Source organism: Solanum verrucosum, unplaced genomic scaffold (genome assembly GCF_900185275.1).
Source record: "Solanum verrucosum unplaced genomic scaffold, falcon-dt-bn FXZP01000210.1, whole genome shotgun sequence".
Lineage (NCBI taxonomy): Eukaryota > Viridiplantae > Streptophyta > Magnoliopsida > Solanales > Solanaceae > Solanum > Solanum verrucosum.
The window spans coordinates 3,007,274-3,151,452 of record NW_026020045.1 but is presented as its reverse complement, the minus strand read 5'-3'; the positions used below and the strand labels follow the sequence as shown (position 1 = coordinate 3,151,452).

Sequence of the window (144,179 nt, the reverse complement as noted above, 5' to 3'; positions counted from 1 at the left end):
CCAAGTTGCACCTTCAACTAATTGATTCCTCCAAATAACCTTCACAGAAGCAGCTTCTTTGTTTCTCAACTTCTACACTTGTCGGTCTAGAATTTCAATCGGAACCTCTTCATAAGAAAGATTTTCTTTAACTCCCAAACCTTCTAAAGGCACAATGGATGTCGGTTATCCAAAACACTTCTTCAACAAATATACATGGAATACTAGATGTACCGATTCTATAACATTAGGCAAGTCATGTTCATAAGCAACTTTGCCTATACGCCTTAAAATCTTATATGTGCAAATATGTATGGGACTAATCTTCCCTTTCTTCCCAAATCTCATTACACCCTTCATTGGTGAAATTTTCAAGTAGACACAATCATCAACATTAAACTCAAGTTCTCTTCTTATAAAATTGGAATAATACTTTTGTCGACTTTGTGCCATTCTCAACCTTTCGCGAATGAGTCAAACCTTTTTCATAGCCTCATGCACCACCTCGGGCCCTATCAAAGCAACCTCACTAACTTCAAATCAACCTATAGGAGACCGACACCTCCTACCATAAAGATCCTCAAACGGTGCCATCCCAATATAAGAATGATAGTTATTATTATAAGCGAATGCAATCAAAGGCAAATGGTCATCCTAACTACCCTAGAAATAAATTGCGTAAGATCTTAAAATATCTTATAAGGTTTGAATAGTGCGCTCAGTTTTCCCATCGTTCTGAGGGTGGAAAGTTATGCTAAGTTTCACTTAAGTACAAAGACCCTTTTGGAATGACCTCCAAAAGTAAGACATAATCTAAGTTCCACGATTAGAGATAATGGACAAAGGCACTCCATGCAACCTTACCATTTCCTGAATATATAGCTTGGCATACTCTTCGACTGAAAATGAAATTTTAATGGGAAGAAAGTGAGTCGATTTCATCATTCGGTCCATAATAACCCAGATTGAGTCAAACTGATGCCGATTATGAGGTAAACCTGCAATAAAGTCCATATTTAAGTCTTTCCACTTCCATGTAGGAATACTAATATCTTGAGCCAAACCACCGGGTTTCTGATACTCCACTTTCACTTGTTGACAATTCAGACATTTAACCATGAATTCTGCAATATCCTTCTTTATCACGTTCCACCAATTGACCTCCCACAAATTGTGATACATATTGGTGGCTCCTGGGTAAGTAGAATACCGAGAACTATGAACGTCAGAATTCGATTTCTCAACTCATCAACATTCAGAACACATAACCGACTTATCAAAGGACACCATCTCCCCCTTGGGAGAAAACCTAAATGACTTTTTTAGAAACTGACGTCTTCAAATCAACTAATACCAAATCAAGATCTTTCTTAGCCTTGACATCCGATACAAAAGATGATTTGGAACCATTGTGAACAATAACACCACCTTCACTAAAATCAGCCAAACGAACACCCAATTGGTCCAAACCATGAACATCCCGAACTAACTCCTTCTTACCATCTTCAACATGATCAATACTTTCCATTGATAGTCGACAAAGAGCATCTGCCACCACACTCATCTTACCGGGATGATGTAGGACACTCATGTCTTAATCTTTCAATAACTCTAGCCATCTTCTTTGGCGAAGATTCAAATCCTTCTAGGTGAACAAATATTTCAAACTCTTATGGTGGGTGAACACATCTACATGAAGACCATATAATTAATGCCTCAAAATCTTTAGAGCAAACACTACCATCGTTGGCTTCAAATCATGAGTCGAATAATTTTTTCCAAGGCTTGAAGTATAAGCAATAACTTCTCCATGTTGCATCAAAACACAGCCAATACCAATCTTTAAAGCATCACAATATACTACAAATCTATCCAATCCTTCCGGTAGTCTCAATATAAGGGCTGACGTGCGTCTATCTTTCAATTTTTGAAAACTCTTCTCACAAGCTTTCGACCATTGAAATTTCACCTTCTTTTGAGTTAATGTCGTCAAAGGAGAAGCAATAGAGGAAATCATTCAACAAACCTTCTACAGTAACTGGCCAAACCCAAGAAACTTTGTATCTTTGAAGCGGATAAAGGTTTACACCAACTCTTAACCACCTCGGTTTTCTTAGGATCAACTTGGATACCTTCATCGGAGATAATATGTCCAGGAAGGCAACAAACCTCAACCAAAACACACATTTTATAAACTTAGCATACAATTCATGATCCTTGAGAATTTGTGACACAATCCTCAAGTGCTCAACATGCTCATTCACACTCCGGGAGAATTAAAATATCTACAATGAACCCAATCATGAACATGTTAAGATATTGATTAAAGACCATATTCATCAAATCCATAAATGTCGTTGGGGCACTAGTCAAACCAAAAGACATCATTAAGAACCCATAATGACCATACCTTGTTCGAAAAGCCTTCTTCAGAATGTCATTTTCCTTTACCCTCAACTGGTGATAACCCGACCGAAGGTCAATCTTAGATAAGTAACTTGCTATTTGGAGTTGATCAAACAAGTTATCTATCCTTGGAATAGTATACTTATTCTTTATTATGTCCTTATTCAATTGTCGATAGTCAATGCACAACCAGAGGGAACTATCCTACTTTCGAACAAACGCTATCGAAACACCCCATGGAGAGATACTCGATCTAATAAAACCTTTATCCAACAAGTCCTTCAGTGGATCCTTTAATTCCTTAAGTTTTTTTGTGGGCCATATGATAAGGAGGAATAGAGGTAGGTTGCGTATCTTGAAGTAGGTCAATAATGAAGTTTATTTCCCTTTTAAGAAGAAAATCGGGAAGATAATCAAGAAACACTTCTAGAAATTTATTTGCAATCAGAATTGACTCAAGAGTAGGAGTTTCGTATTTTGTATCCCTAACCCGAACAAGGTGATAAATGCAACTCTTAGAAATCATTTTGCTTGCCTTTAGGCAAGATATAAACTGACCCTTAAGAACATAATTTTCTCCTTCCCATGACATGATAGGTTCATTCAAAACCTTGAAGATGACCAATCGGGTCCTACAAGCTATGGAAACATAACATGCATGGAGTTAATCCATCCCAAGAATAACATCAAAATCTTACATATCTAGGTCTGCAGTATCAACATGAGTGATTCTATGAGAAATAAAAATAGGATAATTTCTATAAACTCTCTTAGCAACAATAGAATCACCAACAAGAGTAGAGAACCAAAAGAAATTAGAAAGGATTTCAGGACCAAAATCAAATCTCATGGCCACATAAAGAGTAAAAAATGACCATATCAAGTACAACATTCAAATCAAGGTGAAATACTTTGAACATACCGATTACCACATTCGGGTAACCATTGTGATCTTTTCGAGTTTAAAGAGCATATAATATATTTTGCAGAAGAGCACCAAAACCAGAACCAGTAGGCTGAGCTTGTATACCATCCTTACCCTTTCTATCTTGTAACAGAGAATCCTTCGCCTTGTGACCACTCTTTCCACAACCAAAGCACTTATTCGTGATAGACTCTATGGCAGGACTTTAGAGTACCAAGATCCTTCATGCAACTTTACCATGTCTCAAATATAAACTGAGTTCCACGATCTGAGATAATGGACGAAGAAACTCCATGCAACTTTACCATGTCTCAAATATATAGCTTAGCATACTTTTTGGCTGAAAATGAAGTCTTAACGGGAATAAAGTGAGTCGATTTCAGCATTCTGTCCACAATAACTCAAATCGAGTCAAACTAGCGTCGAGTATGAGATAAACTCACAATAATTTCCATATTCAAGTCTTCCCACTTCCACGTAGGAATATTAATATCTTGAACCAAACCATCGGGTTTCTGATGCTCAACTTCCACTTGTTGACAATTCAAACATTTAGGCATGAATTTTGCAATATCCTTCATCATTCCGTTCCACCAATAGACCTCCTGTAAATCATGGTACATCTTGGTCGCTCCTGGTATGAATAGAATACCAACAAATATGAGTTTCTGTAAGGATTTGATTTCTCAACTCATTAACATTCGAAACGCATAATCGACCTTGATATCAAAGGACATCATATCTCCCTTAGGAGAAAACCTCAATGTCTTTTTTGGAAACTGACTTTTTCAAGTCAACTAATATTGGATCAAGATCTTTCTTAGCCTTCACATCCGATACAAAAGATTATTCAAAAATGTTATGAACAATAACACCACCTTCACTAAAATCAACCAAAAAGACACCCAATCAGGCCAAACCATGAGCATCACCAACTAACTCCTTCATACCATCTTCAACATAAGCAACACTTGCCATTGATAGTTGACTAAGAGCTTCCTCCACTCCATTCGCCTTAGCGAGATTATATAGGACACTCATGTCGTAATATTTCAATAACTCAAGTCATCTTGTTTGGCGAATATTCAAATTCTTCTGAGTGAACACATATTTCAAGCTCTTGTGGTCAGTAACACATATACAGAAACACCATATAAGTAATGTCTTCAAATCTTTAGAGCAAACACTACCGCCGCTAACTCCAAATCATGATATGGATAATACTTTTCATGCACCTTCAATTGCCTTGAAGAATAAGCAATGACCTTCCCATGTTTCATCAAAACACAACCAAGGCCAATCCTTATAGCATCATAATATACTACAAATCCATCTAATTTTGGTAGTGTCAATATAGGGGTTGATATGAGTCTATCTTTTGATTCTTGGAAACACTTTTCATAAGCTTCTGACCATAGAAATTTTACCTTTTTGAGTCAATGTCGTCAAAGGCGAAGCAATAGAGAAAAATCCTTCCAAAAACCTTCTATAGTAACTGGCCAAAACCAAGAAACTTTGTATATCTAAAGTGGACAAAGGTCTAGGCCAACTCTTAACCGCCTCATCTTCTTAGGATCAATTTGGATACCTTCACCGGAGATAATATAGCTAAGGAACGCAATAGACCTCAATCAGAACTCACATTTACTAAACTTAGCCTACAATTCACGATCCTTGAGAATTTGTAACAAAATCTTTAAATGCTCAACATGCTCATTCTCACTCTAGTAGTAAATCAAAATATCTAATGAACACAATTACGAACATATCATGATATTGTTTAAAGACCCTATTTATTATATCTATAAATATCGTTGGAGCATGATGAGTCAGGAATTATGACTCATTTTGGGCTCATTATTCAAGGATTTAGTGTTCTCAATGCATGTTTAATGCTCATAACTGATGTTCAAATGTTGATATGCAACAATGAAGGCTAAAGAGAAAGGAAAGGACATTATGAGGCCAAAAGGAGTGAAAAAAGTTGAAAACGTTGAAGGAGAGAGAACGCATACTCGCCAAAGCCACTCGGCGACTCGCCGAGTGCACATTCAACTCACCTAAAGTTCCAGCATGCCATCCCATGGATGAAACCAACTTGGTGAGCAGACAAGCTATTCGGCACGACGCCGAAGAGATCAACGATGAATACTTAGCTCGCTAAAAATTACAAAAAGATTTGATGAAAAAGCCACGCAAAAAAGGTGAGAAGAGGAGTACTCGGTGCATCGCCGACCGGTTCGACGAACGACTTACTTTGTCAAGTTGATTCCATGCTAAAATTCTTGGAACGTATAAATACAATTTTTACATTCTAGACATTGTTTTTTTACATTTTAGAGTAGAGATTTAGAGATTGTGAAGCTTAAAATTTCAACATTTGGTGCATATCGTTGTCAAATCAGATGGAAAACTTCATTGGTAATGATTTCTTCTTTTTTCACTATGCTTGGCTAAAACCCCAATGCTTGGGGTATGATTATGTAATTGAATGCTTTAATTAGCTAATGGGTGTTGTTAATTAAAGATGTTTTTGTTGTTTTGAAGTGGGTTCAATTAATTATTCATGTTTTAATTGAGGAATGGTAGTTGCAAATGCAATTCTAGATTAGTTCTTTATACTTGCTTGAGAAAGAGGTATTAGAGTCTAATTATTGATTGATAGTTGTATTTATTCCATCTTTAAGAATCTAGATTGAGAAAGTGGGTTTGATTGCATTCTTACAAATCTAGCTTGAAAGAGTGGATTAATTAATGAATCGGGTTGCTCGATTGTATTTTGCTTGTTTAAGGTTCGAAAGAACTTGCTTGAATCACAAAAGTTGATAGAGAAATGGCTATTGCACTCAAACTCTGGCCTACTGACTGAGATTCAACACCTTTAAGTAACTAATAATCACCCATTGTGCGAAAGTAGAATTCTACTTATAACACTCCTAAGGACCAATCTCTACTTGCTTACTTCCCATTTTAGTTGTCATAAATTTGTTACCCAAATCCCCCCATTTGATATTAATCATAAAAACTTTGTGATTTATTTTAATGTTGTGAAACCTCTACTTCTACACACGATTAGGACACAATTTTACTTCTTAATCGAATTCTCTATTGTATCACTCCATGTAAGATCGACCCCAACTCTTAGTTGGATTTATACTTGTTAGCGACCACCTACACTTAGAATTAGATGAAGTGTAGTTACGTGTTATCAAAAATGGGTCGCTGCCGGGTAGTGGTGTTTATAATTCTTTTCTTGAAGTTTAGTTGTGAACTATTTTGATGTAGTCGAATTATCTTCTTTGTGTTCATTGTTGGCTTCTCTAAAACAAGTGAAGATATGAGTGTAAATGGGAGCAACGCTAGCCAACTTGGAAACTAAGATGACATCGGGAGTTTGCATGATGTCAATGAGGATCAGTTGGGAAGTGCGGGTGCTATTCAATTAACTCCGACTGTGGGCAATGAGGTATGTCATCTGACCAACACAATGTTGTAGTTGTTGCAAATAAAGGGTCTCTTTGGAGGACTCGCTCATGAGGACCATCATGACCACATCCGAAACTTCATGGATATGTGTGGGCCGTTTTATTTCAAGAACATCATTCAAGAGTCAGTCCGACTTCGTCTATTTCTGTTTTCTCTTATGGAGGAAGCAACGAAGTGGTTGACTGAACTACCAAGGGAGTCAATTACTTCTTGGGAGGAGCTCACCGATGCATTCTATGAAAGGTTTTTCCCTCCTTCACAGATGGTCAAGTTGAGGGATAACATTCAGAATTTCAAGCGAGTGGATGGTGAACCTATCCACGAGACATGGTTAAGGTTCCAAAAAAAATTTCTCTAATGTCTTACTCATGGGCTCTGGACAATGTGTTGTTGCAATACTTCTATTGGAGTCTTGATACAATCAACAAAGGTACATCTGATCAGCTAATTAGAGGTGGTATAATGAGTTAACCATTTGTTGTGGCATCATGATTGCTTGATGATATGACTAAAATTAATCGTGCATGGTATACAAGGGATGATCAAGTGTATCCTTTGAATTTCAGGCTGACCAAAAAGCAACTGGAGAGAGACCAAGAACGTGATGAGAACATGGACAAAATGATGACTCAAATGATGTTGTTGATAAAGCATGCCATGGGGGGTAGTTATGGAGATATAAATCCATCAAAAGCAAATTTGTAAATAAAGAGGTACATCCAGTGTCAAGACTAGAGGAGGATTCTCTTTCAAGATCTTTAAGGCCAGCAGGAATCAAGGTTAGAACATAATTAGTAAGGATGGATGGAGGGATCACGATTGAGATTGGTCTGATCGGGACAAATATTGAGGGAGAGAAGATGATGATAATGCTTGTTATGTGCACACTAGTGATAGTCCAAAGTCTAGGGATAGTTTCGAGAGCTTTCAAATCGAGGATTTGATGGGAGGCAGCCTACCAGCTCCAACACGACTTATGACCTTATTCTCACTCTTTAACATGTCTGCACATTCCAATACATGTTCATTGTCAAATCTGTACATATACATTGAATACCTTGCATGAGTTCTCCTTTTAACTAAATAAGGTCCATATATTATTTCAACTCCTATACATTTCACTAATTGTGTAGCTACTCTCTACGTTGTTGTTCTTGCATTATATGATTATTACACGTCACTTGTTGACTACTTAGTCCCACAACTCAAAATGCTATGACCACCAAAAGAGTCATCTCAAATGTTAATGGAAAGATATTAAATGAATCTGCTTATTGATGGGTGGTATCCCAATTGTCGAAGAATCACCTAGCATGGGTCGATCCCAATATTACAGTTGGTATCCCAGGGGTTAAAGGAAAGCCTAGCATGGGTCGATCCCGATTTATATGTCTACCACTGATCAGCTGGCCATTCGTATTATATGATGTGCACAGAGTGTAAAGTAATGAATGATAAAGTAAAGAAAAGAATGTAAAGTACCTGATTCCATAATAAGAGAAAAGGTGGTCTTGTATCCTTACATTGGTATATGATTTCATTTGAGTTCTTATTTCACATACAGTACTTTATGCCTTACATACTCAGTACATTCTCCCATACTGACGTCTCTCTCTCGGGGGACTTACAATTCATGTTGCAGGTACATGAGCTAGTAGATCTCCCCAGTAGGAGAACAGGACATCCAACGGCTTTTGGTGAACTCCATGTTGATTCGGGGCATTCCGAGTCTATAGCATGTATTTTGGTATTGTATAGTAGCTGAGTGTAAGGCGGGGCTTGTCCCGACCTTAACCTCATAATGTTTTGTCATTTAGAGGCTTTGTAGACTATGTATAGTGAAGTGTGGTTGTGTCTCGTGTCTTAGATATCATGGCCCCAATGGACTAGTCATGTGCACTTTCTTTTGGCTTGTTAATACTGTCTACTTTCATGAAAACATGTTATCCACTATGGCAGCACCTTTAAATGTTCATAGATAGAACATGATTACATGTTGGTCCTCCCGAGCCTTCTTGGCAACGGGTGCCGGTCCTCCTTAATGGGATTTTGGGTGTGACAAATGCCTTCAAAAAATGTGAAGTAAATTGAGCACGCCGATCTGAAATTATAGAAAGAGGAACCCCATGAAACTTCACTACCACTTTGATTTACAACTTGGCATAGTCTTTCGCCGAAAAATTAACCTTGATGGGAATGAAGTGGGTTGATTTAGTCATCCTATCAACAATGACCCAAATAGAATCATGTTGCCTACGAGTATGAGGCAAACCCACCACAAAGTCCATATTCACATGCTCCCACTTCCAAGTGGGAATATTTATATCTTGGAGCAAACCTCCCGGCTTTAGGTGTTCGGCCTTAACTTGTTGACAATTCAGACATTTGGCTACAAATCCCACTATATCCTTATTCATGCCATTCCACCAATAGACTTCCCGTAGATTACAGTACATCTTGGTGGCTCCCGGACGAATAGAATACCACGAACCATGAGACTCTTCCAAAATTTGCTCTCTCAAGCCATCAACATCCGAAATACATAATCTACCTTGGTAACTAATCACCCCGTATTCCCCTTGGGAGAAAGCATCAACGGGCTTGTTGAGAACCGATTCTTTCAACTCCATCAAAATAGGATCAAGATGTTGCTTAGACTTTACATCAACCACGAAGGACAATTCGAAACTATGATGAACCATGAATCCACCCTTGGTGGAATCCACTTGTTGGACACCTAACCGGGCCAATCTATGAACATCCCGAACCAATTCCTTCTTCTCATCTTCTACATGAGCCACACTACCCATGGAAAATCTACTTAGGGAATCCGCAACTACATTAGCTTTGTCGGGGTGGTAAAGGACACTCATGTCATAATCTTTCAAAATTTCTAACCACCTTCTTTGTCGGAGATTCAAATCTTTTTGGCTAAACACATATTGAAGAATCTTATGGTCGATGAAAACATCTAAATGGACCCCATAAATGTAATGTCTCCATATTTTCAAAGTAAACACTGCCACCGCTAATTCAAGGTCATGAGTTGGATAATTGTTCTCATGGACCTTGAGTTGCCTTGAAATCATTTTACCACGTTGCATAAGGACACATCCCAAACCCACTCGAGAAGCTTCACAATATACCACAAACCCATCGGTACCCTCCGATAAGGTCAACACCGGAGTGGATGTCAATCTATCTTTCAATTCTCGGAAGCTTTTCTCACAAGTCTCCAACCACTCAAACTTAGCTTTCTCTTGAGTCAAAGTCGTCAAAGGAGAAGCAATAGAGGAGAAATCCTCAACTAACCTCCTATAGTAACTGGCCAAACCCAAAAATCTTCGAATATTGGTAGGAGTTAGAGGTCTGCGCCAACCTTTGACCGTATCCGTTTTCTTAGGATCTACCTCAATACCCATGCCCGACTCAATGTGACCAAGGAAAGCAACTGACCTTAGCCAAAACTCACATTTACTAAACTTAGCATATAATTAGTGGTCTTTAAGGGCTAGCAAAACTATCCTCAAATTATCCTTATTTTCACCCTCACTCCTTGAATAGATCAAAATATCATCGATAAAGACGATAAAAAATGAATCAAGATATTGTCTAAACACCCTATTCATTAGGTCCATGAATGTTGCCGAGGCATTTGCTAACCCAAAAGACATAACCACAAATTCGTAGTGACCGTATCGGGTCCTAAAGGCCATCTTGGGAATATCACATCTTCTTACCCTTAATTGATGGTAACCCGAATGAAGATCTTATTTGGAGAAAAAGTTAGACCCTTGGAGTTGATCAAGTAAATCGTGAATCCTAGGAAATGGATACTTATTCTTTATAGTGACCTTGTTCAATTGGCGCTAATCAATACACATCCTAAGGGACCCATCTTTATTATTTACGAACAATACCGGTGCACCCCATTGAGATATGCTTTGTTGAATAAAACCCTTGTCTAACAAATCTTGCTCATTCAACTCTTTCAATTCGGCAGGAGCCATCCGATAAGGGGGAATGGATATGGGTTGTGTATCCGGCAAAAGATCAATGCCAAAATCTATTTCCCATTCGGGAGGAATACCGGACAATTCATCGGGGAAGACTTCCGGATACTCTCTCACTCCGAGGACCGACTCCAAAGAAGGAGTCTCGGACTCAACGTCCATAACTCTAACAATGTGATACATACACCCCTTTGAGATCATTTTTCTAGCTTTTATACAGGAAATAAAATGACCTCTAGGGATTGAATTTCCCCCTTCCATTCTAAAGTAGGCTCATTAGGAAATTTAAACTTAACCACCCGAGTTCTATAATCAATGGACGCAAAACAAGCATGCAACCAATCCATCCCCAAGATGACATCAAAGTGCAACATATATAATTCTACTAAATCAACCAAAGTGACTTTATGAGACAAAGAAATAGGACAACTCCTATTTACTTTTCTAGCTACAACCGAGTCACCAACCGAGTTAGAAACTAAAAAAGGATCTATTAGGGTTTCGGGAGCATTTCAAATTTCATAGCCACATAGGGTGTAACAAAAGACAATGTGGCACCGGGGTCTAATAATGCATAAACATCAATGGAAAAGACTTGCAACATGCCCGTTACCACATCTGGGAACTGTCTTGTTCACCTCGGGATTGGAGAGCATAAAAGCGATTCTTCTTAGGAGCATCGGGATTTGAACCACTTGGAGGAGCTTGATTACCCTCTCTTCCATTGGCCGTATAGGTTGGGAAATCTTTCAATTGACGCCCACTTTTTCCACATCCATAGCACACACCCATACCGGCAAGACATTTCCCCTCATGCTTCTTAGCACACTTGGCACATGTAGGCCTCTCCTTGGAAGAGCCACCCCTATTTCCTCCTTGAGGCTTAGGGTTAGACACTCTATCCTTTTTGGACTTAGGAGCACTAGAGGAGCTCTGGTTGGAAAACCTCTTCTTGAACCTTGGTTCACTTTGACCCTCAAACTTACCCTTAGAAGAATTTCCATCATCGGTCCTTTCCCTCTTTACCTCTTTATTTTTCTTCCTAAGCCTTGTCTTCTCAACTTGTTGAGTATATACCATTAACCGTGATATATCCATGTTGTCATGGAGCATTGCTGCACGACATTCTTCTTAAATGGAATCAGACACGCCCATTACAAATTGACTCATCTCATCCCTTGGGTTAGACACCAAAGATGGGGCATATTTGGACAACTCAGTGAATTTCAAAGAGTATTATGGACACTCATACCTCCTTGACGAAGGTTGATAAATTCCTCCACTTTTGCTTCCCTCTTTTCCCGTGGAAAGAACCTATCAAAGAATGCCTTCTTGAACACTTCCCAACTAATGTGACCCGCTCTTATAGCCCTATTATCCTCCCATTGAGTGTACCATACTTGGGCCACATCCTTCAATTGATACCCGGCTAGTTCGGCTTGCTCAATAAAAGTCACTCCCATACCATCCATTATCTTGTAGATCTCTTCCACAGGAGGGTTCATTATAGTAAGATCTCTCAACCTTGAAGCCATGGTGCTCACATTAGGATTTACCCAGGGTCCCAACATCTCGATTAGCTTGGGCCGTTAGAGCTTGGGCTTGAATGGTCACGGCTTGAGTTTGAGCTGCCATGAGTTGAGTCAATGTTGGGAGAGTCGCCCTTATCTCCACATTAGTCATAGCCCCTTAATCATTAGGTACTTGAGGGTCTTAAGGAGCTTGGGGAGGAACTCCCTCATTCACATTCTCATCTGCCGCCCTCCTTGCATTAGCCCTTCTTGTATTAATTTCCTATCTTCACAAGAGAAGGGTTAGGAAAAGGACTTCAGAGAGTTAGGACTCCAAAGCACGACTAAAAAGTAATGAAAGAAGTGAAAGTTCCTAAACATCTTATAGACACTTATTCATAAGTGTGGTGCGCTTCACACTCATGAACAAGACTCTACTAGACGTGGTTCATGAGACATCAACCTAAATATCATCCCAAAACCTTATGCTCTAATATCAAGATTATCACGACCCGGGGTTATCCCCTAGAAGCAACACGACGTACTTGACCCCGAAGGGGTCGCATACAAGCCTAGCATAATCATACACATGAAGCCATAAGAATGATGCGGAAAATTCAAAACTTTTACAATCGAAGTCAAACTTCTTTTTCATAAACATAAATCATAAGAGTCTAGACTTTGTCTCAATCACCATCTAAAACACAGGAATACAATCTTAGGGACATAGCCTTTTTCATATCAATAGAGTCTCAATATAAAAAGTGCAATAGAAACTAGAAACAATAACATCTTGTCCTCGAACTTGAGGACTCACCAAGCCTAGGGAATAGTCAATCCAAGCTTCACTTGAAGGAAGTAGAAGTACGTCTCAACGTTCAGCAGTACACTCATAGTAGATGTAGAAGAAATGGGTTAGCACATAAAGTACTAAGTATGGAAGCATGCATAAATATCCTTGAAATATGATAAAAAAGACATTTTAGTTAAAAAGTATGCATTTATCAAGTTTGGAAATCAACATGCACTTTCAATGTAGAACACAAGTCATAATCGCATTTTTCCTCAATATATAGTGAAATATTACCTTAGCAACTCTAAGGAACACTTGTGCAATGTATGGTTGGCATCCCATAATACCAACCATACTAAGTACTCCTTTGAAGCTACCTTAGTAATACATATCACCTTTAGACCTCATCATAATCAATAGTCATAAGTAAGGAAATAGTCATGTACATTACTTGAACATAAGGAAAGTCATTCATAGCAACTATTCATTCAACATACATGCATACATTCATGTCTCATCATAGCATAAAGAAAACCATCCCATAACATCCTACAAAGTGTACTTGTGCAATGTAAACGTGAAGTCCCATACCCCTACTCTTACTAAGTAAAACTCACCAAGAAGTCATATTATAGTTCATGTCTTATTCATTATCTTATCATATAAGGAAGAATAGCCATAATCGACATAGACCATGTGAGTGACATGAAATCCGGTGTCATGTAACCCCACACCGAAAGAAGGTGTCCTACTTTCCTAAGGTAGAACTAAATGAATTAGCTTTTAGGTGGATCCACTAGCTAAAGACCTATATGGGCACATAGTTATGGGATAAGGAGATTGCTTCTAGAAACCCGACCTATTGTTTTGGCAGAGGAGCTTCCATCTCATGAGAATAATCTAGATGACCCGACTTATTGTATTGATGGGAGGGCCTCTACCTCATCGACCATATCCACTCGGTGTTAAGCATTATTTCCCAAAATTTTACATAATTAGTATTGAATTGCATTTACATGTGTGAATGAATACTTTACTGTTTATTCAATACAACTCATAAAATAGCTCATAGATTTCATAAAGTAAGAATGTACTTTCAACCTCAGAATCAACATTCATATGTGAGTACAACTTTCACATTATATTCATAGTGTTTTCATGAGAAATTGCCTTTCAATAAACACAACAACCATATCATCATCCTAGACAATTCATACATAATAATGTGTCAGGGTGAGGGGAGAATGACCTTTCAACAATTCCACACTTTACACAATAGTCATAGGATCTTCACTTTCTAAGTGCATCATAAGTTCATACACAACTTTCATCAACATTACAAACCCTAGCAATTTACCCCCCTTAAGGGTCATGAATCATGTCTCAAAATTAAACCTAGAAATACTACACTAGGCATGAATAAAACAAGATTCAATAACTAAAATATTATAGACACAATTCATAGTATTCACCTTGCATCAATACACCCATCACAATTCATGAAATTGGGGTCATGGGGTAATTCTTGGGTTCTTGGGGAATTTTACTATAAAAATCACCATTAAACATCATATCATCCATAATATAAAACAATTAACTCAATGAAATCATTTTTAGGAAGAACCCATGGTTAGAATGAAAACCTAGTTTTTGAACAATTTGCCAATTCCAAAATTAAGAGTTGAAGGGCATCATAGAGAAAAGTGTTCCATAAATCAAGGCACACATACCTTAATTGAAGCTTTGACCACGAATTGAAGTTGAGAAGATTGATTCTTCAGCCCTATTCTTTAAGTTCTTGTTGTTCTTCAATGGAGGAACTCTAGAGAGAGAAATATTGAGAAGAGATGAATTTGGGGAAAATATTTGGGTGTTGTGAATTAATGACCAAGTCTTGTGAATTTTGACTTAAAAACAATATATATACTTCCCCTAAAAATACCCAAAACACCCCCAATTTAATTGGACTAAAAAAGAAATGACCCATAAGACCCTCATTTAATGGTCCCCGTTAGGGACTATGAGCCACCCTTCATGAGCCGTGGTGCGGACCACGAACCATATTCCTACCCGTGAAGGTGAGGTAGTGACCTCCATTTTTAGTCACAAGGTTCATTCGCCCAAGTCATCTTCACGGGCCCCTTCACGGCTCGTGAAGTGGACCACGACACGTGGTCATTCCCGTGGAGGGTTGAGGCAGTAGCTATGCTACCTCACGCCTCATGCCACCGCGCCCAAGTCCTCTTTACGGAGGGCTTCACGAGCCGTGGTCCCTTCCGTGGGGGTTGAGGTAGTGTCTCTAACACTTGGAGGCTTCCCTCCTTTGGCCAAGGCAACTCCATGAAGCTTCCCATGGGCCATGGTGATGGTCGTGGAGCTTGAGGCACTGTGCTCATGTTTGGGGCAGCCTTGGCCTTTGGCCTTGGCTTGCCCCTTTTCTTTGGCACTTTTCCCTTAGGCCTTGATTCCTAAAACCCCTATATCATGTTTAGATGGTCTACAAATCTACGGGGACTCATTTTATGATTTTTAACCTTACGTTTAGGCTCTAGTTTAACCTACCATTTTCCGGAGTGTTACAAGTGTGAACCTAACTTGGCACCATTTGAGCCTAACATTTTCTTTGGATGAAACATGAACACATTTTACCTTTTCCTCCCTACCTAAAACCTTCATGAAGATTAGTCCGTTTGAATAACCAACTTAGGCCAAAAGCCTATGTTGGGGGTGTGGTGAAAATGAGGAAAGAAATTGAGCAAGAAGTGTGTAAAATCCACCCTTGAAGAAGTATGTTGAAAAAGATGGAACCCCTCCATATAAATAAAAAGAAAAGAAAAAGAAAAAGATTGAAAAAGAAATTTGCAATTTTGGTGGAAAGAGAAGGGGTATCCATTGAGCTATACAAGAATTTTTGTGCTTGAAAATACCTAGGGTGGAGTGTAAAGATGAAACGAGTTAAAGAAAAGGAGATGAAGTGAAATGCATGCCATATTTCATGAAGGTAGAAGTCACTAAGTCAAAATGATCATACCTTTACACTCAGCCACAAGCCTTGAAAGACCTTAGTGATCTTCCATAAGCCGAATGATGTGTTGATCGGAAAATTCGGGCAAGCCTATGGGTAAAATCGTGCATGTGTTTATCATTGAGAGTTGATTTTGATTCCTTAATTTATAATCTTTGATGGGTTTTGTGAGAGCATGGAATCATTCTTGATGTGAGGGCATTCAAATGCTCTTGTTGAACTTGAATTTGCATTTGAAGCGAGCATTGTGAGCTTGAACTCTATTTGATGATGGCTAGTCATAGTTTGAAACTTTTAGTGCACAATTGAACATTGCGTGTGTAAATTGAACCTCGTGTACAATCATGTTGAATCTCAAGTAGCACTATTTATAGACATCCATGTTGGCCTGATTGATCTTGTGTTTTACTTGATGACAAGCAAAAGTTTAAGTTAGGGGTGTTGATGAGTCAGGGATTTTGACTCATTTTGGGCTTAGCATTCAAGGATTTAGTGTCCTCAATGACTGTTTACACTCATAACTGATGTTAAATTGTTGATATGCAGCAATGAACATTAAAGATCAAGTCAAGGACATTACGAGGCAAAAAGGACCAAAAAACTGAAAAAGTTGAAGGAAAGAAAAGTTGGTACTCGCCAAAGCCACTCGACAACTCGCCGAAAGGACCTTCAGCTTGCCTAAAGTTCCAGCATGCCAACCCATGGATGAAACCAACTTGGCAAGAAAATAAGTTATTCGGTGCGTCGCCAAAGAGATCGGCGATAATGACTTAGCTCACCGAAACTAACAGAAAGATTTGATGACAAAGCCACGCCAAAAAGGTGAGAAGAGGAGTACTCGGCGTATTGCCGACCAGTTCAGCGAACTCGACTTACTTCACAGAGATGACTCCATGCTAAAATTATGGGAACGTGTAAATACAATTTTCAAATAAAGAGAAGGAATTCCCACATTGTTTACTTCTGGGTTTCTGAGTTTTTACATTCTAGAACATTGTTTTTTTACATTTTGTAGTAGAAATTTAGAGATTTAGAGATTGTGAGATTTTTAGCTTAAAATTTAAGCATTTGGGGATTGCAGATCGCTGTCAAATCAAATGGAAAACTTCGTTGGTAACGATTTCTTGTTTTTCACTATGCTTGGCTAAAACCCCAATCCTTGGGGCTGTGATTATGTAGTTGAATTCTTTAATTAGCTAATGGGTGTTGATAGTTACTGATTTTATTGTTGTTTTGAAGTGGGTTCAATTAATTGTTTATGTTTTAATTGAGGAATTCTAGATTCAAATGCAATTCTAGCTTAGTTATCAATACTTACTTGAGAAAGAGGTATTAGAGTCGAATTATTGATTGATAGTTGTATTGATTGCATCTTTAAGAATCTAGCTTGAGAAAATGGGTTTGATTGGATTCTTACAAATCTAGCTTGAAAGAGTGGATTAATTAAGGAATTGGGTTTGCTCGATTGTGTTTTTCTTGTTAAGGTTCAAAAGAACTCGCTTGAATCGCAAAAGTTGATTGAGAAATAGCTATTGCACTCAAACCCTAGCCTACCCAATGAGATTCAACACATTTGAGTAACTACTAATCACCCATTGTGCGAAATTAGCATTCAGTTAATCACACTCCGAACAACCAATCTTTACTTCTCATTTTAGTTGTCTTAAATTGGTTACCCAAATCCTCCCATTTGATATTAATCATCGAAACTTTGTGATTTACTTTAATGTTGTGAAACCTCTACTTTTACAAATGATCAAGACCAAAAATTTACTTCTTAATAGAATTCTCTATTGTATCACTCCCTGTGGTATCAACCTTAAGTCTTAGTTGGGTTTATACTTGTTAGCGACCGCCTACACTTAGAATTGGATGAAGTGTAGTTGAGCATTATAAAGGCATAAGTAAAACCAAAACACATTTCCAAGAAATCATAATGACCATACCTTGTTTAAAAATCCATCTTCAAAATGTCATTTTTTGTCATGCTCAATTGGTGATAACATGACTAAAGGTCAATCTTAGAGAAGTAACTTACTCCTTGAACTTAATCAAACAAATCATATATCCTTGGAATAGGATACTTATTTCTTTATTGTGACCTTATTCAATTATCAATGTCAATGCACATTCGGAAGGAACCATTTTTCTTTTGAACAAACAATATCGAAGGACCCCATGAAGAGATATTGGGTCTAATAAAACCCTTATCCAACAAGTCCTACAATTGATCCTTTAATTCCTTAAGTTCTGTCAGGGACATACGGTAAGGAGGAATAGAGATTGGTTGCGTATTTGAAAGTAGGTCAAATACCGAATTCTATTTCCCTTTTAGGAGTAATATTGGGAAGATCATTGGGAAACACTTCCAAAAACTCATTAACAATCAAAACTAACTCAAGATTAGGGGTTTCGGGATATGTATCCCAAGGTGATAAATGCAACCCTTATAAATCATTTTTTAGCCTTTAGGTAAGATATAAATTGGTCCTTAAGAACATGATTTTTCCCCTTCCTATGACATGGTAGGTTCGTTTGGAACCTTGAAAGTGACCAATCGGGTCCTACAATTTATGGAAGAATAACATTCATGGAGCTACTCCATCACAATAATAACATCAAAATCTAGCATATAAAGCTCTAAAATATCAACATGAGTGACTCTATGAGAAATGAAAATAGGACAGTTTCTATAAACTCTCTTGCAACAATAGCATCACCAACGGGAGTACAGACATAAAAGGGATTAGAAAGGATATAAGGACCAACATCAAATATTATGGCCACTTAAGGAGTAACAAACGATAAAGTAGCACCTGGATCAAGTAAAGCATAAACATCAACGTGAAAGACTTTCAACATACTGATCACCACACTTGAGGAACCCTCGTGATCTTGTCGAGTTTGAAGAGCATAGAATATGTTTTGCTTCGGAGCACACCGGAACAACTAGGCTAAGCTTTCCAACCATACTTGCCCTTGATAGATTTCAATGGACAAACCTTCACTTTGTGACCACTCTTTCTACAACCAAAGCACCCATCTCTATAGGTCAGACGTTTTCCATCATGTTTCTTGCCACACCTAGTGCAAGTAGATATAGAAGATCCCCCACAATTACCTCCTTGAGTTTCAGGGTTAGACACCATATCTTTGTTGAAATTATAGGCCACAACATTATAAGAACTTTGATCGGAAAACCTTTTCTGAAATTGAGGACGTACATGTCCACCGGACCTAGAATGAGAAAAATCACCATCACCGGTCATTGCCCTCTTGGACTCTCTGGACCTTCCTTCAGTTTTTTTATTTCAATTTGTTGGGAATGTATCATCAAATGGGAGATTTCCATCTCTTTAATCAACATGGCAGTATGACATTCCTTGAAAACCAAATTAGAAATACCCGACACAAACTTACTCATCCTTACCCTAGAGTCAACAGTCATAGTTGAAGCATACTTAGCTAATTGAGTGAAACTTCAAAGCATACTCATTCACACTCATATTCCCTTGTCGTAGATTAATGAACTCAAGCACTTTTGGTTCTCTCATTTTAAGACGAAAGAAGCGATCAAGAAAAGCTAATTTGAATTTGTCCCAATCAAGAGAACCCGCATAAACCACCATTTCTTCCTTCCATTGGTTGAACCAAACCTGAGCAACAACCTTGAGTTGATAAGCAACGAACTGTGCCTTCTCTACCATAGACAAACCCATAATTCTCACTATCTTATACACCTTATCAATGAACTCAGAGGGTTTATCCTAGTGAAGTCTCTTATCCTTGTCACTGTCGTACCCACATTTGGATTCACCGGAACAATGGCCTCTCTATTAGATTGGACTATCATAGTTTGATCCAAAACTTTAAAAGTGGCTCGAAATTCAGTGTGAGTCACATGCACAACCAAAGTGTCAAGTGGGACTTCAGGAACCTCGGGCTCCACTTTATCACCCACATTCCCTATCACATAAGCTCTTTGAGGGCCAAATCTTGAAAAGCATCAGATAAGATTAGGGGAGGGGTCTTTATAGAGATAGACTCTATAGCATGAATTTAGAGTAGTGAAAGAAGTGAAGTTTCCAAAACACTTTGTAGCCTCCTATTAATAAATGTGGTGTTCTTAACACTTATGAATAAAACTATACTTAAAGTGCCTTGTCAGACATCCAAAGACTTTTTCTAAAACATTGTGCTCTGAATACCAAGTTCATCATGACTCAAAGTACATCTTACACGTGACATGGTGCATAATACTCCGAGAGCCCCTACCCAAGACACTTGACATACATGAAACACAATATAATATAAAATATTACAAATTAAATAAAGGGCCTCATATCATAAAAAAGTTTTTCATCAAACTGAAAGTCTAATCATAGCATTGACAATTCAATCAAATACATCAGGAGTGGTTGAGACATAACTCATACACCACATACAATCATTTGAAAAGCAAAGACATAAGAAAACAAAGTAAAGGTGGCATGAACCTCGGAACATGAGAACTCATCAAGTTTTCAATCTACAAGGCAATCCACTAGCCACGAGCGTGAGGAGAAAGATACCTATTGGGTACCTGTTGTTTTGGTACCCATGCTACACTCTGCATATATTTTCTTGATACAAATCTGTGCGCCAAGACAATGATAATTTGAGCTGGTTATGGAGATCTTCGGTGATAAAGGGTGAGTTGATCGCGTCCTAATTGGGCTTATCTCCATATTTATATAGATTTTGAGTACTCTTTTGAATTCAAGACAAGCCGGTACTTTTTGTCCACTTTGGCACTTGTACCTGTATAGTAGTTTTGTACTTTCGTCCACCGGGTTGCAGAATTGGATCTTGTATTCTGGCTTTTATATATATTTTTGTTGCTCTCTTTTTCACTATGATTCTTGTTATTGCTTTAAATTTCTTGTTGGTTGTTATTTCTACCAAATGTGTATGTTACTTGCTGTTCCAGGATATGAGTTGGCTTACCTACTAGTGGGTTATAGTAGGTGCCATCATGATTCGAGTTGTCAAGTTGTGGCACATTCAAGATTTGTGAACTACTCTCACCTGATTCTCACCTTGATGAGATACGTGAGCTCCTCAGGTCTGGTGTTTTAAAAATTTGAAAAAATTATAATCTATATTAAAAAAAATTAGAACAATTTGTTCTTATCTTAGAATCCAAAAAATAATAATAAATTATTTACTTCATATTTCACGCTTTACGAGCTATACCACATGATTCTCACCTTGATGAGATGCGTCGGCTGCCCCCCTCACATTTGGTGATTTTTATTCAAAAATTCAAACAAAATAAAAAAGTTTTTAGCCTATTTAAAAATTTTAAAAATTGTTTTTCCTTATATTAAAATCCACAAAGAAGAAAAAACAAAAGTTTCTTACTTCACGTTTCGAGCCTTATGAACTACGCACACTCTATTCTCACCTAGATGAGATACATAGGTAGCCGTCCTGAAGTTCGGTAATCTTTATTTAAAAATGAGGAGAAATTTTTTTATTCGTTATTCAAAAAAAAAATTGTTTTTTTTCCTTGTTCAAAAAAGCAAAAAAAATCTATTTCTTTTAAGAAAATGTTTATGATCTTCATGAAGCATGCACACTTGATTTTCACTTTGATGAGATTACATAGGCATCCCTTTTTAAGTTCAATGATCCTTATTAAAAATATATATATATTATTTTTATTCAAAACTTCAAAATACTTTTTTCCTCATCCTAAAATCCAAAATAAAAGTTTGTTTACTTCATATTTCAAGTTTCACAAACTATGAAGACCTGATTCTCACCTTGATGAGATATGTAGAAATTTTTCCTCAGGCTCGGTGAGCTTTATTCATATCACAAAAAGGTAATAATCTATCTAAATTCATAAATTCAAAATTAAAGGTTTTGTTTCCTTATCTTAAAATTCAAAAAGAAGAAGTTTTTTTAACTTCATATTACAAACTTCACGAACTACACCATATGTTTCTCCCGTGGATGAGATACATAGGCATCCCTCGACTTCGGTGATCTTTATTCAAAATTCAAAAAAAGAAGAAGAATATTTTATCTTTATTCAAATATCCATATAAAATGTTCTTTCTCTTATTCTAAAATTCAAAATAAATAAAAACATTTGTTCACTTCATATTTCAAGTTTTACGAACTACGCATACATTATTCTCATGTGATATAATAGGAATACCTTTATGAATACTATATTTCTTAAATAAGAATTTTTAATTCTTTATAAAAATAAAATCTCTTGACTTGGATGGTACCAACATACTTACGAGTGTGCATGATAGAAAGAAAAAGTGTTAAACTATTTGACATGATAAACTGGACCAACTTTGTTGTGACCCATAGATTCTTTTAATATCTCTTGATTATACTTATGCCACACTTGAGAAATTCTCTAGCTTAAATTTACAATTTAAATAAATACGACCTCATTATTTTATGTGCATTGTGTGGTGAGCATTAGATCTAAAATTCAATGGCATTGCTTTGTTGATCTAGAACGTGATGTGAATGTTTACTAAAGTGAAATTTTGAGCAACATTTATCTGGGAAAGGACTGTAGGCTTTCTTTGATACGATTGTGTCATTTAAGCCTACCAAGTGACACGTAATCTCTAACGTTTCCCTTTTTTTTTATCTTAAAACATTTTATTTCGATAACCACATCTTAGCTTATATCTTTTTCAAGGCACAAATGCTATACCCCTCTTTTTCCCATCTCCCTGAGCACACTGACAAATATCTAAGTTGGATGGCAAAGTAAAAAGATAAAAATAGGAAGTAAAAAAAAATACAAAGACAAAAGAAAAAAAATTACGAATAGAAACTCCAATAAAAGGAGGAGAACTCAGGAAAAGAGAAGGAGAAGTCAAAAGAATGATAAATGAGAAGAAGTAGTCAAGCAAACAAAGATCAAGTGCAAGAATGAAAAAAAATGCATTTGACAGAATAGTGCAATGCTTAAAGAAGGAAACAGTCACTTTATCCCAAATAAATATCCTACTCATCCCTAATCTTACATTGCAAGCGAATGGCAAGTCCTAATTGATCTCACTTTTTGTTCTCTCACATTAGTGGATACTTATATGAGGGTCAAGCATATGGTAACTCAATTTCATGCATCGAAGATTTTTCTAAGTGAGAGTGGCTTTAATAAAATCCTAATATCTAAATGCTTCAATTGTGTTCGAATCAGGACTTTATTTGTTGTAAGGCCACTTGAAGCATGATCGTATGAATAATTATGTTCGTTTGATTGATTCAAGATATACAAATCTTGTCAACTCTTAAGTGTGTTTGAGGTGTCATTAGAAACTATAGGGATTACTTCAAGGTTGATCTTAGATTTTTCTAAAAGTAGTTGAAGATGATTTATATGTTATATACTAATTATTGGTATTAACTAAAGTCAAGACATGCTCAATCATAAAATGATTTCTCTCTTCATACTCAAATATTCTTTTTAGAAGATACCCTTTCATAAAGAATACAAGAAAAAGAAAAAAAAAATCTTTATAAAAAATGTGGTGTGGTATATCGATTAAGACTTTCGTATCTCTGTAAGGTAAAGAAGATGGGGCTTTTTTTCTTATAAATCTCTTCTAAAACAAAAAAAAATGAAAAGAGTTTCAAAATTTTCTCAGTTTAATTGGCTAGCCTTCTAAACTAAAATCTTTTTTTTTTTCATGGTTTAAATTGACATGTACTATATCTTCACAACAAAATTGAGGGAAAGCCAAGGTTGAGTAGACAGACCCACCAACATTTTATCCCCAAGCACTCACATGCCGCTTCAGTATTGGCTAGATTGAAGACGTTGAGGGTAGACAATGGTTCAACACTAACAAGGAGGCCAAATACCATCCTGGTTAAAGGGTGGATAGAGCGATACTATCAGCTAAATTTTCTCATATACTTGCATGTGTGCATATCCTCTGCTTGAATTTTATATTTGATTACCAAGGAGAGTGAAATCTCCATTTGGTGAGGAAGTTATGTGTGAGCTACAACCTTGAGACCCACAATAAGATGATGTCTATTAGAGGCCAAAGAGTTGATTTTACCTCCCTAGAACTAAACATATATTTGCACACACATTCAACTGATCTTTTCCCACTTCAGAAATTATAAACCCGACAACCCTATTAGGCTATTGTCATACACTATATGGCTTGAGGTCGGGATATAGATAGAAATACCACCAGCTCACAAGGAGGCACTTTTGCGCATTTGAACAGAAAATCTAGGGTGTGGCTTAAGGTTATTTGGAATTGACTCATTCCTCGAACATACATAATATACATCCTCGATATAGTGTATGTTTGGTATTTTCCTGGATGACTAAGGTGGAGATAATGTAGAGGCAGTGATGCAAGCAGCGATGAAAAGGGGTAGTATATCTAGAGACCTAAGGTATAGTTTTGGTAGTTTGTTTACCGTCTTCTTAATAAGAGATGATATTGAGTAGGAGGAAGCTGATTACACACTACCCCAGAACATGAGAGGTGTGGACATGACAAAATTTAAAGAGCCTGACACTCAACTAGCCTACACTTATTATTGTTGAGCATAATTCTCAATAGATACCTACCATTGTCCATTGCCATATATATGGTGTAGCTATGCTATAGTTGAGGTGTGAAGGCCGCCCTTCCAGTGCAAGAGATGTAGTAGTTACATAAGGATTATCCCCTTAGCGTTAATGCATAGAGGCTATACTGCATGTTGACACCCAATTTTGGCACTTCACATTTAACTAATAATAATAATAATAATAATAATATATGTTATGAAATTTTTGTAGGAACACAAAAAGATTTTAATTATTTCTTTTATTTGAAAATTTTATTTCATAAATGTTATTTCTTATAAAGAAAATTAAATATATTATGTAAAATATTACTACTTACTTTCTCATTTTTAATTTTCACGTCAAATAAATATTTTTTCTTAAGGGTTAATTCGATTTTTCAAATTAAATATAATTTCTATTATTGCGATAAATATTTGTCGGCATTTTTTTAGGAAAACTTAATTAATTAATGAGCTACTAATTTATATTAATTTTATTTTTAGAATGACTAATTTATAAAATAAGCTAGTCTTGCAAAATAATTATTTTTAATTTAATAAATTGTGGCTATTTAATAAAGAAGAGGTTACAACTTAAATGGACCTAATTTGAGTAAAAAGTTTGGCAATCCAAGACTTTTTAATTCAGCCAATATGTGTGTGCCACGTAGGAAGCAGATGGATTGTGCTTTTCAGTTTAAATCTTGACAATCTGATTTAATCCAACGGCTTTAATTAATTCATCTTATATATATATATATATATATATATATATATATATATATATATATATATATATATTATTAATCTTTTTTAACCCTTGATTTTTATTAACCGACTGATCAAACGATCGGACGGTCGAGATTAAACCAAAGACTTTTCAACATAGACTCCTACGCTACCCTTACTCTGTTTGCCAGATATCATGTTCTTCTCCCCTACCACCACCCTATACTCTTTTTCCCAAAAGCGTGCCTTGTTGCCTTCTTCCCTAAAAGAAAAATCAATTTGTCTCTTCACCTTTCCAGACGCCCAAAACTCGTTTGCTCCGTTCTCTCCCATCGCTGCCCATCACGCTGCCCACCTTCTTACTTAGACTACTCGCTAGCTATCTTTCTCCATAGACGCCAGAACGTCCTCTCCCATCACCGCCCCACGTGAACCCCCATCTCCATGTCAGAAGAACGGCTCTGGGCCGCCGGAAAACACCTTATCAATCCAGGTCGATTCGAGAGGATTTTTCATCCCCTTCATCATTAGTCCTTCTGCTTTGGCTTTCCAAGAATTCAAAATTTGAATTCTTAAGGCCAATAGAAGTTACGACTTGGCTATAGAAGGAGCCATTTGGTTCCTTCTGAAAACAGAGAAGAAATTATCCAAAAAAAAAACAGGGAGAAAAACAAGTGAGAAAATCAAAGAATCAACTGAAAAATCCATCAAAAATGAAAAGATGCAATAACAAATAGAGAAAGAGAGTGTTAGCAAGAAACAAAAGGTTAGCAAAAAGCTTTAGATTTTAAAATCGCTTGTCTCCTTATCCTTCCCTTTTCGGTTTCAACCTCAAGTTTAAGAAAGTTTTAAGTCGAATTCTTGACGTCGAAGCTCTTGTTTGCTGCTCAAGGTCAGTAATCAGCCACATCTTACATTTTTTTTCATTTTTTGGAAATAAGAATGTAGTTTATGTCGTTATCACAATTTTGCCCATTTGAATTCGTTCGATTATAAAAAATGTTAGTAAAGATTAGTGTCAATGAGGGGACTGTTGATTTACCAATCTAATTATGTGTGTGTTTTTGTTTCTCTAAATGTAAATATTGTCTTGCTCTTTAGATTTTTTTTTCTCTTCCATCGTTTTGTATTCATCTGGATATTTTTCATAGTTTTCCACGGTCCTACTGTTTGAATGTATGGTGATCCTCTGCCGACCGAGTGTTTGTTGTTGTTATGAGTAAATATTGAATAATTGTATTGGGTTTGTTGGTTGTAGCATCTTAGTAACGACATCTTTGGTTGTTTAACATTTGTTTACAGAGGTATACCTTACTCATGTTGTAGTGATGAGTTATGCTCGGCTAAATTCGTTTCGCATCTAAATAATGCTAATGTTGCCTAATTGTCATCTTCTCGATAGTTTGGATTCAATTGTCATGCTCTTGTTTAAGTTTTTTTTGGAGGTTCATAACTACGTGTTGCTCTACGCCATGATGTCTGCTTCTTGTTTAAGTTTTCCAGATTCGTAGTATGTCTCAAGGACACGACACAAAATATTGTTATGGGTTGAAGAACCAGATCGAGTCATTGATTAGAAGAGGAGTAATCAAATGCACTCCAGCGCGTCCCAATGTGAACAACAACCCCTTGCCAAACCATGAGAATCGGGAAGTCAACATGGTTACTCTAGATGAAGAATATAGGGGCCCTGACTGTCGAGACATAGATAAACCAGATGCCATGACATCTTTGGCGCAACCTGTCATCACTGTTCAACTAAGGGAACCTCTGATTGTCCAAACATATCTCCCAAGAGTTGTAGTGACCACTCTAATTGCTAGAAAGCTTGAATATGACACCAAACCAGTCCCATGGGACTATCGAGCAGACGCCAAGGTCAAGATGATCGACACTGCCGTAGCTCAAGGGATGACCAGGTCGGGGAGGTGTTATGCTGCAGAGGATCTAAATCAAATATCTCTTGGAAAAGAACATAATCCAAAAAAGAATGTTATCGATGCTGAAGCCGCAAAATTTTGGAAGAAGATGCAGCCTAAAGACTATTCAGTCGAAGAGCAGCTGAATAAGACGCCAACCCACATATTCATTTTGTCTCTGCTTATGAGTTCTGAAGGTCATAGGAATGCTTTGATGGAAATGTTAGACAGAGTGAACATTCCGTAAGACACCACGAGTGAAACCTTAGCTTCAACGATTGGAAGAATAGCGGAAGCTAACAAGATATCTTTCCATGATGATGAGTTGCCTGCAGAAGGGGTTGGGCACCACAAAGTGTTTCATATCGCAGTCAAATGTTGTGATAAGATTGTTACTCGAGTTCTAATTGATGGTGGTTCAGGATGCAACATTTATCCTTTCACCACTCTGAGGGATTTAGGTGTTAATATGGAAGAGATAAGGAAAAGTCGTGTGAAAGTTAGAGATTTTGATGGAGCAAAACGAACTGTCATTGGAGAGATCTATCTCACATTGCAGGTGGGGCCGACTGAATTCCCCATCCTATTTCAAGTGATGGATGTATCATGCAACTACAACCTGTTGCTGGGAAGACCATGGGTTCACATGGCAAGAGTGGTTCCTTCCACTCTTCACCAATGTGTAAAGTTTAAGTGGGGCCGCACAGAAGTTACCATCCACGGAGAGCTCAGTCACCCCATCCTTTCTGTTAATTCTACCCCAATCCCTGACGAGTTAGACTGATCCACCTTTCAGACTTTGGAAATTATGCAAGTTATAAGGGTCGGTAAGGAAGCAGAGGCAAGTAATACAAAGTTGTCAAGTTCAGCGAAAATGGTTGCGTCAGAGATGTTGAAGTATGGCTATCAGCCTAAGAATGGACTTGGACCTAAGTCCAATGGCATAGTTGAGCTGATCCAACTGAAGCATCAGAGAGGCACCAACGGACTCGGATATGAGTTTACCTTGGGAAGAGACAGTCACGGGTCAAGCGATACAATATTTGTACCAGAACAAGCTTTGATTCCATATCAAGCTGGTGTTGATGACAACGTAAAAGGAATAGGCAATTTGTTCGTGGCCATGGCTAGAGAAGAGGAAGGGATAAATATCAACAAGTTGACCATTCGTGATACCGAACCTGGAGAAATCCTATAGAATTGGACCACCAACCCATCCCTGTTTCAACCAGAGTCCTGGTAGTGTGGAAAAGTAGTCTTAATTTTAAAAATTTGCATGATCAAATTAAAGCTTGAATCATACCTAATATTTTGTTGCTAGCCTCTTCTAAAAGCTAGAATGCTTTGACATAAAAAGTCTTTATTTTCTTTAAAAAAATTCTCATTATTTTAAATATCTATTTATTTTTACTTACCTTTTGCACTTTTCTGCACTCATATTAATAAAAAATCATCGTTCAACGGTTATGACATGTAACGAATCCACCAAGCAAGGTGAAAGCGATGAATAAGTTCACGAACAGTATGATGAAAGCATGATTCCGAAAAACCTATCACACGAGATCGAGTAGGTTGAAAGTCAGAAGAAACCCAATATGGATGAAACATAGGTTGTCAACTTAGGAGATGAGGAAATCGTGAAGGAGACACGAGTCAGCATACATTTGGAAGCTGAAAGAAAGCAAGAGTTAATAGAATTGCTTAAGCATTATGTTGACGTATTTGCTTGGTCTTATGATGACATGCCATGATTAAGCACTGATATTGTCTCGCACAAATTATCGATTGATCCCACTTGTCTACCTGTTAAGCAAAAGACAAGAAAATTCAAGCCAGATTTGAGTTTAAGGATCAATGATGAGGTAACTAAGCAAATTGAGGCGAACGTTATGAGGGTTACAAATTACCCCACATGGTTAACCAATATTGTGCCTGTGCCAAAAAAGGATGGAAACATCAGAATATGTGTGGACTATCGAGATCTCAACAGGGCCAGTCCTAAGGATGATTTCCCTATTCCAAATATTTATATACTCATTGATAATTGTGCAAAACATGAGTTGCATTCATTTATCGATTGCTTTGTAGGATATCACCAAATCCTGATGGATAAAGATGATGTAGAGAAGACATTGTTTATCACTCCATGGGGAGTGTATTGCTACCGAGTAATGCCATTTGGTCTAAAAATGTCGATGCAACCTACATGAGGGCCATGAATACCCTTTTTCACAATATGATCCTCAAGGAAATTGAAGTGTACGTAGATGATGTCATTATCAAATACAAAAGAATCTCAGACCACCTGGATGACTTACGAAAGTTCTTTGAGAGGTTGCGTAAGTATAATCTGAAGTTGAATCCAGCAAAGTGTTCATTTGGAGTACCCGTAGGAAAACTATTGGGATATATCCTTAGCAGGAAAGGCATAGAGTTGGATCCATCAAAGATAAAGGAAATCCAAGAGCTCCCTCCACCCAAGACCAGGAAGGACGTGATGAATTTCTTGGGAAGACTTAATTACATCAGTCGGTTCATAGCTCAATCCACAATGATCTGTTAACCCATATTCAAGTTACTGAAGAAGGATGCTGCCACAAAATGGACAGATGAATGCCAAAAGGCTTTCGATAGAATCAAAGAATACTTGTCCAACCCACCAGTATTGGTCCCACCAGAGCCTGGAAAGCATTTGTTATTGTTTCTATCTGTCATGGATTTTGCATTTGGATGTGTATTAGGGCAGCATGATGAGACAGGTAGAAGAGAGCAAGCTATTTACTATTTGAGCAAGAAGTTCACACCATACGAGGTAAGATACACCTTGTTGGAACGAACATGTTGCGCTTTGACTTGGATTGCGCAAAAATTTAGGCATTACCTATCTGCATACACCACTTACTTGATCTTAAGAATGGATCCACTAAAGAACATCTTTCAGAATCCCATGCCTACGGGTAAACTGGCAAAGTGGCAAATTTTTTTGAGCAAGTTTGATATTGTGTATGTGACACAGAAGGCCATCAAGGGACAAGTTGTCACGCCCCAAACTCGAGGGGTGCAACTGGCTCCTAATGCCAAAACTCAAGCCCGAGCCGACCTTGCTAAACCATTTGCTACTAGCACATGACAGCCACACGCAATCAAGAAAACAAACAAGTATATCTCTGCTTAAAACCAGGCCCTCGGCTAGCAAGGCCCCTGTCAATTGATCTATAAAAGAAACAACTACTCCTAGGAGATCATATAAATAAATAGCCAACTAGCACAAAAGTCCTGGTTGGGTTGTCGAGGCAACAATGATATCTATACCAAAACTAAAAGCAGGTATATATCAATACAATACATCAAACAGCTCACAAGCTTCAGCAAACCAACAACATAGGCCAGTATGGCCATAATGTAGCTATACACCCATCACACTACTCTGCAAGCCTTTAAGAGTAGTAAATATTAGTGGGACTGGGCCACAGCCTACCCATAAAGATATATACAATGAATGGTAACAAACCTCCCAACTCTAGCAGCTCCCACTACAAGAAAATTGATTTTTAACGAAAGAATATAAATCCAGTCCTTATAGGTATATATATTACGTCACAATTTTTCTCCCGTCGTTAAAAGGCAATTTTAATATAATATTAACGAAAGGACAATATCCGGAACTCAAGAAAATTAATACCCAGACGTTAATAATAAAATAATACATACTTTTATTTTAATTAACAACCCATTTTATTTTAACCCTTTTATTTTTAACAATTTATTTATTTTTAACAAATAACTTATCCTCTATTACCCTACCCACCCCCATCAGAACTAGGTCTCACATTACCCCCACCCTTCCATGAGAAAACATCGAGCTTCAGAGAGATGAACAATCTTCTCAATTTTTCTGCTCAAAAACTTGCACCACGCACGCCACCTTCTCCACCACTTCGAAGAGATGCGGCAGTTTCTCAACACATTGTCCTTATCTTACGCTAGAAAGTGAGATACCTAAGGGAGATAACTCAGAGAATTGATTTGTTGGAGAAAAATCAGCAAAACAGACCACGAAAATTCTGGTACCTTTAATTCCTGGTATCTGTTCAAACTCTTATAAAGGAAATCAACGCCATTTTTTTTCTAATTGCAGAAGTCAGCTTTCGTTTTTTACTCTAAATTTCACTTGATTGTTGTTGTTCTTTACTATGGGTGACAATAATTTCGCATCTTCTTGGAGTTCCCTTCTTTTTAAAGTATGTTCTTTTGTTTTGACTATGAATTGTTAGGTGAAAATTATGATTTTACCCAATTATATGTTTATTCTTTATGAATAATCTAGTTGTTTTCAGTGGGTTTTTGGTGTACCTGATCTTAAATTATGTATACTAGTCATTTCCAGCATATGTTTGTGTGTACTTTCTGCAGTAGCCTCGATTGACAATAAAAGAAGTCGCAATAGTGATAATTATTGAATAAATTTGTCAATCTGAAATCTGATAATTTCTAGGACAAAATTTTCATTATCCTTCACAAGTGTAATTCTACCTTATAATATGATACAATTTTTTGTGTAAACTGTGGAGATTAGGTTTTCTTAATCCCATTTTCTTTATTTTTTTTGTTGTTCTGGTCAAAACACAGTAGTTGTAGCACTAATATGAGTTCAAAATACTAACTTTTTTATAACAACGAGAGTGGCCGAGGACCTGACCTTTTATGTACATAGGACACTGCAATCTTTGCAAAATATGTAGCAAGGAGGAATTCTATATATCATCTTTTTGATAATCTATTGTAACTTTAATACAATAACTTACAAAATATTAGCTTTGTCACATAGAAGTCTGCTGAAAATTTGGCCCTAGTCTTATTGGTTTTGTTCTATCTGTATTGCTTTATTACTTTATGATTATGATCTGTATCTACAAGTACAAGTATACATCTTGAATTTTTCCACCGTGGGAATAAGATTCGTTCTCAAAGCCATTTCTTGGTTAAGCAATAAATAACTCATGATTTGATAATGAGTCACAACAACATTTTGATGTACACATGGAGTTGAGGTTGTAATATTGTCTTTCTTTTTCCTTTTTCTTGAACTAGAAGTAGCTCCTTGAGTATTGTCCAGTCATTCAAAGAAAAGACATTACTTTAGTTCAGGCCCTTACATTATTGTTAAGTTACATTAAATGCTTACAGTGTAACATTTCCTTGCATTATCGTTAAGTTGATGACATTTTTATAATGGATGGTTTAATCCTTCTTGGATTGACTTCACTCCCCTGTATTCTACTTCTTTAATTTTTGGTCAGCTTAAGATAGCTTCATGTGGTTCTATGGCTTAGGCTAGGTCGACTTTCAAATATTTAACAGTATGTGCTACTATTAGCATGATTAAACTCTTCTATATATTTACAGTTCAAAATGCATAGCCTGTTTAGGATTTAAAAAAATCCCTGTCTCTGTTTAATATCATCTTAGATGTGGGAAAAGTATTGTATATTCTACAATCTATCAAATAGTACTAAATCAATACCTATGTTAAAATAGGTTTTTCATATGAAGATCTGACTGTGAATATATGTTCTTTTTCAGAGTATATCAACGATTCCTTTTCCCCTGCAACTCCAAAGTCACTGCCTCTCTGCGTTATTCTAGTGAGTAGTCATCAATAAACCTTCTCCTATGGGTAACAAATGGGCATTTACTCATCTCCATGATCTTATTCGCAACACTTTATACACCAAAAAGTGGCATTATTTCCCCTGATTCTTCATGTTATTTTGCGAATGCCTTCACATTTGTTAAGGTTGCAGTCAATTACTACACAATCTATTTTTTCTGTCTGATCTTTTCCTTGTGTAGATACTTTCAAATTGAATAGGAGTTAAGAATTAACATTAATTACTATTGTGAATTAATATGTCGCATTCAGGGTTCATACATCCTTCTTTTCTCTCTATATTTTTTCTTTCTTAGAAACTGGATAAACTTTTTTAAATTAGGCATTGTCCAGTCATTCAAATAAAAGACAAATTACTTTAGTTCAGACCCTTATAATATTGTTAAGTTACATTAAATGCTTACATTGTAACATTTCCTTGCATTATCGTTAAGTTGATGACATTTTTATAATGCATGGTTCAGCCCGTCTTGGATTGACTTCACTCACCTGTATTCTACTTCTTTAATTCTGGGTCTGCTTAAGACAACTTCATGTGGTTCCATGTCTTAGGCTAGATCGACTTTCAAAAATTTAACATTATGTGCTACTATTAGCATGATTAAACTCTTCTATATATTTACAGTTCACAATGCATAGCCTGTTTAGGATTTAAAAAAATACATGTCTCTGTTTAATACCATTTTAGATGTGGGAAAAGTATTGTATATTCTACAATCTATCAAATAGTACTAAATCAATACCTATGTTAAAAGAAGTTTTTCATGTGAAGATCTGACTGTGAATACATGTTCTTTTCATGTGTATACGTCACCTTTAATTGACAATTCAACGATTCGTTTTCCCCTGAAACTTCAAAGTCACTGCCTCCTTGTGTTATTCTAGTGAGTAGTCACCAATAAACCTTCTCCTATGGGTAACAAATGGGCATTAAATTTTCACATCTCCATGATCTCATTCGCATCACGTTATACATCAAAAAGTAGTACTATTTCCCCTGATTCTTCATGCTGTTTTGCGAATGCCTTCACATTTGTTAAGGTTGCAGTCAGTTACTACACAATCTATTTTTTTTTGTCTAATCTTGTTCTTCTGTTTGATCTTTTCCTTGTGCAGATACTTTCAAATTGAATAGGAGTTGAGAATTAACATGTCGGTTAATACATCCTTCTTTTCTTCCTATATTTTTTCTTTCTTAGAAATTGGATAAACTCTTTTAAATCAGGCAATACACATAGCATTGGAAAGACTATACTGAAATTGTGTTTCTCTGATTTCATGTAGCTGGTTGATTTTTTTGTAGGCTCTTTGTTTCTACAACATTTACTCCCACTTGCCATGTGTGGTATGCTTTGCAAATCTGTGTCTGAACCACTTATTAAGTTGTCTATTTTTTTCAAAGTTCTTGGAGCAAAATGTTTGAGCATAGAGTAGTTGGAACAAATAGAAGCCCAACTACCAAAAACACTATGCAAGTTAGAAAAGGTGTTCCCTCCTACTCTTTTTGATGTCATGGTGCAATTGTCTATTCATTTACCTAATGAAGCTAGGATTACTGGACTAGTTCAATATCGATGGATGTATCCAATAGAGAGATACCTAAACTTTTTGAAGTGTTTTATTGGTAATATGGCTCACCCTGAAGGTTTGTAGAGGGATATTTAGCAGTTGAATGTATGACAGTATGTTCAAGGTATTTGAATATAATAAAGACAAAGTTTAATTGTCCGGAGAGAAATTAAGATGGTGGGGTAATTGAATCTGATGGTGGTTTAACCATATTTTGTGAGCCTGGAAAAAGTTTAAAGGGTAGTTCGCCAGACAAACTTGATTCACATAATTTGGAGGAGGCACATTTTTATATTTTGAAGAACTGTGATGAAATTCAACCATTTCTCGAGTAAGTATTGATTAAATCTAATAATTTACTTTTATCTTGTCCATATTTCAACATAAAATAACATGTAGAACTTCAATTCATTGTAGAGAATTTTCACAAATTCATAGTGAGGCCTCTCAACAAAGTTCAGATGTGGAGTGGAATAGACAATTCATTAGTTGGTTACAAAAGAAGGTGAGTAGAAATTAATCAATTTTCTTAAATCAAGTATGTAAATATTGTTTTCTAAAAGGGTATTTGATGTTGTTAGGTTGCAGAGTTGTACAAACATGATGATAGTAAGAGAATGGCAGATTTTCTATCGTTATCACGTGGTCCTCTGCCATATGTGACAAGATTCAAAGGACATATTGTTAATGGATATAGGTTTCATGTGCAAGAGTATGATAAATATTTGAAAACTTAGAATTGTGGGGTTGTTGTAGTAGGTGAGACCGGTGAAAAGCAAAAACATACTATGGTGAGTTAACCGAGGTTCTTGAATTACAATTTGTTGGGGAGAGAAGAGTGATTTTATTCTGATGTACATGGCTCGATGTGTATGATCAGAAGAGGGGAGTTAAAATGGATGAATATGGATTTGTAAGTGTTAATCATCGGCGATGTTTGAAAATAAATGAGCCATTTGTATTAGCCAGCCAAGCATCTCAAGTATTTTATGTTATCGATCATTCGAATAAAGGTTGGCATATAGTGCAAAATGTTCAACCTCGTGATTCTTTTGATATATTGGAAAAAAAGGATGATGACTTAGAAGAGTTAGATAGCTCTACACAAATGAAAAGAAAAAGAACTCATTAAGGTTTGCAGCTTTATCACGCTTGCTTTTACTTTATTAATTTCTTATGGTAATGATTCTTTGTAGTATTTTCTGTGAAAATTTGTTTAATGATCTTGATCTTTAATGTTACCTTGATTTTACTAAAGTAGTAATGGTTCATGTGAGGCACCTGTGTTACATGTACATGTGTCTTTTTCTGAATGCGTTTTCAGTTCATATTTCATCTTATGAAAAACTTCCTTATCTATTTGATCTTTTGATTATTATTATTATTATTATTATTATTATTATTATTATTATTATTATTATTATTATTAGTATTATTATTATTATTATTATTATTATTAGTATTATTATTATTATTGTTATTGTTATTATTATTATTATTATTATTAATAATAATAATATTATTTTGTATTAGGTTGACATGAATCCCTCAAAAACTCTGAAGTATGAAATGGGACAAGCTTCGAAAATTCCCAAGCATGGACTCATTCAACCTGGTGCCTTAGCAAAGAGACTAGGTCAAAGTTTGAAAGTTATGAGCACTACAAGAGTTAATGCTGAACAAAGGACTTCGATTTCCAAAAATAGAATTTACAATGCCACAACTTCTAAGTTGAATAAGCTAGCAGACAATAGTTTCCATGTGCATCCTTGTTTTGATGAAAAGGAAGACAATGATCCCTTCCGTCAAGGAGCTGAAATGAATCAATACACTTTGACCAGTGGTGCAAGGGCTCGAGGAAAAAGCTTAGGGATTAATGTTGAAAAACCGACTTTGATTGACAAAAATAGAAATACTACAACAACTTCTAGTCGAAATAAGCCAGCAAAGACTAGTATCCCTGTGCCTCCTAATTTTTATCCAATGGAAGACGATGACACCCTCTTTCAAAAAGCAAAAGTTACTCGAGATGCTCAAAGAAGTGACAATTTGAAAAAGAGTTAGTCGAGTTAACATATTTGATCAAGAAATTTTACTTAGCTTTCTCTACTTAATCTCTTTTGTATTCTTTCTGTTATTAAAAATGGGCATGAACTTCTTATTTTGGTTGACTTTCATCAAAATTTGCAGGTGCATTTGAATTTGATAAGTCAAAAAAAGTGATTGGAGTGCCTCGATCTACTCAAAAAAGTGATACTAGTATTTTATTTTATTTGTGCAACTTTTTTTTGTTAGTTGAATTGAATTGTTAGTTTTTATAACTTGCACTTAAATTTGCAGGTCCGTTTGAATCTAGAAAAGCAAAAAAAAGTGTTTGAAGTGGCTCAAGGTGCTAAGGAAACTGAAACTAGTATGTATTTTCTTTTATGTAATATTTTCTTGTTATTACTTGTAAAGCAGTCAAAAAATTATGTTGCCTTACTTTCATCTGCAATAGATATGTTAGCATATGATAGCATGTTTCCATAGTCATTCTTGATCCTTTGAGTGAATTTTCGAGTTAATTGATGGCTCCAATTTGCGTCATTTCTTAGAGGAAAGTGGTAGGCCCAAATATCTTACAGGAAAAGTACCCATTGTGAAACTCATAATATTTAAATTAAAAGGAGTTCCATAAGTAGTGTTCCTGCAATAAACATATTGTAAGCTTAACTTTTTTAAACATTGGATGAAATCTGAAGTCTGGTAAGCCCCTCATAATCTTTAAGACCGTAGTTAAGGACTCCATAACCAATATAAATAGCAGGGGAGACATGGGGTCCCCTTATCGTATTCCTCGCTTTTCCTTGAATAACCATTTTCTACCCCATTCACCATAACAGAATACATGGTAGGTGTTACATATCATAATAAACTTCACAAAGCCATATGGAAACCCATAACCAAGTAAAGCTTCCTAGAAAATTTCCAACTCAACATGTCATATGCTTTTCGGAGATCAATCTTCATCAAACATCTGAGACTGGTTTTCCTATTGTAATGCATGCATAAGTCATGATATATTAAGACATTGTGGACCATAGATCTCCCTTGAACAAAAGTTGATTGATTCTCTGCTACCAAGTAACTTACAACATATTTTAGTTTCTGATAAATCAGTTTCGAGATGACTTTATAGTTCATAATACAACACGATATAGGTCTGCACTGAGTAGAATTTTCAGGAACAAGGACATTCGAGATAAGGGCAATATTAATAGCATTTATCCGTCTTAGTAACTGACCATTCCGGAAGAAATCCAACAGTTCTTTCGCAACATCTTTCCCATGATATCCCAAGCTTCTCAATAGAAATCACTACCATAGCCATCAAGACTAGGATTGCTTTTCATATCAATACTACACAACTTTCCTAAGATCCTTTGCATTAAGAAGTTTCAATATTTCCAGTTGTTGTTCAATAGCTTGCTTCAATTGTCTCTATTTAGTAGCTGGGTAAATATACCTTGTGTTTGCATCTCCAAGCCTGATCTAGTTTGCCTGACTTCTCTCTGTAGTAGGAACATCTCTGCTAAGTTAGAAGCTCATTTGAATTATACCAGTTTTTTGTTGCGACTATTTTCAGCATTATTATCCTGAGTGTTATTCAATTTATTCTTCTTTTCATTGACTACTACTTCCTTGTGATTCTGTGTTGTGCCTTTTTTCCTTTGAGATTGTGTCACTATTGTCATGGGCTATTTCACCTACACCACTGCTTTCATTTGCTTTATTTAATTTCCTTTGTCCTTCTTGTTAGTAATGGGAATGAACTTCTTATTTCAATTGACTTGCATCAAAATTTACAGGTCTGTTTGAATTTGACAAGGCTAAAAAAGTAATTGAAGTGTCTCGACAAGATCAAAGAAGTGATACTACTATTTTATTTTATTTGTGTAACTTTTTTTAGTAAGATGAATTGATTTCTTGGGCATTTTGACTTATAGTTAGATTTACACGTTTGTTTGAATCTAGAAAAGCAAAAAAAAGTGGTTGAAGTGTTACAAGATGATGAGGGAATTGAAACTAGTATTGAAACGACCCCAAAAAATGCTCGAAAATGTGCTACGGAAACACCTATAATTGTAATTTCCATATATCTCAAAATCCGTTTCGTTTTTCGAAAATCCGACTTCATATTCTTGTTTAGGGGGTCAAATTGAGTGGGAAATGGGTCTAACCCAAATTTTAGAGCAACCGTATCAAAATCCAAAATTTCCAAGTGAAGCCTTTTTCGAGGGTCTACTTTGGAGGGTCATATCTCCTAGCACACAAATTATTTGGTGGCCAATAATATATCCATGGAAAGCCCTTTGAGTTAGCTATCTAACGCACTTCGTTTCACCTTATTCGGAGTTCGGACGAAGAAGTTATGCCCATTTTCGTAAAGTCTGTCCGGCAGAAAATCCAAATTCCAGTAGCTGATTTTACTGTTCATCTACTGTTCACCCGCCTTTTTTTTTTCTAAGTGTTGGACCCTTTTTTTCAAAGGACTTATATTAATTCCTAGATACCATAATCCAATTCCCATCCCAAAAAAAAACATTTCCCTCTCTACAATCCTCCATTTAAGAAGAAGAAGAAGTGGGAGCTAGGGCTTTGGATTCAAGGCTTTCTTCATCAATTTTCGTGGGAGATCATAGCAAAGGTATGGGGGTCTTGATCCTTGTCTAATTTTCCATACAAGGAGCCAAATCCAAAGTTACTTCAAAATATGAAAAATCTAGGTTTTTACTCAATCTCATGGGTTCTTCCATCAAATGGTTTTAAAAGGTTTCTAATGGCACTTTATGGTTATATTGTTGTTGTATTGACGATTTAAGATGAAAATACTCCATGAACCCATGATTTCTCTCTATTCCTAGTTTATGCCTTTATGAAGTGGTTGCTAGATAATGAATGTATATGAATCAAACTTGTTTAAAGGTCTTTAGATTGTTGAAGTATGTCATTACCCATGCTTATTTTATGGTGTATTGTTGGTGTATTGGTATGTGAGGCTTATGGCCTTAAAGGCATAGTATGAGAAATTGGAGTGTTATCATGACATTATATGAATGAGAATCCAATGAAGATAATGTGATCATGTTATGAATGTAAAAGTGTTGTTGTAGGTTGTTCACTGTTTTGGTTGCATAATTACTACCCTAATTTCCATGCTCTTTGATTTCATTACATGCCTTCAAGGTGTTTGACAAAATGTCCAACTATGGAGAATTGATAAATTGATGTTTTAAAGCTTGAGTTATGAGATGTATGGAACTTCAAAGATGTGTTGATGACAAACTAAGCTTGTGTATATGTTCATTCCATACGTGAGATTGCATTAGAGCCTAATGAGAATTTCCTATATAAAGTGTTGCATGACCATGCCCGGTCCGGGGGAAAAGAACCGGACAACCATGTGAGAGGTTTATATCTCACCACCTAGGATGTTTGGGGTGTGACCAACATCAACCATGTGAGAGGTTTATATCTCACCACCTAGGATGTTTGGGGTGTGACCAACATCAACCATGTGAGAGGTTTATATCTCACCACCTAGGATGTTTGGGGTGTGACCAACATCAACCATGTGAGAGGTTTATATCTCACCACCTAGGATGCTTGGGGTGTGACCAACATCAACCATGTGAGGGGTTTATACCTTGCCACCAGGGTGTCCGGGTGTGAACGGCATCCCCCATCCTAAGTTGGGGTTATAGATTGGTTGGATCATGCATACACATATGATATCTACTATTAGTATAGATTTACTTAAACATGTTTTGACTTCACTTTGATCATGCATCCTCATATTGTTATTCATAATGCCTATGAAACTATTTCTTGTATTTCGATTGTGTCCTTGTTTATTGTTGTGTTGCACCCCGCATACTTAGTACATTCTAAGTACTAACGCATATTTTGCCTACATGATGTCACCATGTAGGGACCGGAGCTACTCTTGATCCTTCTCTCCATTCACGTGGCTAGTACGACGCTTATCCGAGTTTGTTGGTGAGTCCTCAATAATTCGAGGGCTATGTTATGTTTCTTACTCCTATGTTTTGAGACTTTAGCTTGCAATTGTATTTTAACTATGAGGGGAGCCGGTAATATGTCATGGCCCCCGTCCTATCTATGTATGTAGAGGTGTGAGTTGGACAAGTATTTTGTAAACGAGCTTGACTCTTATTCTATGATGTCATTTTGAAATGGTTTGCCTTAGTCCCTATTTCCCGTTAATTAATGTTGAATGTACTTCCGCGACCGATGAAGTGTGATGACAAGTTTGAGAGGCTTGTTTGGGGTTCCTTCGGGTTCCTCATTCGCCATGTCACGTCTAGGCCCTAGGCTTGGGTCGTGACAAGTATGTATTTTCTTCTACGTAATTTCTAATAGTTTCTGCATTGTTACATGTAAAGTAGCTAAAACATTATCTTGCCTCACTTCCATAGGCCCTGAGAATCTAAGAGTAACAAGACTTCACTGTGAAAGGACCAACCCCTTCCATATCAAGCTATCCTCATTGTTAATAAGATCTTTAAATGAAGTTTGGAGACCAACAAATTCTATAGAACTCTCCTTATCCCAGTCATTTAGATTCAAGTATGTGCTACAGTGGGATTGAACTTCTTGTTTGGTTTTCCTTACTATAGATTTTGCATGTCCATGTGAAACAGAAAGGGCAAAGAATGTGAGGGGAACAAATATTTGTAAGAATGTTTTGCGACTGAGACTTGGAGAAAAATTAGAAGTCACTTTCTATCAAAATTGAGTCGTCAGGCAGAATCACACCTCATTTACGAGACACTTGGGTTTCCTAGTTCGTGATCGTAATATGTGTCCACTCCGGGTACACTCATGGATGGACATCGAAGAGCATAAGCTTGAGCACATGTGGGCAGCTGTTACTGTAAGGATTACAACATATCTATCTCTTCTTTTTACTAATAATTGTCAAGAATCACTTTTCAAAATGTATTGGATGTTTCAGTTTGAAACATGAGACTCTTGATTTCACATTCCTTCTCCTTTAATAACAAAGTATAGTTACTCAGTTTCAATGTATAGATAAAAATTCTCACATTTCGCCTTTTCTCGTTAGCCTATTTGATAGTTAAATTTCTTGCCACTACCTGCTAATAAGAGGCTTTTGAAAAGTTAACTTTATTCTTCCACTGTAATTCCTTTGGATGTTAATATTATTAATTTAATGTGGCCATAGTTAATATGATTCTACAGTTGGTAAACACTATCAATTATTGTTTTTCAATTTTATGTTATAATTTCGATGTGTAACCTTCATCTTAGCAAAATTTGGACATTTCTCAGTCATAGCAGTGTATTGATATGTATTTCATTAAGTATTGAGCTGACACTAAATGTTACTTGAGGACCTAAATGTTTGATAGAGGATACACCTATTCATCGAAAGCCTCTACGAAGTATATACATTTCTTGGCCTTCTTGGCGGTTTTCATTATTGACAATCTTTCTTTGGTAATGAATTGTATATGTTGTACTTCTGTCTTTAATGAATCTTTCATTTTTGTTATGTAATATGGGTAAATCAGAATTCCATAACTGCCCTGCCACAATCTACTTCTTGATCTTGGTCTAGTGTCATTGGTTGATCCATTATAGACTTTCCTTGACTTTGCCTGAGCTACTAATACCCAGCCACCTGTAACTTTCCTCCACAACTCTTTTTTCCATTGACATGACATAAATTGATTAGTGGGGTCTTTTAAATAAGGTTGATCAACACAAATCTTATTTTTTCTCACTGTATCTCCATAAATCTTTGTTTTCTAGTTGAATACACATTGGATATACACTTGTAGATCATATTACAACATGAAGTAGGTCTATATTTACTAACATTTGTCAATGTTGAGACATTAGGGGTAGTTAAAATTATGGTAGCATTTGCTTGTTTCAACAGCATCCCTATTCTGAAAATGTCATGTACAACATGAAAAGTATCTCCATCCACTACAATACATGAAGCATCTTAAAGAATAAACAACCAAAACCATCAGACTGTTGAGCCATTGTTCAATCTTGTCACTTACAAAGTCCTCAATTTTTTCACTCTTTCACCCATTAGCCACTTCCTTTTTAATTATGCTACTATTGTGGCTTACTTTCTTTTCAAGCAGAAGAAAGATTATGTTACTATTGAATCACCTAACATAGACTAGAAATAACTAACAAAAACTTCATCTATTATCTCTCTTGATCATTATGTATTTGTCTTTGCCCAACCTTGAATTTGTGTTATAGCTTTGTTTGATTATACATGAAAAAATAAATGTGTACAGTCATTACCTGGTCAAATCCATGTGGCTTTACTTCTCTATAATAGAATTGAACAAGCTAAGCTTAGTGATCTCCTAAAATTTATGCTAAGTTCAATTTCTTCTCCCAGCAAGATAAGATTGCTAGGATTCTATTATAGTAGTTTATGTTCCTTCACGTCATGCTTCACTCCACTCGCTTGTGTCACTATTTTACTCTCAACGCTATTTCAAACACTATACAATAGTGATGTGAGTAAGCTAGAGGTTTTAAACAGACAACTTGTGGTTGTTATTTATTTGAAATTTTGATTTATGTTCCTAAAATTTTTGGTTACTGCCTTAATAGGTGATCTATACTTTGATGCCTTGTTTTCCCTTATTCAAGAGATTTTGATGGTATTTTTTCTATTTTAGGAGAAGTTTGACAGTGATGACATGAATGATCAAAGAGATAATGTTTTGCAACATATGAGAAAGCTTTGGAATAACTGGAGAGGATCATTGCACAAGAATGTGAAATCTAAATCATTGCACGAGGTTCTTAAAGATGTGCCGATGGTAGTAGACAAGAGTGATTGGAATGGTTGGTCACGGAACATTTTTTATCTAAGAAATTTAAGGTAAGACTTCATTTAGTTATAAGCAAATATCATTTTATTTCTAGTCACATATGATTAGTTTTTTGGAATAATTTATACCACGTTCAAATTGAGTTTTGATTTTGGTAAAAAATTTTGATGTCTTCTATCCACAAGATCTACCAAAGAAACTTGCAATGGTGTTTTTTTGTGCTTCTGTTCTCTTTTACCCTCTTCCCACTGAGCTTAAAAGTACACATTAAATATAGAATCATTAAACAAGATTGTGATAATTTCAGTGTTGTGTTGTTAATGCAGGAAGCAAGTACAAGAAACTCAGTCAATAGGTCTAAGTTGTGTATGCCTCATTGTACGGGTAGTAGGCCTATTAGAGAGATTGTTTACGAAATGGTAAATAAATTGTGCAACCCTATAAAGAAACCTCTCCTATTTCTATAAAAGATCTTATGACTTATTTTTTAATCGTGAAGGGAGGCAAAGATGGTAATCCACCAAACATGGCAACTATTTTCTTTGAGACACGTAAGAAGGGAAATGAGCTTGTCGAACCTGAAACCGTTGAAAAATATGTATGTTTATATCAATTTTAATTTCATTTAACATCCTTACTCTTACTTAGTGTGTTGCGTTATTTTAAATATTCTAATTTTTAATAGGCTGAAATTTACGAGCTTGTACAATTTGAACCATCTCTTACTAATATTGAGGTAATGGAAAGGTGCTTTGGACCTCAATGCAAAAGTCACATAGTTGGATTTGGTGGTGGAATAACAACTAAGGAGTTAAAAGGCAGTACCACCTCAAAGGCTGCATTGTGGAAAGAGCTTAAAACAACTCGAAAAGAAAAGGAATCACTACAAAAATGCATGGATATTCTAAAGAGTAAATATGAACACCTTGAAAATATAGTGATCCGTCAGTCTTCATCAGTTCCATCAATTCCATCAGGTTAGTAAACATTCTATTAGTTATTATTACATGATGTGTATTTATGTGTGAATGAAGTGATGTTGCTCCTCGTTTGTTATTGCAGTTGTGCTATGAGTTATCTGTTTTCCTTTAGTGCATTGTGTTATCTTAAATATTCAGTATATTCTGGAATTCTCACTCTAGCATTTCTATATATAACTAAAATCAATGTCACTTTAGTTATAATATCCACAAAGCTAAAAGATTGATATTATGTTCATTTCTGTATATACCAATGAGATTGTTGTAACATCTTCAAATGTAAAAGTAGGTATCAATATGGTTATTGTTTTGTATATAGTTGTTGGTAGAAAATCAAGATCTCTCCTCTGATTAGGTCCTTTTATGACCTTGTCCTCTATAATATCGCTGTCAATATAATTTGCCCTTTATTATTGTAGTATTAGTAGTTAATCTCAAACATCACACACTTCCACATTACCCTTTCTATGTTGCCCTGCAACTTTAAATATATTTGATCATGTCTGTGTCATTCTCCATTGTGGTAATTAGTTGTGTACGTTTTTCTAACTTCCTGCTAGTCATCGAGCTGCAAGCTTGTTTCATCTGATCCACTTGCATTCTCCATTTCAACAACTTATCTATGTTTTCTTTCCTTCAACTTTCAGTTCTAGTACTAGGACTAGGATTTCTAGTCTTCTTTATTTGATGTTAGTATATTTATATTCTCTTTGTTGAAGCACTTTAATGTGTGTTGTGTTCATGTCTGTCCACTCTAATCTCTCTCTTTCCTTCCATTACACTGGAAAGAGGCCCAGGTGTTGTGAAAGAGGTGGGGTATGAGGAAGCATACACTTGAATAAATATTTAAATGAGGAAGCACCAATCACCCTCTGTATGAGATGTTAATGAGAAAGTAATACAACTCTTGCTCGCTGCCAGTGGAGATCCTCAATGTAGAAGGCTGGGTAGTTTAATTATCTAGAATACATGAACTAGAACTTTAAATCTGTTTCTAGTTATATACATCAGAAAATAGATCAGGAACTATTCAAGAGAATTAATCCTTAAGTTCAACTTTTTTCCGTTACTAATTAATTTACTTCAAATATCTATTTTGACAGATGAAGATTGTGAAATTAAAGAACAAGATCATGTGAAAGATAATGTGGAGCGTACAGAAAAAAATATTATATTTTTATTGTTGGTGCAAAGACGTTTTCTGTAGTTATTCTATAATGTCATTTTCTTAATTTCTAGGATTTTATAGATGTCGAACACATGTTTCATTATGTTGAACGTGTATGCTTTTTTTTAGATATTGTGTCAAACATATAAGTTTTTAGTAAGTAAATCAATGTGTTCTTTATTATTAACAATATAATTTTATATCAAATTTTCAATTGGATGTGAAAAAAATTTATATGAACTGATAATATTAGTTCTTTTTAGAAATGATGGAAAAAATAAAAACTATAAATTAAATGTAATAATTTAAATCAAAATTTGTGACAGGAAATTTGATTGTTAAAAAGTATTGTAATCAACGACAGGAATTCTGGCCGCTAAAATTAGTTATAACCCCTCTAATTTGTTGTTTTACTTGAAGGTTCTAACGACCAAATGACCATCAACGAAGGGGAATTTGGTTGTTGTAAGCACATGTAACGACCGGACATGCAATTCGGTCATTAACCTTTAACGACAGAGCTTTTAACGACCGGTGACAACCAATTTTTGACCGGTCATTATAGACCTTTAACGACTGGATTTGGACTTATAGCGACGGTATTTCCTTTTGCTAAAGGTCATTTTTCTTGTAGTGTCCAGAGGAAAGGGGCTAGCCAACCAAATAAAAGTCAATCCTGCTGAGGAGGTCTACTCGGTCGTCTGTCAGGACCTGCATGCATTAATGCAGCTCCCCCAGGCAATGGAGATCAACACGAAATAATGTACAGAGTATGAAAGGCAATAGGCTATGAGGAGGTATCCTGATATACTAAAATAATCTGATAAATAAATCAAGGATAAGATAAGTGTGATGACCTACTCCTAAATCTAAACTTATCAAAAATAATAAAACAACAACCTAACCAAGCCCCCCATAAGCTCGGCAGGTACAAACAGCACACAAGACCACATACTCAAGTCCTCATAAGCACGGAAGGTGCCAATCAACCTATATACCCCTATCGATAGTCCCCTACGCCCGTAGGGAGTCACATAGCCCTCTTAGCCATTAATATTGCCCTGTAGGCAGCACATAGCTCTCTTAGGCATCAATATAGCTTATAGACAACTCATAGCCCTCTTAGGCAACAAAATGGCCATGTAGGAAGCACATAGCCTTCTTATGCATCAATATAGTCATGTAGGCAACTCATAGCCCTTCTAGGCATCAGTATAGCCCCGTAGACAACTCATAGCCCTTTTATGCATCCATAGAGCCCTGTAGGCAGAACATAGCCCTTCTAGGCATAGATCACATTCCTGCAGCTAACCACAATAGCCCCAAGGGCAACAATAACAATCCAATCGCTAAAAGTGAGCTATTTAGTTATAAGAAACCTATACAAATAGCCTCTAAGTCGTGTCCAACATAGGGACGCTACTAACTGAATAAGAATCCAAACAAGGGAGGATTATATCTACTCGAGCAGCCAATAATCAACAATAATGGCTACAAGTGTAACAAGGATAACAACCCAATTACATTGCTCCTAAGCTTTAAGGAAACATGTCGTAAGTAGGGAATAGCTTAACATGCCTTTCCAATGAACGCTCGAAAAACCGTAGTTCCTTCACGAAAGTTGTTCCTTATGTCCTAACCTTCACAATCACTATATATACACAGTTGAAACAACCTTAGTTAACCAAGTGTAAACCTTGAAGAAACACCAATAACTTCATCATGCAAGAACTCCATAGGAACCATCTCTTAAGCATTGTTTCTGGTTTGGAAGTGAAAAGAAATGTTTTCATGGCTTAAAACGTTGAGTAAGCTGACATACCACATTTTTTACCTGATCTGGATTCTACCCCGGTAGTCCATAGTAAAACCCTCATAACTTTTTACTCTGATGTCGGTTGGATACGGGATTTTGTGTGTTGCAAATTAGACTCGCAGGCATTCGATTTAATGGGTGATAGGTCTTATAACTCTTTATATATTTGGAGAAAACATCCAAGACATTTGACCCAAATTTTAGAGAAATCTTTCAAAAGGAACTTACGATAACTTTCGCCAACTTTTATTTTGCCACTTACCTAACTTCAAAACTTGAGATACAACCCTTGAACACTTAAAATATGACATACCACATCATTTTTAATTTATTACTCACCCTCCTTGTCTTTCCACGAAGATACGATTTAATTTAGACGTTTTGAAAAGTTGGGGTGTTACATCCTTCCCCCCTTAGAAACATTCGTCCTCGAATGAAAAAAAAATCTGAGTCACACGGTTAAGTCCTTAGTTGTTTCCAACATTTAGGCAGAGTATCCTTTGGCATTGTCACTATCCAGGAACCTAAAATGCAAAAAGTCTAACCTAGGCGTCTCACATGATGATATAAATTGCTAAGCACTGTAGCTCCGCAATCAGTGCGAGCAAATACACAACGACAACAAAAATAACAATAAGCAACAATATAAAAAAATCATATAGGTATCTTACCTCACTGCACCAATATAAACTAATATACCATCACCCTAGGGTATGAAACAAGTGAGGAAATTTGGACCTCATGCCATCCTCAGCTTCCCAGGTCACCTCTTCTCTATTCTTGTTTCTCCACAATACTTTAACCGAAGCCACCTCTTTGGTCCTTAATTTACGGACCTACCGATCTAATATGGCAACTGGAGTTTCCTCATAGGACAAATCCTTTGTGATCTGAACATCCTTAACTGGGACAACCCGAGAAGGGTCTCCTACGCACCTCCTTAGCATAGATACATGGAAAACTTGATGAACAGATTCTATCCCCGAAGGCAATTCTAACTCATAAGTTATTCTTCCTACCCTCCGAAGGATCCGGTATGGCCCAATGAATCTTGGACTAAGCTTGCCTTTTTTCCCAAATCTCATAACCCCCTTCATAGGCGAGACTTTTAAGAATACCCAGTTATCGATGCAAAACTCTAAGTCACTTCGTCAAACATCTGAGTATGACTTCTGTCGGCTTTGAGATGTTAGCAACCTCTCCCGTATGAGCTTGACCTACTCTACTCTTTGTTGTACTAAGTCAGGTCCAATCAACCCTGACTCACCTACATCGAACCATCGAATAAGGGATCTACAGTTTTTCCCATACAAAGCCTCATAAGGTGCCATCCTGATACTGGAATGATAGCTATTATTGTATGTGAACTCAATAAGAGGCAAGTGTTCATCCCAACTTCCCTTCAAGTTTAGCACGCACGCCCGTAACATATCCTCGAGAGTCAAAATTATGCGCTCAGCCTGACCATCAGTCTGAGGGTGAAAGGTTGTACTAAGATTAACCTGTGTCCCCAGTCCTTTCTGGAAGGACTTTCAGAAGTTGGCAATGAATTGTGCTCCTCTATCAGAGATAATAGATGCTGGGACACCGTGTATCCTAACAATCTCTCTAATATTGAGCCATGCATAGTCTTCGGCCGTAAAAGTAGCCCTGACTGGTAAGAAGTGGGCTGATTTTGTTAGTCTATCAATAATTACCCAAATATAGTCAAACTTGCAAGCGATCGAGGTAACCCTATAATAAAATCCATATTAATTGCTTCCCACTTCCACAAAGGAATGCCTATCTCCTGAACTAGCCCAGCGGGCTTTTGGTACTCAACCTTCACCTGTTGGTAGTTAGGACACTGTGCCACAAACTTAGGAACGTCCTTCTTCATCCCGTGCCACCAATAGATCTCCTTAATATCATGGTACATCTTCGTCGAACCAGGGTGAATAGAATTACGGGAATGATGTGCCTCTTCCATAATCCGATGTGGAAGCCCTGCAACATTTGAAACACACAATCGACTACTATATCTAAGGACTCCATCTCTTTCTATATCAGATGCTAAAGTCTGTTGATTCTGAGCCTTGGCTCTGAGCTGCTCTAAGCTAGGATCCTCTTGTTGCCGTGATTTTACTTCTACAACTAGAGATGATACGGTTGTGTCCTGAATTGTTACCCCACTATCTTCTACCTCTAACAATTTGACTCCCAATCTAGCTAATTGATGAAGATCTCGCGCTAGCTCACGCTTCTAAACACCTAAATATGATAAACTACCCATAGATCTTCGACTAAGGGCATGAGCTACCATATTCACCTTTCCTGAATGATATAAAATGTCCACATCGTTGTCTTTCAGTAACTCAAGCCATCGACGTTGTCGCAGATTTAACTCCTTCTGTCTAAAGATATATTGAAGCCTTTTATGATCTGTGAAAATGTCAACATGAACGCCATACAAATAGTGTCTCCAGATCTTTAACGCATGCACAACTGTTGCCAACTCTAAATCGTGGGTCAGATAGTTTTTCTCATGCTTTCTCAACTACCTTGAAACATATGTGATAACCTTACCATGTTGCATTAGAACACATCCCAACCCAACACCAGAATCATCACAATACACCGCATAGCCTTCTGAACCCTCTGACAATGCAAGAACTGGTGTTGATGTCAACCTGTCCTTTAGCTCCTGGAAACTATGCTCGCAAGCCTCAGTCCACTGGAACTTAGCTGTTTTTTGAGTCAGCTTCGTTAATGGGGCTGAAATTGAAGAAAACCCCTCTACAAACCTTCTGTAGTACCCAGCTAACCCTAAGAAACTACGAACCTCAATCGGAGTCATGGGTCTGGGCCAAGTCTTTACGGTCTCAATCTTTTGTGTATCAACCACAATGCTTGCATCTGATACAATATGGCCTAAGAAAGCTACAGAGTCCAACCATAACTCACACTTAGAAAACTTTGTATAAAGTTCTCGGTCTCGAAGAGCCTGAAGGATTGCTCGCAGATGATTTGCATGCTCAACTTTTGAACGTGAATACACCAAAATATCATTAGTAAATACAATCACAAACATGTCTAGATACGGCCTGAATATACTATTCATCAGGTCCATGAAGCTTGCTGGGGCATTCGTTAATCCAAAAGACATTATCAAGAACTCAAAGTGTCCATATTTGGTTCTAAAAGATGTCTTTCTCCCGAACACGTATCTGGCGATACCTTGATCTTAAATCAATCTTTGAGAAACACTTAGCACCTTATAACTGATCAAACAAGTCATCTATCCTCAGAAGGGGATACTTATTCTTTATAGTTGTCTTATTCAGCTGTCGGTAATCGATACACATTCTTAGTGAGCAATCTTTCTTCCTTACGAACAACACTGGCCCACCCCATGATGAAGCACTAGGCCTAATAAAGCCTTTATCCAGCAAGTCTTTCAGCTGATCCTTCAACTCCTTTAGCTCACATGAGCCATTCTATAAGGAGGGATAAATATGGGTTGTGTACTTGGTAGCATATCGATAGCAAAATCAATTTCCCGTTCTGGAGGGATACTTGGGAGCTCATATGGAAATACATCTAGAAACTCATTAACTACCAGAATAAACTGAGAGTTGGTGGTTTCACATCTATATCAAGAACGTGAACAAGATGATAAATACAACCCTTAGTAATTATCCTCCTCGCCTTAAGATAGGAAATAGACCTACCTTTCGGCGTCATTGTATCGCCTTTCCATTCCCGAACTGCCTCTCCTGGAAAGTAGAATCTAACAATCTTTTTCCCGCACTCAACATTAGCATAACAAGATGCTAACCAGTCCATACCCATAATGACGTCAAAATCGACCGTCTCTAACTCTACGAGATCTACTGAGGTTTGACGGTCAATAATTTGTACTGTGCAACCTCGATAGACTCTCCTGGCAATAATAGACTCACCAACTACTGTAGATACAATAAAGGGTCGATCGAATGACTCTGCTACTATACATAACTTCCCCGCAATAAATAGAGTAACATAAGATAGAGTAGATTCAGGATCTATCAAAGCATAAACACAATAGGAGCAAATAATCAATGTACCTGTCACAACATCTGGTGATGACTCTGAGTCCTGTCCGCCGGTTAATGAATATGTACAGTTTTGTCCACTACCAAAAATAGATGCTCCCTTTCTGCCTCCGCCTCTACCTCTACATGTTGAAGTCTGGGTTCCACGCCATATAGACTATGGTGATGAGGAAGAACCTACTGCTGACCTGGTTGACTGACCTATACCACCCTTACCTATGGTAGGCAGTTTCTCCACCCATGCCCTTCCTGTCCACAAGAATAACAACTTGTGGAACCCTGTCTGCACCTCTCGAAATGCATCCTACCGCAAGTAGCGCAATGCAGTTGGGCTGCCCTAGCCTAGCCTGAACCCCTCTGCTGCTGCAAGCCTCATGCTCGTGAACCCTTACCTTGGCCTGACTGTTCCTGACGATCAAATCTGCTATCCTAGAACTATTGTGGTGGAGGTCTAAGTGGCCTAATAGAATATCGGGGTCTGGGACCACCCTAAAAATCTCCCTGTGAACCAGTGGGCCTAGCCCTCTTCTGTCTCTTTCTCTTGACCCTCTCACTCATATACTGAGATGTTGGTAATCCTCTATGCCTTGTGCAAAGGCCTGAATTCGCGAGATATCCAAATTATCATTTAGTGCAGCGGTAGAACAAGCATCGATATAGTCTGAGTCGAGCCCTCCCACAAATCTACGCACCCTTTCATACATCGTATCAATAAATGTTGTTGCATATCTAGCCAATGAATCAAATCCCATCCTGTACTCTCGGACATTCATGCTGCCCTGTCGGAGGTTCAGAAGTTGGTCCACTTGACCATCCCTAATCTCTCGAGGTAAATAGTGATCTATGAAAGCTTCTGTAAAGTTATCCCAAGTGGGTAGGGATGCATCTTTTCCTCTAGATCTCTCCCAATTCTCGTACCACAATACTGTAACATCGCGCAATCAAAATGCTACTAACTCAACTGACTCAGGCGCTGAGGCATGCATGACTCTTAAGATCCTATGAACCTGATCAATGAAGTGTTGAGGGTCTTCTCTGCGATCTGTCCCTGTAAACTGTTGAGGATTCAAGGCAAGAAATTCACAAACTCTCGAACTTTCAGGCCCTTCAGAAGGTCTGGCAACAACTGGCGCAACTGGTTGGCACTATGCAGCTACTAACTGTGCTAACATATATACTGCACTCTTGAAATCCTGATCAAATGGAATATGAGAAACTAGAGGTGGTACTGCTGGTAGAGCCGGAAGTCCTATAGCCCTCGGAGGCTCATGAAGCGGTGGAGAAGCTATAGTGGGATGAGAAGATGTCTCCCCCTGGGTCTCACAATGGGCAACCTCCACCTGTGGTACCTTGTCGGTACCCTCGCATGCAGTTGTATCTAACCCCTGGCTAGTTGTGGTCTGTCTAGTGTCAGTCATCTCTATCTGCATACAACTATCAATTATAAGTCGGAATCCTCAACCCTTAAAACACCGCTCTATAGCACGAGGTGAGCAAAAGAAGGATAATCATTCTAACATGCCCGGTAGCGTCTTGCTTATCGGATGTGGTGCACAACACATTTATAAACAAGACTCTACTAGACATGGCTTGCAGACTCCCTAGGATACGACGTTGCTCCGATACCAAGTTTGTCACACCTGAAACTCGAGGAGCACAACTGGATCCTAATGCCAAAACTCAGGCCCGAGTCGATCCTGTTGAACCATTTGCTACTAGCACATGGTAGCCACACGCAATCAAGAAAACAAACAAGTATATTTCGACTTGAAACTAGGCCCTCGGCCAGCAAGGCCCCTGTCAACTGATCTATAAAAGAAACAGCTAATCACAGGAGATCATATAAATAAATAACCAACTAGCACAGAAGTCCTGATTGGGTCGTCGAGGCCACCATGATATCTATACCCAAACTAAAAACAGGTATATATATCAATACAATACATCAAACAACTCACAAGCTTCAGCAAACCAACAACATAGGCTAGTATGGCCATAACGTAGATATACACCCCACACACTAGTCTGCAAGCCTCTAAGAGTAGTAAAGATTAGCGGGGCAGGGCCCCATCCTATCCATAAAGATATATACAATAAAAGGTAACAAACCTCCCAACTCTGGCAGCTCCGGAGGAAAAGGGCTAGCCAACCGGATTAAAGTCAATCTTGATGCTGAGAAGATCTACTCGGTCATTTGTCAGGACCTACATGCATGAATGCAGTGCCCCCAGGCAATGGGGTGTCAGTACGAAATAATGTACAGTGTATGAAAGGCAATAGACTATGAGGAGGTATCCTGATTTACTGGAATAATCTGATAAATAAATCAAGGATAAGATAAGTGTACTGACCTGCTCCAAAATCTAAACTTATCAAAATAATAAAACAACAACCTAACCAAGCCCCCATAAGATCGGTAGGTATAAACAGCACACAAGACCACCTACTTAGGCCCTCATAAGCCCGGAAGGTGCCAATCAGCCTATATACTCCTATCGATAGTCCCCTAGCCTCGTAGGTAGTCACATAGCCCTCTTAGGCATTAATATTGCCCCGTAGGCAGGACATAGCTCTCTTAGGCATCAACATAGCTTATAGACAACTCATAGACCTTTTAGACAGTAACATGGCCTTGTAGGAAGCACATAGTCTTCTTAGGCGTCAATATAGCCATGTAGTTAACTCATGGCCCTTCTAGGGATCAATATAGCCCCGTAGGCAACTCATAACCCTTTTAGGCATCCATAGAGCCCTGTAGGCAGAACATAGCACTTCTAGGCATAGATCATATTCCTACAGCTAACCACAATAGCCCCAAGGGAAACAATAATTTAGTTATAACCAACCTATACAAATAGCCTCTAAGTCGGGTCCAACATAGGGACACTACTAACTGAATAAGAATCCCGACAAGGGAGGATTATATCAACTCAAGCAGCCAACAATTAACAATAATGGCTACAAGTGTAACAAGGATAACAACCCAATTACATTGCTAGTAAGCTTTAAGGAAACATGTCGTAAGTAGGGAATAGCCTTAACGTACCTTTCCAATGAACGCTTGAAAGACCGTAGTTCCTTCACGAAAGTTATTCCTTATGTCCTAAGCTTCACAATCACTATATATACACAGCTGAAATGCACCTTAGTTAACCAAGTGTAAACCTTGAAGAAACACCAATAACTTCATCATGCAAGAACTCCCTCCATAGGAACCATCTCTTAAGCTTTCTTTCTAGTTTGGAAGTGAAAAGAAATGTTTTCATGGCTTAAAACGTTGATTAAGCCGATATACCACATTTTTTACCCAACCCGGATTCTTCCCCGGCAGTCCGTAGTAAAACCCTCATAACTTTTTACTCCGATGTCGGTTGGATACGGAGTTTTGTGCATTGCAAACTAGACTCGTAGACCTTCGATTTAACGGGTGAAAGTCCTTCTAAATCTTTATATATTGGGAGAAATCATCCAAGACATTTGACCGAAATTTTAGAGAAATCTCTAAAAAGGAAATTACGATAACTTTCGCCTACTTTTATTTTGCCACTTACCTAACTTCAAAACTTGAGATACAAACCTTGAACACTTAAAATATGACATACCACATCATTCTTAATTTATTACTCACCCTCCTTGTCTTTCTACGGAGATACGAGTTAATTTAGATGTTTTGAAAAGTCGGGGTGTTACACAAGCCCTGGCTGATCACCTCACAGAAAACCCGATGGACCAGGATTACAAGCCACTCACGACCTACTTCCCTGATGAAGAAGTTTTGTTTGTAGGAGAGGACATATCAGAGTCATATGATGGATGGAGAATGTTCTTTGATGGAGCATCCAACTTTATTGGAGTTGGAATAGGAGCAGTTTTAATTTCAGAAACAGGTCAGTATTACCCGATCTCAGCCAAGATCAGGTTTTATTGTACCAACAACATGGCAGAATCTGAAGCTTGTATTCTCAGACTCAGAATGGCCATATACATGAATATCAAAGAACTATTGATGATAGGAGACTCCGACTTGTTGGTTCATCAAGTGCTAGGAGAATGGACCACAAAGAATGTCAAGATCCTTCCTTATTTGCAATACATAAAAGAGTTGAGTAGGAGATTCACAAGGATTGAGTTCAAGCATGTCCCTCGAGCTCAAAATGAGTTTGCCAATACTTTGGTAACATTGTCCTCGATGATTCAACATCCAGACAAGAATTACATCGACCCTATTGATATAGAGATACATGATCAACATGCATACTGTTTTCATTTAGATGAGGATCAGGATGGAAAACCCTGGTACTATGACATCAGAAGATTGATAGAAGCACAGGAATATCCTGAAAATTCTACAAGCAAGCAGAAACGGACTTTGAAGAGGATGGCCAATCATTTCTTCCTTAACGGAGAAATCCTATATAGAAGAACTTGGGATTTAGGATTGCTGAGGTGTGTCGACTCTGCAGAAGCGACAAGGCTTTTGGAAGAAATACATGCAGGAACATGTGGACCTCACATGAATGGGTTCACTTTGGCAAAGAAGATTCTAAGAGCCGGATATTTTTGGATGACCATGGAGAGAGATAGCATCCGGTATGTGTAAAAGTGTCATCAGTGTCAAGTGCATGGAGATTTTATATGGGTTCCATCGAATGAGCTCAATGTGATAGGTTCCCCTTGGCCATTTGCCGCTTGGGGCATGGATGTTATTGGACCCATAGAGCCTCTCGCGTCAAATGGACATCGTTTCATCCTGGTGGTTATCGATTATTGCACAAAATGGGTCGAAGCTTCGACATACAAGGTAGTGACTAGGAGGTGGTGGCAGACTTTGTTCGCAATAACATAGTTTGTCAGTTTGGAATTCCATAATCAATCATAACAGATAATCCGGCCAACCTCAACATCGATCTTATGAAGGAAACTTGTGAAAGGTTCAAGATTGCTCATCGAAATTCCACGGTTTACCTCCCACGGATGAATGGGGCAGTTAAGACTGCATATAAGACTATCAAGAAGATTTTAAGGAAAATAGTGAGCAGTCATAGACAATGGCATGAGAAGCTACCATATGCTTTGCTCGGTTATGGCACCACAATCAGAACGTCAACTGGGGAACCTGCTTATATGTTAGTTTATGGTTCGAAGGCAGTAATACCAGCCGAGGCGGAAATACCATCTTTAAGGATTATCCAAGAGGTTGGTCTGGACGATGAAGAATGGATACGTAACAGGCATGAACTATTGATGTTCATCGATGAAAAGAGGATGGGCGCGGTTTGTCATGAACAACTCTAAAAGAACAGAATGACCAAAGCATTCAACAAGAAAGTCAAACCTCGACAGTTCACACTAGGGAAACTAGTATTGAAAAAGATCTTTCATCACCAAGGAGAAGCCAAAGGGAAATTTGCACCAAATTGGCAAAGACCCTACATGGTTCGTAGAGTACTCTCTGGAGGAGCGGTAATCTTAGCAGAAATGGACGGCAGAGTGAGCACAAAGCCAATCAATTCAGACGCCATCAAGAAATACTACATCTGAAGACCTCAAGATTAGCGATTATTTCTGGTACTTTTGCATTTTTCGATGTAACAGAACTACGTCTAGACCTGACTTCCCACGGCGGGGTATATAGGCAACCCACATCAGATCCGATCTCCCTTAGAAAACCCAAAATCATCATTTCCATGTATTTAGAACTACGCTCGACCTGAATTCCCTCAGTGGGATACGTAGGAAATCCATGTCGGATTCGGGCCCTTGCATTTCATATTTTTCACTTTCCGTTTGAATCTGAACTACGTCCTGACCTGATTATGCTTGGATACGTAGGAAGCCTAAGTCAGGCCCCATCATTGCATTACATATTCTTACTTTTCCATTGCATATTCTTTTTTTCATCCTTAATGTAATCTAAACTACGTCCTGACCTGATTCCACTTGGATACGTAGGCAACCTGAGTCTAGCCCGGTCATTCCATTTCATATTTTTCACTTTCGTATTGTATTTGAACTACATTACGACATGATTCCATTTGGATACGTAGGCAGCTTGAATCAAGCTCGGTCACTGCATTACATACTTCTATTTCTCGCACTTGTATTCGAACTACGTTATAATCTGATTCCTATTTTGGGGATACGTAGGCAGCCTGAGTCAGGCTAGATCAATTCTCTGCATAATTTCCATTTTTTTCTTACCCTTAAGAAGCACTTCCTCATAGTTAGCGTAACCTCAAAATCTGAAGAATCTCGATCGTCGCAATGTTTGCAAATGAGCTAGGGAAGCTTCACCATGAGGCTAAAAGCGAGAAGACTATGTTGGATATAGTCAACAAACTGGAAAGCTCTATGGACTTCGGAATGTCATAATCTAAAAATATTGGAGAATTACTATATATATATACCTAATATATACGTAGTATACTTATTTTCTAGAAAAAACAAGCTAATTTTTTTCAAAAATATTTTTTCTAATCTTCCACCTACTTAGTCTCTAGGTTAAGAAACTACATACAGGCTAAGAAGAAGTCGAAGGATTCCAGTGACAAGGCTTCAGTCTGCGAGTCGAAACAAATCAACACCCCCTCCCAAACTAAAATTTTCTTTAAGTGCAGGAACACATGAATCAAGGAAAATAACATCAAGTCTCAGGGCATGACCAGAAACGCCACTCGACTTCTCACAATTATGAGCAAAAATACTTTTTCCCTACTTTATTTCCCGAATGTACTTCAACTTGCATCTTATATCTAAGAACATTTCATTTTTGCCAGTACGCTCAAGATCCAGACCAAATACTAAAGAGAGGGGCCCCTCGTCGAAAAATAGAATAGTTAGCTTTCTATCAAAATAACTCCACCAATTGGAGACTGTACATAGAAAACATCGTCAAACTCCGCCAACGGTAGGCTGTACATAGCAAATGTCACTCAAACTCCTCCAATCGGAGGCTGTACATAGCAAACATCGTCAAACTCCACCAACCGGAGGCTGTACACAGAAAACATCAATCTAATTCCGCCAATCGGAGCCTATATATAAGCAAAAGAAGCAACACTCCGCTAATCGGAGACTAACATCGTAGTGACGTCACCGAAGCTCCACCGACCGGGGGCATGCAAGCTCAGTGACACTGTCATACTCCAACAATCAAGTGTTACATTACAAGTTTTACACAGTCAGACACATGCTTTTACATTACAACAGCCTTGCCAGTCGAGGGCCTCTACATTAGAAGCTCTACACAGTCAGATGCAGCTTTTTACATTACAACAGCCCCGCTAGTCGAGGGCCTCTACATTACAAGTTACTTTACCTATATCACATTCACAACACAGAAATGAGACATCAACAATCGTTTGAACATCTACACTCTACTCTTTACATTACTATTTCAATTTATAAATTCTTTTTAACCGCAACAGGTACTTTTCACCTTTTTACATGTTTTGCAGGACAACGCATTACAACGAGGAACTCCCTCTAAGCAGCAAACTGGGGCAAGTTAGTGCAATGTCAAGCATCACTAGCTACGTCAAGGATTCACTTTCAAAACTAAAATCGACTCGATTTTCAGAAGTTCAGATTTAAATCTTACTTATAGATCTTTCATGTCTCAGTTTATTATAACTCGACACTGGGTTTCATTTTGAAAATTCATCCCTCTACCATAGGTCTTCAGTAGAAATTGCTACAGAGCATTTCTCATTCACGTTTTATTAGAACTATATCTCGTCCTTCTATTCGTGCTAATCTCTTCATACCTCACCACCAAAAGATTTAAGTATTACCATAATTCGATACTGGGGAAAATTTTTAATAAAAATTTGTTGTGTTCCTACACTCTCGAACTACATGTGGCCTGATTTCTCATGAAACATGAGATATGTAGGCAGCTCGGAAGCTAGAGTTTGGCAATAACTTCATAAACATTCTTGCCAAGTTATTGCTCAAAGTGTATTTTGGTGGGTCGCCTAAAATTGGATTGTGTCAATATTTCTTTGTCCACGTCTTCTTTACTCTCTTCCATGGACAAAGAAAGGGGCAAGCTGTTGACATCCAATTTTGGCTCTTCACATTTAACTAATAATAATCTAATAATAATAATCATACTATATATGTTATGAAATTTTTGCAGGAACACAAAAAGATTTTTAATTATTTATTTTATTTGAAACATTTATTTCATAAATGTTATGTCTTATAAAAAAAAATTAAATATATTATATAAATATTACTACTTACTTCTCATTTTTTGAATTTTCAAGTCAAATAAATATTTTTTCTTAGGGTTAACTCGGTTTTTCTAATTAAATACAATTTCTATTATTGCGATAAATATTTGTCGGCATTTTGTTTAGGGAAGCTTAATTAATTAATGAGTTACTAATTTATATTAATTATATTTTTAGAATGACTAAGTTTATAAAATAAGCTAGTCTGGCAAAATAATTGTTTTTAATTTAATAAATTAGGGCTATTTAATAAAGAAGAGGTTACAACTTAAATGGACCTAATTTGAGTAAAAAAATTGGCAATCCAAGTCTTTTTTAATTCAGTCAATCCGTGTGTGCCACGTAGGAAGCACATGGATTGTGCTTTTCAACTTAAATCATAACCATCCGATTTAATCCAATGGCTTTAATTAATTCATATTTTATTAATTTATATATATATATTATTAATCTTTTTTAACCGTTGATTTTTATTAACCATTCGATCAAACGGCCTAGATCAAACCAAAGACTTTTCAACATAGACTCATACGCTACCCTTACTCTATTTTCCAGACATCACGTTCTTCTCCCCTACCACCGCCCTATACTCTTTTTCCCAGAAGCGCGCCTCGTAGCCTTGAAAAATCAATGCGTCTCTTCACCTTTCCAGACGCCAAGAACTCGTTTGCTCCATTCTCTCCCATCGTTGCCCATCACGCCGCCCACCTTCTCTCTCAGACTACTCGCTAGCTAGCTTTCTCCATAGATGCCAGAATGTCCTCTCCCATCACCACCCCACGTGATCCCCATCTCCTTGTCAAAAGAACAGCTCTGGACCACCGAAAAATGCCATATTAATCCAAGACGATTCGAGATGATTTTTCATCCCCTTCATCATTAGTCCTTCCGCTTTGGCTTTCCAAGAATTCAAAATTTGAATTCTTGAGGCCAATAGAGGTTACGATTTGGCTATAAAAGGAGCCATTTGATTCCTTCTGAAAACAGAGAAGAAATGATCCAAAAAAAATAGTGAGAAAAACAAGTGAGAAAATTGAAGAATCGACTGAAAAATCCATCAAAAATGAAAAGATGCAATAACAAACAGAGAGTGTCCGCAAGAAACAAAAGGTTAGCACAAAGCTTTAGAGTTTAAAATCGCTTGTCTCCTTATCCTTCCCTTTTCAGTTTCAACCTCAAGTTCGAGAAAGTTTTAAGTCGAATTCTTGACGTCGAAGCTCTTCTTTGCTACTCTACACAAGGTCAGTAATCACCCTCGTCTTACATTTTGTTTTCATTTTCTGGATATAAGAATGTAGTTTATGTCGTTATCTCAATTTTGCCCATCTGAATTCGTTCTGGTATAAAAAATGTTAGTAAAGATTAGTGTCAATGAGGGGACTGTTGATTTACCAATCTGATTATGTGTGTGTTTTTGTTTCTCTAAATGTAAATATTGTCTTGCTCTTTAGATTTTTTTTTCTCTTCCATCATTTTGTATTCATCTGGATATTTTTCGTAGTTCTCCACAGTCTTACTGTTTGAATGTATGGTGATCCTCTACCGACCGAGTGTCTGTTGTTGTTATGAGTAAATATTGAATAATTGTATTGGGTTTGTTGGTTGTAGCATCTTGGTAACGACATATTTGGTTGTTTAATATTTGTTTACAGAGGTATACCTTACTCATGTTGCCTAATTGTCAGCTTCTCGATAGTTTGGATTCAATTGTCATGTTCTTTGCACGTTTGGTCTACCTATTTGAGTTCCATAATCTAATTCTTCCAAAAATTCTAGCCTAGTTGGGTTTTGTTCTTCATTATCCATGTTTGAGTTTCACATTAGGCAAAAGACTAGAAGTCGTTTGGGTTCACTTGGCTTGCTACTGTCGGCATCATTTTAAATAGGCGTAGGAGTTGCAGAAACTAACTAATATGATAGTTGTATGTGGAATTATCTCATTATCTTCTAGGTGTAACTACTTGATTTTCTCTATTCACATATCTCATTGTTGTATCTAAATGGCTTCTGATCCTTCTACCTATTCTGAAAATCCCATAAATCAGATGTCGTGTTGATCTGTTAGTCCCTGCCATAGCTTTTTTTAGAGGTCCATAACTACGTGTTGCTCTACGCCATGATGTCTCCTTCTTGTTTAAGTTTTCCAGATTCGTAGTGTGTCTCAATCTCTATAGTTTTGTCAAAGAATGCCCTCATTTGCATTAAATTTTCAAAAATTTGGAATGTTAGTTACAATAAAAGTTTAAAAGTTCTCAACTTTGTGTTCAAATTTTCTTCCAGTTGTCTGTCCCAACAGGCGGCCGTTGTTTCAAAAATATGGTTCATGTTCATATGTTAACAAAATTTAAGCTGAATACTTTGTTTTAAAGCCGGTTATTGAATGGACGGTGATTATAAATTTAGTGTTTGCTCTGTTAGAATTGAGTTCTATCAAAAGAAATATGGTTTTGTTGTATGGAAACCAAAGTACTGGGATTACTTTTAAAGAAGCTTGTCGAGTCGAAACTAGTATGCTATTATGTTCTTAGATATGTGCAATCAGTTGAATATATTTTTGCCTTATCATTCTATCGTCCCTAGTTTCTCTTATTTATTTATTTATTTATTATTATTTTTTAATCAAAATCTCCAAGGGATTGTTCTAATATTGAGCTTTCTGAGAGAAACTTTTATACGGGTAAAATAATATTCATTTTTATGTTAACTAGCATGTCTTAAATTTTGCAATTTTTAAGTTAATAGAAATCTGATATAATTTTCATTGATGAGTTCTTAGACATGGTTTGAATACCATTTTGTTATGTGTACCTATTTGTGGCAGATTGTATGCTTACATGGTCAATTATCGTGATCTATATAACTCGCAGCAGAATGTTGCAGTCACTGATTTCAAACCTTTTGCTTAGTTGAAGTTCTTTCCAGATTAGAGTGAACTTAGTTCAACTTATAGTTCACCATTTAAGATTTCTACTTTGTTGGAGTATGTTTATGTTCTTCTTTGTTTAGAGCCATTTGTATTCCTCTTTTGACTAACAAGTGAAATGAACTAGTAACAATTTTGTTATGCTAGATATGACCTTCTTTCTGTATAATTGGTTGTCTTTGAAATTTATAGATTTTTGTGCTTTAATCCTATGAGCATTAAGTTGACGTAAACAAACTTTACTTTTAGGTATTAGTTTGAACTTTGAATGATCATTGCACATTTTGAAGTAGAGCTAGCTAGGAATCGAAGTTACAAGATTTAATACTATGAATGACCATTATGTCATTAACAATATTTTACAAGCTTAACGCAGTTTGATGTCTAAATTTTTTATGTTTTTGGAGTAATAGGACTGGTAGAATTTTACTGTTTTCATAATATGTAGAGATAGCATCACTTTGCCCCCTTGAAATTACACTTAAACATGATATTATTTCCAAGCATACATGAGAGGGTATAGACACATTTAGTTTGTAATTGAGGACGTCATCTCTTGGCATGCTACTATTGGTTCTATATATGAGACATAACTGTCTAACTTTCTTTTGATTCCTTTTTTTCGAAGCATAATACTTATTATTTATTTCACTCATCTGGAATTAAGTTTCTAATTTTTATCCCTTATTTCTTTTCTTATGTTTCATGTATAACCAGAGGGCTAGAGTTTCTACATTGGAACTCGTTGTGGCCTAAAATATTAGGCCAACGGTAATTAGAATCCTCGCAATACTCGGAGTCTCGTGAAATAGGAGTCTAACATTCTTTAGTCTTCCCTTTTACGATTTTGATTATATTATTTTTGATTTGTTGACTAACCATTATTTATGTCTACATAACTCTTAAATTTTGATATATTAAATCGCTTGTCTTTTTTTTTTTTTTTTGAAGATTGTTTATGTGAGCTAATATTATTTGTTGGTGAATTTAGTGGAAATACTTTTAGAACAAATGATAAAAAAAATATTTTTGGAAATGGGGTTAACATTTTAAGTTTTATTTATAACATTCTCTTAGGCCTTTATCTTAAGGGATAGAAAGACTCATCATTTAAAACTCCCAAATAAATTTGAAACTACTTTAAAGGCTAAAGCAATTACCCTTTCAAAATATATTTATGGATAAGATATTTCCCTTTAGGCATACATACTTTTTAAGAAAACAATTAGGGAAGTAGGCTTATATATTTATTTTTTAACAAAATAAATGTAACTATAGAATACGTCTCAATAGTTAGGCCTATTTTTATATTCTTTATAACAACCCATTTATGAAGAAATTATATTTACTATTATTACTATCTCTATTTTTTAAATCACATATTGCTAAAATATTTTAATCTCTTAACATGCTATTTTCAAGATTTTAGATATGTCAACGGGTTCATAATACAAGGTACATACATATATATGGTCATACACATAAAGGTATAAATTTTATATTTTTGTCTACATAACATATTATTTTTAGGGATAAGGGTCTGAAAAATACCCCAACTTTGGTCGGATTTGTTGTTGCGATACTAAACTTTCATGAGGACCTATTACCTCCCTATACTACTTAATACCGTATTTTAAACATATATATTTTCCCACGTGGACATAAAAAATAATGCAAAATTATAAATAATAATGTGTCCACGTGGGCACATATATACCTTTAAAATACATTTTTAAATAGTTCAGGGGTAAAAAAAATACAGTATTAAATAGTCTAGGGAGGTAATAGGTCCTTATGAAAGTTTAGTATCGCAACAGCAAATCTGACCAAAGTTGGGGTATTTTTCAGACCCTTATCCCTTATGTTTATCTACTATCCCTTTTACGATTGTTATTTATTTATCTTTTATAAGTTATAAATCCCTACACTTAAATATACATATTATTTTACTACATCTAATCTATCGTCAATTTGTCCCTACATGTAAATAAAATAATAAACGCTTTTTTAAAAAACAACATACATGAATATACTATACTTTGCAATAAATATATTTAAGATCGCAAACTTCATATAGTATTTTGACATTAAGTATTATTACTATTTGTTTTATTTATTTATTTGTTTGGAAACTCCATTTTATGTATTTTTATTGAAAGTTATCTATCATACATAGTCACACATACTACTATTCTATCTTGTTTTATTTTATTTTCCTTTACACTTTAATTTTATATATAAAAAAAATGACAAATCTTCATATCCTTTAAACTCAACATTTATTTTGGATACATTTATAAAAGACAAATATATATTTTTTAACATATAAAATTGTCATACATTTTTAGTACATTTATTTATTTATTTTTACCGTATGATAAACATACTACTAATAATTTTATTTGATAGACATATATGTCGTACCTTGTATTTTACTCTTTTCTTAAACTAATAAAATTTACTTACCATTGATTTTAAAGAAAATAAATAAACAAGTTTTCCTAATTATATTTTTCTAAATTGAGTTTAAGGACTATCTTCGGATAGGCTTTGAGAGATTCTTAATACCTTCCCCTTGAGTAACCAAAATCCTTACTCAGAATCTCATTGATTTCGCAAATCAAAACAGAATTTATATTTACATATTTAAAAAATGATTTTCTTAATATTTTCCTTAAAATTTAGGTGGTGACTCGAAAATAAAAACAAAACAATTTTTTCAAAAATCAAAGTGTCGACAATATTATGTTGTGAACTGTTTCGGCTGGTTCGAAATAGGGGAGCGACACTGCATAGGCCAAGACTTTAAAGAGCCCATAAATGATAACATCCCATAAAGAAGGAGGTAGTACAAGAGGACTCAAATGATTAGTCTGATGGAGATGACTACGACATGGAGCATGAGTAGACCAGAGAGTTTGGATTTTTTCTTTCTTCACAGTTATTTTTTATTAATTTGAGCATTAAGGTGAGTATATTATTTTAAGTATAGGGCGGATGAAATATATTTCCCATTGTAATCATTTAAAATTTATTAAATATACATTTATAAAATGATTCGGATTATATTAAATTCATAAATGTATTACTTCAAATAAATTATGGATTAATATAATTGGGCTAATTATTTAATTCCAATAAATATGAATTTAATTGATTTGAGCTACAATAGATGAGCCCAATTGGCTAAGTCAAATTTAATCTCATTCTAGAGGCCCAATTTTTTAGTGCCACATGGAAAATGACGTGGCATGCCAAGTCAAACAAAGAATCCAATAGGATCATGACATGTGTCAAAAATGACAAGCCCGCTCTATGAAGCCCATATGCCATGTCACTTAAATCTGATTGGCCGAAGGGAATCTTGTTCCAATCACAACTCCTTTATTCTAAAACTATAAATAGGGGTCCTCATAATTCAGAAAAGGGACAGAAAATTCTAAACAAGAAGCTAGAGAAAATATGTGGTACAAACGCCATAAAATTCTCTATAAAGCTACAAGTTTAAGAATTCAAGCATTCAAGTTCAAGAACGATCAAAATCAAGACCATCGGATTCAAGAACAAGCTCGAAGCCCTTGAATTCAAGTAAAAGTCAAGATCAAGATAAAATTCAAGTTCAAGTTCATCAGAGATTCAAGAACAAGTTTTAAAGCCCTTGAATTTATATTTGAAAAGGCGAATTCAGAGGAATCATAGAGATTGTAACACTCGCACTTGAAATAATAAATATGATTTTTGCGATATTTTTCTGTTCTTGATTATTGTTTTCTTGGCGCGAATTTTACTGTCTACAAATTTTGGCACGCCCAGTGGGATAATCTCTACCTCTCATCTCAATTTTTCAAGCATCAAAGAATATCCAGATGACTTCCATGAAGAACAACTCTCGATCAACTGCCTCTATGCCCACTAGCTCCAAGTTCTCTATTGAAGTTGAAGGCATTCTTGGTGTTACCTTTGGAAGTTTCGGAGCTATTACGAGAAGCAAGGTTGCTACGCTAGGACAACAAACACTTCAAGTGTCGTCCGAATCAGCTCTTGTTTTTGGGTCTTCGACTCCAAAAGGAGCAAGTTCCTCCACAAATGCTTTAGAAGGAGGAAGCAGTGTTGCTGAAATGATCAAGAAGACATTGGCTCTACTTGAGCAATCTGGTTCCAAGAACTCTACCACAAGGGAGAACTATGATTCAACTAATGAATTATCTCCACATGCATTGCGTAACGTGAGTCCGCTGAAGATTAACTTACACGACAATCCATGCTACTCTCTTACATCTCCAATGAGCATGCAAACGATAGTGACTGTTGCTTCCTCTCCTAAGGAACAACTCACAAATCTGACGAAGTTGGTTGAAGGATTGACAAAGCATGTAGAACACCAAGAGTCTCGAATTGATAAGTTGATGGATATGATGAAAGGACTTTTGGATGGAGAAGCGATTCATGCGCCAGGAAAGGATGTTGAAGTTCAAGCGATCAGAGATCCTGCGAAGAAAGCACCGCTTGTTAATGAGATGCCAGTTTCTTCTGAAGGAATGATCCCACTCGATCGCTTGAAGGAGTTTATTGAAGGCACTATCAAAGATAAGTATGAAGTCTCCACCAAGTCTTCTCATATGTATGCCAAGCCATACACTGCGAGAATTGATAACTTCAAAATGCCTGCTAGTTATCAACCTCTCAAATTTCAACAATTTGAGGGTAAAGGAAATCCAAAACAACATATTGCACACTTTGTGGAGACATGTAATAATGTTGGAACCTATGGAGACCATCTTGTCGAACAGTTTGTCCGCTCTGTAAAAGGAAATGCCTTTGATTGGTATATGGATCTTGAGCCCAATTCTATTAATAGTTGGGAGCAACTAGAGCACGAGTTTCCCAATCACTTCTATAGCACGAGGCGTACGGTGAGCATGGTAGAACTCACGAATACTCGCCAAAGAAGGATGAATTGGTTATAGATTTCATAAATCGATGGAGGAACGCAAGCCTAAATTGCAACGATAGGCTTAGTGAAGCTTCTGCAATCGAAATGTGTATCCAAGGAATGAACTGGGAGCCTCTTTACATCTTGCAAGGAATAAAACCAAAATCCTTCGAAGATCTAGCTACTCGCGCTCATGATATGGAGTTGAGCATGTCCTCTGGAAAAGATATGACTTTTGTCCATGATCCTCGCAAAGGAAGAGACAAGCAGAAACCCAAGAGGTGGAGCAAATTTGTGCCCAGAAGTGACAACAAAGAATCCATGAATGTTAATGTGTCGCCTGCGAAGTTCAACCACGAATGAGGGCATAAAGCAAGATGTGAGAACAACTTTCCAAGCACGTTCAAATAAAAAGTCGACACTAAGGGAGATGCAAGAGAAATATTATCCCTTCTTGGATTTTGACGTTTTCGAGATTTTTGATGAGTTGCTCGAGTTAAAGCTCATTGACTTGCCAGAAATGAAGCGACCTGATGAAGCTGGAAAAGCTGATGACCCAAATTATTGCAAGTATCATAGACTTGTGAGTCATTCTCTTGAAAAATGTTTTATCTTCAAAGATAGAATGACGTGATTGGTTAATGAAAAGAAAATTGTCCTTGATGATGAGAAGGCTAGTTCTAACCAGTTCTCTATCACGTTCGGCTCACTCGATCCTGCCCAAATATATATATCTGAAAAGTATGAAGAAGAGTCATTGGAGCAGGAAGTTGATATAGATGGTGATGAAGGCTGGATTCTTGTAACTAGGCGAAGACGCAACAAGTCAAGCTTACGAAAAGAATCATCCGAGTAGCTGATTAGAGGGAAAATGGTGAAGAAATTAGAGAAGCAGAAATCAATCAAGCGCCCAAAGAGGACAAAGGTAAAAGTGCATCATTACCAAAAACCCCAACGTCCTATGACTCTAGAGGAATTCTTACCAAGTTCGTTCGACACAAAGTCTACTAAAGACAATGTCAAGGCATCATGTTTCAATGCTGATAAAGCAGAAACAATAAAGGTTCTTCCTACTGAGAAAGAAGGAACAACGAGTGAATCCTCACCAAAAGTGTCTCCTACTGACGATGAAAAGGCAACAAGGGAAATCTCATCAATGATGTCTCTTTCACCTTCTGAAAAACCTATTGAACCTTCTTCCCAAGAAGCACATGTATGTGATACAAAAATCACATTTACAGATAATGATCTTCTATTTCGTGAAACACTACACAATCGTCCTTTGTATATGGTGGGTCACGTGCTAGAGAAGAAGATAAATAGAATCTTAATAGATGAAGGATCTGGAGTCAACATTCTGCCTATCCACACATTGAAGGAACTCGGCATCACGACTGAAGAACTTAGTGAAAGTCGTTTGTTGATACAAGGATTCAATCAAGGGGGACAAAGGTCCATAGGCTCTATTAAATTAGAGATCCACATGGAAGATTTGCGATCAAGAGCATAGATGCATGTTATCGATGCAAAGACTTTATACAATATACTTCTTGGTAGGCCTTGGGTACACGAGAATAAAATGTCTCATCTTCTTACTATCAATGTTTGAAGTATCTTGAAGGCGGGATTGAAAGTAACATAGTTGCAGATGATAATCTTTTCACCGAAGTTGAGACGCATTTTGCCGATGCAAAATTCTATTTGAAGGGTTATGTTGTTAAAGGGACAAAATCTAATGATGTCAAATCAATTAAGTCTGATAAGATCACAAGTAAAAGAATCGATGTTGCTTTCAGAAAGGTAAAAGTTGACACTAAAGAACTTTGTCCAATTCTTAATAAAGGGAAGATCATGTCTTCAAACAAGAAGCTAACTTCGGGACTTCGCTATGTGCCAAAAGTGAAGAAAGAATAAGGTCAATCATATAACCTTCAAGAAATTGTATTTAGAGGGCTAACTCCTCCTTTCAGACAAATCGATGCAATAAACTTGTCTTCGAAGCTGCCAGGAAAGTCAACCTCTCAAAATCAAGTGCGAGATGTAGAACTCCCTACAAAGCGCACAAGAGAAGGTTTTGATCCCAATGCTTACAAGTTACTTGTGAAGGCTGGATACAACCCTAATGAGCCATCAACGTTAGGGAAACTCCCATCAGAAGATACAACTAGGCAAAACTCTTCATCAATCTTCATTTGAGGCAAAGAATCGCGTTCATTCTGGATTGTAACATGATATGAGGAGCCTACACTTTATTCATCTTTCTCGAGCTCCTAAGTGTAAACCACAGTGTGAGCCTTTGCCTTGAGTTCCTCTTTACATGAAACCACAAGTTCCACTTGTCGCCTCATTCTAGAAGAAATCAAACTTTTGAAATCCTTTTGAATCAAATGTGAAGCAGGCGTTGTAACTTTTAAATAACTTCTTAGATTCTTGTTTTTCTTCAATGGAACTAACCTCTCAGACACAGAAGTTCTTGTAGTCGGTTCTCCAAGTTGATTAAAGACGGAAGGCTTTTTTTTGGGAGTAGTGACATCATCTTCAAAAGTTATATGGTTATTGCTTGCCCTTCTTATGGAAATGCGGATTGGTGGCGGTTGGCTATTGCCTAGGCCTTCACATGCTTGAGATGCTCCACCAGAACTTGAAGAAGGAGTAAAGACCACAATAGATCCTTTGAAGGAAGTTAACCTTGGCACTAATGAAGACCCAAGGCCAACTTACTTTAGTGCCTTTCTAGAAGTAGATGAACAAATCGCTTAAATGAACATACTCAAAAAATATAGGGATGTCTTCGCTTGGAGTTATAAAGAAATGTCTGGCTTGAATCCTAAAGTGGCAGTCCATCAGTTGGCAGTCAAAAATGGTTATTGTCCTATTAAGAAAGCTCAAAGACATTTTAGGTCATACTTGGTTCCATTGATAGAGAATGAGGTTGATAAACTCATTGAGGCAGGCTTTATTCGTGAGGTCAAATATCCTACTTGGATTTCAAGTATTGTTCCTGTGAGGAAGAAGAATGGTCAAATTCGAGTTTGTGTTGACTTTAGAGATCTCAATAATACATGCCCTAAAGATGAGTTTCCTCTTCCCATTTCAGAGCTGATGATTGATGCCGCCACTGGCTATGAGGTGATGTCGTTCACGGATAGTTCTTCTGGCTATAATCAAATCTGCATGGTACCAAAGGATGAAGAACTCACCGCCTTTCCCACACCTAAGGGTATTTATTGCTACAAAGTGATGCCATTTGGTTTAAAAAATGTTGGTGCCACATATCAAAGGACTATGCAAAATATTTTTGATAACTTGCTCCATAAAAATGTTGAATGTTATGTTGATGACTTGGTGGTAAAGTTGAGAAAGAGGGGTGATCATTTGAAAGACTTAAGAATGGTGTTCGAGTTGCTTCGAATATATCAACTAAGGATGAATCCATTGAAATGTGCCTTCGAAGTTACTTCTGGCAAGTTCCTTGGCTTTATTGTGAGACATCGAGGAAATGAAATTGATCAAGCCAAAGTTGATGCAATATCGAAGATGCATGAGCCTCGAAATATTCATGAGTTAAAAAGTCTCCAAGGAAAGCTAGCCTACTTGAGGAGGTTCATCTCAAATCTAGCGGGAAGATGCCAACCATTTGGTCATCTCATGAAGAGAGGTGCTCATTTTAATTGGGACCAAACATGTAGCGATGCCTTTAAAAGTATCAAATCGTATCTAGCGAAACCTCCAGTTTTGGCAGCCCCTATACCTGGAAAGCCATTGATACTTTACATTGCGGCACAAAAAAGATCTATAGGAGCCCTATTATCTCAAGAGAATAGTGAAGGCAAAGAAAACTCTCTTTATTACTTAAGTAGAACGATGACGTCGAATGAGCTGAACTATTCACCAATTGAATAGTTGTGCTTGGCACTTGTCTTCTCAATTCAAAAGATGAAGCATTATTTTCAAGCTTATGTTGTCTACCTTATTTCTAGATCAAATCCCATCAAGTTTGTTATATCAAAACTTGTCCTTAGTGACCGACTAGCGAGATGGTACCTCCAATTCCAACAGTTTGAGATTGTGTACATCCCTCAGAAAGCTATGAAGGGACAAGCATTAGCGGATTTCTTGGAAGACTATCTGATACCTGATGATTGGGAGTTAACTGAGAGCTTCCTGATGAAGATGCGATGTCTATTGAAATTCAACCCCCTTAGAAAATGTATTTGATGGGGCTACACATCCTGGTGGAGCTGGCAGTGGCGTAGTGTTCATCACTTCACAAGAAGAGATTCTACCATTCTCCTTTACTTTGAAGCAATGTTGCTCCAATAATGTCGTTGAATACCAAGCGTTGATACTTGGACTTGAGATGGCCATCGACATGAAACAATTACATTTACAAGTCTTTGGTGACTCTCAGTTGGTGATCAACCAACTCTTGGGAAGTTATGAGGTGAAAAAGCCTGAATTGTGTCCTTATCATGATTATGCTCAAAAGTTGATAGGATGGCTTGGAGATGTAACCCTCCAACCTGTGCGTAGAACGGAAAATAAGAAAGTTGATGCATTGGCTGCCCTATCTTCAACACTAACCCTTCATGATCAAACACAAGTGACTATTTGTCAAAAATGGATAGTACCACTGCCAAATGAGGAAGAATATATAGAAAATTAGCTTGAGCATCTCGTCGCCGTTTCTGAAGCCACAAAGGAAGATTGGAGACAACCCATTATTGACTACATGTGTTATGGGATACTTCCAGAAAATCCAAGGAGAAGGACTGACATTCGTCGTCATGCACCACGCTTCCTTTACTACAAGGACACATTATATAGAAGATCATTTGAGGGTGTACTATTACGATGTTTGGGAGAGGAAGAAGCAATTCAAGCTCTGCAAGATTTAAAGGATTGCTTAGATTATGCTCGGAGGTGCGATGCTTGTCAATTTCATGTGAATTTCATACATCAGCCTCCCGAAGTATTGCACCCAACTATCACATCTTGGCCATTTGACGCTTGGGGATTGGATGTTGTGGGACCACTACCAAAATCTTCTAGTGGACACTTGTACATCTTGGCTGCAACAAATTACTTCTCAAAATAGGATGAAGTTGTTGCTCTTAAAGAAGTGAAGAAAGAGAATGTTGCAAATTTTATCCGAGTGAATATCATCTATCGCTTTGGAATCCCTCGCTACATAATAACGGACAATGGCAAACCATTTGATAACAAGTTAATGAACAAGATTTGTGATCTCTTTGGCTTCAAGAAGCGTAAATCTTCTATGTATCATGTTGCCGCCAATGGTCTTGATGAAGCATTCAATAAGACTCTATGTAACCTTCTCAAGAAAGTTGTCTCCAAGTCCGAACGAGATTGGCATGAATGAATGGAAGAAGCTTTTTGGGCATATAGGACAACATACCGCACACCAACTCAAGCAACACCATATTCACTTCTTTTTTGGTGTTGAAGCAGTTCTGCCACTTGAGCGTCAAATACCTTCCTTAAGGCTTGCTATTCAAGAAGAGAAAATGCTCGACTACGTCTTGCTGAGTTAGAAGCACTTGATGAAAAGAGGCTAGAAGCCCAACAAAACCTTGAATGAAATCAAGCTCATCTATCTCGTGCTTTTAATAAGAAGGTTCGCTTGAGGTGCTTCCCAGTTGGAGACCAAGTTCTCGCAGTAAGAAGACCCATCGTTACTTCGCACAAGTCTGGGGGTAAAATTACCTCAAAGTGGGATGGACCATATGTTGTACAAGAAGCATATTCACATGGTGCTTACAAGCTTGTTGATGCAGATGGCGTAAGGATCGGTCCTATTAATGCAAAATTACTAAAGAGGTACTACCATTGAAATAAGATTATGCTCTTTAAGGTACGAGCCTAACCTGCATGTCACTCCTGGCCCGCAAGAATATAAATTGTCTACGGCACAACAAAAAAAATAATCACTCACTCCCCCAGAACTACGTTATGACTTGATCCTCTTCGTTGAGGTACGTAAGCGCTTAAAATATATCCTAAGTTCAGTTGCATGAGTGTAAGAAAAAACCACATGTTCTCACTTGATCTGTCACGTGACGTTAAGGCCATAAGTATTTTATTTTTATTTTATTTCATCAAACTTCAGACTTACACCAAGTATTGATAGGTCAATGGAGGGGGGCAAACCCTTATAAATTATGAGTTTCTTTAACTGTACGCTTGAATTCTTTAAATTTAGCCAAGTATGCAAGTTGAGGTCTTTAAATTCTTTGAGTCTACAAGTTGAAGTATTCGAATCCTCTAAATGTGCATGTTGTTGAATTTCCATGCCTTAAGGTGGACAAATTTGTCCCTTTGCACCTTAAGCTGGCCTTTTCATGAATTTATCCTTAGATGGATTATTATTTTTTTGGTGTGCCGTACATAGTTTATACTCTTGCGTGACAGGAGTGAAAAAAAAATTGACATGCCTTAAGGTGGACAAAACTTGTCCCTTTGCACCTTAAGCTGGTCTTTTCACGGGTTTATCCTAAAAGGATCTTTAAATTTCCATGCCTTAAGGTGGACAAGATTTGTCCCTTTGCACCTTAAGACGGTCTTTTAACGGGTTTATTTTTAAAAGGATCTTTAAATTTCCATGTCTTAAGGTGAACAAGATTTGTCCCTTTGCACCTTAAGCTGGCCTTTTCGCGAATTTATCCTTAAAAGGATCTTATCAAGCCTCCAGTTAGTGATCTTCAAGGCGGGGACGTTAAACACATCCTTTCACACCCTATGCTCAAGTATTTAGGATCTAGTAAAGCCTCCAGTTAGTGATTTTCAAGGCGGGGATGTTAAGCACATCCCTTCACACCTTATGCTTAAGTATTTGGGACCTTGTAAAGCCTTGAGAGTAGTATTTTTTTCAAGGCGGGGATGTTAAACACAATATTCTATAAAGCCTCTGGTTAGTGATCTTCAAGGCAGGGACGTTAAATGCATCCATTCACACCTTATGCTCAAGTATTCGGGATCTAGTAAAGCCTCCAGTTAGTGATTTTCAAGGCGGGGACGTTAAACACATCCTTTCACACCTTATGCTTAAGTATTTGGGACCTTGTAAAGCCTTGAGAGTAGTGCTTTTTTTCAAGGCGGGGACGTTAAACACAGTATTCTAGTAAAGCCTCAAGTTAGTGATCTTCAAGGTGGGAATGTTAAACACATCCCTTCACACCTTATGCTCAAGTATTTGGAATTTAGTAAAGTAAGTTAGTGATCTTCAAGGCGGGGATGTTAAACACATCCATTCACCCCTCAAGATCAAATTCTGGTGTGATAAAGCTTTTCATTGTGTAGCCTCCGCAAAATATAAATATTGCTTTTGTTGATCCACAAAAAAAAAAAATACAAGTAAAGGAAAGATTGTTACCTATCAAGATGTTTGAGACTTGGAAGGTATGCTATGCTTACTAAGTTAGACTTGAGACAATATTTTTCCTGGTAATAATAACCCTTGAAATATATTTTCCAACAATCACAACCCTTTTTGGTGATGACGTTCCAACATCAAGATATAAAATATTTTGTGAGGCAACGAAAATCTGAAATAAACTATGTGACAGAATTTAAAGGTAACTTCAAAAAATTTGTCGAGAACATTATTAAAGGAGTTTGATACTAAATTTTGGATATGTTGTGATTATTAAAGGAGTTTGATACCAAATTTGTCTGATACATTTGGTGCACCAAAATCTAAAGCTGACTTTGTAATAGTATCTGGAATGATCCTGAAGGTATTAAATTTTGAATTCCGTATATGTTGTAGACATTTGTGTCTAGATTCGAAATAATCAAGCGTCTTGTGATTTCATCGTTCCTACATCAGGACATAAGAGTTTTAGTAAAGGCACACAAATCTGAAATTTTCAGCATGATAGAATTTAGAGTTAACTTCAAAAATTCATATAAAAATATTCTGAAGGTATTAAATTTTGAATTTTGGATATGTTAGAGATAGAGAAGTCTAGTTTCTGAAAAATTAAACCGTTCATGATTTCGATTTTTCTAGAATGAGATATGAATTTTATACGACAGATGTATCAAGGTGTAAAAAAGTGACGAAAATCAGGAAAAGGGAGGGAGATTACCTTGAATTATGCCCCTTTTGTCATAGGCTCGTAGCTCACGATCTGTAATTGAAGATAAAATTGTGGAGACAATGTGTCTATTTATAGATGTCATATGGTGGGAATAAAATATTTCTCCTAGTTCAATTACAATTCCTTTTTTGCTAGGGCAATAAAACATATAAATAAATATGAAATTGAGTAGGATTACAATTCCTAGCTCAATTATAATTTATTTTTTTACCAAGACAATAAAACATATATATGAATATGAAATTAAGTAGTATTATAATTCCTAGTTCAATTATAATTCATTTTTAACTAAGGCGATTGGTCACTTCGAATAAAACAAGGAAAGGTTGGTGGCGTTGAAATAATTTGTAGCCTAATCCTTGACAAATTTGGAGACATGAAACGGTGGCTCTATCACAATACGAATAGAAGACGAAATCTTTTATTTTAAAGCAGTGGTAATCCTATCTTAGAAAAATAAGGAAAAGTAAAATGTGGGCCCTTAAATTAGCTCCCTCCGTTCAAAAGACCATCTGAAGTAGGGGTGTGCATTCGATTTTTCGGTTTTGGGTTTTTTGGTTTTTGATTTTGAAGAAGTGTAATCCAATTCGAACCAAAATAAATTTGGTTTGGTTTAGTTTTTCTCTTTTTGGTTTGGGTTTTTTCGGTTTGGTTAATCGGTTATGTCAATAATTAGAAACGTAATAAAGTTATATTTTCAATTTATATATAAATATATAATATTGAATTTCTTAAATATACTTTTTAATATGAATCACAAGTAAAACGTAAAACACAATACTTAAAAATATGACAATAATAGATGTCCAAACATAAAAAAAAAAAAACTAAATCATAATGAAAATAACTAAAAAGGGACAAAAGTGGTTAACTCCAACTTAATTCTAAATAAATATATATATATAATTTGGTTTTTCGATTTTCATTTTTCTAAATCCGAAACCAAACTAAAAAACCAAACAAAGTAAATTATAAATCCAAAACCAAACAAAAAATCCAAAATTTCAATCCAAATTAAAATTCAGTTTGATTTGATTTGATTTTTCGGTTTAATCCAAATAGTGCACACCCCTAACCTGAACTATATACCTATGTTGGAAGTTTTGGCAGTATATGTATATATATACTTTTAATATTGATTGGAATCTTCCAAGTAATCGGTGAAATGTTAAATAAATAAATTGCATGGAATAGTTTATTTTATTTTACTCAAGATCAATTTAGTAACCGGTTAATGCTTCAAGCGTAGTTTTTAAAAGATAAAATATATCGACAAGACTTGAAGGAGGGCGTATCTGTAATCATTTAAAATTTATTAAATATACATTTATAAAATGATTCGGATTATATTAAATTAATAAATATATAAGTCCAAATAAATTATGGATTAATATAATTGGGCTAATTATTTAAGTCCAATAAATATGAATTTAATTGATTTGGGCTACAATAGATGAGTCCAATTTGCTAAGTCCAATTTCATCTCATTCTAAAGGACCATTTTTTTGGTGCCACGTGGCAAATGACGTGGCATGCCAAGTCAAACAAAGAAGCCAATAAGATCATGACATGTGTCAAAAATGACAAGCCCGCTCCATGAAGTCCATATACCATGTCACTTATCCAATCACAACTCCTCTATTCTAAAACTATAAATAGGGGTCCTCATAATTCAAAAAAGGGATAGAAAATGCTAAACAAGAAGCTAGAGAAAATTCATGGTACAAACGCCATAAAATTCTCTATAAAGCTAACAAGTTTAAGAATTCAAGCATTCAAGTTCAAGAATGATCAAGATCAAGACCATCGGATTCAAGAACAAGCTTGAAGCCCTTGAATTCAAGTAAAAGTCAAGATCAAGATAAAGTTCAAGTTCAAGTTCATCTGAGATTCAAGAACAAGCTTTAAAGCCCTTAAATTTATATTTAAAAAGGCGAATTCAGAGGAATCATAGATATGGTAACACTCACACTTGAAATAATAAATACAATTTTGCTATATTTTTCCGTTCTTAATTATTATTTTCTCAACGCGAATTTTATTGTCTACACCCATTTATAGCATTTCTAGATGTCATAACATTCTATTCATCTCTCGTTTTTCTGTATAGTTTCATTATCAAGTTGTATTTATTTTTATATTGTTAGGTTTTAGGAGTTTTTAAGACTAGTATTTTTTTCAAATTTCTATTTGGTTGTTTTGGAGCATAGTGAGATGCTTGCATGTGTTGATAGTTGTTAGATATATTGTGTTGTTGTACTATTTTACTTTTTATTTTTATTATTATTTTTTATTTTGAGTTCTTCAATTTTTATTTTTTTGTACTTTTTTCAAGGATAGTCCAGTTAATTCAACTATTTTTATTTTATTTTAAAGATTAGATTTTTTAGGATTAGTTTTATAGGTGCATTAGAAAGATGAAATTCATCACTAGTGAGAAAGGTACTTTAGAAAATGAAATTTGCTAGACATCATGGGAATTCACTCAATATTTGAAGTTGTTACATGTGATTAATGTATTCTCTGGTTTAACCTATATTTTTTTACCATATTGTCATGCCTACATGAAAAAAAATTTAACCTATAGCATATTTCTTTGTATTGCCACATTATGTAGCCAAATTGTCTTGTTTGTATTTTTATTCAAAGAGTCCTTAAATGTACTTTGAGTTGAAAACCTTAGAGAAGAAAAAGGAAATTAGAAAAAAGGAAGTAAAAAGACTTAGTAGGCGTTTGGTCATGCGATACCATATCACGATATGGTATCGTGAGATGGAATCATCGTTTGGACATGCGATTTTACGCTGATTTCATCTCATAATTCCATATCATCATATGTGATTCCATATTCTCCAAAAACCATGATAAGGAATCATATGAGAATTCCATATCATGATTTAAGATATTTTAATACAAAAATTGATTCACGAGTTTATATTTTGTTAAAATAATCCCACATTTATGTTTACTAACCATTTATTTCATATGTAAATAAAATTAATTATAATCACATCATTACTTTTTAAAATTTATTATTCTCACCGACATAAAATTTATTATTCTCACCGACATAAAATTTATTATTCTCACCGACATAAATTTATGTTCAATTTTTTTATTAAATTTATTATTGTCCATACTATGTGGGAGGATTATATTAAAGACTAGTACACTACAATTTATACTCAATTTTTTTTTAATTAAATTAAAGTTAGATGAAATAATTACTTAAGTGGAGAATAAATAGCTTTGTAATAATTTATTAAGACTAGTACACTACAATTTATGTTCAATTTTTTTTTATTAAATTAAAGTTAGATGAAACAATTACTTAAGTGGAGAACAAATAGCTCTGTAATAATTTATTATGCGATTTTATAATTTTTTGTTTATTTGATAAGATTGAATAAACAATTGGGACTATTTTAATAGTTTTACAACTTATGAGATTTTTATGTTTATGAGAAAATATACAACACAAAAATTTCATATCGCATGTTCAAACAAAACTTCAATTTCATCTCATGATTCCATATCATGATTCTATATCGCATGGCCAAACGGGGCCTTAGAGAGATCTGGTTATGTGGTTTAAAGAAGTAGAAAGTGGTGTCCAAGTGTAAAATTAGCTATGCTTGTTGTTAAATGAGGATTAAAGCAAAAAAATTGATATAAATTGACTACAAAAAGTTGAGCAGTAGGAAAAAGAGGAGGAATATCCTTGTTAGTACGGATGGCAATTGTAACACCTCGGAAAATTTTTGAGCTAAGACTCAAACCATTCCTCGTTGTGAGTAGAATTTTTAGCGAGGAATTTAAATTTTCTTAAGTGTTAAAGGTCACTAGATGTAGCACCTTGAGTTCCAAAAAGAACTAAAGAGAAATTCATCCAAGTCATTCGTAAGTTCTTTTAAGTTTTGGGTCAACTTCAAACTACCATAATTTTTAGCACAGGATGAGTTAGGAGACCCATGAGGTGTCAAATCGAAGATATTTGAGTTCTCTTTCTAACGCCACTGAGTTTGTTAAAATCTATGTTTAGATGAGAAAGATATGACTGTTTGAGTGCAACCTCTCTAGATAGGTCATTTTCACCCAAACTAAGGAGGGGTATTTTAGTCTTTTTCTTACCCCCACTTAGTCTAAGCGTGAATTAAACCCAATTTAGGGTCTAAACCAATTAGAATCAGTTTCATTCATCCCCAAAATGTTTAGGTCTTTAGAGAGAAGATTCAAGAGGAGAAAAAGTCCAAGGTTCCAAGCGTTCATCTAAGATTTTGCCAAGAACCTAGTTCTTTAAGGTATGTAAGTTCTCATAGTGTGGGGTTCGTTCACCCACACACCAATCATGTGATTTTTATCTATAATTTCATTCTTAAGGTTGAATGATTTGAGTTCTTGAGGAGTTTCTTGAGGTTTTGTTATTCATTCCTTGTTAATGGAATTTGATGAGTTCTTGAGGTGAGAGTTTCATGTTTTGAGTAGAATTTCATTTACATGTATTGGGTTTACAAATCTGAGGAAATTTTTAGGAAGAAAATCAATTATAGGTGAATTAGGACCAAAAATTGAGATGAAAAATTTGTCAGATTCTTCTGGAGGAGTGGTGGCGCATTGCGCCCCATCTGCGCCAGAGAGGCTGGCGTGGGGAACCTACAGTGCGCCAGAAATTACCCTTTGAAATTGAGGGGTTGGCGCCCTACGCCAGAGTCACCTGTCCCATTCTTCTTCCATCATTTGTTCCGTCTGAGTTCCTTTAAAACATATCTTCGCTCTCTTCTTGATTTTAACTATCAAAACTACATCTAATCATCGAGAAATCCTATATATCATAATCATGATACTTGAATTCATAATTTAAACTTGAGGTACAGTTAGAGTAATGTTAGAGAAAGTCCCTTTGAGTCTCTTCGAGGAGTCTTCTACAATTACTTATAATTGTTTCAAGACTCCAGTAAGCATGAGCCTACATTATTATTGAGATCCTTGAGTCGAGTGTTCATGCCCATAAATTCCGCGTGAACTCCATAAATTTAGTATATTTGAGAGGAGTAGAATCTTGGAGTTCTAAGTTCTTGAGTATTGAGTTCCTAATTCTTTTGAGATTATATTCCTAATTATGGGACTACCATATGTTATACATGAAGGTCCTTGAGTTGAGTTGTTCATGCCCATAATTCTGCATGAATCCTATGAGTCGAGCATTTTTTAGATGAGTAGTATCATTGAGTCCTTGAGTTCTGGAGTTGTTGAGTTCCGAGTATTGAGTTCTATATATGGTTATTGAAAACCTTGAATTGAGTTGTTCACATCCATAATTCGGCATGAACCCTATTTTGAGAAGTCTTTTACCATTATTTATAATTTGTGTTAAACTTGAGTAAATGAGGATGAGGATGAGGAGAGCTGAATTTTATTTTTCAAAATGAATATATGGGAACTAAGTATTCCCAATAGTAAATGTTTCTTACATTTAAGATGAGAAGAATCTTCGATTTCCAAATGAGTTCATAAGGAATTTCGAGCACTATCTCTTTTAAGATAACCTTCTAAGTAATAATATCAAAGTTTTAGGATGAGGAAATGTTTTTAAACATATTAGCATGAGTTATATTATTGAGAATAGTATTGAGCACCGGTATGGGGACGAGTTCAGACAACTCAAAGTCCTCATAAACCATGTATGCCAACATGGGTAAAAAGGGTCATACTTTTTAGATGATTCTTTATTGCTTGTAAATCATAGCTTAGTGGATCCACTTAGTTGAGGATGTCTTATACTCCGACAAGGTATAGGAAAGTTCTGGAAGCTTGGGCGAGACATTGTACCATCACATAGCTCATAATGATGGTTGTCGGTTAGAGAATCTCCAAAATAAGAGTTATTATTGTATTTTTACATACAATTAAGTTATTATTGTATCTTTACATACAATTGAGTTATATCTATAGTTTTAAAAGCTTTTCCATATATTGCATCTTTTATTGTTTCTTTATCCTTGAGTATCTTGAGTTGAGTATCTTTGAGTTGAGTATCTTGAGCCGAGTATCTTCGAGTTGAGTACCTTACCATTGAGTTGAGTATCCTATCCTTGAGTGGAGTTTGAGTTTAGTTGAGTGAGTTATTAAGAGGTAAGTATATTTCTTTTCAATACGTTCAAGCTTATGTTTATGCTTCAGAATTCCCCTTACATGCTCGTATATTCCATGTACTGATTCCATTTGGCCTGCATCTTTTATGAGGCGGATACAGGTTTTCAAGGTCATCAACAGACGCTCTGTTGATACCACCTGCAGTTCCAGTAAGATTTGGTAAGCATCCTTGCTTCCGGAGGGTTCCACTTTTATTTTCAGTTGTTAGGATGTCGAGGGTCTTTTCATGATAATCCTTTTGTAATAGTAGAGGCTTCATAGATAGTTTAAAGATCGAGGAGTCTATCATTATTTCCTTTGTTGTTGTAATGTTTTGAGTCCATGAGGATTTAACTAATACTTGTTAAATTATTATTGGAGTTGAGTTAAGTTTTTAAAGTTATTTTGCATCATGAGTTTTCATTTTTCTTGAATAAGTCTTCCACCGAGTAATGAGTCAGGCCAAGGGTTCTCTTGGGAACCAGCAATGGCTTTTGAGTACCAATTATGTCCAGGGTGTAGGTTCGGGGCGTGACAAACTTGGTATCAGAGCACAGAGATCAAGTGTCATAGGGTATCTATGAAGCCGTGTCGGTAGGGTCTTGTTTATAGTTTTGAGAGCCCCACTTTTATAAACGAGGGACTACATGCATTTAATAAAAGTTTCCCTTTTTTATACTCTTAATAGTGCAATAGAACTATGTCGTAAAGAGCTTATTCAAACTCGTGTGTTTCCCAAATTAATTCGACTACCCCTCATACTCAAGGTAGTTCAAAAGCAAAGCTCAGATTCTTATCGATGAGTTACTCTCCGCAAAAATCTTGAGAAGTCATGAGACTGCAGAAGGCCTTGAGAGAAGCCTGTGATTGAATTTCATTGTTGAAACTCAAAAGAATGCACCCATATTTATATGATTCGTGCATTTGAGCTGAAAATGCGATGTACTCTCTTCTCTAAACCTTATTCAGGTGAGACCCTTATGAGAATGTGTGTTTAGAGCTTGGGTAATAATTTCACTCTAAAAGATAGTATGAATGACGAGATTATGAGGAGCAATAGTAAAGAGTGCCAGAGTTAGAGGAAAGTATGCAGAGGTTCAGTAATCTAAGAAAGGGAGATGGTGTTTTGGCAAGCTATGTTACTATAGTCATGCACCTAGTTAGTTATTAATGAGGATTTTCCCTTATGGGTAGACTAAGAAGTGATGAGTTGTGAAGGTTTCATGATAGGAGGTAGAGGAATAATTACGAGTTAGTATGAGTTAGAGTATATTTTAACTAGAAAAGAGTTTATGATGAGGTGTCATTGTGTTGGTAATGACCAAGTGTAAGTGTTGAATAGAAGAGCATGAGTATTCATGAGGTGATAGATCTAAGCTAGGATTATGAATTTTGAAGGGGGAATCCCATGGTATTCAAAGGATGATAGAACTATTTGAGAGATAATGCGCAGTAAGTGAGTAAATAGTACTTAAGTTGTGAAATGAAAGGTGAAGGTAATTTGTAGGTAAGTAGATATATAGCTAAAGATTGACTACTCGTCATGAGATCTTAGTGGGCGAGTGTTTCTTGATTTTTCTGGTAGTTGCAACTAGTATAAGGTGTGAGCAATCATATTGATATTCATGTTTATTACTAGACATTAAGCTTGAACTTGAGATGAGTGTTGTGATCAAAAGATGGCAACATGAGGGTGATGATGTTAGTTTGAGATCCGATCTAGTAGGTTTGACCTGAAATAAGTGAGGAAATCAAGGTGGTATTATGATCCATAGAGGAAAGAAATGAAGGTAGAGTAGTAAGAGGTACACCTGAGATGGTATGTGGCCAGAGGAGGTCCCAATTAAGGTTATAATTTTTATGTGTGCCTAGATTGTATAGTTGAGATGCCAATATGGTATAGGTTGGTGCAGGTGACATTTTCCTAAAGAGTTAGATGAAACAACCTTAGGAGCCAATGAGAAGAGGTCAAGAGAAACATCTTAGAAAGAGGTCTCAGTACCTGCTTATTGAGAATTTGGTAGTCATGAGATAAACTTTTCCCGAGTGTTAGGGTAAAGGGGATGTAGACCAGTTTAGAGACGATGGAATAGGTCCATAACTTTCAAGTGTCAGCTTTAGACCTAAGGGGGAGATGATAAGATGAGAAATCAAGTCAAGTGTTAAGAATAAGATAGTAATGAGTTCAAAAGAGCATGGGAAATATCTTTTCAAAGGTCCTTTTAGTAGTGGAGTGATGTTAGAAGGAGAAGGTTAATGTCCTTATCGTGATAATGATGGTATGATAATTCCATCTAAGGTTATAAATGAGTAGGAAGAGGAGGATGAGGTTTTACTATGAGAAATAGTTAAATGAGAGTCCTTAGTTGGTTCTGAGTAGTAATGCGGAAAATTCTAGATGGTATGGCAGGGATAATGAGAGAATGAGAACTTCTTAAGGAGCTGGTTAGTAGGAGTCCATGGAGTTGTTAGAGTACTAAGCTTGAATGTGGTGTTGTTAAACATTAGGTGGTTCTTGATATGAGCTCAATGTTGATTAAATGTGGTGGTAAAGAGAAATATTCTTGGGATGTATTCCCTATAGAGAGGTATAGAATCCGAACCGTAGGATTTGGGTTAAACTTGAATATAGTAAGAGTGTGCCATTAGACTCAGGCCTAGGTAAGAGAAGTCATGTATGATGTGGGGCCAAAAATACATATCTTTAATCATTATTTGTCTCACATTTAGTATTTATATTTGTCCCTTTTTAGCATGGATTTTATGAATTGTGCTAAATAGTGTATTTTATTTGTAGGAGTAAATTGATATACAAATGAAGAAGTTTGGAGTTAAAACGAATTAAAAATGAAAGATTGAAGAAAAATCAAGCAAGCAGCTTAATAGATTAAACTCAATATAATAATATATAATATATGAAGTGCAAAGATTGCAAATTGCAAATTGCTAATTGCTAATCAGCGAATAGAAAGTCTGCCACGTGTCACAATATGAAACAAGGAGCTGCGCACAAATATTGAAGGTCGCGGACAGAGCGCGAGTCAAACAAGAATTCAATTCAGTTTGGGTTTTGATTTTCCAATTTATTTTGGACTCAGTTATTTTATTTAGGGTTTTCTACATCTATAAATAGTCCATAGAAATAATTATTAGGGAAGATCAGTTAGAGGAGATCAATCAGAGGGCATCAAATATAAAGTTGTCAATACTTTTTAGGGTTCTTTTTTTCTTTGAGATTAGTGGCTAAACGCCCTAGTTCATGGGTTGTAGCTATGGATTGAATGTTGATTATTTAAAGTTTATGAATTAATTCTTGGTTGTCATTATAAGTTACTTTTATATTATTATTTTAGTATTTCTTGACTGGCCATCTAGAGATAAATATATTGTCTAATCTTAAAATCGACAAAGGAGGGGTTAAATAGACCAGAGAATATAGAGAGCTCGATCAATCCATTAAGTTGAGGTGATTTGTGTTAAGGAGTGACGTCCGGACGAACAACTTGCTTGGTTATGAAATATGATGACATATAAATGCTCGCCAGTTAGGCCTGCTTATTCCCGCTCAACGATGTAGTTAGGCAACTAACTGGAGTAGTGATGTGAGGTCAAAATACATATTTTTAATCATTATTTGCCTCACATTTAGTATTTATATTTATCCTTTATGAGCATAAATTTTATGAATTGTGCTAAATTGTGTATTTTATTTGTAGGATTAAATTGATGAAAAAAATGAAGAAGTTTGGAGCTAAAACGAATTAAAGATGGAAAGTTGAAGAAGGAAATCAAGCAGACAGCTTAATGGATTAAAGTGAATAAAATAATATATTTTTATATATGGAAAAAGGCGGCTGCAATTGAGGAAATTCAAATTTGCTGCTTGCTGCTGCCACGTGGCAGTAAGTGAATGGTACAAAATATATTGAGGCGGCAACACTGTTCACGCGGCGAAAAAAAAGGGAATCCAATTCCTTTTGGTTTTGGATTCCTAATTTAATTTGGACTCAATTATTTCATTTAGGGTTTCTATATCTATAAATAGGGGATGAAAAGTTATTTTTGAGGGAAGCCAAGAACCAAGATACAAGACACAATATAAATTTTCTTCTAGCTTAGAAACTTTGGAAGAGCCGCCGTGGAGGCTGGAGAATTGTGGTTTATTCTTTCTTCTCCTTTATTATTTATTTGTATTCGTGCTTAATAAAAGATAGTTTAGCTATTGTTCTTAACTTTTTATGATTAACACAAGCATATTTATTTTAATGAATTTTGATTGTGTTTTTGAGATAATGAGTAGCTAACTTTCATAACTAGGGTTGTGGGAACCATAAGCGATTAACAAAGTATGAATAATAACTAAGCAATTCTTGAATAGTGTCTTGCATGCATTGATAATTCTTTCGTTTAGAAGTCTTTTTAACGAGTGCACGCCTTAGAACTCGCCTTGTTGCTACTTGCCGGACCAAGGAGGTAATCAACAAGAAAAGAATTATCAACATAGATTTAGTGTGATACTATCTAATAGGCTAGTGTCGATTGGTGCGAAGTAATAACTAAGCCAAACATCGATTATGATGTCTATTATGAGGTAAAGGTAAGGGTTAGTAAATTATACACACGTAGCCGGACCAAGGTGCGGGGTGAAATTCTCTAGATGCCGGACCAAGGATTTAGAGATACCTAACTTATCACTTTGCATGTAATACACTAGAAAAGAATTACTATTATTAGGATTACCGCGTTATGAGCTTATGGGGAACACATTCCTAGTTACTTTTAATAATCTGAATATAAATAAATACTTAGTTCAAAGCTATCTTTTTCTTGTTTTTATTTTATTTTATTTCAATTTAAATCCCCCATTTTTATAACGACTATCGAGTTAAATATTTACTATTGACAATATTCTTCCATATTCTCTGTGGGATCGACCCCGACTCATAGTTGGGTAAATATATTGCATACTATCGTTTATATTTCTTTTTAAGAAGTATATTTGAACGTTATCAAAAATGGCGCTGCTGCCGGGGAATATGGCTTAGAAATTGTCTTTAGTATTTATTTTGACTTATAGTCCTTTTTTGTTTCTTAGGATTAGTTTTAAATTATTATTTTTTAGTATTATTATCATATTTATTTTACTCTTCTTGAGATGTCATCTGAAGAAATATGTAGTCATAAGTGTTCATGCAATTCTTGCCCTTCTGATTTTATGGGTTCATATAAGTTATGTTTTTTTTTATCAACTAGATGAGTTGTATGGGGACATGGAAGATTTATTGATACTGTGCTATAAATCAATATTTAAGTGCGTGATTGATGAAGATACCTATTATTGGAGTCTCGAGAAAGTAAATTTTCAGTTGAGTGAAAAGATTAAATCATATGACACCCAAAAATTTAGTAATAATATGTGTGAGGAAGAAAACATACTTATAAGTCAACTTGAAGAGCTAAAAGTTGAGGGCCAATTGTTTGATCATACTGTTATTGATGTTGTCACTGTTGAGAAGAGTGCACTAGAGTTATGTAATGAAGTAGATAATATTACTTTTAAAAACTCTAGTATGTGTAAATATGAGGATGTAAAAAATAATGCAATTCATAAGTTCAGGCACATTGGACCTCATTCCAATCATTTTTCTACATTATGTTTAGATGATGAGAAATTAATCGAGCCATCTGAGCCTATAGAAGAGTGTTTGGAGGAGGAACAATGTGTCTATATTCTTGAATTTATTGTTCCAAGATCGGAAAATTACATTCCTCACTTAGGATCCAAGAAGTGCATAATGCGATATCTATTGCTTGGGACCTTTATTTTTATACCACCACCTCTTGAGCGTAATAGAAAAATTGATTCAAAATTGGGGGTGCAATTCATATCTTCAAAGTGGAAGGAAAAATAGTAAAATTGATGGTGTCGTGCTGCGACGTTAAATTAAGCGCTTATTGGGAGGCAACCCAATTAGTAGTGTAACTTCTTATTTTATTTTATTTTTATTTTATTAGTATCACTTTTTTTTTCTTTTCTTGTTTTTGCAGATTAGGGGAAGTCTGAGTACCAAAAAAAAAAAAAAAATGAAGGAAAGGAGCATGTTTGAGCTTAAATGTGGGGTGACGACCCTTGATGCAAGGAGGAATAAAGAGAACATGCTACAGGCTAGGCCAAAAGGCCTCAGGGAGTTTTCCTAACCCTTGTTTTAAATTTTATCTAATGCTTTGGGGACATAGCATCATTTTAAGTGTGGGGTGGAGGAATAAATTCCTAGTTTTTACTGTTTTATTGAGTCTTTTTTTTTTTTTTAGGATGGGTTCCTTGGCTTTTGTTTTCGGTTCTTTTCCTGAGGATAGTCCCTTTGAACCGAGTGTCTTTTATTTTTTAGGAATAAATTTTATTTTTGTTTTAATTTTTTTTTTTTTTTTTTTTTTGGAGAGAAAAGAAAAGATCCTTTTGAGTTATGTGATACTTACTGTTTGGGCCTAATTTTGAGAAGTACTTTCTTGTGAATGCTTGATAAAAAAAAAATGCAGACTCTTTGACATCTAAGCTCATGGTGGTGACTTTGTATATAACTTATTTTATTTTGTAGTTTGTTATGATCCTGTCTCTCTTAGAAGTGGAATTGATCCATCTTGATTGATACTTGTGCCAAGTGTGGTGAGATTTTGTTTATTCCATGTTTTGCATCTTAGTCTAGAACTTGCCATGCATGTTATTGAAGCGAAATAAAAAGTGTTGCTTTGTTTAGGATATGATAATAGGCTTTCTTGATTTGTCTGGTAAATTTTAGCCTTTTCAGATATTTTATCACTAGTTAGCCCTTTTGAGCCTGTAGCCTTTTGTTGGTAGCCATATTTTACCCTTGACTATTTTGTTGAATCCCTAGTTTTTGCACCTTGCTTCCCTGAGCATTATAGCATAGACTTATTCTAATTATCAATTCGGAAAAAAAAATGGATGGTTGAGTGAAAAGGTAATCAATGATAGCTATAAAGTATTTAAAAGCCCTCTTTGAAAGAATGTAACATGAAAAAAAAAAAAGTTACCTTGATGATGGCCCTGGTCCTTCCAAGGACATCGTGCACCTTAACGCATGTAAAATACGTAAGTCGAGGGTGGCTATTATGAAGAAAAACTATAAAATAATAAAATAAAAAAAAAATAAAAAAAATTAAAAAAGGAAAAGATTGAAGCATTCTTGAGATGAGAATTACTTGTGAAATAATTGTTGAAGAGAGGGCTGAAAATAAAGAGAAGAAAATAATGGGTGATGAAGTCTAAAATTGTAAAATGCTTAAGGAAGTGTAAGTCACTATTATATAGTTTTCCTACCCGTCCCCTAGCCTACATTACAACCCGTTAAAGTCCTATTTGATTCTATTCAAGCATGCTTAATTTGTGGAGATGTACATAATAGGCAAGTCTATGGTTCTTTGTGCATACATGTGAATTTATTTGAGAGTGTGAGAGTTGTTCTTGATATGAAGTCCTTAATTTATATTCAATATTTTGAATTGAGCGTGTGGACTATTTCTTTTTGTGAGTGCACTTGTTTCATGATAGATATGTGATTTTATTAACTTTCTTTGATGAGAGTAGGTGAGCAAGCTTAAATTTGATGAGTTCAAAGTCCTTCCTTGAGGTTAGGAGGTTAGAAGTTTGTTGTTTATTTGGATGTCTTGCATAATGATTGAGAAATCTACGTGATGTTTTGAAATTGGTATATGGCCAAATTGTTTGTATTAACCAAAGTAATGACATTGCTAGAATGAATTTTTTTTTGGATGAGTTTTAATGTTTGCTCGAGGACGAACAAAAGTTTAAGTGTAGGGTGTTGATGTGAGGTCAAAATACATATTTTTAATCATTATTTGCCTCACATTTAGTATTTATATTTATCCTTTATGAGCATAAATTTTATGAATTGTGCTAAATTGTGTATTTTATTTGTAGGATTAAATTGATGAAAAAAATGAAGAAGTTTGGAGCTAAAACGAATTAAAGATGGAAAGTTGAAGAAGGAAATCAAGCAGACAGCTTAATGGATTAAAGTGAATAAAATAATATATTTTTATATATGGAAAAAGGCGGCTGCAATTGAGGAAATTCAAATTTGCTGCTTGCTGCTGCCACGTGGCAGTAAGTGAATGGTACAAAAATATATTGAGGCGGCAACACTGTTCACGCGGCGAAAAAAAAGGGAATCCAATTCCTTTTGGTTTTGGATTCCTAATTTAATTTGGACTCAATTATTTCATTTAGGGTTTCTATATCTATAAATAGGGGATGAAAAGTTATTTTTGAGGGAAGCCAAGAACCAAGATACAAGACACAATATAAATTTTCTTCTAGCTTAGAAACTTTGGAAGAGCCGCCGTGGAGGCTGGAGAATTGTGGTTTATTCTTTCTTCTCCTTTATTATTTATTTGTATTCGTGCTTAATAAAAGATAGTTTAGCTATTGTTCTTAACTTTTTATGATTAACACAAGCATATTTATTTTAATGAATTTTGATTGTGTTTTTGAGATAATGAGTAGCTAACTTTCATAACTAGGGTTGTGGGAACCATAAGCGATTAACAAAGTATGAATAATAACTAAGCAATTCTTGAATAGTGTCTTGCATGCATTGATAATTCTTTCGTTTAGAAGTCTTTTTAACGAGTGCACGCCTTAGAACTCGCCTTGTTGCTACTTGCCGGACCAAGGAGGTAATCAACAAGAAAAGAATTATCAACATAGATTTAGTGTGATACTATCTAATAGGCTACTGTCGATTGGTGCGAAGTAATAACTAAGCCAAACATCGATTATGATGTCTATTATGAGGTAAAGGTAAGGGTTAGTAAATTATACACACGTAGCCGGACCAAGATGCGGGGTGAAATTCTCTAGATGCCGGACCAAGGATTTAGAGATACCTAACTTATCATTTTGCATGTAATACACTAGAAAAGAATTACTATTATTAGGATTACCGCGTTATGAGCTTATGGGGAACACATTCCTAGTTACTTTTAATAATCTGAATATAAATAAATACTTAGTTCAAAGCTATCTTTTTATTGTTTTTATTTTATTTTATTTCAATTTAAATCCCCCATTTTTATAACGACTATCGAGTTAAATATTTACTATTGACAATATTCTTCCATATTCTCTGTGGGATCGACCCTGACTCATAGTTGGGTAAATATATTGCATACGATCGTTTATATTTCTTTTTAAGAAGTATATTTGAACGTTATCAAGTAGGCGACTAGAGGTCTAGAGACCTAACTCATACAATTAACCCTATAAATCAATAACTTGACAACCAAAATTAGTTTTAAGCCAAGAATATGATACATGAGATCCAATGCATGGTGCAACCTTGGAATTTTCCAACCATCATAAGTAATCTTATTATTTAATTCCTGCATTCTTTTCTTTATAAATAGAAATAAAACACTTTTGGCACTCTTAAGTAAATAATTAGACTAGTATAATTTAGTAAAAACAGTTAATTGACAAGTTCTTTGGGTTCGATAATCTGGTTATTTTAAGAGCCACTGTATTACTTGCATGACCACGTACACTTATGTGTGCAATTGGAAGAAACAATATACCCTTGTGGGAGCTATGAGTTGCAGCCAATGAGGTATGATAATAAGGAAAAAAAGAGCATAGTTGAGGAGTGTTGCTAAGCTTAACAACTAGCAGTCATATTACCCCAGGCATGGTCTTCCTATTCTTACTTCATGCCTAGACTTCCTTTGTTCCAGATAAGGTAACTTTAGAGAGAGTGTGACTATGTTCACAACAACATCGTTCTTGATTTAGGTGCTATAGAAGGTCCCAACTCTTGATATAAATTAGTTCAGCCTGTGTTAGTATGAAAGTTCATGAATAAGAGGAGATGGTAAGAGTAACTGTCTTCTATACCCAGTCCATCCGTCATTCGAGAACGAATGATTCCAAGGGGGAGATAATGTAAAACCCCGAAAAATTATTAAGCAAAGGCTCAAATTATTCTTCGTTGTGAGTAAGATTTTATCGAGGAATTTAAATTTTTTTAAGTGTTAAGGTCACTAGATGTAGCACCTTGAGTTCCAAAAAGAACTAAAGAGAAATTCATCCAAGCTATTCGTAAGTTCTTTTACGTTTTGAGTCAACTTCAAACGACCATAACATTTAGCACAGGATGAGTTAGGAGACCCATGAGCTATCAAATCAAAGATCTTTGTGTCCTCTTTCCAACTCCACTGAGTTTGCTAAAATCGAAGTTCAGATGAGACAGATATGATCGTTTGACTGCAGCCTCTCTAGATAGGGCCTTTTCACTTAAACTAAGGAGGGGAATTTTAGTCTTTTCCTTACCCCCACTAAGTCTAAGAGTGAATTACACTCAATTTAGGGTCTAAACTGATTATAATCAGTGCTATTCATCCCCAAAACGTTTAGGCCTTTAGAGAGAAGGTTCAAGAAGAGAAAAATTCGAAGGTTCCAAGCGTTCTTCCAAGATTTCGCCAAGAACCTAGTTCTTTAAGGTATGTAAGTTCTCATAGTGTTGGGTTCATTCTCTTACACTCCAATCATGTGATTTTTATCCGTAATTTTGTTCTTAAGGTTGAATGATTTGAGTTCTTGAGGAGTTTCTTGAGGTTTTGTTCTTTTTTCCTTGTTAATGAAGTTTGATGAGTTCTTGAGGTGAGAGTTTTACGTTTTGAGTAGAATTTCGTTTACATGTCTTGGGTTTACATATATGAGGGAATTTTGACGAAAACAGTCGATTATAGGTGAATTAGGACCAAAAATAGTGAAGAAAATTTTGTCAGATTCTTTTGGGGAAGTGGTGGTGCATCGCGCCCCAGCTGCGCCAGAGGGGCTGGCGAGAGGCGCCTGCAGTGCACCAGAAATTACCCTCTAAGTTGAGGGGATGGCTCCCTGTGCCAGGATTGTGCAAGGGTCGCCTGCCCCCATTCTTCTTTCGTCGTTCCTTCCGTCTGAGTTCTTTTAAAACATATATTCGATCTCTTTTTGATTTTAACTATCAAAACTACATCTAATCATCGAGAAATCCTATATATCATAATCATGATACTTGAATTCATAATTCAAATTTGAGGTAGAGTTAAGAGTAAAGTTTGAGAAAGTCCCTTTGAGTCTCTTCGAGAAGTCTTCTACAATTACTTATAATTGTTTCAAGACTCGAGTAAGCGAGTATGAGAATGAGGAGAGTGAACTCATGAGCCTACATTATTATTGAGATCCTTGAGTCGAGTCGATTCGTTCATCCCCATAAATTATGCATGAACTCCATAAATTTAGTATACATGAGAGGAGTAGTGTATTGGAGTTCTAAGTTTTTGAGTGTTGAGTTCCTAATCCTTTTGAGATTATATTCCTAATTATGGGACTAGCATATGTTATACATGAAGGTCCTTGAGTTGAGTTGTTCATGCCCATAAATCCTTATGAACCCTATGAGTCGAGCTTTCTTAAGATGAGTAGTATCATTGAGCCTGTGAGTTCTAGGGTTGTTGAGTTCCGAGTATTGAGTTCTATGTATGGTTATTGAAAACCTTGAATTGAGTCATTCACGTCCATAATTCGGCATGAACCCTATTTTAAGAAGTCTTTTACCATTATTTATAATTTGCTTTAAGACTTGAGTAAATGAGGATGAAGATGAGGGGAGTTGAGTTTCATTTTTCAAAATGAATATATGGGAGCTAAGTATTTCCAAGAGTACATATTTTGACATTTAAGATGACAGGAAACTTCGATTTCCAAATGAGTTCATGGGGAGTTTCGAGCACTATCTCTTTTAAGAGAACTTTTGAGTAATAATCTCAAAGTTTGAGGATGAGGAAATATTTTTAAACATATGAGCAAGAGTTATATTATTAGGAGTAGTATTGAGCACCACTATGGGGACGAGTTCAGACAACTAAAAGTCCTCATAAACCATATATGTCATCATGGGTAAAAAGGGTCATACTTTTTAGATGATTCGTTATTGCTTCTAAAGAATAGCTTAGTGGATCCACTTAGTTGAGGCTATCTTGTACTCCGACAAGGTATATGACAGTTCTAGCAGCATGGGCAGACGTTGTATAATCACATAGCTCATAGTGATGGTTGTCGGTTAGAGATTCTCTCAAATAAGAATTATTATTGTGTTTTTACCTAAAATTGAGTTATTTTTGTATCTTTACATACAATTGAGTTATTATCTACTGTTTTAAAAGCCTTTCCATATATTGCATTTTTTATTGTTGTGTTATCCTTGAGTATATTGAGTTGAGTATCAATAACTTGAGTATCTTGAGTTGAGTATCTTTGAGTTGAGTATATTGAGCCGAGTATCTTCGAGTTGAGTACCTTACCATTGAGTTGAGTATCCTATCATTTAGTGGAGTTTGAGTTGAGTTGAGTGAGTTGAGAAGCGGTAAGTATGATTCTTTTCTATCAGTTCAAGCTTATGTTTATGTTTTAGAATTTCCCTTACATACTCGTACATTCCATGTACTGACGTCATTTGGCCTGAATCTTTTATGATGCAAATACAGGTATTCAGGGTCATCAATAGACGCTCTGTTGATACCACCTGCAGTTCCAGTTTGCTTTGATGAGCCTCCTTTCTTCCGGAGGGTTCCACTTTTATTTTTAGTTGTTAGATGTCGAGGGTCTTGTCTCGATAATGCTTTTGTAATAGTAGAGGATTCATAGACAGTTTAAAGGTCGAGGAGTCTATCATTATTTCCTTTGTTGTTGTAATGTTTTGAGTCCATGAGGCATTTAACTAATGTTAAATTGTTTTCAAACTATCATTGGAGTTGAGTTTAAATTAAGTTTTTTAAGTTATTTGCATCCTGAGTTTTCATTTTGCTTGAGTAAGTCTTCCGCTGAGTAATGAGTCAGGCCAAGGGTTCGCTTGGGAACTAGTAATGGTTTTCGAGTGCCAATTACATCTAGGGTGTAGGCTCGGGGAGGACAGCAATGGGGCAGGGTGGTTGCGGGGTGGGAATTCGAGTGCCAATTCCCCGCGATGGGCCTCACGTCGCGACCCCTCTATCTAACGGATCTTGATTGACCAAGTCAAAATAGAGTTGAACTGGAATTAGGATTTCTACCCTACTATTATAAATGTGTCCTTAAGATGATGTTTTTAAGTTACACATTAGTGTTAGAAGTTTTGAATTATTACTAGAAGTTAGGGTAAGTACCATTAGAATATAGTTTTCATCATTCTTAGCTTTATATTATTAATTACTTCTTTTGTAGAAGATTATTGTGGAACGAAGAATATATTCTTGCAAAAGTTGCATTTAATTTCTTTTATATTTATGTTCATTAGTTCTTTAATTTACTTTTGTTGTTATTTGCATCTAGTTAAGCACATAACTAGGGTTATGGAACTTAGGGTAGGGATAAAGATAATAAAATATTTACATTGAAATCTTCTCATTAAAGGGTGATCTTCGTGTACTAAGATTCTTTCAAAAATATTATATTTTTAATGAATGTAAATATTAAGAACTCACATGTATTCTGACTTGCTTGAAAGAAGAAGTTAAGGTTAGAAAAACAATCATTAACATCAATTTGGAGCTATCGATCTCCATCTAATCGCTTGAGTTAGAGATATGATAGCTAGCATGAGTCATATGAGGAATGACCAAATTAATTCAACATCCAACTGTTGGCAAGGACTTAGGGTGATATTCTCTTAATTGGGCCAAGAGGCTTTAAGAGACTAATAGATTCGCCAGTTTTGCATGATGAACACACTTGAATGAGTTGATACTAAATTATATGTTTGAATTTTAATCAAAGAACTATAACCCTACTTCATCTTAAAGTTGTCAAGTGGGTCGGGTCGGTCCAATAAGATCGGCCCAATAAGGGATCGATACTAGTAAGATAGCACCGGTAGCCGGCCCAGGAAAATTATATATATATATATATATATATATAATGCAAGTATTCGATTATAATAGATAGTATATTGTGTGTATATTCAGTATACGTTATAAGATATATTCTATTATAATCAATAATATATTTAGTATACATCATAAGTACATATATAATATAATGTGTGTGTATTTAGTATACACTAGTTTAGAGTACGTGATTTGCACGTGTATCTCGTGCCAATCAATAAAATGTTATACAAGAATAATAAAATTATTAAATAATAACAATTGATGTTAAAATAAATGATCCATCTATGTAAATGATAAGAATTTCATATAGAACGGTTGAAAATCTATTAAAAAAACGTGAATCTCTTTCTTTAATATTTTTAGTTCTTTTATTTATTTATTCATTATGTTTATCATAATATAAATATGATTTATATAAGGTACACATATTGATTTTAAAGTTTAAATTGCTATGACTTTAATATAGTTCAAATAAAGAAAGATTTAAGAAGAAAAATTTTGGTCTATTTTATGGTACTAACTATTACCTATTACAAATAAGTAAAGATTTAATAGTTATACATTTAATTAATTTCAAAGTTCTTAATATTAGGATAATAATTAAGTAATAATTATTTGAAGAAAATAGTAAATTACAATTTTGTCTAATATAATCTTTTAATGAAGGGTAAAAAGGTCAATTTTACATATTTCGGTCAAATCCTTCTATTATTAAGTACGGCTGGTACCATTCCAATTTCTGAGCGTTATGTTGAGTTCTTCATGTACATGCGCTACACGTGTATTATACGATTATTATTAATTAATAAAAATGCATAAAAAATAAGAATAAATTATGTGTAATAACATTTTACATTGGGTTAGATAAAAGGTTCATCAAAATCATTTACAACATATATATTGCCAGTTTTTATTGTGATTTTTTAAGTCTACGACATACATGGATAATTTTTATGGCAATATATAGATGTCAATTTTTACTTGTCCAGTTTAGAAAATCAAGAGATAATGTATAACTTATTTTTTAATATATTCATTTTATTAATTATGGTCATTTCTCAATGCATTTTATTATATTCCAAGAGTATACTAAAATTATTATTCTATTTATTATATATATATTGAATAATTATGTATAACAACTATTTGTAATTTCATTCGAACACAAATATTTGGTCTAAGATATATTATAATCTCCCTTCGACACAATGTTTGGTCTATGAGTATATTATAATCTCCTTCATTTTTATTAATTTGTTAAACCTTACAAAATTTTAATTTCCCAAACAATATATTAATTGTCTAAAATATCAGCTATTATCTATATCTATATTTATCTATATTACCTTAAAAGCATGAACTCCTAGCTTGAATGTTAAATTACTATAATATCCCTAACTTAGGTTGTGACTTTTTCGATGAGTTGTGACTTTTCTCAAAGGGTTGTGATTTTTCGATGAGTTGTGACTTTTCCAATGAGATGTGACTTTTCCAAAGAGTTGTGACATTTTCAATAAGTTGTGACTTTTCGAAAGGGTTTTGACATCTCGGAAAGGTCATGACTTTTCAGATAAGATAAAAAAATATTTGTTCATACTACCCTTTGTTGACTATAAATAGAGGGGTTTCCTCTCATTTTCAACCACAATTTTTTTAATCTTCTACTCTTCTTCTTCTTGCATTTTAAAAAAATTCGTGTGATTTACTATCGTTGAGTGAGTTCGAAGTTTAGCAGAATATGATGTATAACTATTTTGATGAAGTAAATTGTTCTATCCTAAGAGGGTATATTCCTTAACCTCGAGTACCTGATGAAATAATTTTGATGCTATAATAATTATTTTTTTGCTTAGTATATACATTAGTATGTAATGTTCCAATATATGAAATTAACATGATGTAGTCTAAATTTATTTGTTTTTGTTAACAATTTCTTTTGTGATGTAGATATATGCTTCTGAATATCTTTTTCAAAAATTATTAAACTTCTCAAGAGTTAGAAAATTGTCACAATTTTTTTTTTTTAAGCTCATGACAAAAGAATGACTTTATTTATCAATACTACTTATATGATTTAGATTGTCAGAAAGTTTGCTTCAAAATAGTTATTATTATATAAACATTTCCCTTTTGTTTTTCTCATTTACTATATCTTAATATTTCAGTATTTTCGACGAAGAAAAGTTCTTATGACTTGTAATAACGTCAAGGAAAGTTTGTATTAGTTTAATTTTTATTGTCGTCTAAATTCATTTATTTTTGTTATCAGTTTCTCTTGTGATGTAGATATATGTTTCTGAATATATTTTTTCAAAATTATTAAACTTCTCAAGAGTTAGAAAATTATCACAATTTATGTTTTTGATGCTCAAGACAAAAGAATGACTTTATTTATCAATGTTACTTATGCGATTTAGATTGTGAGGAAATTTGCTTCAAAATAGTTATTACTATATAAACATTGCCTGTTTGTTTTACTTATTTACTATTTCTTAATATTTCAGTATTTTCGACGAAGAAAAGTTCTTATGACTTGTAATAAAGCCAAGGGAAGTTTGTATTAGTTTAATTTTTATTGTCGTATAAATTCATTTGTTTTTGTTATCAGTTTCTCTTTGGTGTAGATATATGTTTCTGAATATATTTTTTCAAAATTATTAAACTTCTCAAGAGTAAGAAAATTATCACGATTTGTTTTTTTTGATGCTCAAGACAAAAGAATGACTTTATTTATCAATTCTACTTATGTGATTTATATTGTCAGGATGTTTGATTAAAAATAGTTATTACTATGTAAACATTGCTCTTTAATTTTACTAATTTACTATTTCTTAATATTTCAGTATTTTCGATGAAGAAAAATTCATATTTCAGTATTTATATATGTCACAAATGTATTATCAAGTTAACAAGATCTTCTAACTTCAAAATACTTTATTTTAAAATTTTCCGAGTGCATTTTTATTTAATAAAACTGACAAAAAATGTGAAAATATGTGAATATATATGAATCATTTAAAAGTTATCATTAACAAAATAAATTTTATATTCAGTAATATGGAATAAACAGTTTCATTTTGTCACTACACTAAATTAAAATCTAATAACTATAAAAAAAAATAGTAACATTAACTAAAAGTCCTATTTATGTATGTAAGTATAAAATTTATTAGAAATTCATCTATTGCACATTAATTCTTTAGTTATAACATTATAATTCTTAGTTCTGACTAATTACTGTAAATGTTATTTACACTCTTTTACATTCTTTAGTTATAATATTATTTCTGATCTCATAATTATTACATTAATTATTTCTATCTTTCATCTTTCCTTATATTAACTTTTGACCAATAAATTTTCATATTATTATAGCCCCTTCGTCGAAAAATTACGTTGTATATATATGTCAAATTCAATATTTAAAGGATATATATCTAAAGTTGGACACCCTTGACAAAATATATGCCTTTGATGCAGTGGTTATGGGTGTCCATTTTCTTAATTTTTACGACACCCCCACCACCCCCAACAAGGTCATCCCCACCCAAGTCACCCCTCCCCCGCCACCCCGTCATTTAAAAGAAAAAATATTTTTGGAGAAATATTTCAAATTCAAAAAAAATAAATCATTTTTACGCCACCCCCACCTCAATCCAGCCCATCCCCGTCAATATTTTTGGAAAATATTTCAAATTTAAAAAAAAATTCATTTTTATGCCACCCCTACCCTATCGCCCCCTCCCTCGTCGCCGTCACCCAGGTAATTCCTGTAGAAAAAATTAAGAAAAAAATTATTTTTGGGAAATATTTCAATTTTAAAAAAAAATATTTTTACGCCACCCCCTACCCCCAACCCCGCCCCTCGGGCGCCACCCCCAAAAAAAATAATAAGAAATTGTTTTTAAAGTATTTTACGCCATCCCAGCTCCACCCCCACCCAGGCCATTCCGTCAGCAACGAGAGATGCCAAAATACTGACATTTCCGAGAGCTGAATCGTCAACCGCAACACTAACCGATGGAGACAGATATATAGAAAGTGTGCAATGAGGGTGCTTGTAAATCACTAGGTAGCCTAGCTCGACCCAAGCAATGCCCAAAAGTCCCATGCCTTTCTTGGTCGGACCAACCCAACCGGCGATTTCCGACAAGTCTAGGGTTCAGGCCAATCGATCCTATTTTGATTATACGGCTGGGTTCTAATTCAATTTTTTTTTTCTTTTTTATGTCACCCATCCCTACCCCCCGCCACCCCCACCCAGCCCATTCTTGTAAAAATATTTAAGAAAAAAATTATTTTTGGGAAATATTTCAAAATTTAAAATCTCATGTTTTATGCCGGTCAAATCTCATGGTCGGATTTTGAAACGGTCATCGGGGTCTTGTCCTAGTTTGGGTATCGGGGATGGGGTCCTAGATCATTTATTAGGGTTGATTTTCGGAACATAAATTATTTTCCTAAAGAGTACTTTTTAGTCTCAAGTAAAAAATAAAAAAAAAATCTGAAAAATATTTTTCATTTACCAATCAAATATTAAAAAATATTTTCCAAAAAATGTTTTCTACTCACCAACAAACATGAGAAAACAAGTTAGAAATCCACTTGTTTTTCAAGAAAATATTTTCTAGGAAAACATTTTCCTTTTCTTATGACTTCTTAAAAAAAAATAAATTAATAATTAAGGATAGAAAAGTCGATAATATCTTGAGGATATTTTTTCAATCTTTAGAGTTTAACATTTGTATTTTTATAGCAAAAGATAAAACAGGTTAAACTCAATTTACAATGAATAGTGTATTTGATCCGCCTTCAAACTTAATTATTAAGCCTATACTGAAAGAGCTGATTATAACCTTAAATTTATAGGTTTGTCATTCAAATAAAAGATCTGCATACAAAAATTCAATACTTAACTATAACTTTATATTTAAACTTCAACAAATAAATTTAATTAAAGATTCAACTATAATATTAATAAATAATTTGCCAAAGTATAGTTAAATAAGCCAACAAAACAAAGTCACAATTAAACAAAGAAAGAAAAGAAAAAAGGAAAGAGATAAACCTTTGATTTTTTGGACTACTTCATTCGACAACATGCTTGGTTCATCCAAATTTTCAGTCAAATTTTTTCATCTAATAGAGAAACAAGAAAAATTATCAAAAAAAAGAATAAGAGAATTCAAAAATAATCTTTAAAGTTATTAACTAAAAGAAATAAAGAATAATAAAAAGGATGATGATAATGAATGCAAGAAACGACTTGAAACAAAGTCAAAATAAAAAGAAAAAATAGAAGTAAAGTAGAAGAAGGTATGCTTCTTGTAAATTTTGATAAAAAATATTACTTAAATAGACTTTTAAATATTTTATGTAAAATAAAATTCTAATCAATTTAAAAATATTTAATATTATAAATTCATATCTAAATTAAATAATTAAACCTACAGAAATTACAAATTAAATTAATTGTGTGAAGGACACGTGAGAAACAAAAAGAGGACTACTATAAACCTTTCGTGACTCGATTTTTTTCTTGGGTGTCTCATAGAAATGCTATAATCCAATATCTTTTTTTTTTGTTTTCTACCAGCTGTTAGGAGTCTATATTTGTGCCCCGACTAAATTCAAATCACACACTGTATGACCCATTCGGGGGTGGTGCTCCCAACAAGATTTTCTCCATAACCAGGGCACGAACCCAAGACCTCTGGTTAAGGGTGAAGCAGTCCCACCACTGCACCACAATCCGTGTTGGTCTATATATATATATATCATCGCTAATTTTTAAATTGTAAGTAGACATGACTCTAGTTGATATATAAATATGTACCTAAAAATAATATATTTATATTATTTTGTGTTAGTATATAAATAAAATTTTGTTGAGAGCGCCACCCCCGAAATAGGTTCTGCAGTGTGTGATCCAAATTCAGTCGGAGCTCCAATGTGGACGGCAAACACCAGGTGGAAAACCAAAAAATATATATTGGATTCTTAGCATTTTTATGAGACACCTAGAAAGAACATCGAGTTACAAAAGGTTTATAGTAGTCCTCTTTTTGTTTCTCACGTGTCCTTTTTACAATTAATTTATTTTGTAATTTCTGTAGGTTTAATCATTTAATTAGATAAATCTTGTCAACTTCTGAATCGTGATTATTAGCAATTCTAGAAACTGTAATCTAATTAAGAAGCAAGTTGTAATTAATTTGTAATTGAGAACTCTAATAAAAATTATAGGAAGTTGATTTATTCAAGAACTCCATTTGTGTGTGGGTCACCTAAAATGTTATAAAGATAATTAAATTTTAATATAAAAAATGTTGAAATGTCACGATTTAAAAATGGACGTGATGACACTCGTCTACTCCCACCAAGACAAGTCAGCCTCAACCCAACGAAACGAAAAAATGCGGAAAGTAAAGCAAGAATAAGATAAGAGTGGAAAACTTATTCATTCTAAAGTAACCCCAAAATCTGGTTGTCACATTTACAAGCAACTAAATATAATAAGATAGGATTTAAAAGCTAATACAAGTCTCAATGTCTTTGATTCTAGAATTGAACAAAGCATAAAATAAGGAACGGGAGGGCCCGCCGAGATGACAAGCAGCTACCTCCCAAAATCTTTTGACAAGCCTCAGAAATAGGAGAAGAAGAGGATCACACGAGTACATAAGTGTAGAAGCAAGGACTAAGTACCAAACAACACGGTACTCAGCAAGCAACCTACTAAACAAAGCAAAACTAGATAGAAATAGAGTACTCCTTTCATCCAAATCGAACTTCCTAAAACTACAACCTGCATAGAAATCAGTACAACCTAACAATTCTACAATACATAGTTCACAAAGCTTAATAATCACAATCCAATAGTCACAGTCAACAACCAACAAGTGTCAAGTATAACAATCACAAGTATTAAGTTATCAATCACATGAATCAAGGTTATTAAGAACAACAATCAAACATATCAACACAAGTATCAAGATTATCATGCACAAACATAAATTGTGACTCACATGGAACACCCATAGTCCAAGTTCTCGCTGGAAATGACCTTCACCTCAATAACAATTGCCGGAAATGACCTCAGAATCAATACACTCACCGACAATGATGTAGCATCCATAACACTCACTGATATAGACCTCGACATAATTGCACTCACCGGTAAAGACCTCGGCATAATCACATTTGCTAGTAAGGACCTTGTCATAATCAAACTCACCGGTAAAGACCTTGGCATAATCACACTTATTGGTAAAGACCTCGTCAGAATCACACTAGTTGGTAAAGACCTCAGTATAATCACACTCATCAGTAAAGATCTTGGCATAAGCACACTCGCTGGTAAAGACCTCAGTATAATCACACTCGCTGGTAAAAATCTCGGCATAAATACTAGCTGGAACTATTTTCTTTCGGCTTTCACATAATGTCACTTGTCTCATCACGGTGCACAACAATTAATGTAAATGAGAAATTTCACACAATAAGGAAGAGACAACAATTCAAGTAATTCAAGGCCACAACAATGTCATCAAGGCTTACCATCAAACAACACATTTGGGTCCTCAACAAGACAATTCACAAAATATTATGATCAACACATTGCCTTTTTATTAATTTCCTTTTTATTCACTAAGATCAATCAAGTGGAATAAGTGAACCCATCACCTCATTCCCATTACTCTCCAACATACACAATGAAGGGAAAACACAAAAATTCTACAAGTTTTACAAGGTTTAGAAATCACTTGCCTCAACTCAATCAAAGTCAATCCAAGACTTGAGTCTTCCCCTTTCAAACAATATCCAAAGCTTCATAATCTAGTTCAATCAAGTAATCACAATAAGATTTTGAAATTAACAACTCTCAATTCATACTTTTCAAAAAGAGGTCAAATCAACTCTAACACCCAATTCCAAAAATGAGGTTTGAATCTGAAATCTTCACTTGAAAATATTACCTAAGGAATTTGGAAATCATTGGTGAAACCCATTTTGAAAAAGATATTAAAATCAGTTCACAATCACCATTTAACTTTGGAACTTAAGATCTTGAAAAACCTTATCATTTATCACTCAAAATTCCAAGTTTTGATGTTAAAATCCATAAATAATTAAAGGAAAATGAAGTTTTAGAGTTACAAAGCTTACCCAAATGATTTAACATAAGAAATCTCTTTAGAATGGCCTCCAAGGGTTTTACAAAACTCAAAATGGGGAAAAATAAATAAAACCTTGAAAATGAAAAGCAAGAAGGGGTCTCTGATGTCGCTTAAGCAAACTCAGGTTCGCTTAAGCAAACCCCGCAAAAGCTAGAGGGTCTCGCTTTCGCGACCATCGTGATCGTGACCCATGGTGCGCTTAAGCGAACCCCGCCTATAGGCCCTTTTCTTTCACAACCAGGGTCTCGCTAATGTAAACATTGCGATCGCGAGGTACCCTTAGTAAAAGCGAGGCACACTAGCAACAAAAATATCAGCTAACTTTCAAATCATTAAATGGACCCTCGGGGTTCGTTCGTAACCCTGTACACACAAACCACATATGAAAATTGATGCTTGATGGGATTAGCATTTGCCCTAAGCAGAGTTTTCGTATAATAATTGTTATCAGTCTAGTATTCAGATGGCCCCAGTTGAGGCGTTGTATGGAAGACAGTGTAGATCTCCGATTGATTAGTTTGATTCGCTTGGCATGGACTCTCTAGATTGAGATGCTATGAAGTAGGTCTATATGATTTAGGGTAGACTATTGATAGCCCAGAGTCGACACAAGAGTTATGTTGATCGGAGAGTTCAAGCTCTAGTATTTATGGAGGCTGATCATGTTTAGCTTCGAGTGCCCCTCTTGAATTATGTGATGAAATTCAGAAAGAAGGGCAATCTTATCCCTAGATTCATTGAACTTTTTAATATTTTGAGCCAAGTGGGAGAGGTGGCCTATTAGTTGTCCTTGCCACCTAGATTGTCAGTTATTCATCCCGTGTTTCATGTATCGATACTGCATAAGTATGCGCCGAATGAATCTCATGTGCTTTCACTTGATTCATTTGTATTGGGTCTAGAATTGTCCTTTGAGGAGGAGCCTATAGCTATTTTGGATAGAAAGGTCTGAAAGCTTAAGATCAAGAAGATTGCTTCACTAAAGGTGCAGTGGAAGCACCGTTCAGTTGGTGAGGCAACTTAGGAGATAAAGTCAGATATGTGTGCCAGATATCCTTAGCTTTTTTATGCTTTAGGTACTTTCTTTTGCTTTATGTTCGAGGACGAACACGGTTTTAGTGGTGAATAATGTAATGACCTGGAAGATCATTTTTTGAAACTTTAATAAAATTACCATTTTTCTCCTCCTGAATCGACCCCAAGTCATTTATGATTGAGCTTTGAAATTTGATTTAAAACTTTGAGTAAAGAGTTGTGATTATGAAAAAATTTAAAATTTAAAGGCTAAAGTTGTTAAAAAGAGAGTTTTGGTGTCTTTCGAAGTTTCGAGTGTCGAAATGAAATTTTGTTGATTCCATCAATCTGAAATATGTAAATTGGTCTAAGAGAGTTGTTGATTTCTGATTCAGAGTCTTTTTGAGGATTTGAGGTCTTAAGTTAGAAAATTATTGATATTTTAGCCTTTAGGTTGACTTCGGTCAACATTCAGAGTTCAGATGCTTGTATCAGAATTACAAGAGTTCTATAGTATTTAGGGGATGATTTTAGGCTTAGGCGAGGTCTTGGTTAAATTTTTAAAAGTCCCAAGCTTGATTTGGCCTTTTAGGCATTATGATTAGTTTCTTGTGACTTTCACAGATTTCAGGTCAAGCAGACCTCAAATTCATGTTTTGATTATTCCATTGAGTCCAGAACATTGAACACCAAAGTCAATCACACAAGGTCAGAGCATATCCTCCAACGCCTGAATCGTTCGCTCGGACTGACCATCTGTTAGAGGGAGGAAAATTGTACTTATATCTAACTGAGTATCCAAACCATGTTGCGAATCCTTCCAAAAGTGAGAAGTGAATAATGATCCTAGATCAGAGATCATAATGGAAACGTGGACTCCATGAAGCCATCTGACTCTGATATAAAGCTAGGCTAACTTTTCCGATGTATACTTCACCTGAACTAGAATGAAGTGGGCGGACTTAGTCAGCTTGTAACCAACCACCAAAATACTGTCATAACCACCCATGGTGGTAGGTAGACACATGATAAATTCCACAGTGATCCGTTCCCACTTTCAAGTAGGAATAAGCATCTTCTATGATACACCTCCGGGCCAATGGTGCTCATACTTGACTTGTTGACAAGGCAAGCACCTAGAAACAAAATCTGCAATATTCCTCTTCATGCCACACCACCAGTAATGCTGACTTAGGTCATGATACATCTTCTTCGCTCCTGGATGAATGAAATATCAAGAATAATGGGCCTCCTCTAGAATCAGTCTAATCATCAAGCTCTCGAGCTTTTGAAAGATCTCCTCACACTCATTAGGCCACTAAAATCTCACACTCATCTGAGTCAATCTTGTTAAGAGAGATGTAATAGTTGAGAAACTCTGAACAAACCGCATGTAATAGCTATCTAGTCCTACAAAACTCTGAATCTCGGTAATTGAAGTAGGCCGGGCTCAACCTTAAACTACCTGAATCTTGGTTGGATCCACCCGAATACCCTCCTTGTACACCACGTGTCCCAGAAATGCAACAGAATCAAGCCAAAACTCGCACTTTGAGAACCTAGCATACAATTTCTCCTTTCTCAATCTCTGGAGAACAATCTTCAAATGCCTATCATGGTCCTCCTTAATGTTAGAGTACACCAAAATGTCATTAATGAATACTATCACAAAAGAATCTAAATAAGGTTGGAACACCCCATTCATTAACTCCGTGAATGCTACAGGGGTGTTAATCAAACCAAAGGACATCACTAGAAACTCATAGTGCCCATAACGAGTCCTGAAACCTATCTTAGGGATAGTCGATGCCCTAACCTTTAACTGATGAGAGCTGGACCTCAAATAAATCCTAGAAAACAAAGATGCTCCCTGAAGCTGATCAAATGAGTCATCTATACGAGGAAGAGGATACTTGTTCATCATCGTAACTTTTTTCAACTGTCGATAATCAATACACATTCTCATGGTTTAATCCTTCTTCCTCACAACAAGAGAACCCCACGAAGACACATTAGGATGAATGAACCCGTTACTCAACAAGTCTTATAAATGATCCTTCAATTCCTTAAACTTCTGTTAGACTCATACAGTAAGAAGGAATAAAGATGGATTGGGTACCCAACTCTAAGTCAAGAAGCAAAATCAATGTCTCTATCAGTAGGAATACCTGGAATTAGTAAGAAAAACATCCAAATTTTTTTGAACCACGGGCACAAAATCCATGGAAGGTGGCTCAACACTAGTATCCTAAATAAAGTCCAAATAGGACAAACACCCTCTATCAAACAATCTCTGAGCTCGAATGAAAAAGAAGACTTTGCTAGGGTAAGAACCACTAGCACTCATCCACTCAACTCTCGGGACACCCGGCATTGCTAAAGTCACATTATTAGCAAAACAATCAATAATATCATGATGCAGGGAGAGACAATCTATACCCAAAATAATATCAAAGTCTACAATCCCATAATAATCAAGTCTACCCAAGTATAATACCCGCCAAAGAAACAAGACATAATTGATACACTTGATCCACCACTAAGGACTCACCCACTAGTATAAAACCATGAATAAGCATACGCTATCAGACTATATATAAAATCTAACAACAAAATAGGTAGACACATTTGCGAAAGTAGACCCCAGATCAAACAATACAGACGCAGGTCGATGGAAAACTAGGACGATACCTGTAATCACAACATCAGAAGTCTCCGCCTCTAGCCTCCCTAGAAAAGCATAACATTGCTCCTTTCGACCACGTGTAGTCTGAGTATTACCTCTACCTCCACTTTGCTGAGTAGTAGCACCCCTACCAGAAGTTCTATCACCTATATCAGAATGATCTCTTCCTTGGCACCTAGTCGGAGGCATTGAATCTCTATCTGGAGTAGCTGAATAAGTATGTTGGGTCCTAAATAAGTTTGTGAAGGAAACTGCTTAATCATATGGCACGTATCTCCACATCCAAAACAAGACCTCAGTCTGGATGACTGATGCAGCGAATCATGGCCACCTCGACCAGAACCATAAGACCCTCTGATATCTACCCACTCTCAGTTTCTGGCATGGATGAATGAATAGACCCACGATGTTGGAAAGAGATACCACCTCTATGTGAACCTCTACCTCCAAATGAGGCGCCAGAAAATTGACCAGATGATCAGTATCTCTTAGGGTCCCCAAACTCCTCTCTAATTATCAACTTTGCCTCATTAGCGATACTCACGATGGACTTGAAGTGATCTCCCTCTCTGGCTACACTGTACACATAAGACTTGATGGAGAAAGTAAAACCTCTCACAAACCTACATACCCTTTTCACCTAATCCAAAACAATGGTCATATCATGCCTGGATAACTCACAAAAATGGGACTTATACACAGCCACAAAAAATGCCATATGTCAAGCCCTCAAACCATAATCAACTATCCTTATTCACGCTCCAAGGAATGAAATGGTCTTGAAAAGGACTGGAGAATGCATTCCACTCTGCCAGGGGAGATCCAATGGGTCTAGACCTCACAGAAGTCCTCACCACTCTCTGGCGGGTCCACAGAGCTGAAGTGTAACAAAATGAAGACCACGAGCATTAACCAAACCTATTGCATCTAGCATATCACGACACAAAGTCAAAAACTCGTGACCATCCTCACTCTTACCACCCTGAAACTGGATGGTTTCATCTTCTGAAACCTCTCATAACACCAGTAATCATCAAGTGTTAGAATAAACTCAGGAGCAATCTATGCACCAACAACCGATGCAGGAACCACTGGTGGATGACCCATCTGATAATGAATAATCAGACATTGATATTGACCTGGGGTCTTTGCCCCCACTCTTGTCTGAGGACACTGCGGTATGCATGTCGCACTACCCAACATTCTCAGCAAAGTGCCCTAAAACAAAAAAGTTGTAAACCTAGGAGGAAACCAGTCCTCAACAACCTCAACCTATTGCTTAGGGGAGACCTCTTTAGCTCTGCCTCTAGTTGGTGTCGCTCTATGGGAACAACCTCTAAATTGGCCCCTACACTTATCCCTAACTAGGGTCTCAGGAACTTCCTCGGGTACTGCCTCCCCTCTACCATAAGAAACAAAAGCTCTGGTACTCGTCATCTGCCAAAATAACACAAGACAACTCAACACGAGCGAGGGTAACCATGCACGATAAGAAATAATGAATAAAAGGAAGTTTCCTAATAATCTTAATATCCTCTCGATGATAAGTACAAACGTCTCCGTACCGATCTTCGAGACACTACTTAGACTTGGCTTGTACACACGTGAGACCTATGAACCTACCTCTGATACTATTTGTCACAACCTTAAAATGGACGTGATGACACTCGTCAACTCCTACCAAGACAAGTCAATCTCAACCCAACAAAATGAAAGAAATGCAAAAAGTAAAGAGAAAATAAGATAAGAGCGGAAAACATATTCATTCTAAAGTAACCCCAAAACCTAGTTGTCACGTGTACAAGCATCTAATATAATATGATAGAATTTAAAAGATAATACAAGTCTCAATGCCTTTGATTTTAGAATAGAAAAAAACATAAAATAAGAAATAAGAAGGCCCACCGGGATGACAAGCAACTACTTCTCAATGTCCTTTGACAAGCCTCAAAAATAGGAGAAGAAGAGGATCACACGGTGATGAGTCCAAGATTTGGACTCATTTAGGGCTTTATTTGGATAGATTTATTGTCCTTAAATGCTTATTTGTGCCAATAACTTATGTAAAATCCTTGATTTCCAGGTATTTGGATTGAGGAACAAAGCATGGACACTAATTTACAAAAAGGAATGAAGCGAGCTGAAAAAAGGAAGAAAAGAGAGCCTGGTGATCTCCAAGTTCATTTGGTGAGTCACCGAGTGGCCATTTGACCACCTAAAGTTCCAGTGTGCCAAGCCCTGAAGAAGAAAATCAAGTTGGCGAGAGAAAAGAGCAGTCAGAGGATCCTTGAGTGGTTCCGCAATGCAGTATTAGATCACCCAAATTTACAGACCTGGAGAATGCTGAAGGCCAAAGCAAAAAGGCGATGGAATTGACCAAAGGGCGGATGACCGAGCTGATCGGCGAGCCTGACTTACTGCGCCGAATGGTCTTTTGCAACATATTTTTGGCGATTATAAATACGTTTCTGAACATTTAGTTTACAACTTTTTACATCATATTATTCATTAGAGAAATTTTTCAGTTTGGAACTTAGAGTATTGAGACAAGTTTTCCTTAGCTTTGAAGAATTGATGATTTTCACTTTTGAGAAATTTGAAGTGAGTCTTTGAGATTCTTCAATTTGGACCTTTGTAAAGATGAAATTAATCTTACCCAGTTGATGGAAACACAATTTGGTAACGATTTTTATCTTTTTATGATGTCTAGCTAAAACCCCAATTCTTGTGGTGTGATTATGTGATTATGGGTTGATTTAGTTTATGGGTATTGCTAATTGTTAGTTTAAATGCTGTTTATAAGTGATTTCAATCAATAATTGTGGTTTAACTTAAAGAATTGTAGTTGCAAATGTAGTTCTACCTTCGTGTTTTTGGCTTGCTCAAGAGAGAGGTTTTAAAACCAAGATTATTGATTGATGGTCTGTGGGTATTGGGTTGTCATGGGTTCAGCTCGAGAGAGTGAATCCTAAACCCTTTTCCACACATTCAGCTCGAGAGAGTGAATGGACTAAGGCATATGTTGTTCTTATTTTGTATGCTTGTCGATGTTCGAGAGAAATTGACTTGATTCGGGGTAAATTGCTTGAGAGAAAGTTTACCTCCTCTATAGTCTAGCTTATTCAGTAATATTCAGTTATTTCCTAATAGTTGCAATTACCCATTTGCCTACATTAACCTATAATCGAATCACATCCCAAGAACCCGTCTCATTATTGTTATTATCGTGTTATTTGCTGTTGTTGTAGTTAATAATTAAAACCAAAAACCCATGTTATTTGACATTCGTGTCACCCCTAATTTGAATTATGTTTTTATTCGTAAATGTCTTTTCATTTGGCTGATTTGAACATATTCGTACTTTTCTATTGAATCTTAAGCATGTACCACTTCCTGTGGGATTTGACCCCAACTCATTTAGTTCGGTTGTATACTGACTAACGATCATTGACGCTTAGAACTAGATTAAGTGTCTTTGATAACGTTATTAAATCAAAATGGCGCCGCTGCCGGGGAGTAGTGTTGGTTAAGATTCTTTGGTTAAGTTGCATGTTGTTCTTTTTAGTCATAGTTGAATATACTTATTTTTAGTTTTGGTTTGCGTGTTGATATTTTGAATAGAAGAAATGAGTGTGAACGGAAGCAATGGTAGCCAAGTGGGCCACCAGATAACATCGGCAACCTTAACGATATCAATGAGCCTAATGTTCATGGTCCTTATCTAATGGAAGGAATTGGTGCCATTCGCTTGCCTCCGGCTGAAGGGAACGTTGTGTTCCATATTACAAGTACTATGTTGCAGCTCTTGCAATTGAAAGGGTTGTTTGGTGGGCTGGCTCATGAGGATCCCCATGAGCATATTAGAAATTTTTTTGATGTTTGCGGGTCGTTCTCCTTCAAGAACATATCCCAAGAGTCGGTCTGATTGAGGTTGTTCCCATTTTCTTTAATGGGAGAAGCATGTAAGTGGCTGGCAGAATTGCCACGAGAATCAATCACTTCATGGGAAGAGCTTGTCATTGCATTTCAAGTGCGATTTTTGCCTCCTTCGAAGATGATGACTCTTCGGGAAAACATCCAAAGCTTCAAGCGTTTGGAGGGTGAGCCAATTCATGAGACTTGGCTACGATTCAAGAAGTTGGTGTTGCAATGCCCAACTAATGGTTTGCCCTAAAATGTTTTGCTGCAATATTTTTACCGAAGCCTTGATTCGGTGAACAAGGGTGTAGCTGACCAACTTTCTCCAAGAGGTTTGATGCAACAACCTTACATTATAGCAGCCCAACTTTTGGATGATATGGCCATAATTAATCGGTATTGATACTCTCGCGAAGAGCAGGTCACCCCTCTCACGTTTAAATTGACTAAGGTGCAGCTTGAGAAAGACCACGAGAGGGATTAAAACATGGAAATGATCATGACATAACTTGACATTTTGTACAAAAATGTCATGGGAGTTGGTGCTCGAAGTGTCAATGTTTTGGGTGTCGGGTGTGTTAATCCCGATGAGGCCAAGTTTGAAGCGTTGTACAACGAAGAGGTGAACTTCCTAGCCAACCAAGGAGGTGGTTATCGTTCAAAATACTCGAGGCAGGGTGGTAACCAAGGTTGGAATAGGGATGAAAGTTAGAAAGATCATGATAGAGAGTGGATGGATCATAACCCCACTTGGAAGAAAAAGGATGGAGAGAAGGATAGATATGTTCCTACCCACGAGCGCCAAAACCCCAAGGAATCCGAGGGTGGCCGGTTTGAGGATATGATGTATCATATTCTCAACAAGGTTGAGGGGTCTGACAAAATTTTGAAAGAGATGAAGGAAAATGTGTCGACCCTTAGCCAGACGGTTACCTCCCATTCTGTCTCTATCAAACAGTTGGAGACCCAGATGGGTCATATCTCGTATCATTTAAACCCGAGACAACAAGGGGGTTTCCTAGTGATACTATGGCCAACCCCAAGCATGAAGTTTGAGTGAGGACTTGCATCGTGCCACGACGTTAACTAATGCGTTGCTTTGGAGGCAACCCAAGTTTTATTTGCTTTCTTTTTACTTATGAAATAATCGTGTGTTGATTGTGCAGGTTAAAGTGTGGAATATGTTTGAAAAGTGGAGATTGGCCAGCCAAAAGTTCAGTCAGCGACTCGCCGAAGAGGTGGCGAGCCTGACTTGGACCGCTGTTGGACTCAAGGAATTTTGAAATTTAGAGTCTGTAAAACTCGGCGAGCCTAGGAGCAAATTGGCATGTCGTTGAATGGGTCGGCGATCACAACTTTATCCGTCGTTGGGACCCCCACATTAGCTGGAGGTCCTGTAAAACTCGGTGAGGTAAGTGCCACGCCGAGTGGGACGGCTAGCAAGACTAATGTCGCCAAATGGGCAAGAACTGGACGGTTTTAAAGGCCAAAAGTTCAAAATCTTTCACATTCCCTCACTTTTCAACTTCCCAAACTCACACCCGCACTATATTTTCTCGTATTTTTGCATTATTTCCATTTCTTAGTCGTCGATTGTCTGTTCGGAGTTGGATTCTTTGCCGCCTAGCTTATTAAATCTCATAGAAGGTTGGCTTTCCGAACCCCAAACTTGTAATTAGAGATTTAACTTATTTGCAATTGATTTTATCTTAGTGATGTGTGTTGGGCCTCTCTGATTTCATTGATTTTGTTCTTGTGTACATGTGCGCCTATTTTAATTCGAATATCTTCCCTAAATTGTCTATATCCTGGATTTCTCAAAATTTTGTGCATAAATTGATCAAAATCTTATTGGGTTGTGTTGTGTTGTTGTTGGGTCTATTCGGGTGAAGTCTAAGTAACTCACATTTGTACCAAATGACGTACTTTGCACAATGATGGAGCGATTGACGTCATTCTTAAGGGCGAAAGTCGTCAAATGACCAAATTTGGCCAAACCAGGAGAAGTCTGAGTATCCCGGGGGCATGGGTGTAATGGGTCTAAGCTTAATTGAATGAGTGCATGGTTTGATTTTGTTTTCGGGGGATTCGGGGTTGAATTTGGAAGTCGGGGTTGAAAGTAGGCACGTTAGGCCGTTTGGCGAGCTGAGTCGAGCTTGCCAAACCACTCGGAAGTTTGTCGAATCCCCCTAGATCGCCTTTAATTTCTTGCTAAATTTGAGTTTGGGCTCTGTAACTTTCGGCGAGAAGCCTGAGTTCACCGAGTGCACTCGGCGACTCACCGAAAGTCCTTCTTGATCGCTCTTTATGCACCCCTAACCCCTAAAATGCACTGTGAGTTTCAGCAGGCTAGTCTTTGCCCGACGAATGTTGTCGATGATTCGCCGAAAGGGTCCTCTCATCGCCGACATGCCAATTTTTCTGGGAAATTTTGAGTCAATCCTTTCGGCGAGCCCGATCTGGCTCGCCAAAGAGATTCGGCGAGTCTATCTGCAACTGTTTGTCTGCACATTTGCTTGAACTGTTTCTAACTTTCTATAATGTGTTTGCAGATATGGCTAGACCAAAAGTGGCTGGTAGAGATATGCCGCCCCGCAAGAGGGTCAAAGGAATTAAAATCAACGAGGATACAGCTGCATCCAAGGCTAAGGCTACCAAACTTCCCACCACAGGTGGGAAGGGAATTGGGAAAGGAAAAGCACCTGCTCCTGCATCATTGGAGGCCAGCTTCAACAATGACGGCATCTATGCCACTCACCTCACCACTTGTGAGTGAGGGTGAGAACCAGGAGCATTAGACTAGAACTTCTAAGCCTAAAGATGAGCTACTAGCAGCACAGAGGGCGGAGCTGCGATCCAGGAGGATGAATGATCTGTCTAGGATCAGGACTCCACAGGCCACCACTACTCCTTTCGCTCCAACACAGGATGTGGTCCCTGCACCATTGGTACAAGGTCTTCCTCCCCGGTCTATGAGCAGACTGAAGACTGAGGGATTGAAGACTATCATTGAAGAAAAGAGGCTCTCCAGTGATGGGGTGATAGACAGATACCCCAAAATTTGGTGCACCATAAAGGCCCGTAAGTTCGAGATCTTCACAAAACCTTGAGGTTCCTATATTCCAAATTGGGTCCGGGAATTCCATACAGCTTATGGAACCCTAGTGCCACAAAGGAAGAAGCTGACTGCTAAATTCAAGTCGGTTGATTATGTGGTTGTCAAGGGAAAGAAAGTGTTGTGTGACAGTAATAACATAAATTTTGTATTGGAGTGCACTGATAACATTGCAGACGCCTACCAGTACAAGATCAAGACTAAGTCCTTAAATAACATGAAAATCTGGCTAGCCCCTCTCATATGTGATCATACTCCGAGGTGGTTGGAGGCATGAGCTCCGATAGAGAAGAAGAACCTCAATGTAGCACTGAGGTACTCGTTTGGCTTTATTATTAGCACTATATTGCCATCCCAGAATGAGTCCATCCAACGCCACACAAAGGCAGCTTGTCTTGGCTTGATCATTGCATGAGAGAACATAAATTTGGGTATGATCGTTAAGCAGGAGATGGTCATGAGGACCAAGTGATTATTCCACGGTTTGGACTCATTTAGGGCTTTATTTTAGTAGATTTAGTGTCCTCAAATGCGTATTTTGTGCCAATAACTGATGTAAATCCTTGATTTTCAAGTATTTGGATTTAGGAACAAAGCAAGGACACAAATGAGCAAAAAGGAACAAGGCAGCTGAAAGAACGAAGAAAAGAAGGCCTGAAGATCGCCTAACCCATTGGGCGAGTCTCCGAATGGCCATGATCACGCTTAAAGTTCCAGTGTGCCAAGCCCTGAAGGAGAAAATCAAGTCGGTGATGGAAAGGAGCAGTCAGCGTGTCACCGAACAGTTCTGCGATGCAGTGCTAGATCGCCCAAAGTTACAGAACTTGAAGATGCTGAAGAACAAAGCAAAAAGGCGATGGAATTGACCAAAGGGCGGATCGCCGAGTGGATCGGCGATCCCGACTTATTATGCCGAATGGTCCTTCGCACCATATTTTTGGCGACTATAAATACATTTTTAAATTTTTAGTTTAGTATCAGTTTTCATAGTATCTAATTTTTCATTATCAATCAGTTTTAGAAGAGAACTGAGAGTATTGAGACAATATTTTTCCTTAGCTTTCAAGAATTGAAGTTTTCCATTTTTGAAAAATTGGAAGTGGGTCTTTCAGATTCTTCAACCTTGACCTTTGTAAAGACTAAATTAATCTTACCTAGTTGATGGAAACACAATTTGGTAACGATTTCTATCTTTTTATGATGTCTAGCTAAAATCCCAATTCTTGGGGTGTGATTATGTGATTATAGGTTGAGTTAGCTGCTGGGTATTGTTATTGATAGCTTAAATATGGTTTAAAAGTGATTTCAATTAGTAATTGTGGTTTAAATTAAAGGGTTGTAGTTGCAAATGCAACTCTACCTTCATGTTTTTGGCTTGCTCGAGAGAGAGGTTTTAAAACCAAGGTTATTGATTTGATGGTCTATGGGTATTGGGTTGTCATGCGTTCAGCTCGAGAGAGTGAATCCTAAACCCTTTTGCAAACATTCAGCTCGAGAGTGAATGGACTAAAGCGTAGGTTGTTCTTAATTGATGCTTATTGGTGTTCGAGAGAAACCAATTTGATTCGGGGTAAATTGTTGGAGAGAAAGTTTATCCCCACTAAAGTCTAGCTTATTCACTTATTAACAACTATTTACTATTAATTTCAATTACCTATTTTCCTACCTTAGCCTATAATCCAATCACATCGCAAGAACCCGTCTCCTTACTTGTTATTTTCGTGTCATTTGTTGTTGTAGTTGATAATTACAATCAAAATCCCCTGTTATTTGACACTTGTGTCACCCCAAACTTGAACCATGCTTTTATTCGTAAATGTTTTTACCTATGATTGACTTGAGCAAATTCATGATTTTCTATTGGTTCTCAAATAAGTACCACTCCCTGTGGGATTCGACCCCAACTTAGTTGGGTTATATTACTAACTAACGATCGTTGATGCTTAGAATTGGATGAAGTGTCTTTGAAACGTTATTAATCAAAATGGCGTTGCTGTCGGGGAGTGGTGTTACCTGAGAATCTTTAGTTAAGTTGGATTTTGTTCTTGTTAGTTATTGCTGAACTTACTTAATTTTAGTTTTGTTTTGCTTGTTTGTGTTTTGAAACAAGAAGTATGAGTGTGAACGACAGCAATGGCAGCCAAGTAGGCCATCAAGATGACATCGGAAACCTCAACGATGTCAACGAGCCTAATGCTAATGACCCATATCTTATGGGTGGTATTGGTGTCATTCGCTTGCATCTGACCGAAGGGAATGCGGTGTTCCACATCACAAGTACTATGTTGCAGCTCTTGCAATTGAAGGGGATGTTCAGTGGTTTGGCTCATGAAGATCCCCATGAGCATATTAGAAACTTCGTGGATGTATGCGGACCGTTCTCCTTCAAGAACATATCCCAAGATTTGATCTGGTTGAGGTTGTTCCCGTTCTCTTTGATTGGAGAAACATGTAAGTGGCTGATTGAAATACCACGTGAATCAATCACTTCGTGGGAGGAGTTGGTTACTGCATTTCAAGTGTGATTTTTCCCTCCTTCGAAGATGATGACTCTTCGGGATAGGATTCAGAGCTTCAACCGTCTGGAAGGCGAGCCAATTCATGAAACTTGGCTGCGATTCAAGAAGTTGGTGCTCCAATGCCCAACTCATGGCTTGCCTGACAACATGTTGCTACAGTATTTTTACCGGAGCCTTGACTCTGTAAAGGAAAGTGTTGCTGACCAACTTTCTCTTGGAGGTTTGATGCAACAACTTTATGTGATAGCAACTCAGCTCTTGGATGGCATGACCACAATCAACAGGGAGTGGTACACCCATGAAGACTAGGTCTCCCCTCTGACGTTTAAACTGACCAAGGAGCAGATGGAGAAATACCCAGAGAGGGACCAGAACATGGCCAAGATCATGACACAACTTGACATTTTGTCCAAAAAAATCATGGGAGCTGGTGCTCGAAGTGTTAATGTCGTGGGTGTCGGGTGTGTTAATCCGGATGAGTCCAAGTTCGAGGCTTTGTTTAATGAAGAGGTGAATTTCCTAGCCAGCCAAGGTGGTGGTTATCATTCAAACTACCCGAGACAGGGTGGTAACCAAGGTTGGAATAGGGATGAAGGTTAGAATAATCGCAATCGAGAATGGAGGGACCGAAATCCCAATTGGAAGGATGGGGAGAAGGATAGGTATGTGCCTCCCTACAAGCACCAAAAGCCAAAGGATTCGAAAGGTGGCTAGTCTGAGGATATGCTTTCTTGTGTCCTCAACAAAGTTGAGGGGTCGGACAAGATTTTGAAAGAAATGAAAGAAGACGTGTCGACCCTTAGCCAGACTGTTACCTCTCATTCTATATCGATCAAGCATTTGGAGACCCAAATGGGTCATATCTCGTCTCATTTGAACCCAAGATAGTAAGGGGGTTTGCTTAGTGATACTATGGCTAACCACAAGAATGAGGTTTGAGTGTGGACTTGAATTGTTCTGTGACGTTAATTTGGGCACTGCTTGGGAGGCAACCCAAGTTTTATTTTCTTTCTTTTTAAGTTTGAAATAATGGTGTGTTGAATGTGCAGGTCAAAGTGTGGAAAGTGTTTGAAAAATGTAGGTTGGTGAGCTGATAGTCTAGTAGGCGACTCGCCGAAGAGGTCGGTGAGCCCGACTTGGACAGCCGTGGGACTCAAGACAATTTTAAATTAGAGTCTATAAAACTCGCCGAGCCCAGGAGCAACTTGGCGAATCGCCGACCAGGTCAGTGATCGCGATCTAGTCCACCGTTTGGACCCCCACACTAACTAAAGGTCCTGTAAAACTTGGTGAGGTAAGTGCCCACTTGGCGTGTCGCCAAGTGGGTTGGCGAGCAAAACTAATGTCGTCGAATGGGCGAGAACTGGACGGTTTTTAAAGGCCAAAGGTTTAAACTTCCAACTCTTTCACTTTCCCACGCTTTTGAACTTCCCAAACTCACACCCTCACTTTTGTTTTCAATATTTTTGCATTTTTACCGCGCTTTAGTCGTTGGATTTGTGTTTGGAGTGGATTACTTTGCGGCCTAGCATTTCAATCTTGTTTAATTGGTATCTAAGGTTGGTTTTCCGAACCCCGAGTTTATTTTTAGAAATTTGTACTCATTTGCTAGTTATTTGATCTTAGTGATGTATGTTGGGAGTCTCTGATCTTAATTGTTTATGTGTGTACCTAGTTTAATTTGATAATTTTTCCCGTGATACCTTTATTGTTGAATTCCATGATTTTGTGCCTTAAAATTGGTTAAAATTTGTGGGGTTGTGCTTGCAAGTTGTTGGGTCTAGTCGGGTGAAGTCTAAGTAGCATGCATTTGTGCCAAATGACGTATTTTGCCCAATGATTGAGCGGTTGACGTCATTCTTAAGGGTAAAAGTCGTCAAATGGCCAAATTTGGCAAAACCGGGAAAAGTCTGAGTATCCCGGGGGCATAGGAGTAATGTATCTTAGTTTAATTTGATGAGTGCATGTTTTGATTTTGTTTTTGGGGGCTGCGGGGTTGAATTTGGGAAGATGGGTTGAAAGTACGCATGTTGGGTAGTTTGGTGAGCTGGGTCGAGCTCGCCTAACCACTCGGCGGTTCGCCGAAGTTCCTCATCTCGCCTTTAATTTCATGCTAAATTTGAAGTTTGGTTTTGTAACTTTCGGCGAGAAGCCTGAGGTCACCAAAAGCAGTCAGTGACTCACCGAAAGTCTTTCATGATCGCCCTTCGCCTGCACCCTTAACCCTTAATTGCACTGTAACTTTCGGCGGGCTAATCCTTGTTCACCAAATGTTGTCGGCGATTCACCGAAAGGCCCTTCCATCACCGACATGTCAAATATTTATGAGATTTTTGAGCCAATCCTTTCGGTAATCCCGATCTAGCTCGCCAAAGAGATTTGGCGAGTCTGTCTGCAACTATATTTTCTGTGCTTTTGATTGAATTGTTTCTAACTATTCCTGATGTTTTGTAGACATGGCTAGACCAAATTTTGCCGGTAGAAACATGCCACCCTATAAGAAGGCTAAGGGGATAACTATCAACGAGGATGCCACCACATCCATGTCTAAGGCAACCAAACTTCCCACATCTGGTGGGAAAGGCAAAAGTAAAAGGAAGGCACTTGCATCACCAGAGGCCAACTCCGATAGTGACGGGATCTACGCCACTCACCTCACTACATTTGAGAGTGAGGGTGACCACCAGGACTAGCAGACTACAGTTTCAGTGCCCGAGGATGATGAATTGTTAGTAGCATAGAGGGCTGAGCTGCGGTCCAAAAAGATGAACGATCCGTCTAGGATCAGGAATCCTCAGCCCATCACCACTCCTCCTCCAATTCCAGCACAGGCAGTGGCCCTAGCACCACCAGTACAGGGTCCTCCTCCCAAATCTATGAACAAATTAAAGAATGAGGGGTTGAGGACAATCATTGTGGAGAAGCGTCTGTCCACTGATGGGGTCATTGACAGGTACCCAGAGATTATGACTTGACTGAAGTCTCATAAATTCCAGATCTTCACCAAGACTCATGGCCCGTATATTCCAAATTGGGTTTGGGATTTCTACGTTGCTTATGGGTCCTTGATACCGCAAAGAAAGAAGTAGGCAACATCATTCAAACCGGTTGATTATGTAGTTGTCAGGGGGAAAAGGGTGCAGTGTGATTTTACTGCCATCAATGTTGTTCTATAATGCAATACAAGACTTGAAGATGACTTCCTGCATATGATCAGGACAAAGACGCTGGACAAGATGAAGAAGTTGTTGGCCCTGCTGATATCTGATGGCACTACGAAGTGGTTGGAGGCAGGGGATCCAATAGAAAAGAAAGATCTAAACATAGCTGCAAGGTTCTGGTTTGGCTTCATTAGCAGAACAAGTCGATTCTCTGCCTAGCCAAGGCAGCCTGTCTGGGTTGCATCATCGAGGAGACAAAGATAAATCTGGGGATGATTATGGCTCAGGAGATGGTCATGAGGGCCAAGCAGCGCTAGACTTCCCTTCTCTTTCCGGTGTTGATCACCGAGCTATGCAGACGGGTTCGGGTTCGGGTTCCTAGAGATGCGAAGAAGAATGTGGAAGTGATTCCCACATCCTCTACCGATATCTGGGGGATCGAGGCGGAGTATTTAAAAGAACCCGCCAGCTAAGTCATACTACATAAAAGAACCCTTCACAACTAGTCCCAAGTCATACTTGTGCCATGTATGGATATTATCCCATACTACTACCCACACTAAGTACTCCTTTAGACCATCATGAATGTCCACTAGTTGGGGACTTGTCCCTCTTGACTATTTGCCTCTATTTATATTAGGTACTTCTCTATTTAGTACTAGGCAAGTCATCAAACCTGAATGACTACAAGACATCAATTCAAGGCTACCAATGAATAACACCCACTAGGCTAGACCAACCTAATAATCTAACTAAAATGACCTTACTATGCTAAGTCAAGCAACCATGGAGAAATACTATCATACTAGTCCAAGCTATCCAAGGAAGGGTACAAATGTCCCATCCTAATCACCATGCAATACATTATATGATGTTAATGCAAGGTACAAATGTCCCATTCTAATCACCATGCATTATATCAAATGATGTTAATGCAAGCTATCCTTAGGAGAGTATGATTCTCAATCCCAAGCTACCATGAGTACTACTAACTCAAGATAACCCTACAAGCACACCAAGATGCTATTGTAAGCTATCCTGAGGAGAGTATGATTCTCAATTCCAAGCTACTATGAGTACTACTAACTCAAGCTAACCTTACAAGCACACCAAGATGCTATTGTAAGCTATCCTTAGGAGAGTATGAATCTCAATCCTAAGCTACCAAGAGTACTACTATCTCAAGCTAACGTTACAAGCACACCAAGATGCTATTGTAAGCTATCCTTAGGAGAGTATGAATCTCAATCCCAAGCTACCATGAGTGTTACTAACTCAAGCTAACCTTACAAGCACACCAATATGTTATTGTAAGCTATCCTAAGGGGAGTATGAATTTGAATCCCAAGCTACCATAAGTACTACTAATCAAGCTAACCTTACAAGCACACTAATATGCTATTTTAATCTATCCTTAGGAAAGTATGAATCTCAATCCCAAGTTACCATTAGGAGAGTATATGTCCTCAATCCTAAAGCTACCATGAAGTGGTCTTGGCATAACCAACTCAAGCTACCATGAAATGCATTTTAACAATGCTAGTTAAAGCTACCCCTAAGGAGAGTATTGATCCTCAATCCTAGGTTACCATGCCTATTCTAATGTAGGCTACCATGAAAAGGATCCTACCAATGCTAATTTAAGCTAACCTTAGGAGAGCATAATTCCTCAATCCTAAGCTACCATGATATGGCCTTGTCTTACCAAGTCAAGCTACACATGAAGGCATCCTAACAATGCCAATTCAAGCTATATATTAGGAGAATATGGATCCTCTATCCCAAGGTATCAATCTTGGTCTTATACGACTAAGACAAGCTATTCATGAAGGTAACGTATGCCACAACTTCAAGCTATTCAAGACTAACATGCTTTGATTTATTTTAGGTTCTTAAGTCAACCTAGAAACATTCTATGTGAGAGAACTTCAATCAACTAGCATACTCATGTCTAAGTGTGTAAGAGAAAAAGAATACACAACAAGATCATATCATATTGACTTTACCCCCAAAGCCGTAACAATGATTGCTACAAGCCCTACTTTCAAGCTTAACTTCATTCTATAATGATCCATGTCTAAATTACAAGCTATTCAATCACATTCTTTACTACTAAGTGAATCTAGTCATAATTGCTTCATAAAGGTTCAATTCTAACTTTACAAGTCAAGATCCTTCCTATTCAATCAATTCTAGTTCAATTCATGATTAGATGATCCTAATTATGATCAATTAGTATTTGAGACATTGATTTAGGAAGATCACTTTAGAACCTTCAACTTTGCCTCTAATGGCATAAACCCACAAAGATTACATTCATTAACTTAGATTAGGGTTTACCATAGAAATCACATGAATTCATCATAATATCACTAAACAAAGCTAAATCAATCATAATTGGGTGATATCCATTAGATTGGAATCACACCCAAACCCTACCCACGATGCAAGCACAACCCTAGCTAGAATTGGGTTTTTGATTTCACAAGTGGGGAAACTATGAGGGCTCCATGGGTGGAAGAACCCATGGATGATTAAGCTTTACATACGTTTAATCAAATCCCTAGAACAAACTCTCAACAATGGACTTTGTTCTTGACCCAAGCTTCAAGCTTTATCTTCTTCTTCAATTGGGGGTTTTCTAGAGAGAAAAATATTCTTTGGAGAGGATGAAGTTGTGTTTTCTTTGGATTCTAGGGAGAATGACTTAATTGAGGTAAACTTAGGTCTAATTAACTTATATACCTGCTAGGAAGGGAATAAAATAATGTAGGGTTAACTTTGGGAAAGAACTAAGGACCCTAAACGTTTTAACTTAAAATTTAGAAGCCTTCACGACTTTCCTCGCCCTTTGCACCCTCATGGCTCGCCAAGGGCACTAGGCGACTCGCCAAGGACACTAGGCGACTCGCCAAGTGGACCCTTGGCTCACCCAAATTTCTAGTAACCCTCCTAAAGGGGTAGATAACTTAGGCGATGGAGGGGGCAACTTGGCGATGCACCAATCCAACCGGCGAGCCACAACTTTGCCTGGCCATTCGCCCACAACTTAGGCCAAGGGGACTGCCAACTAGGCGGCCCCAAGTGCACTTTGGCGCATCGCCAAGTCACTTGGGCAATCATGCTGCCCAATTACCAATTAGGCACCTAGGAGAACAAGTTATCTTTCACTCTACCTTGATAGCTTAAGGCCTTGCCCACTCCCTAGACTTGACAACCCCTCATACCAAGGCCTAGGTTAGCCTATAAGATTACAGGGTGTAAGACATGCCTTGATGTTCAACTACTAAACCCTTCATTCTATGCATGAGAGGTCCAATCTATGACTCTAACCCTCATACCAAACCTTAGAACCCTAACTTTTGGCCCTAGTTTGGTCTACTAGTTTTTGGGGTGTTATAATTGATGCCCTTGCTACTAGGATAGTAGTGTGTGAGCGTGGCCAATGGGCCACCGAAGAGGTGTAAGGCATTAAAGGCCGTTATTGCTGCGTTGATGAGTGATGTGGATCAGCTGAAGTCCACTAACATGTCCATGATTTTTGGGACTTTGGAGATTCCTGATATGCCAGAGATGCCTCCGGCTACCACCGGAGATGAGGTTAGAGTTGAGGAGATAACTGATCTTGAGTCTGAGGCTGAGATGGATGAGGAGATGCTTGAAGTTGCTGAGGAGGTTTCTTATGAAGGCCTTACAGAGAATGAGGAGGCCATGATCGATGCAGTTGTGCAGACTTTGTTGGCATATACGCCTTTAGTTGATCCTAGTAGGGCTGGTGATACTGGTGATACTGGTGATACTGGTGATGTGACTCCAAGCACTGATGCCCAATTTCAGAGCACTACTCCAAGCACTAATGCCCAGACAGATGGAGTGACTGTGTAGACATGATCACTCTTTACCTCCCTCTCTATCTTGTATTTATCGACTTGTGGATATTAGTTTGCTTGCATTTGAGTACAAATGGATTTTATTTGTGGTGGGGTGAGGCCCACCTTTTGTGAATTTTATTATGTCTATATATTGGGTTTTTGAGATTTAAATTATGTTAATACTGCATTTTGTGGATGATGGAGCTTGTGGCTCCTTGTTTTTAATTGTAAATGATTTTTGGACCCTTCCAAAATTTTTTATGCCACCTCTTGTTTGTGTTTGAATGTGGCTGTTCTCTTACAAAGTTGAGTATCTGTCTTGATCAATGCCGATGACTCGAATAGTGCTCATAATTGAACAAAAATGAATGTGCGGCTATGATGAGGTCAAATGAAGTTGCATAGACAATATGTGAAATTTTTGCATCTCGTTGTGATTAGCCAAGTATCAAATTGAGTCTCTTGTGATGAACATTGCACACTAGCAAAAGTGTGGACTCTTGTTTGACATTGGTGTTAATGCCTTGTGTGATGAGCTTACCGTGAGCCATGTGTGATGACACCTAGAATTTGCCCCGTTGGTCCGGTTGACTAAGTGATGCAATCTCTTGAAATGATCTTAGGCAACTTTGAAGAGTGTGAAACAATTTGACATTATACCTCTTTTTGTGGCCTACCTTGTGAGTGTGTGAACCTCACTTGAACACTTTTGAGCCTTAGCCTTTCCTTGGATGAAACTTGATGAAATTTTGACATTTGTTTATCCCTTCACCCTTAATCCTCATGAGATGTGTTTTGTTTGAATAGCCAACTTAGGCCAAAACCTTAAGTTGGGGGTGTAGTGAAAAGAGAAGGTAAATCAAGAAGTGCAAAGAAGTCCCCTTTGACCCATGGTTTTGAGAAAGTGGAACCCCTCCATACAAAAAAGAAGAAGAAAAGAATGAAAAGTTGTAGAATAAAGTTGTGAAAATATAAAAAGAGATGGGGTTTCCAATAGTCCATGGAAAGTGAATAATCGAGTGACTTTTGAGCACAAATGAGAATGATCAATAAAAGGAAATAAAGTGTTGTTCACACTACATCTCATGAGAATTACAACCATTGAGCCTAAATGACCATACCTTTACACTCAACTCCGTTACAAACCTTGAAAAGACCTTTTTGATCTTGAGTGAGCTGAAGCAATTAATGGTTGGAAAATCAGGGCAAACCTATGGGTGAAATCATGTATTGTGCTCATCTTTGTGAGTGTAAGTGTTGCATTTGATTTCGGAGCTTTGAATTGTTGAACCATTGTGTGTGAATATGGAATCATTCTTTGTGTGAGGGCATTTGAGTACCTTTGTTGATCTTGAACTTGCATTTGAAGCGAGTATTGTGAACTTGAGAATCTTTGATAATGGTGAGTCACAACTTGAATCTTTGAGTGCACAATTGATCCTTGCATGAGTAAGTTGAGTCTTTTTATGTGCATTCATGATTAAATCTTGTGTAGCACTGTTTGAGACATCCATTTTGAACTGCTAAACTTGAGTTTTACTTGAGGACAACCAAAAGTTTAAGTTGGGGGTGTTGATGAGTCCACGGTTTGGACTCATTTTGGGCTTTATTTTAATATATTTAGTGTCCTCAAATGCGTATTTTGTGCCAATAACTGATGTAAATCCTTGCTTTTTAGGTATTTGGATTTAGGAACAAAGAATGGAGACTAATGAGCAAAAAGGAACAAGGCAACTGAAAGAACGAAGAAAAGAAGGCCTAATGATCGCCTAACCCATTGGGCGAGTCACCGAATGACCATGATCTCGCCTAAAGTTCTAGTGTGCCAAGCCCTTAAGGAGAAAATCAAGTCGGCAATGGAAAGAAGCAGTCGGCGTGTTGCCGAACGGTTCCGCGATGCAATGCTAGATCGCCCAAAGTTACAGAACTTGAAAATGCTAAAGGTAAAAGCAAAAAGGCGATGGAATTGACCAAAGGGCAGATCGCCGAGTGGATCGGCGATCCCGACTTATTGCATCGAATGTTCCGTCGCAACATATTTTTGGCGACTATAAATACTTTTTTAAACTCTTAGTTTAGCATCAGTTTTCATAGTATCTAATTTTTCATTATCAATCAGTTTTAAAAGAGAACTGAAAGTATTGAGACAATATTTTTCCTTAGCTTTGAAGAATTGAAGTTTTCCATTTTTGAGAAATTGGAAGTGGGTCTTTGAGATTCTTCAACCTTGACCTTTGTAAAAACGAAATTAATCTTACCCAGTTGATGGAAACACAATTTGGTAACAATTTCTATCTTTTTATGATGTCTAGCTAAAACCCCAATTCTTGGGGTGTGATTATATGATTATGGGTTGAGTTAGTTGTTGGGTATTGTTAATTAATAGTTTAAATGTTGTTTAAAAGTGATTTCAATCAGTAATTATGGTTTAATTTAAAGGGTAGTAGTTGCAAATGAAACTCTACCTTCGTATTTTTGGCTTGCTCGAGAGAGGTTTTAAAACCAAGGTTTCTGATTTGATGTTTTGTGGGTATTGGGTTGTCATGGGTTCATCTCGAGAGAGTGAATCCTAAACCCTTTTCCACACATTCAGCTCGAGAGAGTGAATGTACTAAAGTGTAGATTGTTCTTAATTATTGCTTATTGGTGTTCAAAAGAAACCAATTTGAATCGGGGTAAATTGTTCGAGAGAAAATTTATCCCCACTAAAGTCTAGCTTATTCACTGATTTACAACTATTTGCTATTAATTGCAATTACCTATTTGCCTACCTTAGCCTATAATCCAATCACATCCCAAGAACTCATCTCCTTGTTATTTTCGTGTCATTTGTTGTTGTAGTTGATAATTACAATCAAAACCCCCTTATTTGACACTTGTGTCACCCCAAACTTCAACCATGATTTTATTTGTAAATATTTTTACCTATGATTGACTTGAGCATATTCATGATTTTCCATTGATTCTCAAATACGTACCACTCAGTGTGGGATTCGACCCCAACTCACTTAGTTGGGTTATATTACTAACTATTGATCATTGACGCTTAGAATTGGATGAAGTGTCATTGAAACGTTATTAATCACCAAGCAACACCAAACTTCCCTCCCCTTTCCGGTGTTGATCACTGAGTTGTGCAGATGGGCTCGGGTGCCTCGGGATAAGAAAAAAGATGTAGAAGTTACTCCCACCTCCTGTACAGACATCCGGAGGATTGAGGCGGAGTACTTGAAAGATGAGGCCGAGAATAAGAAGGAAGCCCCGGTGGATACATCCCCAGTTATTGATATTCAGTCACTACTTGCATAGGCAGTATTGCCTACTCCGGCCCCCGAGTCTTCAGGTACATCTAGTGTTGTCCCTTATGTTACTCCCAGTCTATCTACTGCTCTCTTGCCTCCCAGATCTGGTACTGCTGCTGCTGGCCAACCTCAACTCACCCGGGCTGCATTGCTACAGATGGGGCACCTAGCCCTTTCTGCTGATAGAAGTGCGTCAATTCCTGGCATGATCGAGAGGGCCCTTGCTTCTGGTGTGACACCCTTGAGTGCGGATATTGATGACATTGCGGCTCGGTTAGCGGTGTGTGAGAAAGGCCAAGGGGCCACTGAGGAGGTGACGACTCTAAAGGTCGCTATAGCTGCACTGAGGAGAGATGTGGACCAGCTGAAGTCCACCGACATGTCGATGATTTTAGGGACGGTGGAGATTTTGGATATGCCAGTTGATCCAGATATGCCTCCGGCTACCACCAGAGATGAGGTTCGAGTTGGATAGGTAGTTGCTGTCGAGTCTGAGGAAGAGACCGATGAGGAGTTACTTGTTGCTGATGAGGAGGTTTCTTATGAGGGTCTCACGGAGACTGAGGAGGCCATGGTAGATGCAACTGTGCAGACATCTTTGGCAGACACACCTTTGGCTGATCCTAGTAGAGCTAGTACTATTGATGTGATTCCGAGCACTGATGCCCAATATCAGAGTGTCGCATCGGGCATTGATGCCCCAACAGATGGAAAGACTATGTAGTCAGTACCTTTCTTTACCTCCCTCTCTATCTTCTTTTGTTGATTTTTGGATATTTTAGTGCATTTGAGGACAAACTGGTTTTTGTTTGTGGTGGGGTAAGGTATTCCATACCTACTCTTGTGTTGATGACATTTTCTGTATATATTGGGTTTTGTACTATATATTGTGTTTTGACACTGTTTTTGTGGATATTTGAGCTTGTGGCTCCTTATTTTGAATGTGAATGATTTTTGGACCCTTTCAGAAAATTTTGCCACCTCTTGTGTATTTAATTGTGGCTGTTCTTGTGTAAATTTGAGTGTCAGTTGTGATCAATACTGATGACTTGAATCGTGGTCTCAATTGAACAAACATGAATGTGCGGCTACGATGAGGTCATATGAAGTTGCATAGGCAATATGTGAACTCTTTGCATCTCATTATGACTAGCCGATTATCAAATTTACTCTGTTGTGATGAACGTTGCACACTAGCGAAAGTGTATATTCTTGTTTGACATTGGTGTCAATGCCTTATGTGATGAGCTTACCGTGAACCTTGTGTCATGACACCTAGAAATTCTCCCCTTGGTCCGATTGACTAAGTGATGCAAGCTCTTGAAATGATCTTAGGCAACAATTTTGAAGAGTGAAACAATTTGACATTATACCTCTTTTGTGGCCTACCTTGTGAGTGTGTGAACTTTGCTTGAACACCCTTTGAGCCTTACCCTTTTTATTGGAAGAAACTTGAGCAAATGAAACCTCTATTTATCCCTTCACCCATAATCCTCATGAAATGTGGTTTGTTTGAATAGCCCACTTAGGCCAAAAGCCTAAGTTGGGGGTGTGGTGAAAGGAGAAGGTAAATCAAGTAGTGCAAAGAAGGCCCCCTTTGACCCATGGTTTTTGAGGAAGATGGAACCTCTCCATACAAAAAAAAAAGAGAAAGAAAAGAGGAATGAAAAAGAAAAAGAATGAAAAAGTTTGAAATAAAGTTGTGAAAGTGCAAAAGAAATGGAGTGTCCGGTACTCCATGGAAAGTGAATAATGGGGTGACTTTTGAGCATGAATGAAAATGTTGAAAAAAAGGAAAGAAAGTGTTGTTCATACCACATTTCATGAGGACAGCAACCATTGAGCCTAAATGACCATAACTTTACACTCAGCTCCGTTACATGCCTTGAAAAGACCTTTTTTATCTTGAGTGAGCGGAAGCAGATGTTGATTGGATAATAAGGGCAAACCTATGGGTGGAGTCATACATTTGTTCATCTTTGTGAGTACGAGAGTTGTTTGTGATTCCGGAACTATTAAGTGTTGAACCATTGTGTGTGAATATGGAATCATTCTTTGTGTAAGGGCATTTGAGTACCTTTATTGAGCATGAACTTGCATTTGAAGCAAGTATTGTGAGCTTGAGATTCTTTGGTAATGGTGAGTCACAACTTGAGACTTTAAGTGCACAATTGATCCTTGCATGAGTAAGTTGAGTCTTGTCGTGTGCATTCATGATTGAGTCTTGTGTAGCACTATTTGAGACATCGTTTTTTGAACTGCTGAACTTGAGTTTTACTTGAGGACAAGCAAAAGTTTAAGTTGGGGGTGTTGATGAGTCTAAGATTTGAACTTATTTCGGGCTTTATTTGGATAGATTTAGTGTCCTCAAATGCTTATTGTGTGCCAATAACTGATGTAAAATCCTTGATTTCCATGTATTTGGTTGAGGAACAAAACATGGACACTAGTTTGCCAAAAGGAACGAAGAGAGCTGAAAGAAGGAAGTAAAGAGAGCCTAGTGATCGCCATGTCCATTTGGCGAGTCGCTGAGTGGCCATTTGATCGCCTAAAGTTCTAGTGTGCCAAGCCCTGAAGGAGAAAATAGAGTTGGTGAGGGAAAGGAGCAGTCGGCGGATCGCCGAGTGGTTCCTCGATGTAGTATTAGATCGCCCAAAGCTACAGACCTAGAGGATGCTGACGGCCAAAGCAAAAAGGTGATGGAATTGACCAAAGAGCGGATTGTCGAGCTAATCGGCGAGCCCGACTTACTGTGTTGAATGGTCTTTCGCAGCATATTTTTGGCGACTATAAATACGTTTCTGAACATTTAGTTTACAACTTTTTACATCATATTATTAATTAGAGAAATTTGTTAATTTGGAACTTGGAGTATTAAGACAAGTTTTCCTTAGCTTTGAAGAATTGAAGATTTTCACTTTTGAGAAATTTGAAGTGGGTCTTTGAGATACTTCAATTTGGACCTTTGTAAAGACAAAATTAATCTTACACAGTTGATGGAAACACAATTGGGTAATGATTTTTATCTTATTATGATGTCTAGCTTGTAGACACGTAATTTTTTATCGAACTTAAGTTTAACACCACTTTTAGAGCTTAAATATTTTATAAATCTAAACTAAATATTTATGACTTTTATCTTATTTTTTTAAAGTTTATTTAAAAAAAAATTGAAAACAACAAAAATAGAATCACTTTTTAAGGTAAGTTTTATTTTCAATTGTTTAAAAAAGAAATGAAAAGTTACAAAAAATATATGTTTCTTTAATTTTAATTTAATAAATAAGCTAGTATTTTATAATTACAATTTATTATTAGCTACTTAATTTTCTACAAGTTAAAAATAGATAAATAATAGTTAAAAATAAATAAATAATAGTCTTATCATTATATTATCTTATATATTAATTATGAAAGAAAAAATAATAAAATAAAAATAAAAACCCCCCACAACCCCACGTACCCCTCACACTACACCTACCCTCACCCCACATACTCCTCCACTACCCCACTAATCCCCCCCACTATACACACACATACTCACACGATACACTACTACTACTACTACATATACCAACATACACACACAAAAAAAGAAAAAAGGAGAACGGTCAGAAAAAAAAAAACAAAAACAGACTACACTCAAGAAAACAAAAAGAAAAACTTTCCATTTTATTTCATTATCTTCTTAAAAATTCACCAACACATTCACATTCCTCTTCCTTTCTCATTATTATTTTCATATAAACACCATACATATACCACCACACACACCTACAAAAATTTGTGGGTATTCTAATTGAGCTTCGGTTAAGATTTTGCGGTATTCAACTTTACCTTACCTTTCTATTTACTTATTTATGGAATTTGATGTAATTTTATGACAAGTTCTTTTTATATTTTGTTTCATTCATGAATTTGATTGGAATGATTAATTTTTTAGTTGTTATATCTCTATTTCGATGGGCAAGCCCCCTCCTGTCGCAATGGTGTGGGGCGTCAGAGGCTGTTACCCCGTGGCCAACTCGAAGGGGCTGAAGTTCGACGCAGAGCTTTTTGCCGTTTAGAAGCACAACATGATGCATATCCGCTCTTAGTACAAAGACGTGCAAGACTTTTGCCACGAAGAGCTTCTTGCTCTCTAGGCTTGAAGGCGGGACTATAGTGAAAGATCTTTCACTTCACCATAGACGGAACCTCACTAGCCTTCTCGGCCATTTAGTCTAACCACAGGGATCCCTTCCTGCTTGATGATTTTATTTATTTATTTATTTATTTTATTTGTTAGTTGTGATCTCTTAAAAATGAATGGTCGTAACATTGTTCTTGTCTTCATTTAGATAATAATGATAAAGTAGGTATAGTTAGGCTAAAAAATAAATAAATAAATTATTTTTGTTTTATTTTATAAAAAAAAATGACTTTTATTTTTTACAATTCGTTGTTGTTTTGTCTAATTAGAATGTGTATGCCTAATTTTTTTTCCATTAACTTTAAGATTAAAATAAAATATAGAATATGTGTATGTCTAATTTTAATATTAAATTTAAGAGTAAATAAATAATAAAAAAAATACAAAATAATCCAAAATTTTTATATTGTATCCTAGGCATTTAGATTCATTTTACTTTATTTAGTTTTATGTATAAAGGAAAAAATATTTGTTTTTTTTTAATGACTAGATGAGTTTTTAGAAAATATTTAAAAATATTTGTTTCGATTAAGAATGCGGTTGCGCATCTTTTTGGAGACATAAAAAAAATCAAGGATACAGTGATGCACCTTGTCCAATAATATAATTAAATTTTATTAATCTAAAGTAGAGACTTATATAAATAAGAATAGATTATTAGGTGTGATGCAAAGAAGACAGTTATGTCTCCAAATGTCAAGATCGAGAATGCAGTTATGCATCCGATTTAAGATTAATAAAAATTCAACAATTAAAAAATAAGCAAATCATAGCGTATAGACACAAATTATCCAAAAACATATCAAAATAAGTATAAGTCAATAAAAGCGACCGTGCTAGAACCACGGGACTCGAGGGGTGCCTAATACCTTCCCCTCGGTCAACAGAATTCCTTACCCGAATTTCTGGTTCGCAGACTAATATAAAGAGTCATTTCCTTTTGATAAGGGATTAAACAAAAAGGTGACTTGGAACATCATAACTCAATTCCAAGTGGCAACTCTGAAACAGTAAAATAATCTCTAAATCAATAACGTCACTTAAATTGGAAAAACCCTTCCGCCGCTGTGCGCAAAAAGGGGTGTGACATCTCTGGCGACTCTGCTGGGGAATAACTAGAATTCGAGTTTTGTATATTTGACTTTTACTTTATTTTATTATATTATTTCATTGGATATATTGTTTTGATGACCTAATGTGCTACTTGCTGCTCATTTATCGCTTTGATATTGTTGAATTGTATATAATTTGTCTTCTCGTACACCATTTGAGTCTCTAAAAATAGAGTAGTAAGGAATGCAGTTATGCATCCCAATTTCTTTTGAGATAAAACTGGAGTGTCTGGGCACCCAGTGAAGGATTTTAGTCACACATGTTAGGCAAGGTTGGACCAACAATGAAGTCGGAATAGCGTTGTTACCGATAAGTTGCCCCTCCTTGACTCGAGTTGTCTACTCGGGTAAGCCAGTCTAGATACCTATCTTATTCCGGTTTGAACCTAGTAAAACTAGAACATAGACACGGTTATCCCTAGAAGACTCTGATTCATGTGACTTAGTGAGCCTCAAAACAATAGTTGGGTCCGTCCAGCACAAATATCCCTCTCTTACTTAACCACTTAGCTCATTTTATGTGCTACATGAAAATGCATTTATTTGAAAGTTTCTATAAGTTGACTCATTTTAGTATGACTAATGCAATGAAATTTTTTATTTTTTCTTTTTATCTTTTGATTTTATTTATAAAAAAAAGAAAACACGAAAATATTTCTTCTTTTAGAAGTTATTATACATTTCTTGAAATAAAATAAAAAAATTCCATTACTTAATGAAAAGAATAATAATATTTTTATTTAGATTTTTTTTCATAAAGTTTGTAAAAAGAAAATTCAAAATATTTTACTTTCATAATACTTTGAAAAGTTACATTTGTCAAAAAAAAAATTAATATCTTAAAGTTTTTTTTTACTGTCCAATCTGGACGAACTACGCACACCTGATTCCCACCTCAATGAGATACGTAGGCAACCCTCTTTGGGTTCGGTGATCTTTATTCAAAAATAAAAAATAAAAAATCGTTTTTCAAAAGTTAAAAAAAAAAATGGAAAACAAGAAGCTTTAATCTTTATCAAAAATAAGTTTTTATTAATTTTCTTTTAATAATTCAAATTAAAAAAAAAACTAAAGAACTTTATCTCAAAGCTCTAAAAAAGAAAAACTTAATTATTGAGTTTTTGAAAAAATATGCAAAGATCTTTGCAAGCGTGTTACATATGCAATCTCAAACGGATTTGATCAGTGCATTATTAAAAAAAAAATTATAACTGAGGAAGCTCTAACCCTAACAAACATCATTATCTATGCACAGTTAAATTAAGGTGGTTGATTTGTGGTTAAGCTGGCATCCCATCCCTATAATACAAGGTCAAAAGGGAAAAAGAAAATGACTCACAAAGACGGAAATGAGTCGGACAATGATGAGGTCCAGAACCAGATGATGTCACAAGAAACAGTGTCAGCCGAAGAGATAAGGATACTAAGACAACAAATGATGGAGATGTACGAAGCTTGGATGAGTGGACATGCTCCACCGCCTTTGATCCGTGACTATCTAAATACAAATATGTCACCCCCTGTCCAAGTATCGATAAGTGATCCAATTTATCCACCTGGGTTCGGTCCCGCATCCAATGTAGCTGGAACTTCTACAGTGCACCATTTGAATACGCCTATGACAAGTAATTCACTATTCATTCCAAGTGCGCCGACTAATGTCGTTCAACAACCTATAATGGAGCCAAAATCCAACAACGATCCTCTACCCAAAGTTCAATATGATTGAGATTATACTTCTGAATTGACTTTTAAAATTCCAAGCTCTTACCCTCACACTCATCAGTATAGTTCTCATATTGAAGCTAAAAAAGTTGTTAAGAACGAGGAACATGAAGAAATGGCTAGAAAAATGAAAAATTTGGAACAGAGTGTAAGAGATATGCAAGGATTGGGAGGTCACAAAAGTGTCTCGTTCAATGATTTGTGCATGTTTCCCCACGTTCATCTGCCCATCGATTTTAAAACTCCAAAGTTCGAGAAATATGATGGACATGGAGATCCTGTAGCTCATTTAAAGAGATATTGTAATCAATTGAGAGGGGCTGGAAGCAAAAATGAATTGCTCATGGCTTATTTTGGGAAAAGTTTGATGGGAATTGCCTCAGAATGGTTCATAGACCAAGATACTTCTAACTGGCATACATGGGATGATTTGGCTCGATGTTTTGTTCAACAATTTCAATATAACATTGACATAGTTCCAGATCGCACTTCACTTGTCAACATGAGGAAAGAGACCACTGAAAATTTTCGTGAATATGCTATTAGGTGGAGGGAGCAAGCTGCTAGGGTTAAGCCGTCAATGAAAGAGTCTGAAATGATCGATGTTTTCCTTCAAGCGCAAGAACCAGATTACTTTCATTATTTACTTTCCGTTAAAAACATTTGCTGAAGTTATTAAGATTGGTGAAATGGTGGAAAATGGCATCAAGTCTGGAAAAATTGTAAGTCAAGTTGCTTTGAAAGCTACAACACAGGTGATTAAAAATGGATCAGAAAAATTTGGGGGAAAGAAAATGAAGGAGGATGTAGCAAATGTTGTGTCAGGCACACAACAAGGTCCAAGGGGTCCACCTTATCAATCTGCACCACCTCAATACCATCACTATCTCCCTATGCAAGACACACAATATTCTGTTATTCCACCTCAATATGTGGTTTACAATGCACAACATATGCATACCCACCAAACTATCCTCAATGGCGAGCGCCAACATATCAAAATGTTCACTCTTCTTCTCAAAATTTTCGAGCACCTTATAATTTTTGTCCGAGACAGGGATTCGAAAGAGGTCAAAGGCCTAGAAACAATTTCACACCAATTGGAGAGTCTTACACAAGTTTATTTAACAAGTTGAAACATTTGAAGATAATAGAGTCGATTCCTCAAAATTATGTGGATCCACATGCAAAGGGTTTCAATCCTACAGCACAGTGTGCATACCATTCTGATGCTCCAGGGCACAGTATTGAAGATTGTCGTAATTTTAAAAAAAAGGTGGAAGAGATGATTCAAACAAAGATGATTGTGGTTCAAAATGATGACCCCCCAAATGTTACTAAGAATCATCTACCGGCGCATAGTGATGTACACTTTATCGAGATGATATGTGATGACAAAGAATATGACAATTCTGAAGAAAAGACAATTGAAATTGGTAGAGCTTTTACGAAGGCTAACGTGCAAAGCAGTGGCTAAGAAGTTCAGCTTGGTGATTGAGAGACACTCTTCTTTTATCTAAAAAGAGTGTATAGATAGTTTATTTTGTCATCATTTCTGCTATGCAATCATTTTTATTTTTAGTAAGTCAAATCTTTATATCATTTCTCTTATGCGTTTGTTTGTTGAGTCTTGTCGTAGTTTGAGTTATTATAGAGTTGTGACCTAAATTTAGTTTGTTGTCTTGTCACCAAGTTTTTTTTTTTGATCTTTAATATAATCTTTATTCTGTATCACTTTGATCCGTTCTATTTGGCATTCCACATATACATCTCTTTTCAGTTCAATTTTGTGACATGATATGCAAAAAGATTTGGTCAGATCTTAAGATTATATCTAATCATGAAATGAATACATCAAAGAAATTTTTTTTTGAGGAAATGAATAAAGGACTTAGACACCTTGATACTTCCTTTATTATCCAAAAAAAAATAAAAATCATTTAACTTGACATGTCATTTGTTGTCAAGAAGGTATTACTCAAATGGAGATTCTCAACTGACAAACATGCAACAAAATGCTATACATATGTTGCAAAGAAATATTGTATGAATTTCACTTCACATCTTAAAGGGAATTGCTTGCATTTGACATTTTTAATAATTGATATGACGAAGGCATTTCATTCTACTATCCAAACACCGTGTAATCCTTTGCTATCCCTTTTGAGCCTTAATTTTATTTTTCTTTCATACCCCTCTTTTGGAATTAAAAAAAAAAGTCAAGAAAAGAGAAAAGTGAAAAAGAAAAAAAAAAGAGAGAGAAAAGAAAAGTCAGAGTGAAAAATAAAAATAAAAATCCAATAACAACAAAAAACAAACTTCCTGAACTACATTCGACCTGATTCTTGCTTTGACAAGATACGTAGGCAACCTTATTTTGAGGTTCGGTCCAAACAAAAAAAAATCTAGAAAGTCCTCATCACAATAACTGGGGCAATAATAATAATAATAATAATAATTATTATTATTATTATTATTATTTTATTGTATTTTTGTAAAAAGAGTCGATTTCAAAAGTTGTAAGTCTTAACCCTGTTACGCAGTATCTTTGAGCTTTCATGTCAATCCTTTCATTTTAACCCTGTCCAAAAGCCACGTTACAATCCTAATAAAGACCTTCTGATCAATTTTTAACAATGACAAGTCAAGCAAGCTTTTAGTGTTGATTATATAAGGAAAAATGTTATGCCACTCGCATAAGGAGTGAAAAATGAGGGAATCTTATCGATGAAAATCCTCAAAATCCCTATAGGAGATCATTTGAGTCGAGAGAAAGTAAAAAATGAGAGTCTTATTGGTGAAAACCCTCAGGGTACCGTAATACGATAGTGAGTGAGAGATAAGAAAAAAAAAGACTTGTTAGTGAAAACCTTTCGAGGCACCACTAATCAAGTGTTAGTCATAAATCTAGTGCAAAAGTTGGATTATAGAAGTCTGACTTCAAAGTTGAAAGTTTGACAAAGATAAAGTTTAGATTGATTGAACAAACCAGACCATTTAATCCAAAAAGCATGTCATGATCATTAGAATTGACCACCACTATCAATGAAATCCATTTATTTTTCTTTATTTTATGTTTTATTTATTTTATTTTATTTTTTCTTAAAAGGATCAAATATTATTTCTTCTTATTTTGCGTCTCGCTCAATTCAATCTTGAGATAGTCTTCATTAAGCAGGTAGAAAATGATTTCAAAATTGTTACTATCTCTTCAATTGCACAAAACAAGGCTTGATTAGCCCATCAATCGTGACATGATTCAAGAAATAGTGATATGCATAGTAACTTGTCAGCAATTGACAATTTTTGAATACAAGGTTCAATTATTGTTGGAGGGTGAAAACAGTAAAACAAATTTGAAGTTGGAAGTTCTGAACAACTAGAGATGTTTTCAAGATTATCAAGGTGAGTTGACTAGCAAACGAAAGCAGTTAATCTCAAGCTAAAATTAGCTTCAAGCATGGCAACAACAGGAGCAACTATCCTTAGAGCCAATGCCACAAATTGACCACCATTATAAAAAAAAAACATAAACTTTCTTTTGTTTCTTTTCTAAAACAGGGAAATATTCCTTACGTAAAAGATATCTTGAAGACTCAAATTTGTTAATATTATTGCAAGAAAAAGAAAAAAAAATAAAATAAAAAATATTATTGCATTGTTTCTCCTATGATAAATGTTTTCTAGTGTGAGACAATTATTTTCATTTTTTTTAGGATAAACATTTCCTAATATAAGACATTTAAAAACTAAAAAAAAAAAAAGGATAAAATACTGTGGTGATTTTATTTGATGATTCTGTTAGTTGAGATCTTCCAAAGTAATGTGATTTAGATTAGCAGGACCCTCATACATAATAGGATTAGCAGGACCCTCCTACATAATGGGATTTAGATTAGCAGGACCCTCCTACATAATGGGATTAGCAGGACCCTCCTACATAATGCGATTTAGATTAGCAGGACCCTCCTACATAATGGGATTAACAGGACCCTCCTACATAATGCGATTTAGATTAGCAGGACCCTCCTACATAATGGGATTAACAGGACCCTCCTACATAATGGGATTTAGATTAGCAGGACCCTCCTACATAATGGGGTTAGCAGGACCCTCCTACATAATGGGATTTAGATTAGCAGGACCCTCCTACATAATGGGATTTAGATTAGCAGGACCCTCCTACATAATGAGATTTAGATTAGCAGGACCCTCCTACATAATGGGATTAACAGGACCCTCCTACATAATGGGATTAACAGGACCCTCCTACATAATGAGATTTAGATTAGCAGGACCCTCCTACATAATGGAATTAGCAGGACCCTCATATATAATGAGATTTAGATTAGCAAGACCCTCCTACATAATGGGATTTAGATTAGCAGGACCCTCTTACATAATGGGATTAGCAGGACCCTCCTACATAATGAGATTTAGATTAGCAGGACTCTCCTACATAATGGGATTTAGATTAGCAGGACCCTCCTACATAATGAGATTTAGATTAGCAGGACCTTCCTACATAATGGGATTAGCAGGACCCTCCTACATAATGAGATTTAGATTAGCAGGACCCTCTACATAATGAGATTTAGATTAGCCGGACCCTCCTACATAATAGGATTAGCAGGACCCTCCTACATAATGGGATTAGCAGGACCCTCCTACATAATGGGATTAGCAGGACCCTCCTACATAATGAGATTTAGATTAGCAGGACCCTCCTACATAATGGGATTAGCAGGACCCTCTTACATAGTAGGATTTAGTTATTTTCTCCTAGGTAAACACTTCTTATTCGGAGACATTTTTTTTATTTTATTGTTTCTTTCTCCTAGGATAAACGCTTCCTAGTCTGAGTTCATTTTTGAAAATTTACATTTGCTAATAACTCACAAAAATTTTCCAGTGAAAATTGGGGCAAAATTTTTGTTTATTTCTTTTGTTTGTGATGGTTTTCAGGGTTCTTCAAGCGAAACATGGATTGGAAATTCAAGAACAAAGTTTCAACTCTTTTTCAGAATGATCAATTTCATGATAGTCAGAATCAGCTTCTTCAATGCATATAACAGCCTGACTTCCTGACATCTATTTTTATTCAGCTTCTGATGAAGAAAACATGCGGTCATTCAAGAACATATTCAAATTTTCATTTTGAAGAGTGCCAAAAACTCACTCTAAGCGGCAAGTTAAGCCTCAATCCAATTCAAGATCAAGATACTCACCCAAAAATCAAGGTGATATCTGAAAGTAAAGACATAAGTGAAGACTCAAGAGAAGTTGTATAGATAGGAGCTTGTACTTTTATTTTCATTTTGACTATTAGCTTTCATTATTTTTATGTAAGGAAAGGAACTGCGACTTGGAACCTCGATGAAACCTCACTTAACTTCAAACTCATCACCTCATCTCCTTGAACTACATGTGACCTGATTCCCTTATAACCCGGGATATGTAGGATGTCCAAAACCAAGACTCGGTCGCACAATTTTATTTTATTTTTCAAATACAAGTCCGGTCAAAATTTGTCACGTTATCTACTTCTTTGTCTTGAAACTCCGTGTTTCCAGTCAAAGAGGGGCAAACTGTAGACACGTAATTTTTGACCGAACTTAAGTTTAACACCACTTTTAGAGCTTAAATATTTTATAAATCTAAACTAAATATTTATGACTTTTATCTTATTTTTTAAAAGTTTATTTAAAAAAAAATTGAAAACAACAAAAATAGAATCACTTTTTAAGGTAAGTTTTATTTTCAATTGTTTAAAAAAGAAATGAAAAGTTACAAAAAATATATGTTTCTTTAATTTTAATTTAATAAATAAGCTAGTATTTTATAATTACAATTTATTATTAGCTACTTAATTTTCTACAAGTTAAAAATAGATAAATAATAGTTAAAAATAAATAAATAATAGTCTTATCATTATATTATCTTATATATTAATTATGAAAGAAAAAATAATAAAATAAAAATAAAAACCCCCCACAACCCCACGTACCCCTCACACTACACCTACCCTCACCCCACATACTCCTCCACTACCCCACTAATCCCCCCCACTATACACACACATACTCACACGATACACTACTACTACTACTACATATACCAACATACACACACAAAAAAAAAAAAGGAGAACGGACAGAAACAAAAAAAAACGGACTACACTCAAGAAAACAAAAAGAAAAACTTTCCATTTTATTTCATTATCTTCTTAAAAATTCACCAACACATTCACATTCCTCTTCCTTTCTCATTATTATTTTCATATAAACACCATACATATACCACCACACACACCTACAAAAATTTGTGGGTATTCTAATTGAGCTTCGGTTAAGATTTTGCGGTATTCAACTTTACCTTACCTTTCTATTTACTTATTTATGGAATTTGATGTAATTTTATGACAAGTTCTTTTTATATTTTGTTTCATTCATGAATTTGATTGGAATGATTAATTTTTTAGTTGTTATATCTCTATTTCATTAATAAGGTAGCTTTAATCGATGATTTTATTTATTTATTTATTTATTTTATTTGTTAGTTGTGATCTCTTAAAAATGAATGGTCGTAACATTGTTCTTGTCTTCATTTAGATAATAATGATAAAGTAGGTATAGTTAGGCTAAAAAATAAATAAATAAATTATTGTTGTTTTATTTTATTAAAAAAAATGACTTTTATTTTTTACAATTCGTTGTTGTTTTGTCTGATTAGAATGTGTATGCCTAATTTTTTTTTCATTAACTTTAAGATTAAAATAAAATATATAATATGTGTATGTCTAATTTTAATATTAAATTTAAGAGTAAATAAATAATAAAAAAAAATACAAAATAATCCAAAAATTTTATATTGTATCCTAGGCATTTAGATTCATTTTACTTTATTTAGTTTTATGTATAAAGGAAAAAATATTTGTTTTTTTTTTAATGACTAGATGAGTTTTTAGAAAATATTTAAAAATATTTGTTTCGATTAAGAATGCGGTTGCGCATCTTTTTGGAGACATAAAAAAAATCAAGGATACAGTGATGCACCTTGTCCAATAATATAATTAAATTTTATTAATCTAAAGTAGAGACTTATATAAATAAGAATAGATTATTAGGTGTGATGCAAAGAAGACGGTTATGTCTCCAAATGTCAAGATCGAGAATGCAGTTATGCATCCGATTTAAGATTAATAAAAATTCAACAATTAAAAAATAAGCAAACCATGGCGTATAGACACAAATTATCCAAAAACATATCAAGATAAGTATAAGTCAATAAAAGCGACCGTGCTAGAACCACGGGACTCGAGGGGTGCCTAATACCTTCCCCTCGGTCAACAGAATTCCTTACCCGAATTTCTGGTTCGCAGACTAATATAAAGAGTCATTTCCTTTTGATAAGGGATTAAACAAAAAGGTGACTTGGAACATCATAACTCAATTCCAAGTGGCAACTCTGAAACAGTAAAATAATCCCTAAATCAATAACGTCACTTAAATTGGAAAAACCCTTCCGCCGCTGTGCGCAAAAAGGGGTGTGACATAGCTAAAACCCCAATTCTTGGGGTGTGATTATGTGAATATGGGCTGATTTAGTTTATGGATATTGTTAATTGTTAGTTTAAATGTTGTTTAGAAGTGATTTTAATCAGTAATTGTGGTTTAACTTAAAGAATTATAGTTGCAAATGCAGTTCTACCTTCGTGTTTTTGGCTTGCTTGAGAGAGAGGATTTAAAACCAAGATTATTGATTGATGCTCGGTGGGTATTGGGTTGTCATGGGTTCAGCTCGAGAGAGTGAATCCTAAACCCTTTTCCACACATTCAGTTCGAGAGAGTGAATGAACTAAGGCGTAAATTGTTCTTATTTTGTATGTTTGTCGATGTTCGAGAGAAATCGACTTGATTCGGGGTAAATTATTCGAGAGAAAGTTTACCTCCTTTATAGTCTAGCTTATTCACTAATATTCATCTATTTCCTAATAATTGCAATTACCCATTTGTCTACATTAACCTATAATTGAATCACATCCTAAGAACCCATTTCTTTATTGTTATTATTGTATTATTTATTGCTGTTGTAGTTGCTAATTAAAACCAAATCCCCTGTTATTTGACATTCCTGTCACCCCTGATTTTAATTATGTTTTTATTCGTAAATGTCTATGCCTTTGGCTAATTTGAACATATTCGTACTTTTCTATTGAATCTAAAGCACGTACCACTCCCTGTGGGATTCTACCCCAAGTCATTTAGTTGGTTTATATACTGACTAACGATCGTTGATGATTAGAACTGGATGAAGTATCTTTGATAGCGTTATTAAATCACACGGGTCCGGAACCGGAACCTATACAATTGTAGAAGCAATGAGTGTGTACCAAACAACACAGTACTCAATAGTCAACCTACTAAAAAAAGCAAAACTAAATAGAAATCGAGTACTCCTTTTATCCAAATTGAACCTCCTCAAACTACAACCTGTAAAGAAATCAACCCAACCTAATAATTCTACAATACACAGTTAACAAGGCTTAATAATCGTAGTCCAATAATTATAGTTCAACAACCAACAAGTGTCAAATGTACCAATCACAAGTATCAAGTCATCAATAACACAAATTAATGTTATTAAGCACAACAATTAAGTATACAACCACAATTATCATGATTATCATGCACAAATATAAATCGGGACTCACGGGGAATACCCACAGTCCAAGTTCTCATCGAAAATAACCTCGACCTCAATAACACTCATTCGTAATGACCTCGGCATCAATAACACTCGACAACAATGAACTCGGCATCAATAATACTCATCGGTAAAGACCTCGACATAATTGCACTCGTCGATAAAGACCTCAGTATAATCACACTTACCAGTAAAGACCTTGGCATAATTACACTCACCAGTAAAAAACATGGCATGATCACACTTGCAGTAAAGACCTCGACATAATCACACTCGCTAATAAAGACGTCGGCATAATCACACTCACCGTTAAATACCTCAGCACAATCACACTCACCGATAAAGACCTCAACATAAACACTAGTCCTCCTTTCAACTTTCACATTATATCACTTGTCTCATCACGGTGCATAACAATCAATGCAAATGAGAAATTTCACACCATAAGAAAGAGACAACAATTCAAGCAATTAAAGACCACAACAATGCCAACAAGGCTTTCCATCAATCAACACATTTGGGTCCATAACAAGGCAATTCATAATATATTATGATCAACACATTTTATTTTCATTAATCCTCTCTGTATTCATTAAGATCAATCAAGCGGATTAATTGAACCCATCACCTCATTCCTATTGCTCTCAAACACACACAATGAAGGGAAAATATAAGAATTCTACAAGTTTTACAAGGTATAGAAATTACTTGCCTCAACTCAATCAAAGTCAATCCAAGACCTGAGTCTTCCCCTTCCGAACATTATTCAAAACCTCACTGTCTAATTCAATCAAGTAATCAAAATAAGATTATGGAAATAGTAATTCTCA

At 36.2% G+C, this 144,179-nt stretch overlaps 1 long non-coding RNA gene and 1 pseudogene across 1 annotated transcript; both read left to right on the top strand.

Moving 5' to 3' along the window:
• The first annotated feature begins 29,273 nt into the window (after nucleotides 1–29,273).
• Nucleotides 29,274–136,120, top strand: LOC125821725 (uncharacterized; annotated as a pseudogene).
• On the top strand, nucleotides 35,735–38,502 carry LOC125821763 (uncharacterized). The gene is made up of 4 exons (XR_007442613.1): nucleotides 35,735–35,757; nucleotides 36,815–36,883; nucleotides 36,965–37,034; nucleotides 38,473–38,502. It is a non-coding gene; the product is annotated as an uncharacterized LOC125821763 (long non-coding RNA).
• Nucleotides 136,121–144,179: the final 8,059 nt, after the last annotated feature.